Below are 118518 nucleotides of genomic sequence, written 5' to 3'. Positions count from 1 at the left end.
CCGAACTTCTCGGATCACGTCTAAACTGCTTAACTACGCGCTTGTGATCTTTTTCACTGACGGAGCATCCATTTTTGCCGTTCTTCACCTTCGGGTCGATGGTTAGGTTCTCGAAGTATCGTTTTAGTACTCTGCTGACCGTGGATTGGACGATTCCCAGCATCTTACCGATGTCCCGATGTGACAACTCCGGATTCTCGAAATGAGTGCGCAGGATTAATTCACGACGCTCTTTTTCGTTCGACGACATTTTTCCAAATTTACGAAAAATTGACAGTGAAGCATGGCCAACGTGATCTATACACTCTTATCTGATTATAAGCGAAAGCTGAAGATATAATTCCTAAAAATTAAATTTCTACAGCGTTTTTTCCGTGATGCAATTTGATGTGACACACCCTTTAGCTCGAACATTTCGTACTGGATAGGAGAGATGTTTGCATCACTTGATAGGGAATATTTCTACGCATCTATCGCAACTAACAAAATGTTGTTTTTCATTAGATAAACAATTGAATAACTGTAAAATATTAGGCGTTATCTAAACGCCCTAACTGCATCGTTTTGATTGGCCCGATTTACGGTTTCCCTAACACAGCCATCAAAACCAAGCAGCCTTGGGGAAATCGGCATTGCAAATACATGAAAGTAGGGGAATTTTGTTCTCATCGAAAAATGTTCCCTAACACAGACTTTAAAACCAAGCAGCGAAATCGGCATTGCAAACACACGAAAGAGCCTAGAGGCGAATGAACTGAAAAGTTTAAACCCTCTTAAAGCCAAAAAGAAGAAGAAGAACACAAGAAAGTAGGGAGAGCTTTTGTTCCCACCGAAATGTGTTCCCTAAAAGAGATTTCTAAACCAAGGCGCCTGGAGAAATCGGTATTTCAAATTCATGCAAGTCGGGGGTATTTTTGTTCGACTGGAATGTGTTTCCCCAACACAGACTTCAAATCCATGAAGCGTGGGGAAATCGGCATTGCGAATTCATACAAATCGGGGGTATTTTTGTTCCGATTGAAATGTGTTTCCCTAACACAGACTTCAAAACCGAGGTTTCTGGGGAAATCGGCTCTGCAAATAAATGCAAACTGCGAGTACTTTTGTCCTCGCTTGCCTTTGTGCAGAGTGGAATATGTCTGTCTTAACATGATCTTCTAAATTTAGGAACCTGGGAAAATCGTGCAGACACTAGAAGCGAATGAACTTCCCAGTTTCAAGCAAATTCGAGATTCGAGAAGTATGTACACTTTTGGGATGTAAACTTCAGAGGGAAATGTAAAATAAAATAATCGTTTGATAATTTTTTTTGTCTTTATTGGAAAGATTTTCAGCCTTAGGCTGGTTCATCAAACGTTTGATAATTCTTCCGTACATATATTTTGTTCTAGTCATCATACCAAACGTAAAAGTTCCGTCATTAAATTTACTTGTAACGAAGAACAATCAATCACAATAAAAGAATTGACTTTACACGGCATTTGTTCATTTTTTTCACTCACAGAGCAAATATATTGAACTCAATTGAATTTGGAAACTGTTTCATTCAATCAAGAATTTAATCAATACAAACGAATGATTGCTAAGCTAAGGTAGTTCCACGTCAACCTTGCGGTTATATCATAGATATAACCCACTCATTTTTTTAATGTTTTTCCATCACATTGTGCCGTCCCGCAATGATTTCTTGCGGACAGCCACTGCACCGAAAAACTATTCCAAATGATGTTCGCTGTCAGCAATCACCGCACGAATTCCTCTTTTATCGGAAACACAACTGATACCGCACACTTTGATGGTGCGCAAAACTACAAAGCTCACACTTTACACCGTGATGATGGATGTCACGTCAGTATCTGTGACTATCCATTAATGCGGGCCAGGAGCTCGAAGAACCAATGCAGATTGCAATGATTTTACGAAGTCTGCCGGACTCATACGGTGGTTTAGTTACGGCTTGAGAAAGCCGGCCAGAGGCAGATCTGACGATGTCGTTCGTCGAACAAAAGTTGTTGAACGAGTATCAACGGCGAGTTGAGCGGAATCCAGATTCGGGAGAAAAAGCCATGAAGCTGCAACAGAGTGGGCAAAAGAAACGATTGTGTTTTCACTGTCAGAAGCCCGACCACTTTCGGAAGGATTGTCGGCAGTGGTTGCAGCAGCAGCAACAAGAGAAAAGTGACGAGGAATCAGTGAGTGCGAAGGCAGGAAAACAAAATGCGAAGAAAAGTGATGAGAAAGCCAAACTAACGGCTGAAAAGGATGTTCCGATTTGCTTTACGATCGGGAGTGCTCGTCGAAAGGGATGTTGGTACATTGACAGTGGCTGCTTGAGTCATATGACCAAAGATCGCGCTTTCTTTACGAAATTGGACGAAAGCAAGCAAGTACAGGTAGTGCTTGCTGATGGTTCGGTGACAAAGTCGCACGGTATGAGAGAAGGCTTCGTTAAATGTTTGGACGAAGACGGCGACGTACGGAAAGTGCAATTGACGGAAGTGCTTTTCATACCAGCGCTAGACAGTGGATTAATTTCGGTGTATAAGCTGACGAAGGAAGGTTTCAAGTGAAATTCGTTGGGTCAGTATGTTCGGTAGTGAGCACCGACGGTAAAACTGTAACGTTAGGAGAACTGAACGGAAACTTGTTGTGTTGAAACAAATGGAATGTGCAAACATAAGCAAGGAGCTGCACCATCTGCCGAATTGCCAACACGTGTGGCATCGACGGTTCGGACACCGGGATCCGGCCGTGCTGGAGAAGCTGAAAGCAGGTAATCTCAGTTTCGGATTCAAGATGGAGGATTGCGGTTTGCGGCAGGTTTGCGAAGACTGCCTGAAAGGTAAGCTCTCAAATATTTCTTTTCCCATAACATCTGAGAGCAGAGCCACTAGAGTACTCGACTTGATTCATACGGATTCAACGTGACCCCAGGAGGATACAGGTACTTGATGACCCTCATTGACGATTTTAGTCGCTATACCGTTGTATGTTTGTTGCGACGGAAATCAGATGTAGCTGGTTGTATAAAACGTTACGTGGCTCACGTTAAGACGCGATTCGGGAGAGTACCATGTATAATTAAGTCTGACGGGGGCAGAGTATATGTCAACAACGAACTGAAGACGTTCTACGAGCAGGAAGGTTTTTCAAGCTCAGTACACTGCTGCCTACAGCCCGCAGCAGAACGGTGTAGCCGAGCGGAAAAACCGTACGTTGCAAGAGATGGCAACATGTATGTTGCTCGACGCAGGACTCGCAAAGCAGTACTGGGGTGAGGCGGTTATGACCGCTGCATACGTACAGAATCGGTTACCTTCGTGTGTGGTTGACAAGACGCCATACGAGAAATGGTTTGGAAAGGTTCCAAAGCTAGGTCATCTACGAGTGTTCGTGTGTTCGGCCATGTACATAGGACGTTAAAAGAAAATAAGAAAATAAATAAATTCGACTGCAAAGCGCAAAAATTTACTTTTGTCGGCTATTGTGAGAATCGCAAAGCATTCAGATTCCTTGACCCTGAGACGGACAGAATCACGATCAGTCGTGACGCGCGCTTTATAGAGCTGGAGGACAGCCCTCGCATGATAAAGTCAGAATTCCAAGCCCCGGGAGAAATTGAAGCTGATCTTAACTTTTGTTATTGTGACTTTTGTTATTGTGAAAAATGGAAAAAAAACGGATTTCGTATATTGATGACAAAATTTCATTCGCTTCGAATTGCTTCCGCATCCACCGTATTATCCAGATATGAAACTGAGGCATATTTTGAGGAAAAACCGAAAGAGTACTATAAAAATGGTATCGAAAAGTTGAAAAATCGCTATAATCGTTGTATCGTCCTCGAAGGCAATTATATTGAATAATAAAATTGAATTTTGCAAAAAAAAATAGTTTTACTGTGTTACCTTATAAACTTTTCAGCTGAACTGTTATTTGTCTAGTCCTCCAACAAATATAAGAAAAACAAATTTCTCACGTTTAGCTTCAGAGCCAATCGGTATGCAAACACATTCTTAATACTACTTAATACTACTGATTTAAAACTACAGAATGCTAGCTGGATTATTAATTAATTGAATTTGCAAGATGAACTAAACAAGTTACATAATCGAAATATTTATTCATTGATTGATTTCATCAAACCAAAGTAGACTACATATGTGATATATTACTGTGAGGCATAACAGGCGACATCGGCAAGGTTATTATTATAGCTTCTGATGCTACACATCTTCTCCCATCCCAAAAATATAGAAAAAGTGCAAAGTAAAACGTAAAATAACGAAATTATCATTTAGTTAAACTTTCATCGGTTTTCACATAGAATATTCTTCAAAAATTCTACTGCCATACTTTTCGTTTGGAAAAAGAATGTAGTCATCCTGATCCGCTATCGATAAGATTCCTCGTGAGCCGTTTTATCTTTAGTAAAAAAAACAAGCTGCCGCTAAAATCTTTCGCGAATGATTTAGCTTGCTATCAGTTTCAAAAAGAGCGACTGATCTGGAATCACTGTCAACGAGGTTCTGCGCAACCATCCCGATCCGTTATCGACAAAATCTCGCGCACTCATTCCGAGCCGCTATCGATTGAATCCTGTGCAGTCATTCCGAGTCGCTATCGACAGAATCCTACGTGATCATCCCGATCCACTATCAACAAAATCCTGCACGGTCGTCCCGAGGCGCTATCGACAAAATTTGACGCGGTCATTCCGAGCCGCTATCGACAAAATCTTTCGCGGTCATCTCGATTCGCTATCGACTAACCTATATTCGCTATCGGCTAACCTATATTTTTCAAACGACCAATCGAACAGTTTTCAGTTACACACCGTTTCAATAATCAGTCCTACAGATATGGCCCGAGTCACAACCAAAACCACAAAATGAAATGAACAAATTAAGCTATCACAGTTCCGTTTTTGTGGAAGAAGTGTTGCTATATTCACTCAGTCAACCGTCCATCAAGTCAACCACAATTTCTAAACTCATAAAATACCGTTCGCAGTCGCGCAGTACATTGCTTGTTGAGATTTTTTAAATAAACTTCAAACATTGAATATTCTATTAAACTTTGTGCAAAACCTAATCATGAATTTTAGTCTTCTCTGATATGAGTGTGAAGACATTTGAAAACATTCTTCTCGTATCATGCGAAAAATATTCTAAAAAATCACCTGGCATCCCTTCTTACGTCAGCGATGGCGATTTCATTGGAGTAAGAATCAGAACATAGCATACTTACATGCTCGAAACAAACATATTTTTTACATTTCATGCAGTTGTTGCGTATTTTCCGGGTCTTTTATCAAAGAGAAGAATGTATAACGACCTTCTAGATAATTACCAGATGATAAAGGTTCTGGAATATAAAGTTTGCATATTTCTAATATTCTTTGTTTCTGTATTATTGGTAAACTAGAAATTGATGCCTTTTTTTAGATGGGGCATAAAAAGACTATATAAAAGGATTTCTAGGAACTTCCTTTTCTTTTTCTTGTTTTCTTGTCGATATTGTTCACTATAAAAAATATCCCCAAAACTGTAACTGTTTAAAATTACCATAAGCCACCGATTAGTTTATAATTTACTGTTTACAATTATTCCACAAGTGAAATTCTTTCACAAGTATGTATATGTATGACCATTATATTTAGCGAATAACTATACGAAAGTCAAACATTTATATTTTGCTTTCGAACATATGAATCTATCGACGAATGTATTGACGAATAGTCAATATATAGATCCGTTCAATCCAGTTACAAAAGGGATTTAAATCAAATAAGAATAGTCCGGTAATAATCTTATGCATTATATGCAATAAATATTCCACGCCACTAACATTAATTCATACATTTCATTCAACAATATTCTAGAATATGGAAAAAGGCACTTGTCCAAAAAAGTTACTCCTATACTCGCGTCGGTGTGTCAGAACGAAAGTGTGTAAAAAGTGACACACGTCCCCTTTGTATCAACACATGCGATACGCTAAACGATGACGAACAACGAATAACGGAGCTAGAGAGAATCGCAAAGTCGTAGTGTTGATATTCTCTAACAAATGAACGAATTATTGATTTATCGGTCTGACAGACCAATGCGCGAGTATAGGAATGTTAAGAGGCCGACATATCCACAAAATTTCGCCTTCTATTAGAAAACTCACTTGCGGTGTGAAATGAAAACACAAACATTCTTTAAGGTGTAGCCTTCATTTTGACATGATTTACAGGTACCGATACAGCCTTTAATATAAAATATTACACATTTGCAAAAAAGTGACAGTCAAAACCAACGATAAAATGTTTACGTTAGCAAATTCTGTAGAAACCAAGCATCGTCAATTTTTCAGTTTTTGTATTTTTTTCAAACTATTTAGTTTGTTGTTTTCATGTTAAGTGCTAGAAATGGATGAAAAAAAATGATATTTTATGCAGAAATCTTAAAATAAGTTTTCGGAATATGAATCAAGCTTTTACGCATGATTAAAATTGAGAACACTTCTTTTCGAATATGAATTTACACCCAGGTTTTTTTAAGCGGTTTTTTCTTGCGCGGGTTTTTACGAGGTTTTTTTACGCGGATTTTCCAATCAACGCGGGTTTTCCAATTAACGGGGGTTTTTTACGCGGTACCCGGTAAAAAAAGACCAGTGCAATATCACATCTCCCCCTCAGTTCACATTTTTCTCTTATGTTCGCTCAGAGTATATTACGGTAATTAGTGCTTGTAACGGAGCTTAGCGCTTATGAAGGAAATTAGTGCCGCACCTTATCACGATTCTTACGTGGATTTTAGGTGTTAGGTAACGGGTAGCTCAGCGGGCTGTACAACGGGGCGGGGTTTTTACGGGCAGCGATTCGTGAAAGGATTTCCCTGTCTACTAAGCTGTGGACGGTCCAACAGTGGTAGTTAGTGCACGTGCATCGGCAGTAGAGTGTACAAATCACAAGGGAATCTTCTAGCAACAGCAGATGTCCTCATTCGTGAGGAAAACCGAACTATAGCTACCAGTAACCAACGAAATTGCAGGAAAAAACTACAGGTTTTCGGAAGCGAGTAACACTCAACTTTTCACTTCCGTTCTACGTAAGGATAGTACCTTTTGATATCTAGCATTAGGTGACATGGTTTTTTTTACGCGGATTTTCCTATTAACGCGGATTTTCGAATTAACGCGGTTTTTTTACGCGGTTTTCTTACGAGGTACGTATCCCCCGCGTGAAAAAACCTGGGTGTACTGAACTTTAATGTTACAAATAATTTAATATTCAAAACTCTGACATTCTTTGGGTTATATACTTCATTTTAACACCATTTACTGGTATCGATACCGATATAGCGCCCTTGGTCCCGAAACCATGTAAACTATAAGGAACAAATACAATCAATAATTACAATTTTTTGCGAGCATAAGTTTTTTTCCAAAAAAGACTAGCTAATTTACTTTAATTTGATATATCGATTATATGATTCGGTCCAGGAGTTTAAAAGTTATAATTTGAAAAAAAATCATTTTTGCTGTTCGGACAGTCAGTGTCAGTGACAAAAAATTGTGTTCGGAATTTGAAACAAAAGTAATTAAATATATTTTTAGTTTTTCACCACGAATATGTATTTGTAAATCTATTTTATTGTAGTCAAATGAATAACAAGGCTCTATTGTATCCAAAAATCAACTTAAGCTTTACGAATTTCACCTCTAAGAAATTGGGCAATTTAGATGAGTAGAAAGTTTCAGGAAGGTCGGGCCCTAAACACACCCACACAGTTGATGAAAGATTACGTTAGGCTATTCGTTGCAGATGTCAGAGTAGAGCCACTAATGAGCTTTATGGGATCATTCAAACATTCAAATATTACGTAACACACTCAAAAAGGAAGAGAGGAGCCTTGTAGAAACTAGTTCAACAATAAATCTAAATAAATCTAAACAGTTTTATGCAAATGATCATTTGTTACGTGTTTAGTAGAGAAGAGGGAGTAGAAAATAGCATAAATTTTGCATTATGTAATATTTAAACGACGTCTAATTTAAAAATTAACAAATTTTACTTGTCTTGTGTTTGTATTCACAAATTACGTACAACATACTGATGGACGAAATAACAATGTTTTATATTTTTTTATAATTTATTATCATTCATTCATACATAACACACTGACAAAACATGAAAACCTTCAGCAAGGTGTAAAAAATAGTTCTTCCTGCTGTTTCTACAAATCCCAGGGTTGAAAAACATGATGTTATTTGAAATGCTTGGAGTTCTATACGGAAAAAAGAATTTCGGTTAAGTTGACAAAAACTAAAAAAGTTTACTAAAAAGTTTGTTTCGATTTCACGAATGAAGAAGAGGTGCGGATTGCGTTAAGGCATTCCAATATTCTGGTAACGACTGTCAGAAGGTAGGTTAAAAGGTACTGTTTAATGAAAAATTAGATCTGCTCAATCCATCATTCCTAGCAAAAGTTATGGCTTCTGTTTCAAACTTACCCCGTGTTTCTACTTGCCCTGGTGTACCTAATATTGAATAAATTTCTAAATCCAGTATATTTAAAATCATTTGAAAGTGATGAACAAGTAAAGTCTCTGAATTACATCGAGCTGGAAGGAAAATATTTCACATAGGCTCCGACTCTAAGTCATGAATTATCTCATAATGATAAACCTGATCAAGAAACGCATGCCCTCCAATGTCTTCACAAGTCTGGTAATAACAGATCCATAGGACTTTCAAAGAAAAGCACACTATACTATTATCCGCTGCTAGAACAGGTAAATCATTGACCGGAGTAAGAAGATGTACAAGTTATCGACGATGAATTTCGAGAGATTTGAAAGATGCATTGGAAAGAACATACAGATTTTAATGATGGAGTCGAATTATTGGACGAAATTCTATCTCACAAGCGTATGGACGGTAGTTTTAGCTTTATCAGTCTTCTACTTCGCCCAGATATGGTTTACACTCTCCTCTTTCGAATTTATTTGAAGGATTGTTTGATGGGATAAACACTTGAATATAAACATAGGGTATACAGTATAATCATAAAATCAAACCATAAAAATATAATGTTTATACCATACTTTTTATTCATATATATTACGAACGGTTTCCACTACTGTTTCATACGAAAGTCATATTGTATACCTTCAAAATAAAAAAAAAGATTATGTCGCAAGTAACTCAGCAGGATCGTATTGGGCGATGAACGTGAGCAACGGTAACATAGTGTACAGTTAGTTATTAACACATTAACTAACTGTACACTATGTTACCGTTGCTCACGTTTCAGGTATTCAACTTTAATATTAATTCAGGGACTAATTAGCCAATAATTCTTATGTGAGTATACAATTTTTTGCGAAATTTCAATAAAAAAAATCATCTCCCAAATACTTGGAAAATTTGCCGACCTTTCGATCATTTCGAAGAAAACTATATGCGGAAGAACACCATGCCTAAAATTTCTTGGAATCTGTGTCAAATGTTCTTGCAATAACTTAAAAAGGGATAGTGTTGCAAACAAAAATGAGCCATCATAAAATTAAAAAGCATGCAAGCAAAATAGACCTCGACGTCTTTTCTGTAAGAATAAACGAACATAGAAAGCACAGTGATTAGTCAAATTCGTGCCATCATAAATCATGCCAGCAATAAAGTGCTACTTTCGCCAAGACCCACATTTAGCAAATCTGTTGTTAGACTGTTTTATTTTTTCAAATGCCGCACTCCCTTCTCGCCAATCTTTTGGGAGAACGCCAATGGAATCAACGGATAGGATGTAGTGATTATAATTTCATTATATTCCATGGTCATAGATGATGAATGCGAAAATGAACTAAACAACACTCATAAATGTTTTTTTAAGCAGATGTCCACTATAGCGGGGTATAAAACTTTATGCTATCATTCAAATATGACACATTTCGCACCTGTGTGGCTACTCGAGTGAACTAGACAAGGTGGGGTTTGCTTATTTCGATGAATGGATTGAAACGGGAACAAAATTGATATTGGACGAAAGCAAACGATCGAAACTGGAACATCTGAGATAATGAGCCCTGTGAGCGTTAGAAATATAAGATTTTTTGTCGTAGGACTACGTGTTTCAGGTGGGTTCCAGATCCGAAAACATGTCACGTTTTTATGAAATAAAGTTGCAATTAATAACTTTTTTCTCATCGAACGGATTTTGTTGATTTGAATAACAATCGAATCGGCTATACATGTTTGTTCCTCATTGCTGAATATTAGACCCGTATATTTTTTTGAGTTTTTCATTAAGGTGTCCATTTCCATATTTTAGGGTGGTCTGGAAAATAAATTTCCCCCCCCCCCTTTTTTCCAAAAATGACTTTATTACAAAAATTCATAACTTTTGAACTACTGGACCGATTCGGAAGATCAATATATCAAGTAAAAACTATTGAAATTAAGGTCTATGCTTTCAAACAAAAGATTGAAAAAATATTGGGACCTCTATCTCTAAACCATGTAAACAATAATAAACACATACAATCAATAATTACGAAAACGAAATCCTATTTTTGAAAATGTATTAAAGCCAATTTGCTTTCATTTGATATGTCGATTATCTGAATCGGTCTTGTACTTCAAAGGTTACGAATTTAATAAAAAGAAAGTCATTGTCGGAAAAAAGGATAGAAATTGATTATTCGGACCGTGGGGCCGTTCTGAAAAAAAAACGACCAAAAATCTTTTCTCGTCTTACTTTACATTTCAGAGGATGGGTGTCTTCAGAGAAGTTGTTCATACTGTTGATTCTGATAATTTTACGGTTTCATTTAAATTCTTACTAAGTTACAGTAAAAATTTAAAAAAAAACTAACTTTTTATACTTATGAGATAGTTGAGTTATGTTTTCAGCAACGTTGTAGAGCAATAAATTTCATGAAACTTTGCTGAAGATACATAATATCTATCAGTCCTTCAGAGATATAACTGTTTTTCTGGGGAGATTATCTCAAAACTAGTTTTTTTTTTACTTAAGTTATAGCTAGATTACATTATATCAACGAGTTTTAGATAACATGAAAATACATAAACTTACTTGTACATTAAATTATTCACATTATTTCTGTGCATCAATACTAAACATAATTTTGTTCGTCATGGTTTGGAGTATAAGGAAAACTACTTTTCAAACTCGAGAACCCTCGGAAACATCACTTTTTATACCAATTTTTTCTGATTCTATCTCACTATCAGAGCTCAAATTTAAGGCCCCACTGTGCATCGGTGACCTTTTGAAAATCGTAACATAAAAGCAATAAAAATCAAATCTCTGATATTTGGATATATTATGTAAAAAACCTCAGCATTCAGAACAAATATAAAAAGGAAAAACGCCCTTAGTCCCAAAACCATGTAAACTATAAAAAAAAACAAATGTAATCAATAATTACGAAAACAAAATCCGATTTTTTGCAAGTGTAATATTTTTTTAAAGTAGCTTATTGGCTTTAATTTGTCGATCATCTGAATCGGTCCAGTAGCTCAATAGTTATGATTTTTTAAAAAAGCAATTTAAAAAAGGGCAAAAACATGATTTTTCGCACCTTTGATAAAATTTGAAAAATAAATAAATCAAAACAAAAAAATACATAAAAACAAAAAAACGCCTCTCTTTCAATAATTTTCACAAAATTTGGAGAACCCCCAAATCGGTTTGGCATATAATGTCTTTATATTTTTATGTATTGGGTTGGAGAATAAGTTAATAGCGTTTTTATATTTCTTTTATTTTACAACGATTTGTTTGCTGTAGGGCGGAGGGTATTAAATCGATATAACTCTTTCTGCTCTACAAAACTATATAAATTATATTTTTGAGTTTTTTAATTTTTTAAGTTTAAGATTTAAGTTTAAGTTTATGTTTTTTGGCTTTTGAGGCTAAGAAATGGAATTCCCGGGAGGAAAAAATCAACATTTTGGACACCTGCTCTTCTTTGATTTTCATCGAGGTCAAAAAGTCAGAACCTCGTCTATCGGATTCTATAGCAAACTTAAATTGGAAAGTTTTTGCAATTGATTTATTAACTTAAGGGGGTATTCTAGTGTAGAGACACGAATTTCGAATGTTTTTTCGAGCTCCGTAAAAATAAAATAAAGAATATTTTTACTATCCATTAAATAATTATTCATCTATCTTTTAACAATAAAACAAAAATTGAACGGCGAAAAAATATTCATAACTAGAGTAGTTAAGAACTGATGAAGTGAGAGGGTTAAAAAAATGTTGTATCATGGCTTACACGATTCCAGCCGGTTATCTTGGTTATCTGAAACAAAAAAATCCAACAGATTATGAATCAGTAAAAATGCCGCTATCGCATGAACATCGGACAAGTCAAAAAGATGGCATTTGACAAAATGGCGGCCGTTTGAAAAACAAAATGCGGTTTAATCGTTTTTTTATCGCGTTCCCCGATTTTTTAAAAATAGTAAAAATAAAGAAACATCATTTTTCAAAGATTCATGCAATAGAGAGATTGTATCCATATAAATTCGACATGAATTGGTTCAGTAGAACTTGAGATATCATGTACGCCAGTTTGAGAAAACTAGTTTCGAGAAAAACGCGTTTGAAGTTTATTGTTATGGCCGTACCAGGTTAGATACCGCAGCACTAAAATGGATCTAACTCGACAAAATAATAGGATTTTCGATAAGTCCTCTCTAGGGTATATTCTTGAATGCCTAAGCTACACAAATATAAAGGAATTTTTTTTTTATTTTTTCAAATTTCTAGACTAGAATACTGCTTTAAGCAAAAGTTAATGAAGAGGAATCGATCAAATCACTTGCAACCCTTTCCTTCTGAGCCCCTCCATGCCAAACCGATATGGTGGTTCTCAGATTTTCGTGAAAAGTGGTAGTTTTGTTCTTTATCGCAAAACATTAAACCCGTATTTTTTATTTTTTTCAGCAGGGTGACCATTTCCATTTTAGAGTTGTCCGAAAAATCAACTTTTTCCTCTTTTTTCCAAAAATGATTTTTTTCAAAAATTCATAACCTTTGAACTATTTATTTATTTATTTATTTATTTGGTAAATCAACAGACACTTTCTGTCCTAATGATATTAATGAAAATTTATTATCATAACAATGAAATTTCGCCGAACCGCACTTCGTGAAATATGGTAGTCGAAACCCGAAGCTACTTTGTTGAACAGCCGCTGCAGGCCTTGAACGGCTGAGTTGCATCCATAGCTAGAACGACGGAAAGGTACTCGAAGGAAGACGTAGTTTCGTAGAGTTCGAGATTGAATGTTAAAATTGATGTTTTCGAGGATCACTGGGCATTCTGTCCTAGCCATCAAGACGTCATACATCAATAAGGCGCGGTTTAGATCTCTCCGTACATGTAGCGTTTCTAGACTTATTAGTTGGCATCGGCTCTCGTAACTTGGAAGCTGATGAGGGTTGTTCCACGGTAGATGCCGTAAAGCGAACCGAATAAACCGTTTCTGCACGGCTTCAATCCTGTTGACTCCATTCAGGATTCCAAATCGATGAGCAATATTCCAGAGCGAACTAAAGCACTGAATAGAGATTTCAAGCAATAGACATCGGTGATATCTCTCGCAATACGCATAATGAACCCAAGGCTGCGGGAGCATGTCAACTACGACGTAGTTGACATGTGCTTTGAAGTTGAGTTTGGTGTCCAAATAAACACCCAGATCCTTCACACATTCGACTTTGTCTAGTGGAACACCATCAAGATGATAGTCGAAATGAATTGGATCTTTTCTTCTTGAGAAAGTGATCGTTGAGCATTTATTCGGATTCAGTGTCATACGATTGTTCACACACCATATCTGGAAAATTTCCAATTGCCGTTGGAGAAATAATGCGTCAACCTCAGACTTCACGTGGCAAAACAGCTTCAAATCGTCTGCGAAGGAAAGCCGAGGGCCCTCCAATACTAGATTTACATCATTGAAGTAGATCAAAAAAAATCAAGGGATCGAGATGACTTCCCTGAGGTATTCCTGATGTAGCCGACATCAACAAAAATTGGCGATGGTCAACAGAGAGACCATCGCAAATTTTCACCGTGAGAGAGCGTCCGGTCAAATAGAATTTCAACCAATGCAGGAAATTTCCGCTGAAACCAAGCTTGTCTAACTTTTGCATTGCAATATCGTGGTTGATTTTGTCGAAGGCGGCTGACAGGTCGGTGTAGATAGTATCCTTTTGGCTCACACCATTGTACATTCCATCGAATATGTACGTTGTGAAAGAGAGAAGATTTGTTGTGGTAGAACGCTTCGGCATGAATCCATGTTGATCGATGGAAATGGAAAATATCGGTCCCATAACTACGAGTTCAAAAAGTTTAGAAACCGCGCTCAGAGCAGAGATTCCTCGATAGTTATCAACGTTCATTTTGTCCCCTTTTTGTGGATCGGAAAAATGTATGCTCTCTTCCAAAGCGACGGAAAGATACCCGTTGACAAGTAAAAGCTGAACAAAATCCGCATTGGAGACATCAATCCAACAACACATTTTTTTAAAATCAATGATGGGATTCCCTCCGGTCCAACAGATTTCGAGGATTTCAATTTGTTGAACGCTGATTGCAGCATTGAATCGTCGATGCGGAAAAAAGAGTTGTTCTGAAGTGGAACGCTTCTTGTGGCCATTGAGAGTTGCTCTTGAGAAAGGCTCTCACTTGAGAAAATGCTTGAAAACTTCGCTGAGAAAAGATAGCAAATCCCTTGAACATCAGACGCGCTTTGTCCGTTAAGGAACATAGATAATGGAAGTCCCGACTCTTTACGTTGCTCATCGACGTATTTCCAAAATGATTTTGGATCTCCTCTAAACTTTCTTTGAACCCCACGTAGATATATTGCATGGAATCGTTTGCACGTTCTTTGGTACTGATGGTTCAGTCGTAAATAGTGTTGCTTGAAGATTGGGAGACGGTTCTTTGAATATCTTATGAGTGCAGCCCTCTTGGCAGTTTTGAGTCGTCGAATTTCGATGGTTTGCCACGGTTGGTGAATAGATGAATGTCTATTTTTCTTAGGAACATGCCTGTCAATTAGGTAGCTCATGATGTTCGTGAAGGTTTGAACAGCACCGTCCACGTCGTCCTTGTCCAAAATTGCGTTCCAATCAATATTCAAGAGCACATTAATTATGCTACTGATGTCAGCATTTTTAAAATCGTAGTAAAGGGTGTGTCACATCAAATTGCATCACGGAAAAAACGCTGTAGAAATTCGCCCAGTAGACCGATCCTTTTGAAAATTTTAGACAGTAAAATAAAAACTATTAAACAACTTTTGGCATTTTCTTTTTATTCATACTTCGAGCCCAAGCCCGTATGCTCGCACCTTCCTCTTTACCCCGTCCATAAGGTTCTGTACAACGTCAGGTTGTAGTTTTTTTTTAACAGAAATCCATTTTCTCTTGAAGTCCGCCTCCGATTTGACAACTTTTGGGTTCTTCCGGAGGGCCTGCTTCATAATCGCCCAATATTTCTCTATTGGGCGAAGCTCCGGCGCGTTGGGCGGGTTCATTTCCTTTGGCACGAAGGTGACCCCGTTGGTTTCGTACCACTCCAACACGTCCTTTGAATAGTGGCACGAAGCGAGATCCGGCCAGAAGATGGTCGGGCCCTCGTGCTGCTTCAATAGTGGTAGTAAGCGCTTCTGTAGGCACTCCTTAAGGTAAACCTGCCCGTTTACCGTGCCGGTCTTCACGAAGGGGGCGCTCCGCTTTCCGCAAGAGCAGATCGCTTGCCACACCATGTACTTTTTGGCAAACTTGGATAGTTTCTGCTTGCGAATCTCCTCCGGAACGCTGAATTTGTCCTCTGCGGAGAAGAACAAAGTCCGCTTTGACGTAGGTTTCGTCGTCCATTACCAGGTAATGCGGCTTCGTCAGCATTTCGGTGTACAGCTTCCGGGTTCGCGTCTTCCCCACCATGTTTTGCCTTTCGTCGCGGTTAGGAGCCTTCTGAACCTTGTATGTACGCAGGCCCTCCCGCTGCTTGGTCCGCTGGACGAATGAACTTGACAAATTCAGCTTATTGGCGACATCCCGGACCGAACTTCTCGGATCACGTCTAAACTGCTTAACTACGCGCTTGTGATCTTTTTCACTGACGGAGCATCCGTTTTTGCCGTTCTTCACCTTCCGGTCGATAGTTAGGTTCTCTCAAAAAGATGGCATTTGACAAAATGGCGGCCGTTTGAAAAACAAAATGCGGTTTAATCGTTTTTTTATCGCGTTCCCCGATTTTTTAAAAATAGTAAAAATAAAGAAACATCATTTTTCAAAGATTCATGCAATAGAGAGATTGTATCCATATAAATTCGACATGAATTGGTTCAGTAGAACTTGAGATATCATGTACGCCAGTTTGAGAAAACTAGTTTCGAGAAAAACGCGTTTGAAGTTTATTGTTATGGCCGTACCAGGTTAGATACCGCAGCACTAAAATGGATCTAACTCGACAAAATAATAGGATTTTCGATAAGTCCTCTCTAGGGTATATTCTTGAATGCCTAAGCTACACAAATATAAAGGAATTTTTTTTTTTTTTTTTCAAATTTCTAGACTAGAATACTGCTTTAAGCAAAAGTTAATGAAGAGGAATCGATCAAATCACTTGCAACCCTTTCCTTCTGAGCCCCTCCATGCCAAACCGATATGGTGGTTCTCAGATTTTCGTGAAAAGTGGTAGTTTTGTTCTTTATCGCAAAACATTAAACCCGTATTTTTTATTTTTTTCAGCAGGGTGACCATTTCCATTTTAGAGTTGTCCGAAAAATCAACTTTTTCCTCTTTTTTCCAAAAATGATTTTTTTCAAAAATTCATAACCTTTGAACTATTTATTTATTTATTTATTTATTTGGTAAATCAACAGACACTTTCTGTCCTAATGATATTAATGAAAATTTATTATCATAACAATGAAATTTCGCCGAACCGCACTTCGTGAAATATGGTAGTCGAAACCCGAAGCTACTTTGTTGAACAGCCGCTGCAGGCCTTGAACGGCTGAGTTGCATCCATAGCTAGAACGACGGAAAGGTACTCGAAGGAAGACGTAGTTTCGTAGAGTTCGAGATTGAATGTTAAAATTGATGTTTTCGAGGATCACTGGGCATTCTGTCCTAGCCATCAAGACGTCATACATCAATAAGGCGCGGTTTAGATCTCTCCGTACATGTAGCGTTTCTAGACTTATTAGTTGGCATCGGCTCTCGTAACTTGGAAGCTGATGAGGGTTGTTCCACGGTAGATGCCGTAAAGCGAACCGAATAAACCGTTTCTGCACGGCTTCAATCCTGTTGACTCCATTCAGGATTCCAAATCGATGAGCAATATTCCAGAGCGAACTAAAGCACTGAATAGAGATTTCAAGCAATAGACATCGGTGATATCTCTCGCAATACGCATAATGAACCCAAGGCTGCGGGAGCATGTCAACTACGACGTAGTTGACATGTGCTTTGAAGTTGAGTTTGGTGTCCAAATAAACACCCAGATCCTTCACACATTCGACTTTGTCTAGTGGAACACCATCAAGATGATAGTCGAAATGAATTGGATCTTTTCTTCTTGAGAAAGTGATCGTTGAGCATTTATTCGGATTCAGTGTCATACGATTGTTCACACACCATATCTGGAAAATTTCCAATTGCCGTTGGAGAAATAATGCGTCAACCTCAGACTTCACGTGGCAAAACAGCTTCAAATCGTCTGCGAAGGAAAGCCGAGGGCCCTCCAATACTAGATTTACATCATTGAAGTAGATCAAAAAAATCAAGGGATCGAGATGACTTCCCTGAGGTATTCCTGATGTAGCCGACATCAACAAAAATTGGCGATGGTCAACAGAGAGACCATCGCAAATTTTCACCGTGAGAGAGCGTCCGGTCAAATAGAATTTCAACCAATGCAGGAAATTTCCGCTGAAACCAAGCTTGTCTAACTTTTGCATTGCAATATCGTGGTTGATTTTGTCGAAGGCGGCTGACAGGTCGGTGTAGATAGTATCCTTTTGGCTCACACCATTGTACATTCCATCGAATATGTACGTTGTGAAAGAGAGAAGATTTGTTGTGGTAGAACGCTTCGGCATGAATCCATGTTGATCGATGGAAATGGAAAATATCGGTCCCATAACTACGAGTTCAAAAAGTTTAGAAACCGCGCTCAGAGCAGAGATTCCTCGATAGTTATCAACGTTCATTTTGTCCCCTTTTTGTGGATCGGAAAAATGTATGCTCTCTTCCAAAGCGACGGAAAGATACCCGTTGACAAGTAAAAGCTGAACAAAATCCGCATTGGAGACATCAATCCAACAACACATTTTTTTAAAATCAATGATGGGATTCCCTCCGGTCCAACAGATTTCGAGGATTTCAATTTGTTGAACGCTGATTGCAGCATTGAATCGTCGATGCGGAAAAAAGAGTTGTTCTGAAGTGGAACGCTTCTTGTGGCCATTGAGAGTTGCTCTTGAGAAAGGCTCTCACTTGAGAAAATGCTTGAAAACTTCGCTGAGAAAAGATAGCAAATCCCTTGAACATCAGACGCGCTTTGTCCGTTAAGGAACATAGATAATGGAAGTCCCGACTCTTTACGTTGCTCATCGACGTATTTCCAAAATGATTTTGGATCTCCTCTAAACTTTCTTTGAACCCCACGTAGATATATTGCATGGAATCGTTTGCACGTTCTTTGGTACTGATGGTTCAGTCGTAAATAGTGTTGCTTGAAGATTGGGAGACGGTTCTTTGAATATCTTATGAGTGCAGCCCTCTTGGCAGTTTTGAGTCGTCGAATTTCGATGGTTTGCCACGGTTGGTGAATAGATGAATGTCTATTTTTCTTAGGAACATGCCTGTCAATTAGGTAGCTCATGATGTTCGTGAAGGTTTGAACAGCACCGTCCACGTCGTCCTTGTCCAAAATTGCGTTCCAATCAATATTCAAGAGCACATTAATTATGCTACTGATGTCAGCATTTTTAAAATCGTAGTAAAGGGTGTGTCACATCAAATTGCATCACGGAAAAAACGCTGTAGAAATTCGCCCAGTAGACCGATCCTTTTGAAAATTTTAGACAGTAAAATAAAAACTATTAAACAACTTTTGGCATTTTCTTTTTATTCATACTTCGAGCCCAAGCCCGTATGCTCGCACCTTCCTCTTTACCCCGTCCATAAGGTTCTGTACAACGTCAGGTTGTAGTTTTTTTTTAACAGAAATCCATTTTCTCTTGAAGTCCGCCTCCGATTTGACAACTTTTGGGTTCTTCCGGAGGGCCTGCTTCATAATCGCCCAATATTTCTCTATTGGGCGAAGCTCCGGCGCGTTGGGCGGGTTCATTTCCTTTGGCACGAAGGTGACCCCGTTGGTTTCGTACCACTCCAACACGTCCTTTGAATAGTGGCACGAAGCGAGATCCGGCCAGAAGATGGTCGGGCCCTCGTGCTGCTTCAATAGTGGTAGTAAGCGCTTCTGTAGGCACTCCTTAAGGTAAACCTGCCCGTTTACCGTGCCGGTCTTCACGAAGGGGGCGCTCCGCTTTCCGCAAGAGCAGATCGCTTGCCACACCATGTACTTTTTGGCAAACTTGGATAGTTTCTGCTTGCGAATCTCCTCCGGAACGCTGAATTTGTCCTCTGCGGAGAAGAACAAAGTCCGCTTTGACGTAGGTTTCGTCGTCCATTACCAGGTAATGCGGCTTCGTCAGCATTTCGGTGTACAGCTTCCGGGTTCGCGTCTTCCCCACCATGTTTTGCCTTTCGTCGCGGTTAGGAGCCTTCTGAACCTTGTATGTACGCAGGCCCTCCCGCTGCTTGGTCCGCTGGACGAATGAACTTGACAAATTCAGCTTATTGGCGACATCCCGGACCGAACTTCTCGGATCACGTCTAAACTGCTTAACTACGCGCTTGTGATCTTTTTCACTGACGGAGCATCCGTTTTTGCCGTTCTTCACCTTCCGGTCGATAGTTAGGTTCTCGAAGTATCGTTTTAGTACTCTGCTGACCGTGGATTGGACGATTCCCAGCATCTTACCGATGTCCCGATGTGACAACTCCGGATTCTCGAAATGAGTGCGCAGGATTAATTCACGACGCTCTTTTTCGTTCGACGACATGTTTCCAAATTTACGAAAAATTGACAGTGAAGCATGGCCAACGTGATCTATACACTCTTATCTGATTATAAGCGAAAGCTGAAGATATAATTCCTAAAAATTAAATTTCTACAGCGTTTTTTCCGTGATGCAATTTGATGTGACACACATTTGATGTGACGGCGATAGGAACGGCGCTGAAACTATTCGCAGAGACTTCCAGTGTTGAACATAGTGGAGGGCGATGAGGTACTAATTTCACAAGAGGCGCTGGTGCTACCGATAGTGTTGGAGCTTCGTCAGTTTTACTCGCAAAGCAAAGGTCGAGCATGCGGCCGTTCTCATTACTAACGGAATTGATTTGCTGAAGCAAGTTGGAGCTATAGCCTTCTTATAAAGCGTTCGTACCCGCATGAAATGTCGATTTGGCCAGATCAGCGAACAGAAATCTTCCAGACCCTATTCGCCACTTTAGATCTGGGATGTTAAAGTCACCAAAGATGATAATTTCATCTGCTGGAAGCGCACGAGCAGCTATTGTTGACAGCGATTGTACATGAACGTCGATCAATGCGGTATCTCGAATGCGATCGGGAGGAAAATACACAACGCAAATATACAGAACTCTCGCTGCTAGTTTTATCGAAACCCAAACTTGTTCGACACACGACCATGCGTTTTCAGCAATCAGCTGGGCTTTCAAACGTCGATGGACAGCTATCAGAACGCCACCTCCAGATGACTTAATACTGTTGAACTGATCTCGGTCCGTTCGGAAGACTTCGTAGTTTTGCCCACAAACTTGATTGGACAGAGTGCGGTCATCAAGCCAAGTTTCCGTCAAAGCGATGATGTTGTAGTAGCGAGCAAATAATCGTTGATGCAGGTGTTAATACCACCAACATTCTGGTAATAAACACACATTTTTCTACACCGACGTACGCTAGAAGGCGAGGATTCATCAGCAGGATCAAGATCGGTAACTTTTTGGTACTTGCCTTGAGCAGGTGGGTGGGAAACCCCTGGCCGCACATCGACAGCAGGACCGGAACGACTCCGACGACAGGATAGATAAAAAAGCACGACTGTGTCGAGTGGACTAGGGGTTCCCATGGAGCTTTCATCAGTCCGATCATCAGACCGATTCAGAAGATCGATATATAAAATTAAAGCCAATCAGCTGTTCTTCTTTGAAAAAATACTATACCTGCAGAAAATTCGAATTCTTTTCTCGTTATTATTGATTGTATTCGTTTTTTATTGTTTTCATAGTCTCGGACAAAGGGCGCTATATTTTTTTTTATTTTTTATGAAAAGCTTAGTATTTTTCACATAACCTATGTCGAAACCAGAGAGGCGTTTCTTCCGTTTTTGAGTTATGATTTTTCAAAGTTAACCGATGGTCCAATAATTCATTTTTCACTTTTTTTCCAAAAATGACTTTGTTCGAAAATTTACTACTCTTGAACTACTGGAACTTTGGTTCCTAGACTATGAAAACAATAAAAAACGAATAAAATCAATAATAACGAGAGCAGAATTTGGATTTTCTGTAGGTATAGTATTTTTTTTCAATGTTTTAATTTGATATGTCGATCATCTGAATCGAAAAAAGAGGAAAAAGTTGATTTTTTGGACAACCCTAAATTGGAAATGGTCACGTCAATGAAAAATTAAAAATACGGGTCAAATGTTTTGCGATAAATAACAAAACTACCAATTTTCACGGAAATCTGAGAATCACTATGTCGGTTTGGCATGGAATGGCTGATATACAAATTTTCTTAACGTTAAACGTTAGCGTTAAATCCTTAACCAGTCTTGCCAGAAAACGAAACATCTCTTTCTAGGCTCGATAGTGTGTCATGTTGTGAATGACATCGTCGTACGATTTGGTCCGCAACATCAAATACAAGGAGGAACTCGATGAAAAGATTTAACAACAATCGATCAATAAATCCAACATTTTCCTCCAATATGTTTCTATATTGGCCATGCTACAAAATTGTTACATATATTTGAATATCTACAGAAATTTATTTGCATTTTTTATCAAGAACGATTGGTCCTCCATCGATGAATGAAATAATATAAAATTTATGCCTCTGAATCGATCCGAAATCCGAATATTATCAACACTCTTGATATAAAGGATTAACATAGGATACCACCATTGAAACCCTCTATGTGAAGTGGACAATCCAAAAAACAATTATGATATGTCATCGCTATGTATTTCCATGAAATCATGTTACATCATTTTCAGAAGAACGTACTTTATTTATGATACAACAGTACTATTTATTATGTATATTCAAACTGGTTTACGAAAACGAATTAGAGCGGAGATTATCAATATAGGAGCTAGAGGATATTGTAATATTAGAACAGTACTGGGTATTTCCTGAATGGTTCCCATCAGAGGAGAGACACAGTTACAGCAAAAAAAAATAATTACCGTTTCTTTCGCGTTGGGTGATCGCATATGTTATCCGCGCGTTTTAGCATCATTAATTTCAATCCGCAAACGTTAGGAGCGCGCAAGAGCGGCGTAAGACAAAACCAGTTGCAATGCCAAACAAACCCAATATTTCGTCTTGTTTGTTTTGTACTTCGTGAAGAATATCGTTTCGCCTCTTTCGAAAGCTTCAGAAACTACCAAAGATTTTTTGTGCCCTTTCGATTACAGATCTTAATATTGGGCCGCCATCCGTTTCATCCCAATCAAAAATGAAAACCGTCTTTCTAGAATTGTGTGTGTGATAAAGGCGACACTAGAATTAATGAGATGCATTCATTCTTCCAATTCTATTCGATACTTATGTTATGTTTCGTTCCAAATTCCGTTATGATTCCTCTGCGATCGTTTCCCAGCGTCGCCAACATATTTATCGTTCAGCGTTCACGAGTTCTGGAGCAGGTGAAAGCTCGAGATAACAAAAAAATACAAAGATCAAGGGGTGCGGATACATTGCATTCTCCAAAATTGTTGACCAACCATTTGATTTTCTTTCACCTTCGCGGACGGACGCAATATAGAAAGTAGTGGAAAAACGATGCGTTCGACAGAATACTTTTCGGCCAACATGTGGTTATTGCAATTGCTAGGATGGATGGGGTGTTGCTTCCTGATGGTGCAGTGTCGAAGTGATAGGTTAGTTGATGCATCGCAAAATCGTGTGTAAACGGGATAAACTTGTAAATGATGCCGCAGTGTTTGTTTTTATTTTGTGAAGCAGTGAAACGGATTGTGCAGGATCAATGAAGCTTTCAGAAAAAAAATCATCATTTTTGTGATCACAGAGTGCATGAAAATATCTCAGAAGAAGAGATCGAATTGGTTTTTAAACTCAGCATAATGAAGGATAATCTTGTTTTTAAATAACCTTGATAAATCGGGTATGAACTCAGAAAGCATCAGACGTAAAAAAAACATGTTATAATTAGTACTTGCTGCAATTTCTGCAAAGTTACAGAAGATTATGTGTACAGATACTGAATTGAAGATAAGTAATATCTCTTAGATAAAGCTCCACTCAAAAGTTAAGAATTTCCAAGTCACTACTAAGGGAAGAGACGATTTACTTGAGAGATGTGCATAGTACTCTACGACCTCTCATAAATTTCGCTGGAGTTTAGGAAATGTGTCAGTAGGGGGAGTAAGCCACAGATAACACCCCGCCAGTATGACTAGTGCAAACGGTATCTACTGAGAAAATTGGGTAGTAAAATAATATGATACTAATTTGTAGAATGTTACAAATGTACTCTGGCCTTCCGATCATTGTGACATTAATAGCTGAAAAGGATTGGCTTGTTAAATTTTCATTTTTATTGGTAAAGGTCAAAACCCGCGTGAGTTTGAGGGCTTTTGAGGCCGCAGCATGGATACGAAAGTACTGATGTGAGTGAAACATCGAGTTGCTGTAGAATGTTTAACTGAACCGACCCTACGCTCTCCATAGTTCTCGGATCTTGTTACCTACGTGATTTGTTTATTTCCTCTGTTCAAAAGAGACCTCAAGAGAAATCTACTACACTACAGACGATCTGATCCACACTTGCCAAAGTCAGGATTCAAGAAAAGTCCAAAGAACTCATCAATGACTAAATCACAAAATTTGTATTAATATATCAATGTTTTCAAATTTAACCATTTGCTATCGAAATAACACAGTTTGTTTAACACTAGTTTGCTCAAGCAAGTCAATTGACTACTTCTCAATTTCAATTAGAAAAATAATGATGGCAACAATATTGGAAAAGAATAGCAAAGATGTTGCCCACAACTATGGAGAGAATTGAAAGACTGAATTCTCATTTAATAAATTTACACTGCATTTTTTATTCTATTTTTGACGAGTGAAATATTACCAATATTAGTACCTAAGTATACTCATAACATGGAACTCATACTGCTAGTTGTTCCAAAAGTCATATTACAACAACAATTTATTGAACAATTATATTCTTCCTACTTTCTCAGTGTAACACTCAGTCTGATCAATATTCGAAATAGAATTATGACGGCGCAAACAACTGATAGTGAAGCTCATTTTTATACAACAACAAAATCGCTGCCAACTATCATATCGAACGGGGATGTAACGACTTCGGTCTTAACTACAATAACGACAACGCAAACTACTGACAATTCGACGTTTACGACAACCGAAACCCTGCCAACAAAAACACCAGAAATTGATGTTGGGACTTCGGAAAATATACTGATCATAACAGAACAAACGGAAAACAATTCATCGATTACAACATCAGAGACTCCAATGACGACATCAGAAGTTAATGCTACGACGTCGGAGAATAATTCAATTACGACAACGCAGAGAACCAACATTTCCCCGATTATATCATCTGAGGCTCCAGTGACAACATTGGAAGTCGATGCTACTACATCTGAGAACATCCCAATGACGACAGCGCAGACAACCAACAATTCCCCGATCACAACATCTGAGGCTCCAATAACAACATTGGAAGTCGACGCTACAACGTCCAAGAATACTCCAATTACAACAGCGCAAACTGGAGCTCCAATAACGACATTGGAAGTCGATGCTACAACATCCGAATATACTCCAATTACGACAGCGCAGACGACTAACAATTATCCGATCACAGCATCTGAGGCTCCAATAACAACATTGGAAGTCGATGCTACAACATCTGAGAACAATCCAATGACGACAGCGCAGACAACCAACAATTCCCCGATCACATCATCTGAAGCCCCAATAACTACATTGGAAGTCGATGCTACAACATCTGATAACATTCCAATTACGACATCGCAGACAACTGACAAATCCTCGATTACATTGTCCGAGACTCTAGTGACAACATTGGAAGTCGATGGTACAATGTCCGAAAATACTCCAATTACGATAACGCAAACTGAAGCTCCAATAACGACATTGGAAGTCGATGCTACAACGTCCGAATATACGCCAATTACGACAGCGCAGACAACCGAAAATTCCCCGATCACAACGTCCGAGACTCTAGTGACAACATTGGAAGTCGATGCCACAACATCCGAGAATACTCCAATTACAACAGCGCAAACTGAAGCTCCACTAACGACATTAGAAGTCTTTGCTACAACATCTGAGAACATTCTAATTACCACAGCGCAGACAACCAACAATTCCTCGATCACATCATCTGAGGCTCTAGTGACTACAATGGAAGGCGATGCTGCTACATCTGAGAACATTCTCATAACGACAGCGCAGACAACCAACAATTTCCCGATCACATCATCTGAGGCTCCAGTGACAACATTGGAAGTCGATGCTACAACATCTGAGAACATTCCAATTACGACATCGCAGACAACTGACAATTCCCCGATTACAACGTCCGAGACTCCAATGACAACATTGGAAGTCGATGCTACAATGTCCGAAAATACTCCAATTATGATAGCGCAAACTGAAGCTCCAATAACGACATTGGAAGTCGATGCTACAACGTCCGAATATACTCCAATTACGACAGCGCAGACAACCAACAATTATCCGATCACAACATCTGAGGATCCAATGACAACATTGGAAGTCGATGCTACAACATCTGAGAACATTCCGATGACGACAGCGCAGACAACCAACAATTATCCAATCACTGCATCTGAGGCTCCAATGACAACATTAGAAGTCGATGCTACAATGTCGGAAAATACTTCAATTACGATAACGCAAACTGAAGCTCCAATAACGACATTGGAAGTCGATGATATAACGTCCGAATATACTCCAATTACGACAACGCAGACAACCGAAAATTCCCCGATCACAACATCTGAGGCTCCAATGACAATATTGGAAGTCGATGCTACAACATCTGAGGACATTCCAATTACGACATCGCAGACAACTGACAATTCCCCGATTACAACGTCCGAGACTCCAGTGACAACATTGGAAGTCGATGCAACAAAGTCCGAAAATACTCCAATTATGATAGCGCAAACTGAAGCTCCAATAACGACATTGGAAGTCGATGCTACAACGTCCGAATATACTCCAATAACGACAGCGCAGATAACCAACAATTATCCGATCACATCATCTGAGGCTCCAGTGACTACATTGGATGTCGATGCTACAACATCTGAGAACATTCCAATTACAACATCGCAGACAACTGACAAATTCCCGATTACAACGTCCGAGACTCCAGTGACAACATTGGAAGTCGATGCTACAATGTCCGAAAATACTCCAATTACGATAACGCAAACTGAAGCTCCAATAACGACATTGGAAGTCGATGATACAACGTCCGAATATACTCCAATTACGACAACGCAGACAACCGAAAATTCCCCGATCACAACATCTGAGGCTCCAATGACAATATTGGAAGTCGATGCTACAACATCTGGGAACATTCCAATTACGACATCGCAGACAACTGACAATTCCCTGATTACAACGTCCGAGACTCCAGTGACAACATTGGAAGTCGATGCTACAATGTCCGAAAATACTCCAATTACGATAGCGCACACTGAAGCTCCAATAACGACATTGGAAGTCGACGCTATAACATCCGAGAATACTCCAATTACAACAGCGCAAACTGAAGCTCCAATAACGACAATGGAAGTCGTTGCTACAACATCTGAGAACATTCCAATTACAACAGCGCAGACAACCAACAATTCCCCGAACACATCATCTGAGGCTCCAGTGACAACATTAGAAGTCGATGCTACTACATCTGAGAACATTCCAATGACGACAGCGCAGACAACCAACAATTCCTCGATCACATCATCTGAGGCTCCAATGATAACATTGGAAGTCGATGCTACAATGTCCGAAAATACTCCAATTACGATAGCGCACACTGGAGCTCCAATAACGACATTGGAAGTCGATGCTACAACGTCTGAGAATACTCTAATTACGACAGCGCAGACAACCAACAATTATTCGATCACAACATCTGAGGCTCCAATGACAACATTGGAAGATGATGCTACAACATCTGAGAACACTCCAATTACGACAACGCCGACAATCGACAATTCCCCGATCACAACGTCCGAGACTCCAATGACAACATTGGAAGTCGATGCTACAGCATCTGAGAACATTCCAATTACGACATCGCAGACAACTGACAATTCCCCGATTACAACGTCCGAGACTCCAGTGACAACATTGGAAGTCGATGCTACAATGTCCGAAAATACTCCAATTACGATAACGCAAACTGAAGCTCCAATAACGACATTGGAAGTCGATGCTACTACGTCCGAATATACTCCAATTACGACAGCGCAGACAACCGAAAAATCCCCGATCACAACGTCCGAGACTCTAGTGACAACATTGGAAGTCGATGCCACAACATCCGAGAATACTCCGATTACAACAGCGCAAACTGAAGCTCCAATAACGACATTGGAAGTCGTTGCTACAACATCTGAGAACATTCCAATTACAACATCGCAGACAACTGACAATTTCCCGATTACAACGTCCGAGACTCCAGTGACAACATTGGAAGTCGATGCTACAATGTCCGAAAATACTCCAATTATGATAGCGCAAACTGAAGCTCCAATAACGACATTGGAAGTCGATGCTACAACGTCCGAATATACTCCAATTACGACAGCGCAGACAACCAACAATTATCCAATCACAACATCTGAGGGTCCAATGACAACATTGAAAGTCGATGCTACAACATCTGAGAACATTCCAATGACGACAGCGCAGACAACCAACAATTCCCCGATCACATCACCTGAGGCTCCAGTGACAACATTAGAAGTCGACGCCACAACATCCGAGAATACACCAATTACAACAGCGCAGACAACCGGCAATTCCTCGATCGCAACATCTGAAGCTCCAATAACGACATTGGAAGTCGATGCTACAACGTCCGAATATACTCCAATAACGACAGCGCAGACAACCAACAATTATCCGATCACATCATCTGAGGATCCAGTGACTACATTGGAAGTCGATGCTACAACATCTGAGAACATTCCAATTACAACATCGCAGACAACTGACAAATTCCCGATTACAACGCCCGAGACTCCAGTGACAACATTGGAAGTCGATGCTACAATGTCCGAAAATACTCTAATTACGTTAACGCAAACTGAAGCTCCAATAACGACATTGGAAGTCGATGATACAACGTCCGAATATACTCCAATTACGACAACGCAGACAACCGAAAATTCCCCGATCACAACATCTGAGGCTCCAATGACAATATTGGAAGTCGATGCTACAACATCTGAGAACATTCCAATTACGACATCGCAGACAACTGACAATTCCCCGATTACAACGTCCGAGACTCCAGTGACAACATTGGAAGTCGATGCTACAATGTCCGAGAATACTCCGATTACAACAGCGCAAACTGAAGCTCCAATAACGACATTGGAAGTCGTTGCTACAACATCTGAGAACATTCCAATTACAACATCGCAGACAACTGACAATTTCCCGATTACAACGTCCGAGACTCCAGTGACAACATTGGAAGTCGATGCTACAATGTCCGAAAATACTCCAATTATGATAGCGCAAACTGAAGCTCCAATAACGACATTGGAAGTCGATGCTACAACGTCCGAATATACTCCAATAAGGACAGCGCAGATAACCAACAATTATCCGATCACATCATCTGAGGCTCCAGTGACTACATTGGATGTCGATGCTACAACATCTGAGAACATTCCAATTACAACATCGCAGACAACTGACAAATTCCCGATTACAACATCTAAGGCTCCAGTGACAACATTGGAAGTCGATGCTACAACGTCCGAGAATAATCCAATTACGACAGCGCAGACAACCGACAATTTTCCGATTACAACATCTGAGGCTCCAATAACAACATTGGAAGTCGACGCTACAACGTCCGAGAATACTCCAATTACAACAGCGCAGACAACCGAAAATTTCCCGATAACAACATCTGAGGCTCCAGTGACATTATTGGAAGTCGATGCTACAACGTCCGAGAATAATCCAATTACAACAGCGCAGACAACCGACAACTCTCCGATTACAACATCTGGAGCTCCAATAACAATATTGGAAGTCGACGCTACAACTTCCGAGAATAATCCAATTACGGCAGCGCAGACAACCGACAACTCTCCGATTACAACATCTGAGGCTCTAATAACAACATTGGATGTCGAAGCTACAACGTCCGAGAATACTCCAACAACGCAGATAACCGAAAATTCCCCGATCACAACATCTAAGGCTCCATTGACAACATTGGAAGTCGATGCTACAACGTCCGAGAATATTCCAATTACGGCAGCGCAGACAACCGACAACTCTCCGATTACAACATCTGAGGCTCTAATAACAACATTGGAAGTCGACGCCACAACTTCCGAGAATATTCCAATTACAACAGCGCAGACAACCGAAAATTTCCCGATCACAACATCTGAGACTCCAGTGACATTATTGGAAGTCGATGCTACAACGTCCGAGAATAATCCAATTACGACAGCGCACACAACCGACAACTCTCCGATTACAACATCTGAGGCTCCAATAACAATATTGGAAGTCGACGCTACAAATTCCGAGAATAATCCAATTACGGCAGCGCAGACAACCGACAATTCCCCGATCACAACGTCCGAGACTCCAGTGACAACATTAGAAGTCGACGCCACAACATCCGAGAATACATCAATTACAACAGCGCAGACAACCGAAAATTCCCAGATCACAATATCTGAGGCTCCAGTGACAACATTAGAAGTCGATGCTACCATTTCCGAAAATACTTCAATTACAACAGCGCAAATCACCGAAAATTCCCCGATCACAACATCTGAAGATCTGATGAAAGCCTCAGAGGTCGACGTTACAATGTCCGAGAGTACTCCAACAACGCAGATAACCGGAAATTCCCCGATCACAACATCTAAGGCTCCATTGACAACATTGGAAGTCGATGCTACAACGTCCGAGAATACTCCAATTACGGCAGCGCAGACAACCGACATCTCTCCGACTACAACATCTGAGGCTCTAATAACAGCATTGGAAGTCGACGCTACAACTTCCGAGAATAATCCAATTACGGCAGCGCAGACAACCGACAATTCCCCGATCACAACGTCCCAGACTCCAGTGACCACATTAGAAGTCGACGCCACGACTTCCGAGAATACTCCAATTACAACAGCGCAGACAACCGAAGAAACACCATTGGAAGTCGATGCTACAACGTCCGAATATACAACAATTACGGCAGCGCAGACAACCGACAACTCTCCGATTACAACATCTGAGGATCTAATAACAACATTGGAAGTCGAAGCTACAACGTCCGAGAATACTCCAACAACGCAGATAACCGAAAATTCCCCGATCACAACATCTAAGGCTCCATTGACAACATTGGAAGTCGATGCTACAACGTCCGAGAATATTCTAATTACGGCAGCGCAGACAACCGACAACTCTCCGATTACAACATCTGAGGCTCTAATAACAACATTGGAAGTCGACGCCACAACTTCCGAGAATACTCCAATTACAACAGCGCAGACAACCGAAAATTTCCCGATCACAACATCTGAGACTCCAGTGACATTATTGGAAGTCGATGCTACAACGTCCGAGAATAATCCAATTACGACAGCGCACACAACCGACAACTCTCCGATTACAACATCTGAGGCTCCAATAACAATATTGGAAGTCGACGCTATAACTTCCGAGAATAATCCAATTACGGCAGCGCAGACAACCGACAATTCCCCGATCACAACGTCCGAGACTCCAGTGACAACATTAGAAGTCGACGCCACAACATCCGAGAATACATCAATTACAACAGCGCAGACAACCGAAAATTCCCAGATCACAATATCTGAGGCTCCAGTGACAACATTAGAAGTCGAGGCTACCATTTCCGAAAATACTCCAATTACAACAGCGCAAATCACCGAAAATTCCCCGATCACAACATCTGAAGCTCTGATGACAGCATCAGAGGTCGACGTTACAATGTCCGAGAGTACTCCAACAACGCAGATAACCGGAAATTCCCCGATCACAACATCTAAGGCTCCATTGACAACATTGGAAGTCGATGCTACAACGTCCGAGAATACTCCAATTACGGCAGCGCAGACATCCGACATCTCTCCGATTACAACATCTGAGGCTCTAATAACAGCATTGGAAGTCGACGCTACAACGTCCGAGAATACTCCAATTACAACAGCGCAGACAACCGAAAATTTCCCGATCACAACATCTGAGACTCCAGTGACATTATTGGAAGTCGATGCTACAACGTCCGAGAATAATCCAATTACGACAGCGCACACAACCGACAACTCTCCGATTACAACATCTGAGGCTCCAATAACAATATTGGAAGTCGACGCTACAACTTCCGAGAATAATCCAATTACGGCAGTGCAGACAACCAACAATTTCCCGATCACAACGTCCCAGACTTCAGTGACCACATTAGAAGTCGACGCCACGACTTCCGAGAATACTCCAATTACAACAGCGCAGACAACCGAAGAAACACCATTGGAAGTCGATGCTACAACGTCCGAATATACAACAATTACGGCAGCGCAGACAACCGACAACTCTCCGATTACAACATCTGAGGCTCTAATAACAACATTGGAAGTCGAAGCTACAACGTCCGAGAATACTCCAACAACGCAGATAACCGAAAATTCCCCGATCACAACATCTAAGGCTCCATTGACAACATTGGAAGTCGATGCTACAACGTCCGAGAATATTCCAATTACGGCGGCGCAGACCGCCGACAACTCTCCGATTACAACATCTGAGGCTCTAATAACAACATTGGAAGTCGACGCCACAACTTCCGAGAATACTCCAATTACAACAGCGCAGACAACCGAAAATTTCCCGATCACAACATCTGAAACTCCAGTGACATTATTGGAAGACGATGCTACAACGTCCGAGAATAATCCAATTACGACAGCGCACACAACCGACAACTCTCCGATTACAACATCTGAGGCTCCAATAACAATATTGGAAGTCGACGCTACAACTTCCGAGAATAATCCAATTACGGCAGCGCAGACAACCGACAATTCCCCGATCACAACGTCCGAGACTCCAGTGACAACATTAGAAGTCGATGCCACAACATCCGAGAATACATCAACTACAACAGCGCAGACAACCGAAAATTCCCAGATCACAATATCTGAGGCTCCAGTGACAACATTAGAAGTCGATGCTACCATTTCCGAAAATACTCCAATTACAACAGCGCAAATCACCGAAAATTCCCCGATCACAACATCTGAAGCTCTGATGACAGCATCAGAGGTCGACGTTAGAATGTCCGAGAGTACTCCAACAACGCAGATAACCGGAAATTCCCCGATCACAACATCTAAGGCTCCATTGACAACATTGGAAGTCGATGCTACAACGTCCGAGAATAATCCAATTACGGCAGCGCAGACAACCGACATCTCTCCGATTACAACATCTGAGGCTCTAATAACAGCATTGGAAGTCGACGCTACAACGTCCGAGAATACTCCAATTACAACAGCGCAGACAACCGAAAATTTCCCGATCACAACATCTGAGACTCCAGTGACATTATTGGAAGTCGATGCTACAACGTCCGAGAATAATCCAATTACGACAGCACAGACAACCGACAACTCTCCGATTACAACATCTGAGGCTCCAGTAACAATATTGGAAGTCGACGCTACAACGTCCAAGAATACTCTAATTACAACAGCGCAAATCACAGACAATTCCCCGATCGCAACTTCTGAAGCGGCGATGACAACATCAAAGGTCGACGTTACAACGTCTGAAAATAATCCAATTACAACAGCGCAAATCACCGACAATTCCCCGATAACAACATCTGAAGTTCCGATGACAACATCAGAGGTCGACGTTACAACGTCCGAGAATAATCCAATTACATCAGCGCAGACAACCGACAACTCTCCGATTACAACATCTGAGGCTCCAATAACAACATTGGAAGTCGACGCTACAACGTCCGAGAATAATCCAATTATGGCAGCGCAGACAACCAACAATTCTCCGATCACAACGTCCGAGACTCCAGTGACAACATTAGAAGTTGACGCCACAACATCCGAGAATACTCCAATTACAACAGCGCAGACAACCAACAATTCCTCGATTACAACACCTAAGATTATTCAAATTACTTCGTCGAAATCTACAGACAATTCACCGATTACGACATCAGAGAATACTCCAATTACGCCAACGCATACTACTGACAATTTCCCGAATAAAATATCTGAATCTCCAATGACGACATCGAAATTCGATGTTACAACATCGGAGAAAACCCCAATTACGACATCGCAAACAGCCGCCAATTCAACGATTACAGCTTCTGAGGTTCAAATGACGACATTTAAAACCGATACCACAACAGCGGAAAATTATCCAATTACGAAATCGGAATCCACTGTTCATATTACGACATCCGGGGATACTTCAAGTATGACAACAATAACTACTTCGGAAAAAAATGAAATTGATGGGTTCAATGTTAACTTGTCTCCTAGTACGATATCTGGGGCGTCTTCAACGACGCCATCCGAGGTCATATCAACGAACTCCGAAACTACTTCAACTACAAAACCAGCATTCATCGGCATCGAAATTGAGGGGTTCAATGTCCATCTGTCTCCTGTTACGGAGGCGTCTTCTATAACAACAACTGTAATCATACCTACAAAACCATCCCACGTCGTATCATCGACCTCTGGAACTACTTCAACTACGACATCAGGGTCCACTGAAAATGGAATCGGAGGGTCCAATGTTCATCTGTCTACTATAACGGAGGTGTCTTCTATAACAACAACAACAACAACAACAGAAACCATACCTACAAAATCATCCCAGGTCGTTTCATCAACTTCCGGAATTACTTCAACTACGACATCAGATTCTACTGGAAATGGAATCGGAGGGTCCAATGTTAATCTGTTTCCTATAACAGAGGCGTCTTCTATAACAACTACTGAAACCATATCTACCAAACCATCCCAGGTCGTTTCATCGACTTCCGGAATTACTTCAACTACGACATCAGATTCTACTGGAAATGGAATCGGAGGGTCCAATGTTAATCTGTTTCCTATAACAGAGGCGTCTTCTATAACAACTACTGAAACCATATTTACCAAACCATCCCAGGTCGTTTCATCGACTTCCGCAATTTATTCAACTACGACATCAGAGTCCACTGGAAATGGAATCGGAGGATCCAATGTTAATATGTCTCTTATAACAGACGCGTCTACTATAATAACTACTGTAACCATACCTACCAAACCATCCCAGGTCGTTTCATCGACTTCCGGAATTACTTCAACTACGACATCAGATTCTACTGGAAATGGAAACGGAGGGTCCAATGTTAATCTGTCTCCTATAACAGAGGCGTCTTCTAAAACAACTACTGAAACCATATCTACCAAACCATCCCAGGTCGTTTCATCGACTTCCGGAATTACTTTAACTACGACATCAGAGTCTACTGGAAATGAAATCGGAGGGTTCAATGTTCATCTGTCTCCTCTAACGGAGACGCCTTCTATAACAACAACAATTGAAACCATACCTACAAAACCATCTCAGGTCGTTTCGTCGACCTCCGGAACTAGTTCAACTACGAAACCAGCATCCATTGGAATGGGAATTTGGGGATTCAATGTCAATATATCTCCTATTACGGGGGCGTCTTCTGTAACAACAACTGTAACCATTCCTACAAAACCATCCCAGGTCGTTTCAACGACCTCCGGAACTACTTCAACTACGACATCCACTGAAATTGGAATCGGAGGGTCTCATGTTCACCTATCTTCTATCATGATATCTGAGGCGTCTTCAACTACAACAACCGCAACTGAGACCATTACATCAACAGCATCGACAACAATCAGTAGCATCGATTACTGTGAAAGGTATCTGCCAATCGCATCATTATCTATTATTATTTAAATTGAATGCTATTAAAATTCTTGTGTTCTAGCCTTTCTGTAGTAGGACCAAAAGTTGTTCGGCGAAATACTCCCTTCACAGTTGTCGTATCCAACTCACGAACGCGCCGTGTTGAATTAGTTGTATCCCTCATTGGGACATACTCAAACACTGATGCTTATAATAAAACTGCAACGATAGTTGTACCCAATAATGCAGTCAAAACTGCTAGCTTCGAGGTTGGTCTCTCAGATGATCTGTATACGGTTTGGAAAATTGACCAATTGATGTCTCGTTACAGATTGCTAACATTCCTGAAGGCATGTACAGTCTGATGTTCACCAACGTGAATGAAGATTGCGTTTTTGACGAACGCGTAGATCTTGTGTACAACCCTAAAGCGTTGTCGATTTTCATCCAAACCGACAAACCGATGTATAATCCTGAGAACAAAGTACGATTTCGTATTATTGTTGTCGATATCGACACGAAGCCAATTTCCAACCGTTATACCGCCGAGGTACAGCTCTCGGATGCGAGAGGGAACTTCATCATGCAATGGTCGCACGTAACCATAGTTGATGGGATTTTTTCATCTGATTATCCCTTAGCTGCATCCCCAATTTTGGGCAATTGGAGCCTTACAGCGACGATAGATGGAATTGTAAGTGTTATAAATGTTTTTTTTTCTCGGCTTTTTGGTGGGAAGATAAGTTAATGTCTTAATAATGATAATCAAGATCTCTGCATGGTAGAAATTTTCCTTGAATTTACCTCTCAAATGTATGTTGAAAAATATTTCCTTTCAGGTAGCAAAGAAACAGTTCGAGGTGCGACAGTACGAATTGCCCAAGTTTTTTGTCAAGGCGTACCCTACAGAGGTTTCGCTAATAAAGAACAAAAGGGTTAAAGTCACGGTTGAGGCAGCTTACACATTTGGGCAACAAATTGAGGGCGCAGTCCGTATAGCGTTGTTTCTAAGTCAAAAGCGCACTTCAGCAGTAGCTACTGCGACTAAAAATATAATTGGCAAGACTAACGTCGAATTTCCGCTTAAAAAAGAGATAGTCATTGAAGAGAAATCGGCTGACTTCCAAGATGTTGTCATAAAAGTCAGTGTAGCAGAACGATACACAAGTATGTTTTCTTTTATGGAAATCTGATTATGAAAATCTTAAAAAATGCAGACTACATGAAAAATTCTTCCAGATCGTACGGTGAACATCACTCAAACTATACCGGTGTTCCTCTATCCATACAAAATTTCAGTAGTGAAACCATTACCAGCGTTGCATCCCGGAGTCCCATATGCAGTGCAGTTCTCGATAAAGGACCATTATGGAGATACTCCAGTGAACCCAAAAAGTTTAGAAATAACAGCTTATTATGGTGGGGAGGAGGCCAATGGTACAGACACATTTAAGCAATCTCTCACTAAGCAAGGCGCGACATCGCTTTACATGAATCCTCCACGGGATTGCACAGAGTTGACGCTTATGGTAAGTGATAATTTGGTTAAGTCAATCAAAACCTTCTTATGAAGCATTACTAACAATTCTTTGGAAACAATCGATTGTGTATAATTCTATTTTACAAAACTTTTGTCAGGCGAAATATGAATCAATCAACTATGGAATACTAGAAACTATAAAAGCAACTAAGTCTCAAAGTCTACACTATATACGAGTTTCCATCAACCCAAAATATAGGTAAGCTCACTTGCTTATTTTTTCACCTTACTAATCTTTTTTTTGACTCTGCAGAATTCGCGTCAACAAAGATGTTGTATTCAGTGTGAGCTGCACAAGACGTATGAAGTACTTCTCCTATATTATTACTTCACGTGGGCGCATCATCGCCAGCAGTACAAATTTGTCAGTCTCGAATAAGAAAAGAATAAACATCAAGATTAAACTCACCCCACGGATGGCTCCTGTGGCGCGGATTATAGTGTTCGATAATGACGACGAGTTCGTGCTGTTCGATCAGCTCGATCTGCATTTTGAATCATTCAATAACAACGTGAGTATTGATCTTTTTTTTTTCATTTTTTTCAATTTCAACCAATTCTGACCCAACTCTCTTGGATGGAAAAATTTCTACAAAATGTGTAGGGTAAATGATTTTGGTTTGTCCAATCTAGGGAGTTTTCACGCAACTAGTAAATGCAAATCGTTTTTTTTTCATGAAAATTTAGGTTTATTGAAAAGCCCCAGGTCTCTAGTTGCTAATAACACCATAAGGCGTTCAAATTATTCAAATTTCTATGTTTTTTAACGAACCTCTGATCACGGTTTTTCCAAAAAATGATCATGGTTTGTCCGGTTTTAGAAATCACCATTTTTGAATGAAAACATTCGAATTTTCAAATAGATGTTTCATTTCTCATGATTAGAACAAATACTTAGTTGAGATTGCTTAAGCCAAATAAACACGCCTTGAATGTATTCCGAGGGGTAAGCTCTAGAATACGCGTGACCACAGTGCAAGTCGAAGGAAATTTTTCTAACGAAAAATCCCCCGGCCGGAACGGGAATCGAACCCGAACACCCGGCATGATAATGTGAGACACTAGCCACTCGGTCACGGGTGCACTCTACCAAATAATCATCTGATGGTTGATTAAAAGATAATCCTTTGAAACATTGTAAATCCGTAAAATACCCTATAAAACTACTGTAAATCATGGAAAAGACAGTTTTATTTATATGTTTTGAAACATTTGAATACCCGATTTGACACAGGCGTGCTGAGCAAGAGCATTCAAAAAAGTGGATAAACCATGGTCATACAGGGTTTTCCATTTCGGGCTTCCGAAAGTATACAGCCCTGCGCTGACAACCGTTTGATATAGCTGTCAACCGAAGCGTCATATCGTTAGTTGAATGTCTGCCATTTTACAATATGGATCGTTTTAGCATCGCACAACGTGTTAATTTTGTTAAATTATACTATAAAAATGATGAAAAACCGGCAAATGTTTTTCGAGCATTACGGACGGATTTTGGTCGTCATGGACGGCCTACAGAGCACACAATTGCTAATGTAGTGCGTAAATTCGAATAAACTGGATCCGTAGCGGATATTTTGAACCCTGTGCATCATCGTAATGTGCGTTCGGCCGAAAATATTGCTGCTGTTGCTGCCAGTGTGGAGGATGACCCGAATGTTTCGATTCCACGGCGTGCTCAGCAATTGGGCTTGTCAAACACTTCATTGTGGCGAATTTTGCATTTGGACTTGCACCTACATCCATATAAAGTCCAACTGGTACATAAATTAGAGCGTGGTGACCATGGAATGCGTCGGGCATACGTCGATTGGGTGAACGAACAACAGCAGCAAAATGCTGAATTTTCGCATCCTTTCAAAAAAGAGTTTATGAAATACAGTTCAATGCATTCTAAAATATTATCCAAAATAATAATAAAACACAAATTGATTTTTTCATAATTTGTTTGCCAGGATATGATGAGTATGAGAATTTGGCAGTTGTGCTGAGCTTATTGATGGTTGGGGACTTACTCGATTATTCAATTTTCACCAATTCTTAAATTGCTTCCAGATTGAAAGTACAGTAATTTACATTTAGTTCGATAATTAGCTAATTGGACGGACCTGCAATGCGACATATTTAGTTGGACATTTTTGTAAACTCTATGGGGGTCCAAATTATGACCCAACATGTCCCAAGCTGGATGGGAAGAAATTTTCCAACTGTGAAAGCTGTGGCGAGTGGAAAACGCTCTCGCTAAACAGGAAGGTTTAGCCGAACAAGATGAGGATATCGAGTGATAACAAAACAATAAACTCTTTAGATTAAAGATGATTTTGTGGCCCTGAAAAGGACCCTTTTTAGCGTTTGCTTCCTTCTCCTTCTTCTTGTCGGTTTCCGAGATATTCTTCTGTGCCGTGCCGAACTTTTTGGCGGCTTTTTCACTATTCCACTAGTTTTCGGTGCCTTCGTGTTTGTTAGAAACACCTGCATGTGAATCCAACGAGCGAACAAATCGTAATGAATGTATTTTTTTGCCATCGCTGCCTTTTAACGCTCATTCGTTCGTCTCGTTGGACTCGCCCCTTTGGCTGAGTCTGCTGATTTGTCTCTATCCTGTGAGCGTGTACCGCTAAAGTACAAAACGCGCGGATCCGCTGAAAAATATACCATTCTCTTTCAAACCGTAAATCAGTGTGGTTGTATGGCATTGTTTCACATCGCATCGCATCACATCAACAAAACAACACAAGCAGCAACGTGGACGTGTGGACGTGACAAAGGACGACAAGTTAAGTGAAAGGCAAAGTCCCACTCGAACCGTGCAGTTTTGCAGTTCCCTGTTGGTCGCATTCACTGATTGCTCCGCAAGGGTAACTAGGCCGGAGCACCAGTATACCTAACAGCGGTTATAGAGTTTCGGCCGCCGGAGTGCTCGAGTTGGCTTGCAAAGCTGCTCACGACAATAAGAAAACCCACCTACAGAACATACCACATTCGGTTCGGTGACAACAACTAGTTTCAGCGAGTGGCAAACGCAATCGCGAAACGGCAGCAGGTAGAAGAAGGAAAAAGTTTGTTTATACAGACTGCTTTGGTGCCAAAATCAGCCACCGTAAAACACGGCGCTTTTTAGGGCCATTAAACCATTCAAAGAAGAATTATTCACAATACCAATGCATTCTAAAGTGACATAATATGACATATAATATGAACTGAATTATTCTGTTTATGCTTGTTTTTGAATTTAACTTTGGTGGTTGAGGTTTTTTAAATTGATCATTCAGTTTTCACAAACCCATACATGGTTTCCGAATTAAAAGTGGCTTCAAATTACAACACATTGTATGCAGGATGGCAATAACGAATTTTCTGGGTAGCAAGAACTGCTTTCTTTGGTTGATAACTGATGTTGAAAATAGACTGACGTTACATCTGCATTGTATAGAAAAATAACTAAGGAGCAACATGATGAGCTATGTATTTCCTGCTGCTCTGTTCTTATTTTAAAGGACTTTAATCCTGTGTTAATTTACTGTTGGTTTTTCAGAACGCTTATAGCTCGTTTATTTCTCGACAGATCGTAGAGTTCGTCTTCAAAACCTTCAAACCTAATAGCATAAACCAAACTTTAATTTGAAATAAAAGTTTCATCGAAATTCGAATTCTAAGTGTGTTTATTTCAATTTACTTTCGGAATTGAAAGTTGGAAAACCCTGTATTTTCGTCTGGACAAACCAACATCATTTACCTTACATTACGCACCCAAAAAAAATTGGCACATTTTTTGGCATCCTCATGCATTACATTAAATGAGCTTAAAACTATTATTATATTACATACTGGTACGGAATATATTCAAACAAGAGACGAGTTTGTGAATAATATAAAACGCATATTGATGGGGTGTACATCATTTTGCAGCTACAACTTTCAGGTATTTGAATATTTTACGTACATATTTTTATCTTGGTGTGTGTAGGTGTAGTAGGCAACAATATCGGGAAGAAATGAAAAATTGATTTTACTCTGTTTTCTCAAAAAATTTTTGGGCAAACACATTTTTTTGCAAACCAATTCAAAAGCAAATCCCAATAAAAGCAAAGCTTTTATTTGGTTTCAAGAACGTTCCTGTAGGACCTTCTCACACAGAGATATTTCAGTTTGAATGAAAAATTACCCATTACAACCCACTGCGATATTTGTAGAATTACAGTGGATTTTGTAAAGCACTATAAACATCCTGTTTTGGCAGTTTTTTGAAATCGACGCAAAAAATTTGAATTTTTGTTTTTGTCTAAGGAACAAGTTATTCATTGCAGACTTTATTGGATTTTTCAAAACTGCCTTTTGATTTGCGGTGCGATGGTTGTTTATTGAATTATTCATCATCAAAGACGAAGGGGTAATTTTTCATTCAAACTGAAATATCTCTGTTTAGAAAGGTCCTACAGGAACGCTCTTGGAACCAAATCAAAGCTGGTTGATAAGGTTAATTGGATTTGCTGTTGAGTTGGTTAACAAAAAAATTCGTTAGTCCAGAATATTCCAGAAAAATACAAAGAAAAATCGATTTTTCATTTCTTTCCGATATTGTTGCCCACTACACCTACACACACCAAGATAAAAATATGTATGTAAAATATCCTAATACCCACTACGAAAAATTAAGGATTTTGGAAAAAAGTAGGATTGGTCAATTATTTAACAAATAAAGAAAGCATTTTTTTCTACGCTGCGATTGGTCTCCATGGTAGAGATAGGCAAACCTGATGAAAGAACTAGTTCGTCGAATTGTTGAACGAACGGTCGTTAATTTTTGAAGAACGGTGGTTTACGAACTGATTCCGAACGAACTGATTGCGAGCGATCTGTTTGGGAACAAATGAAGTGCAACTGAACTGAACACGTGGAAGGTAGATTTCATTGGACGGAACGGATGAATATAACGAAAACGGTTGGAGAAAACAAAAAAAGAAAACAATATCGTCATTCACATTCAAAATGCATGTAACGCCAGACTTATTTTGTTAAAGTATACTTCATTTTACATTCAAAATCAGGATTGATTTCATCATTGCAAATAAATAAGAGTTTTTCAAAGCTGTAAATTTCCAGTTAAATGCATATTTTTTCAAATCATGTAAAATATTCATATGTGTACTTTCTGTTTATAGGAAAAAAATCAGGCAAAAATGGAGACAGTTCTTGGATTTGGTAAACAAATAATCGGGAATAGCGGGAAAGCAAATTGGAAAGTGTTTTTTCGCTGTTTTCAATTCATTATTTGGCCTATTGCGTGTATTTGTTATTGTGATAATCATTACCGGATTGTTTGTGAAGCAGTAATTTAAGAAAATCCACCCAAATTAGAAAATATCCTACCTAATCTAACAATATCAATGCCAAGACATGAATAGCTGTGAAGCTACCTGTGTTTGTTAGGTTCCAGCTAACATTCAATGTTGTTATTGACCGGTATTGATACCACTGAACGAACGAGCGAAAGGAAGTTTCAAAAGAACTTGTTCACTTAGGTAAACGGTTAGTGACTGAACCGCTTACAAAGTGAACTGCTTTGCCCATCTCTACTACATGGTGTGAATTCTTTATTCGTTCTTACATGCTTTTTTCCTGACGGACAAGGTGAGTCGATGCATGTTAAGAATTATTCTACATTTGTCGATGACAAGCACTTATCACAATCAAACAAGAGGAGATGAGTTGGAAGATAATGACATTCTTATACCCCTAAGTTTCTACGAGAGCCTGGTTCAAAGGGTTAAACGTTGATAGAGATTTTATTAGAAAGGTTGTTATCTAACCATATCGTGTTCAATATTGAGTATATCGAAAGTTTTGCAATGAAAGAACTAATGTGGCTGTCGATTGAGATGTTCGAAAGGGTATACTCACGCATATCAGTTTGCGATATCATATCAAGAAGTAGGGAGTAGAAAGTATGAAACAATTAATGGTTCCGGATTCCTTCTACTACTACAACTATTCAATTCAGTTCATATAACAAACTGTTTTTTCAGGATCAACATTTTGAGTATTGAATGAGTTATTTTTACGGATTTCTGAACAGTCATAGAAACATAATTCAAAAGCAATTGTCCTCCAAGTCCTACGTCAAGTATGCGACCGTGTCTCTAGGCCCAGACCTCCCTCTTTTCTAACATAACATAGGGTAAATGATCTTGGTTTGTCCGATTTGGGGTGTTTTTATGCAACTAGTAAATGCAACTCGATTTTTCTCCATGAAAATCCCATATAATCGATAAGAGCTTGGGTTTGTTGAAAAGCCCCAAGTCTCTAGTTGCTAATACTACCATGAGGCGTTGAAATTATTCAAATTTTTATGTTTTTAACGATTTTCCTCAGAGAGGAATTATAATCATGGTTTGGCCACCTCTGATCATGGCTTGTCCAAAAAATGATCATGGTTTGTCCGGTTATAGAAATCCCAATTTTTGAATGAAAACATTCGAATTCTCAAGTAGATGTTGCATTTATCATTGCTTGAGTTTACTGTTATCATATTGATCCATTCATAATTTATGCTTTCTTCAGAATATTGCATTTTCTTGGGCATTTTAAAAGTGTTCACCTTAACACACTCAACATAGAGAAGCTTTATTTCTGCTATTCGCGAAGGACACAATAAACAAACTGCAGCGCGCCAAGCGGTTGCCATAGGAATCATGTGGACAAAACAACATTATTCAATTGAACAACTCATGATCAGAATTGAGTTCATCAAAATGCGTTAATTTAATGGTTTAGCTATGTAAATCTGATACAAATGGTGTGCAGGAATAGGGATTGTTAACCGGTTTTACCATTACCGGTTTTATCGGTAATACCGGGTCATTTTCCATTACCGAATTACCGGTAATTTTACAATCAATAACCGGTTATTTCGGTAATTTTTTTACGTTATAAATAACAAATACCATAAATAAGACGCCAAACCATAAATGAGATCTATGACTTCCGACCTGCGACCTAAGAACTTCAGCTCAAACAATCGCCGCTCGATCTGAAAACGAAACACAAGATTAAGCCTCAGCGATGAAGAACTGACAGCGATAAGAAAATTGGATTGTGCCCTCGAACCAGTTCTGGTCGCTGTTGAACTGCTGTTGCGGAAAAAATGCACCCTTTATGAAGCTGACGTCAGATTGCAATTTATGCTAGAATAGCTATCGGAGCAACCATAGGAAATTTCGAAGCAACTGTTCGAAGCCCCGATTGGATAGATTGCAGGACGACGTTTCGTATATGCAGATTTGTTCCCGTATATCAGGGATGGCTAAAAGGTAGTCCTCGGTCTACCGTTCGCCCGCGTAGATAGGGGAAAAGGGGGGAATTTGGACCACCTAAGCAAATCGCATAATATTTCCAAACCAATACGGTCTAAATAAAAAATGTCACATTGTATACTGAGCTACACTTGTTTTCTCTCAATAAATAATGTATAATCATTATATGAAGCTTCAATCTACCAAATATTAGGCTGTCAAAAAAGTCTTGCGGTATTTTTTTTTTGAATTTTCATTTATTCATAAAATTAGTTACAATCATCTGTTTCAAGTCAAATATGCGCCGTTTTGTTCGATGACTTGTTCCCAACGAGATGCCAACTTCATAATACCCCTGTTATAGAAGCTCGCTTCCTTATTGGCAAAAAACTCGGATAGCCAATTTTCACAGGCCTCTTTTGTTGCCGACTTCTGACTACCTAGCTCGTTCGCCATGGACAAAAACAGGTGGTAGTCACTTGGTGCAAGGTCCGGACTATACGGCGGATGCAAAAGAACCTCCCATCCGAGCTCCCGGAGCTTCTGGCGCGTCACCAAAGAAGTGTGTGGCCTGGCGTTGTCCTGATGGAAGACAATGCGGCCTCTGTTTATCAAAGATGGCCTCTTCTTCACGAGTGCTACCTTCAAGCGGTCCAGTTGTTGGCAGTACAGGTCCGAATTGAGCGTTTGGCCATAGGGAAGCAGCTCATAATAGATTATTCCTTGACAATCCCACCAAACACACAGCAGAACCTTCCTGGCCGTTAATGAGGGCTTGGCCTTAAAACCACGATCGGAAAACTCACATTTTTTGACGATCAAAGTGCTTGCTGTGTTTATGCTACCGTTTCACTCTACTTGTGAAGTTTTACCAAAGTTTTTTTACTTTAGATACACACGATTCAACAATAGAAGGAAATGACATTATAAAAAATCCAAGTTGAGCCGTAATTTTTGAGATAAAGGGGTGGTCCAAATCACCCCATATAACCAAATCACCCCGTGTTACTCTACTCCTAGGCGCCCGCCACCTGGTCTAGGATGGTGACATTATTCAAACTCAATGGATTAAGATGTAAATCTGGATATTTCTTCTTAAAAGTTTTCGTTTAAATATGTTTTCTCAGATTGTTAGTTATTTAGGCATATTATTTGTTAAATGAACAAATGAAAATTCTGGAAACATCCGATATAAGGTTTCAAAAATCAATAGAAACTAAATTTTTGGAGAAAACTTCGATTTTGAAGACTGCGAATGCGAGTTTTAATGAAGTATTGTTATTTTGATTTTTGAACTATGTGAATGTGATTTAATTATGCAGATTTCTTTCATGAAATATATTCATGAATAGAACAACATTGATGAACGAGAAATTAGAAATATCTAAAATTAAATATTAAATTATGAATAATAGAATTATGCTCTTATTTTCAAAATATGCAATTGACCGTTCGATTTAATTTACATAATAGGGGTCAATATTTCTGATAGATAGTTCTTATACATCTCGGTAATTGAGAAATATAAGAATCACGTTGGAAAATAAATGTTTTGAATCTTCAGAGGGACAATTTTCTTAAAAAAATCAACGATATCAATTGATGAGATTTTACACAAAATAAAATATTGATTATCAATGATTTAGTAACCTATAATTATTTTTATTTTATAGAATAATTTATTATTGAGTTTTTATTAGTGTGATCTTTTTTTCCTTCAATTAACCATCTTGTAGTCGAGCATATGATCTTACAGGCCGGGAATCAATAATTATATACTGAAAAGGCTGAATTAAATGACTATTGAAACTGAATGAAGTTGAAGAAAAAATATTTTCTGGAGTTTGAAGATTTAATTATATATTTTTTTACTTTAATTAAATACTATCACGCCTAGAAAAACACAATAACAAAATTACAGTCTGTGAGACCGTGCGCGAATATACGAGTTATGATTTTGCGCGCGAGTACAGGAAAGTTAAAACGGTAGCTTTCCGGCCAATATTTGCTACCCGGCCGGGTATCGGATAGTGACAGGATATTACAAAAAAAATCTCATTAACTTAAGATAAATCATAAGACAATAAACAAAAAAAAATTTTCACATGTAAATAAGGTGTTACTGACATGTCAGAATTGTCATTATGTTATCAATGTGTTATAATTTTATAATATATTAAATATTAATTATTATCAACTCCTAACAGTATTAACTTTATAACAGTACTCAAAATTAACCAGTGGTAAATTATGTTGAATAATGATAATGATGAAGTAATGAATTTCCAGCAGGTCACCGAAGTGAAATCGGTGTTCTTTGGGTAGTCTTGTGTCTGTCTAGATACTTTTTTGATGCAACAACATGCAAAATTACCTCGAATATTTGAAAGCTATAATGAAAATATAAAAGCTATAATAAAATATATATAAAAGCGAACTACTTCTACCGTCGCCGGTCTTAATAATTTAGATTTGATTTGTAGTGAAGTAAGTGTATCCCCTCTCAGATTACCATCTCTGAAGACAACTGTAAGTACAACTTACAAAAATCTCAATATCTATATATATAAAAATGGAGTGATGTCTGTCTGTTTGTCTGATTCGTATAGACTCGGAAACTACTGAACCGATCGACATGAAAATTGGTATGTAGGGGTTTTTGGGGCCGGGGAAGGTTTTCGTGATATTTCGAGACCTCTCCCCCCTCTCTAAGGGGGGGCTGCCATACAAATGAAACACAAATTTCTGCATTACTCGGAAATTAACCAAGCAAACGAAACCAAAGTTGGCATGTGAAAGTTTTAGGGTGCAATAAATGTTTCTATGATGGTTAGACAGTCCTTCCCCCAATCAAAGGGGGGGCTGCCATACAAATGAAACACAAATTTCTGCATTAGTCGAGAATTAATCAAGCAAATGAAACCAAATTTGGCATGTGGAGGTTTTAGGATGCAATAAATGTTTCTATGGTGATAAAATACTCCTTCCCCCTCTCTTAGAGGGGACTGCCATACAAATGAAACACAATTTTTTGCATTACTCGGAAATTAATCAATCAAACGAAACCAAAGTTGGCATGTGAAAGTTTTAGGGTGCAATAAATGTTTCTATGATGGTTAGACAGTCCTTCCCCCAATCAAAGGGGGGGCTGCCATACAAATGAAACACAAATTTCTGCATTAGTCGAGAATTAATCAAGCAAATGAAACCAAATTTGGCATGTGGAGGTTTTAGGATGCAATAAATGTTTCTATGGTGTTAAGATACTCCTTCCCCCTCTCTTAGAGGGGGCTGCCGTACAAATGAAACACAAATTTTTGCATTACCCGAGAATTAATCAAGCAAATTAAACCAAATTAGGCATATGGAAACTTTAGGGTGCAATGAATGTTTCTATGGTGGTTAGATACCCCTCCCCCCTCTCTTAGGGGTGGCTGCCATACAAATAAAACACAAATTTCTGCATTACTCGAGAATTAATCAAGTAAATGGGCAGGACGAAGTTTGCCGGGTTAGCTAGTTATGATATAAAATCATTGTCAGGAAAAAAACTGTTCCAGATTCCGTGTAGAAAACTTGATACACTATTAAATATGATATTTATTCAAAACGAAAAATTCAAAATTCATTCATAATTATTATTTAAAAATGTGTTTATTTATTTCTAACATTTATCGCTTCATTTGCCTCATATTCGCCTGTCATTTCTCTTAGTCTTGTATAAACTTATAAAGGGCTGAGGCTCGAGGCTGGCCGGATATGTTATCCGGTATCCGACCAAACCACTATCCATTTCATCACTAGTTAAAACTTTGTTTTATCGTCTTGTACAACATTCAATTTCTAATGACTTTTTGATACAGTCAACGTTGGTAGACCGCAGCCTAACATTTGAACAATTAGTCATCCGTAATGCCTAAAAGTTAGACCACCCCCGTCGTATATGAATAACTATTCTGCTCGTGATCGTAACACAATTAATTATGACTTTGGCGTCTTCTATCAAACGTCACGGACTGCATTGTTCAACCAGGCATTTTAAATTGTTCCGGACTTGATCAAATTTGACGATGATGATATTGATTCAGTAGCTGAACAACAGGAGGAAAAAACCACTGGACGATGCGAAACCTGCAGTTGAGCATCAAGGAAAAACTTGAACGACGATTGCAACAATCAAAGGTATCAACGTCCAGCCCAAGCTCAATGTCTATAAACGGATTGATGAAAACCCTCGGACAAGAGTATTCGTACAGCGGACATCAAAGGCAAATACATGACAATGGTATTCGGTACTCTTCGTACTGTACGCCCAACATGATCATCCATGATCATCCAACATGAGATCCGATCTAGATTAGAAGACGACAGACTTAACATTCTCTGTGTCCTTAAGTATTACTTCAACCAACAAAAACTTGCAAAATGTTTTTTTTTGACGTAGAACTACGTCTTTCAGGAAGGGTGCCAAATCAGAAAACAGGTCACGTTTTTGTGAGATAAAGTGAACGTTAATAACTATTTTCACAGCGAACAAATTCTGATACTTTGCATACCAATGGAATCGAAAATTCTCTAAGATTTGTTTGATATACTATACAGTACAATCCACTAATGCCTAAACAGTTTAAATTAATGAAAACTGGAAGCATTCTCATTTTTCCATACATTTGTTCTGCCGATTTGTGTGCATTCCCGAACAGAGCTGTCAATAACGAGCAACTGATACATTCGTTTCTGCCCATTTTCAACATATTTGGTTTAAATTTTCAACATATTTGGTTTAAATAAGCCATCCGCGATTTGAAGCCACACCTTAGAGGCGAATGAACTGCAAAGTTTAAAGCCTCTTAAAAACAAAGAAGAAGAAGAAGCCACACCACTTCTCGTTTGGTGGTCATCGAAGCAACATGGTTGCCGCATAGCATCCAGCGGGAGAGGATTGTTTTCTTGTCGGGTGAAGGAGGAATATGAGATAGAGTTTCTTTCCACTAGGGCCCTTCTCAGGGCTAGAGACGGAAACCAAAAATAGAATAGAATGAAAACACAGATGCGAGTGAGTTAGCACAACACAACGAGCGGATATCATTCATGCCTAATGCTGATTTCACACACATAAACACACAGCTCGATACAAGGAGAGGAAGCCCTCTGTATCGAGGTGTGCTACGACCAGTCTTCCGAAAAACACTTACACGTGTCCACGCGATGTGAAAATTCCATGTACGAACTAAGAGGCTATAAGTTCATGCACCAAAATATATATTTTTATTAAGGCTCATATGGCGTCAGCCTAGCGGGGTCGGGAGTTCAATATTTTGACAATGTTTGCTTACAACTATGTTCGTAATATGTAACCGATTACTCGCGGTTGGCTCGAAGTTAGTAAAGGGTGTGTCACATCAAATTGCATCACGGAAAAAACGCTGTAGAAATTTAATTTTTAGGAATTATATCTTCAGCTTTCGCTTATAATCAGATAAGAGTGTATAGATCACGTTGGCCATGCTTCACTGTCAATTTTTCGTAAATTTGGAAAAATTTCGTCGAACGAAAAAGAGCGTCGTGAATTAATCCTGCGCACTCATTTCGAGAATCCGGAGTTGTCACATCGGACATCGGTAAGATGCTGGGAATCGTCCAATACACGGTCAGCAGAGTACTAAAACGATACTTCGAGAACCTAACCATCGACCGGAAGGTGAAGAACGGCAAAAATGGATGCTCCGTCAGTGAAAAAGATCACAAGCGCGTAGTTAAGCAGTTTAGACGTGATCCGAGAAGTTCGGTTCGGGATGTCGCCAATAAGCTGAATTTGTCAAGTTCATTCGTCCAGCGGAACAAGCAGCGGGAGGGCCTGCGTACATACAAGGTTCAGAAGGCTCCTAACCGCGACGAAAGGCAAAACATGGTGGGCAGGACGCGAGCCCGGAAGCTTTACACCGAAATGCTGACGAAGCCGCATTGCCTGGTAATGGACGACGAAACCTACGTCAAAGCGGACTTTCGTCAGCTGCCGGGCCTGTTGTTCTTCTCCGCAGAGGACAAATTCAGCGTTCCGGAGGAGATTCGCAAGCAGAAATTATCCGAGTTTGCCAAAAAGTACATGGTGTGGCAAGCGATCTGCTCTTGCGGAAAGCGGAGCGCCCCCTTCGTGATGACCGGCACGGTAAACGGGCAGGTTTATCTTAAGGAGTGCCTACAGAAGCGCTTACTACCACTATTGAAGCAGCACGAGGGCCCGACCATCTTCTGGCCGGATCTCGCTTCGTACCACTATTCAAAGGACGTGTTGGAGTGGTACGAAGCCAACGGGGTCACCTTCGTGCCAAAGGAAATGAACCCGCCCAACGCGCCGGAGCTGCGCCCAATAGAGAAATATTGGGCGATTATGAAGCAGGCCCTCCGGAAGAACCCAAAAGTTGTCAAATCGGAGGCGGACTTCAAGAGAAAATGGATTTCTGTTCAAAAAAAACTACAACCTGACGTTGTACAGAACCTTATGGACGGGGTAAAGAGGAAGGTGCGAGCATACGGGCTTGGGCTCGAAGTATGAATAAAAAGAAAATGCCAAAAGTTGTTTAATAGTTTTTATTTTACTGTCTAAAATTTTCAAAAGGATCGGTCTACTGGGCGAATTTCTACAGCGTTTTTTCCGTGATGCAATTTGATGTGACACACCCTTTATTACAAGTGTTCTCATAATTGGGATGTTGCAGTCTTCAGTGCTCTGTACGTGTGCCCGACATGGGACTCTTCCTATTGGGATGCAGCTGACCGTTAATCAGCAACGACCCCCTAGTCTGCACCTCATATCTAGCGTGGTGCGTCTTTTTCGACTCGAGGAATCCAGGATAGAATGATCACTAGCCGGCGCAATCATCAGCTCGTGTAGAGTTGTCATGAGCGGTACAACCTTTGGCTCTTGTATTGCCGCGACTAAGTAAAAGTTTATAGATCGTTCATGCACATTTTGCAAGTCTGATTAAATAATCCTTGGTTTCGTTCAAAGAAAACATTCTCTGAATAGAAAGAAGCTTTCTATTTTTTTTGCGTGCATGTTGACAATTAAAGTCTGGGGAGCCGACTGCATAGCGGGCGACGTCGTACAAATGCTGACCAAAAAATAAATACCCAAAAATTAGTTTTAGATGCAACCTTCAGCGGCACACAGCAGAACCAGCAGAGATATTTCAGCGGCTAAAACACACCATTAATTTCTCGATGTTATCACAAACTGAATGAAGGAAAAAACTAAAAGCTACACTTACACTGCACTACATATGCTATGTGTGCATGCGATTGCATCATCCTTTCTTCTCCTCTTCTCCGCTCGTTTTATAGCTCGGGTCGCGATCGTCGCGAACAAGCAGTATTGGCCATTTGTATTCAAAGATCCAGCCAAAATTGTTGCTCCCGTGGTCGAGTGGTTAGCGTCACGCCTAACATGTCACTGCTGAATAATTCAATTTTAGTACTTGTTCAAATAGCTAATAATAGCGAATGTTACATGAATTCAATATATAAATTGATGCGTGCACTAAATAATGATATCAAATGTGAAAAACTCTCATATCAATCGATGTTTATTTTGTTCAGAACAGAAAAAGAGGTTTATTTTATTTGCCCAATATTTTTGATGAAGCACCCATTGTCATGAAAGGAAAGCAATTTTTTCCATGTCAACATACCAACAAACCACGCGTTGAGTGGTGGTGGTGTTGTGTCCGATTCGCTTCTTCTACTCTACGCACTGCCGGTGCTTGGGGTGAAAATGCAAGAGAAACTGTACACCATGTTCGAACATCATGTGAGACATTGGGATTAAACATCGTATGTCCAAACATACCACGAATACAAACATGTCACATTTTCTAACATAGGTACGAAAAAATCATGTTTCTACTCAAACACAAAACTGTGAGCAGCAGCGTGGACATGATTATTCCGGACGCAGTGTTTTTTGTGAAACATGGAAGACTGGCTACGACAAAGAAGAGCAGCATACGAGAATTTTTTGTGCTAGTGCGGATATGGAAGAGTATCCAAACAAAGACAAAGTCTGATGCGAGTTGAACCAAAAAAACGAGAAGTGCTGATAGCTTTCGACTCTACTCGACTTTTTCGGGTCTACTGAAGTAATAAAAAATTAAATAGCTAGAAAGATATTACAAAAATATCGATGGATTCTAAAATAATATGCAAAGTGATAAACAAGTGGATTGAATAATATAATTCCGTAGTTCTACGTCGAAAGCTGCGGTCATGTCCTAGATACAACCTATTACAATTTTTTTTGTAAACTTCTTCTTCTTCTTCAATGGCACTAACGTTCCTAGAGGAACTTCGCCGTCTCAACGTAGTATTACTTGCGTCATTTTTATTAGTACTTAGTTGAGATTTCTATGCCAAATAACACGCCTTGAATGAATTCAGAGTGGCAAGCTCTAGAATACGCGTGATCACAGTGCAAGTCGGAGGAAATTTCTTTGACGAAAAATTCCCCCGACCAGAACGGGAATCGAACCCGAACATCCGGCATGTTAGTTATGACGCTAACCACTCGGCCAAAGGAGCACCAACTAATTTTGTAAACTAATCATCCTAAATAATAGCCGTTTCTTCAAGAAAATTGGGTATTTTAAAGTATGTTTTTACCGGTGATTTACCGGTTTTACCGGTAATGAAATTTTCTTTACCGAATAACCGGTTATTGAATTTTTGGTACGGTAATGCAATCCCTATGCAGGAATGACGTTTACAATATTTGTAAGTGTTATAATCCAGAAAAGGTCTGAATACGTGTGAAATAATCATCTGGTGATCGAATAAAAGTTAGCTTGAATGAGGGGCGCATTGACACCAACAGATGGTGTATTTTATAATGCTTTAAAACATGTGATTCCGTAAAAATATACTATAAAACTACTGTAAATCATTAAAACGACAATTTTATTTGTATGTTTTGAAACATTCGAATACCTGATTTGACAAAGGTGTGCTGAATTAGAGCATTCAAAAAAGTGGACAATCCATGATCATATTTTCGACTGGACAAACCAAAATCTTTTACCTTATTCCAAAATCAGAGAGGCGTTTTTTTTTCGTTTTTGAGTTATGATTTTTCAAAGTTAACCGATGGTTCGAACAATAACCAAAAATGATTTTTTTTTAAATTCATAACTTTTGAAGCACTGTACCGATTCAGATGATCGATTTTTGAAAATCAAACAAATAAGCTAGTCTTTTTTGAAAAAAAGATTACACTTGCGTAAAAATAGGATTCTGTATTCGTATTTATTGATGGTATTTGTTTTTTTATTGTTTACTCTGTTACAGATAGAGGGCACTATATTTTTCTATATTTTTTTTCTTGAAAGCTGAGGTTGGTGTGAAGGCGCTAGGGGTTAAGTGGTTAGCGTGGCCGACCTTGGTTCAATTACTGTTGGCTGGCATCGTTTAGGATTTATTTGGGTACAATTCCAAGCCGACATTCAGTCTGAGAGAAAGACAAATCTGATCTCACAACTCTTTGAATCTTCGATGTCTTTTGAAGCTTACGGGAGCTGAAGCTGCCATGATTTCTATATAAATTCCGTTTTTGGATAGATATCATGACAGTAAGTAAATAACACTATCGCATGCTATTAACAGGTGATGATGGCACTGGACAGCGAAGAATACCAACCAGGACAAGACATCTATGTCAACGTGGCGGCAGCCGAGGACTCATATTTCGGTACACAAGCAATCGATCAAAGTGTTCTTCTCCTGGGAAATAATGCAAATGCTTTTGACAAAAACGAAGTACTCAAGGATCTGGCTCTTTACGACTATACCGGAAACAATGACATAAATTCATTCGCAGTAAGCATTTAGCGAACGCATGAAAATTTATACTTATTAATGATTGCTAACCAACAGTCAACAGGTTTATTTTTATTATCGACCAGTCAGACGGATACACGTAAGTAAAATATGTATTTTAAATGATACAATTGCTGAATGTATGGAAATATATTATTTCTTCTCAGCAATGTTGCGTACAGGTCCAATGGGTCGTGCTAAATTCTTTTCCGAACCCTATCGACAACTTGAAAAGCCGGTTCTCATCAGAACCGAATTCCCCGATTCTTGGCTGTGGAAGAATTTTACTCTGAATGCCCGGAAAACGACCGTCAATGACACCGTCCCGGACACGATAACGTCCTGGCAAGTTTCAGGTTTTGCGCTCAGTCCATCGCTGGGTCTCGGATTTGTGGATAAACCCCAAAATTTAGTCGTAATACAACCATTTTACATTATTGTCCAACAGCCGTATTCAGTGAAACGCAATGAGATAACGCTCGTTCACGTAACGGTGTATAATCATCACGAGGAAACCATTTCAGCTAACGTAACATTATCTAGCAAAAGGGGTGAAATTGAATTCGTAGGGGTATTAGGCGGCAAAATAATTGGAAATCTGAAAAAAAGAATTACTGTACCGACAGACGTCGGGAGGTCCGTTACGTTCATGATCAAGGCTAAAAAATTGGGAGATATCGCGATCAAAGCCCAGGCTAAAAGTTTATTAGCATCGGATGCGGTGGAGCATATTTTGCGAGTGACTCCCGAGAACCATTTATACGAGAAAAACGAGGCAAGAGTTATCGAACTCAACATAGTCGGCACACAGAAGTTCACAATAGATCTCGATATCCCGAGAGGGATAGAAGAAGGTTCTCTATCCACGAAATTCACAGTCGATGGTGGGTTATTGCTATGCAATAGAGGGATTCACAAAATTAAAATTTTTCTGTTCTGTCGCAGGAAATTTTCTGGGTACGGCCGTAAACAATCTTGAATCACTCATTCGTTTACCGACAGGTAATGGTGAATCAAATATGGTGAGTTTCGTTACTAGCATTGTTGTATTGGACTACTTGTCCGAAACTGGCACGATTGCAAACGATGTGAAATCCAAAGCAATCAATAGTCTGCAAGTTGGTTATCAGAATCAGCTGAAATATAAACGTTCCGATGGTTCCTTCAGTTTATGGGGTCGCCGAAACTTACAAGGAAGTACATTTTTAACTGCCTTCGTCGCCAAATCGTTCAAACTGGCGTCAAAATATATCGTCATAGATGAATCGATTATTAGCGCCGCGTTTCACTGGTTGGCAGATGTTCAGAGCTCTGATGGACGATTCGAAGAGGTAGGACAGATGTCACATCCAGATATTCAGGGAGGATTGCGGAATAATAGCATTGCGCTCACATCTTATGTTCTAATCGCACTTCTGGAAGATGCAGAAATTGCAAGCATGCACAACTCAACCGTTCGGAGAGCCACGAGATTTTTGTCGCGCAAATTCCATCAAAAAGACGATGTGTATGATTTAGCTCTGATAACGTACGCCTTCTCCTTGGCGAAACATCCGAAGGCGAAGCGTTCATTAGATAAGCTCTTAGAAAACTCAGAATTTATGGAGGGCGTTGGTCGATATTGGGCTGGTCATCCATTTGCTGTTGAGGTAGCTGGATATGCGATTCTGTCCCTTCTTGAACAAGGAATAGTTAGTGGGACAACATCACTTGTACAATGGTTATGCCAGAATCGTTACAGTCGGGGAGGTTACTCGGGCACACAGAATACATTTATAGGACTGAAAGCTTTGGCGAAATTTGCTGCAACAACGACGTCACAGAAAAACAACTATCGAATAACTGTTTGGCATAAACCGGCAAAAAAATATACCTTCAACGTCAATAAGACGATTGCGCACGCCATTCAAGAAGTAGATTTACCTAGCAACATTCGGCAGGTCCGGGTGAAAGTGGAAGGAAAGGGATATGGTGTTTTCCAGGTTGCTTGCCGATATCACATGAACATTGAACGTGCCAAACCGAGCTTTAAATTGATCGTGAACGTGCTGAAGAATACCACATATCACGTACAATATCTACGCGTGTGCGCTAAATATATTCCACAAGAAGCTTATCAACGCTCAAACACGGCTATGGTTGAGGTGTCCTTCCCGAGCGGTCTCGTTGCCGATGAAGACAGCGTTCAAGATTTATCTCCCAATCGCCGAATACAGGTAAGAAAAAATTCAGCTACGCTCCTCAACAAACCAGTTACAATGTAATTTGTTTCAGAAAACTGAACTACGATATGGTGCCACATCGATTAATGTCTACTATGACAGCTTGGGTCCCGAAAATAGTTGTTTTCGAGTCACAGCCTACCGAAGACTCAAGGTTGCTAACAATCGTCCAGCCAATGTTGCTGTTTACGATTACCACAACCCAGGTATGCATCGATACAAAATCTATGAACTCACGACTGTCTACTATGCGTACATTGCAGATCGCTTCGCCGTGAAATCATACGAGGGATACGCAGCACAAGTGTGCGATATCTGCGAGGAGGAGTGTGCAAAACTGTCATGTATTTCAAAAACGAAACGAAAAAGAAACGGGTGATGTGAAGATGTTACAATGACAGCTATATGATTCAGCTTCATTTTTTCCGAAATCTGAGACAAAACAGTGTTTTAAGCAATATTTCAAAGAAGTCATGTTGTCCCAATCAGTCATCGTCATCGGTAACTTACAGCGCAGATGTCTATAATCTATTATCCGTACCTGGTAACGCTCAGACCACGAGACATACATTTTTTCTACTATAGAGTAGTGCTGTTGTCGTCCAATAATTTTTGACGTGGGACTACGTCTAACCGGAATATATGGGGGTAAAATGAAAACCTAAACACAGAACATGCAGGACACAGAACATGAAGGGTTTCAAACGCTTATAACTCGAACATTTCTTAACAGATCGGAAAGATCTTTGCAAATATACAGTCGGAGGTAGTTTTTTTTCCTACTGAAATGTGTTTCCCTAACATGGACTTCAAAATTAATGTGCCTGGGGGAATCCGCTTTGCAAATACATGCAAGTTGGAGGTAATTTTTGGTATTGAGTACTTTTGTATTCGCTTGTTGTTGTGCAGACCGGAATATGTTTCCCTAAAACGTACTTTTAAACTGAGAAGTCTGGGAAAATCGTCATTTCAGATACTGGAGGTGCATGAACTTTAGCGGTTCGAGAACTACGTAAACATGAGATGTTCAATAATTTCAGAGGGAAATGAAAAACACAATGATCGCTTGACAATTCCTCCGTTCAAATATTTTGGTAGTCCTAAGCATCATATCAAACGTAAAAGGACGTTCATCAAATTTATTTGTAGCGAAGAACATAATCTATTGGAAAAATTTCGATGCATTCTAAAATAATATTCGAAGTGGTAAACAAGTGGATTGCATAAAATAATTGTGTAGTTCTACGTCGAAAATGTGCGGTCGTGTCCTAAATACAACCCCTTAAATTTTTTTATCTGACGGCGGCATTGGGATTTCAGTGTCGAAATCTATTTCTCAGTGTATTCCGGGGATTTTTCGGCAGTTTATTCGGACTCGTTTCAATGTTTCGCAGATTTACAGATGAGAACGGTTAAACTTTTTTGCGGCATCCCGTTGGCTCAGTGAATCCTTATTGTTGAAGGCACGAGAAAGAGAACGAAGTCCTTTTGCGTCCATAATTTTGGTTGGTCTTCCACTACCTTGTTTGCGGGTAATTGTTGGAGATCTTAGAATATAGTAAGCAATCGAAGTCGCAACATTTTTTAATAAGCGAGGAAACATAAGAGGATAGTCGCGATTCTGAATAGCTGCGGAAACAACAGTTATAGTAAAAAGAATGAAATGAGGCGGCACCGTCTACGTAAGTAATCAAAATTTTATTTTATAGTACGATATGAATACGGGAGGAGTAAAGTTGGTGGAATGGTTAGTAGGTTCATTGCCTTCATTCCCGAGACTTTCAACCGTACGCTGGTTCGTAAGACTTCGATTGGGACAGTTCTTGTGTGATATACACGGAGCAGCATCATAAAATACATTTGTTATATAAAACCACATTGTTCAGTAAACGCATATTAAAAATTCACAAGAAATAAACAAATCTAATTTAGCTTTCATAATCTTACATGATACATGCAATGATAGATGCTATTTCAGGAAAAATTAATTTCGACCAGTACGACACCCATATAAAAATTTAATACGACCGCAACGGGTTAAAAATGTCCTGCCGTATATGTTAGCTCACAAAATGCTTCTTATTTCGACGTCTTTTTTTTAATTCATTTTTTTTTTGTATTCGCATAAGCATTGCGGAGCCGCTAAGAGAGAGAGAGAGAGAGAGAGAGAGAGAGAGAGAGAGAGAGAGAGATCTGTGGTATAACCGCAAGGTTGACGTGGGACTCTCGTTGATTTAGTGATCATTTGTTTGAAGTTGAATCAGAATCCATTCTGAATGAATGATAAATGAAGATTTGGGGGAATTCGAAAACGAGGGCGTAATGTTGGAGGCACAAGATTTGATGCATCCAATATTGGACACGAAAATATTCTACTGATGGGGAAGAATAATCTTCAGAAGCTTTCCTGTTAGTTGCACTTGATTGAAAAATCACAAAACGAAATGCATTCGATCGCGGTATTATATGAATAGAAATCATTAAGGTAAAGGTGGAAGGAAGCCACAAATGGCTGCCACAATGGCACTCATTTCTTTCATCTCTCTTCCTCACTCCTCGGCCGAAAATCACTAATTTTGCGGAACAGTGTGAAGAAAATGATCGTTTTCGTACACTTCCCACCAAGGGAAATCAACCAAACTCTAATCGATTACTATCAAGATATTGAACTTCATCTTCCATCGCACTTTATAGTGAATAACGTCGCTCTGGAAGTTAAATATTAATTTTTCAATTTTCCGCTACGTTTTTATTTGTATTGGCGAAAGCTTCGTATTTCGTCGACACTGATGCCGGACAACATCATTGAAAGAGCTATAAAAACCACTCAATAAAATTTTTATTCCTGATTCATGGCGTTTCATGTCATGAAAATCAATAACATAAAATTGTGTTGGTATCAATACAATTATTATTTTTACGTTCAATGCATCTATAATGTAAGTTTTAGCAACTTTAACATTGGTTAAGAAAATTGTATTGCAGATCTCAGAACACTGCCACGGCTGCCTATGCTTCCGAAAATAGTAAACGGAAAAGTATTACATTCAATCAAAATGCCTCGACCAACGAAGAGAAGGGTTAAGGCTCTCCAACGTGAATGTGTGAAACATATTACAGTGCGTGCATAATTACAGTGCGGAAGAACTTGTTAATACCAAAAGAGTCCCAATTCGCATGTATTATAAATTTGCTCATGTTACGCTGGCATATAATCAGAATTTTACTTCATATGCAAATACACATTCTATATATTTGCAATTGTTCATCGGAACACATCGTTCATACATTTTACTTTAGTATTGAATTGTTTTTTAACTGTATTCTAAGACTCGTGTCAGTGAAGCGCCACACAGTCTGATAAGTGAAATGATCTATTTACGTACAAGAATCAAAACAAACGAAACAAATTGCTCTTCTCTCACAGACACTATTATCCAATTTTTACACGTGGTTTTACCTATACTACTACAATGACTTCCTTCCACATTCTCCATAAAATAAACTCTTTCGCTTGAATCTAATTTTCAATCCCAAAGGGAACTGACAGATTATTTTTCAGCAACATAACATCTTGCCGGATTCTTCTCGATGCTCGATGCCAGCCAGTGGTTAACATTAACTCGATATCCACCAAACGAAAAGAGTTGCGCGCGTGTATGTGTGTGTTGGGTGGCTGCTCCGATGCATCAAACGGAACCAATTTTCGAGGCTGACACTCTCTGGATCGACTTCTCTTCTCCTCCCGACGGATTCCCTTTTGGTCTAAGGTGAAATTTAAAGGATCCTGACGCAAAAATCGGCCATTCTGCGCTCCCTCACAGTTCGAAACACACTGAATGCATTTCACCACCAGAATATCGCTTAAGTATGCTTTTTGTCCGTTAATGAATCAAGAAATTCAGCGACTGAGCAATAATCGATGGAAAATTATATGATTTTCGCGATGCGAAACATTTTCCGTTTTTAATTTTATGCATCCAATATTGGGTGATGGGGAAGAACATACTTCAGAAGCTTTCCTGTTAATTGCACTTGATTGAAAAATCACTAAACAAAATGTATCTGGTCGCATTAGTATATGAATAGAAAACATTAAAATAAACTCTCCCACTTGAATGTAATTTACAGTCCCAAGGAACAACTGGCAGATTATTTTTCAGCAACGATGACATCTTTCCGGATTCTTTTCGATGCTCGATGCCCGCCAATGGTTAATGCTAAATCGATACCCACCTGTTAATAGCACTTGATTGAAAAATCACAAAATAAAATGTATTTGGTCACAGTATTATATGAACAGAACACATCAAAATAAACCCTTTCATTTGAATGAAATTTTCAATTCCAAGGGGAAATGGCAGATTATTTTTCAGCAATGATGACAACTTTCCGGATTCTTCACGATGCTCAATGCCCGCCAGTGGTTTATGATAACTCGATATCCACCAAACGAAAAGAGTTGCGTATATGTGTGTGGCGGTTGCTCCGATGCCTCAATGCGGAACCAATTTTCGATGCTGTCACTTTCTTCGTCGCCTTTTCAGTGGCATCACTCTTCTCCCGATGGATTCCCTTCTGACCTAAGATGCACGAACAAGCTCTTGGTGACACCGTTCATCGACAGCATACTCCAATCGCTGCTCAATTATAACTGAGTGCATTTCCGAGCGGCGCTCGCTTATATACCGATAGGTGAGGCCTATTTTTGGAAGCAATTTTAAGGCTATTGAAACAAGTTTTTGGATCAAAAAGTAACAAGTATATAACGCGTAGACTTTTGACGTAGAACTACGTCTTTCATTAAGGGTGTCAAATCAGAAAACAGGTCACGTTTTTATAAAATAAACTTAACGTTAATAACTATTTTTGCCGCGAACGGATTTTGGAGATTTACATACTAAACGAATCGGAAATTCCGTAAGATTTGTTTAATATGCCATGCATTAGAATCCCCTTGCTAGTAAATGGTTAAAATTCATGAAAACTTTAAGTGTTTCTATTTTCCCATACATTTGTTCTGTCCATTTGAGTGCTCTCCCGAACAGAGCTATCAATAACGAGCAACTTATCGACGACCAACGGAGGGGAAATCGTAGGATTTGAAGTCTCCGTGAACAAAGGAAAAGAAGAAGAATGAAGGGGAATACTTGCCTAGAGTATAAACAGTGGATCTCGCTGAGGCAAACATTCATTCGGCATCGGACTGTTGAGTAATCCAGTTCACTTTGCTTTCGCTGCGCTTCGATCTAAGATTGGACCCCACCAGTGGTAATCCAACTTGGAAATCGTCGTTTGATTTTTCTGTTCGTTTTTCGCGTTATTCGTATCGTGTGTTCTTCACGATACGAATAACGTCATAAATTGGACGCTTCGCGTAGTGTGCGATGAGCAAGAAGAAGAGGAAGGCAGGCTCGAGCCCTGCAAAAAACGAACGCATTGCCAGGGGCAATAAAATTTCGAAGTAAGCGTAATCTAATGATGCACGCGGTGTTGGTGCAGTGAAAAGCGCTCGCACTGAACCGAGCCTTCGCGAATGTGACACCGCACCGAACAACAGCGAAGTAGGCGATTTCGGCGCGTCGGTCGAAAATGTAAACGCCCAGGCAGCAACCAAAATCAAGCTCCCCTCGCTGGTGGTGAAGGCGGTCGCTCTTGACAAACTCATCAGCGAATTCGCATCGATGGGTGTTACAGCAGAGTACAAGTTGTGTGGCATAATTCAGTCTTTTTCCAAGCAGTTAACATTGTTTATTTTCCGTCTTCATAAGGGCTTCGTTTGTGCCTTTGAGAATGCATCAATGCATTAAACTGACGTTATGGCGAAGCAGACGTTAAGGTTGTGCACCAAAAAATTATTTGGGAATACTAAGCATCTTGAATATCTTACTGGAATGTTACAAGTTATTTGGGTTCGCGTGCCAGTCGCAAAACTGCCTTCAACTAGAATTGCATTTGCGCTAATATTGATCATAATGAAGCATTGCTACTGTTTTCGAGGTTGTTATTAACAAAAAGAGTTTATTTCTCTTGTTTAGTCATCAAGAAAGTAAATGTTCTGGAATTTTGTATGTGATTAGGTTTTGCTTGCCAGTAGCAAAACTTCCTCCACTAAGGGAGACAGCTGCGCTTATTTCGAGCATGAGAAAGTAATGCAACTCTTTTCGAGGCCAGTAATATTAACAGAAGCGTTTCTTTTGAGAATAGCGCAAAATGATGAGAAATGTTTATATTGCTAGTAGTTTCAAGCCACCAATGTATGGCTCTGTATGCATGCTATGGTGAACGCTTGTTTGGCGCTTGGTTTAAGCTTAGTTTGTACGAACGATATCTAGAGGTGCGATTCCTTTGAGGCAATACTAAATAACATGTAGCATGATATTTGATACTTGCAAGTGTTGTCATTGTTGTTGTTTACATGCGGTGCCAAAGATATATTGATGTAGTTATGAGATATGGAATAATGGTGCTGGTGCAACATGTATATAATCGACTGTAGTCGAGTCTATGTCAATTTCGAAAAAGGCCACCGGAATAGCCTTCGAGGTAAATTTTCAATGCATTGACATGAAATAAATTGCGACATACGATTATTTTGCGAGGGCAAGAATGAATCATCATGCAATTATCGTCAACTGATTCTACAATGAAAAAAAAACATTTCAGAGATTATTCTACTAAGCAGTTGTTTCTAAAATTTCACAGCATTATAGAATAATATCCGAAGGTATAAACAAGCGACTTATATAAAATAACAGCGTAGTTCTACGTCAACAATGCGGTCGTATCTTGGACACAACCTCCTATAATTTTTTAACTTTCGAATGAAGTGTTTATCATACCATTTCGTTCTGTTGTTTAAGAGTTTTTAACGCTCAAAATCTCATTCTCCGATGTAACGCTTTCATTTTCGAAACTTTGAATTTAGACCCCAGTATACAAATTAAAGTCGTAGTGATACGTCAAAATTTGAACGGTTTCATTGTAGAGGAACATACTAATGACACAAATAATAAACTAAAAATTAGAAATTGAAATAAGTAAACAAATCTTTTTTAAGTTAAACGGTTTCTTATATAACAATAATACAGATAATGTACAAAATAATTTTAAAAAAGACGGGTGGGTAATGTCGGGGACATAACCGGAGAGACGTAGGACTACACCAAGGAGTGTCCATTATTCGAATATCATGGATCACAGATCCCAGAATAATCAACCTTTCATGTACAAAATTACAGAAAAAAAATCAAAGGATAAAATAAAACCTCAGCACTCAGCAAACACTCAAACGTTTAGATTCAAATACGAAAAAATCAAAATTTGTCGTGCAAATGTCGGGCGTTGCAAATGTTGCAGGGGTTATTGTTCAGCCGGCAACGAACACATACTTGATGGCAAGCATATCGTAATAGGAATTTACCGTCTGGTATCGTGATATAATTGGGCTTTGCACTCCTCATGAATGACTGCGTTCTACTAGTCAAGTCCTCCATTTGATACCCATATTGATGGGGTTTAGAGAAAATATGTAATCCGCCATTTTGTGGTGGCGGCCATTTTGGATTTGCATTTTTCATAAATAACTGTGTTCTACTAGTCAATCCCTTTCATTTGATACCCATATTGGTGGGGCTTTGAGCCATCTTGGATTTTCAATATCATGAAATATGCAGTTTTATAATGACTGCAGAGATAAAGGTGTGTTCCAAATTTCAGATCAACCGGTCAACAGGAAAGGGGTCGAATTTCAAATCATGTGGTACAGCGCCATAGACAAACATGTTACATGTCCTGTCTCTCACTCTTGCGGTATCGCACCGCATACATCCCCGACAAATGAAGCAATCTCTTATGCTGAAAATCAATTTCAAGATCGCGTCTTTCCTGCTTAGCGTCCGATGATAGAATTTGGCCAAGCCCCACCATCGCTTACTTTATATAGCCATATAGTTAACGTTGTAGCGACCGCCTATATTTATTTCTAATCTCTGTTTTGTCTCCCTCCTTCACCTTGTCCATACGTTTCGCCCGTACTCGTGATTGATTGTAATGAATAGCTGTTTGCTGCGGGAGCGCAGACAAAATGTATGGGAAAGTAGGGAATTCTTTCTTCCAATTTTTCATCAATTTGGACATTATATGAGCTGAAAACCCATAATGTGTAGCATATAAAAAATTGCTGAGGATATTTCCTAGCAATGTGTGTATTTGGAACCAAAATCCATTCATTAATTTAGGAGGTATTAGCGTTCAAAAACTGAACACTTTTCACACCGACATATTGAAAGGGTAGACGTAGTCCTACGTCAAAATAATTATGTAGCGAGGTTGATTCAGAGAGGCGTTCGGAATCCTACACCTAGAAATAACAATCAAAACAGCGAGATAATTTACCGTTGGTCATCGAATAATCAGGAATTCGAGCGATGTTAAATACATATACGTGTCAGATCGGATGGTATCAGAGTCATATCTGTCTACAATACTATCGACTACTGTCTCCAAAAGCAGGGTGCTGTGAACTGGTATTTTGAGATCCGACAGCGGTAGATCTGAATGGATACTGTTGGAGAGTGGACTGACTTGGCGCGCCCGCTTTATTTGGTGATAATCGATCATGTGTGAATTCATGGAGTAAAGAGTGATAGACTTTTAATAGAAATGATGTACCGGAGCTGCCGCCATAGAATTCTGCGTTTTCTTTGTTTCATCACATCTCCGTGCTGCTAGTGGCCAATAAATGTACTCCTACTCGATTTTCTTTGAATTGAAAAACGAAAATCGATCGCATTGTGAAAAATGTCCATTTCAGTTTCAAATCATTATCTAATCAGAAATCTCTCGTTTTGATTGGTCAATTTGTAAAATCAATCTTTTTTCTCACAACCAGTTCATCTGCACTCTACTCTACTGTGTAATAATGTTTGTTTTACTATTATTTGCGTCGCCTATGCTATATGCTTCGGAAAACCGAGAATTCAGTTTCAGTTGTTGTCTTTGTTTTTTTTGTGTTTAATTATAGGTTCTAAAATGTGCTCTTAGTGCACTTGTTCGACATGTCTAATTTTTCTCTAACTGTTCGTCTCGCCTTATTCAATCAAATTTGTCTAACCGATCTCAAGTTGTTTCAGTAGACGGAACCAATTCTCAACCTTTCAACATAGTATCAGGGGTTCCACAGGGTTCCATCCTGGGTCCGTTACTGTATTTACCTTCAATACTAAAATTCTGCAAAATGCACATGTTCGCTGATGATGAACAAATATATATAGCTTCTATCAATATTCCTGTTGAAGAGATGGCAAACCTTTTGAATAATGACTTGAAGAGAGTTTATAGTTGGTCTCTCAAAACATGTTGTCTATAAACGTAGATAAAACTAAGGTGATGTTTATTTAAAGGACTAGAAATCGTACCTTGTCACCCGATGTTATCCTTGGTCAAAACATTGTTGAATATGTTGATAAGTATACCAACCTTGGTTTCATTTAAACTTCTACCTTTGATTGGGACTGTCCCCTATTCACTATGTGTTCCAAGGTATACAACGTTCTTCGACATCAACAACTAACGTCCAGTATGGCTAAAGCCGGAGTAAAATTAAAATTATTCAAATCTTTATTTCTACCTCATTTCCTGTATGGCGCAGAGTTCCTCCTGAATGCTTCAACTAGAGCCTTGAATAAACTACGTATTGCTTTAAACAGCTGCGTTCGTTTTGTATTCAATCTGAATAGATATTCTCATGTTAGTCATTTACAAAAGCAATTACTCGGGTGTTTTTCATTTAATGAATTTATTAAGCTACCTGTGAGTTTGACTATGGGCCCTATTATAGAAATCGAATCGAGGATTCGATACAATCACTATCACTATCACATCGAGTAAAATCTGGAATTATAGAAATCGAGGAAAACTACTCGATTCGTTAGCAAGCTCGAATGTCAGCGGTTGTGATGAAATATTTTGAAACAAGTTTGAAATGTTTCATGAAGCACTATAAAAAGGATGCCAAATCTTTTTGTGAGGCATCTGCTATGAAAATGTATTTCCAAACGTGTTAATATGGTTATGTTTTGGAGTAAATTGATATTCCCTCAAAGAATAAAGCTTAATAGGCGTAAGGCACGCATGCATGTGTAATAAAAACGACAGCGTAGAACAATTTGCTGTACAAAAAATATAATTATTAGAAACTCTATGGAATTCCGTGAAGAGTCATGCATGAATTTCACTTTTCTTTTAGCAAAACAATTTTTGTTATTCATGTAATGCAACATGTAATTCTTTTTTAGCGTCGATTTCTTGTTGTAGCGGCGTCGATAGCTTCATTGTATTGGGGCCACCACCTGTTGCTCTAACTTCTCGCTTGTTGTGTGCTAGTGTTTTCTCTACCTTTCCCCTCATGTCAATCAAAGTCTGTAATTTGAATAAAATCATTATTGTTTTGCAGGATAGCTTTAGCATATGGTATAGAGCATTATACCACTCCGACCATTAGTTTGATCTATTGTAGTGAAAATGGTATAGTTTGGCATAGTATAGCAATAAAAAAGAAAATTACTGCCAAAAATAACGTACTAATGTATGCTAGTAGAAGTAAGCAATTTTATGTAGGAAATTCGGTTAAAAGAAATTCAAAGAGTATGATAAAATTTACTTATGAAAGTTATGTGCATCGTAAAAGAAATACTTACTTTCTGCCATTCTTAACCTAGATGCATTGGTGGTCTCAGTGCATTAAGTCTGGATTCCTCCAACTTTTCCTACACCGGGATTATATTAGAACTACCTCCACAAAGATCTCGAGCAATGTCTACGTTCGCTTCCATTGTTTCAAGGAGCCGTTCAAACTGGTGGTGATTTGGTTTTTTTTCTTCCACCACTCATTTTCATACTATTCTGGCAGCATATTTTTATTCATATTTTAATAGACTATTCTGGCAGCACCGTAAAACAAATGCTGATCAAAACAAACGAACATGTGTTGCAAATTGCATATATTGAAGTGTTTCTGAAATGTTTCCCAAAGGGATGCAAGCCAAAACAAAATAATTCTCTGAAGATATGCAACGAGTTAACCAAACAACTCGAAAAGTTCTGACACATGCATCGATAGTTATCACTCGCTCGGTGCTATCGAATTGCTCGATTTCTATAATAGTAAAATAGAGCTAACGAGCAAAATTCTTATCGCCTCGATTTCTATAATGGGGCCCTATATTTAAAGTAATCAATTTTCCATCTCCTAAATATTTGAAAGATAATCTACATCCGTTTAGAAGTTCTCGGATGAGAAAATTCGTAATTCCTCAGTACAGTACATCACATAACGGCAATACTTTATTTGTGCGGGGCATTGCTCTTTGGAATCTACTTCCAAATGACATTGAAAATAAAAATATATTCAGTATATTTCGGCGTGATTGTGTGGCTTGGTTCAGCAGGGGAAAACAGCAAAATTTTTGATTTTTTTAGTTGTGTAAGTTAGGATTAGTTGATGGAGAATGTAGCTCTTTCAATATGAATTTCAATGGAAATGAAAAAGGACCTGGTTGTGGTAAATTAAAAGGTTTCATCTTACTCTACAACAATTATGATAAATAAATGAATAAATAAATGAACAAATAAATAAATAAATACATAATATGTGCATCGCTAGCGAGCGGGTGACACTTACATCGAACGTTTAGTTGATATAAAAGAAGAGAGCATTCGTGAATTTCATAGAGACGAATGAACTCTCAGAGTTTTACCTTTAATGTCTCTATAATTCAACAGCGCCGTCGTCGGATTTCATCATTGCGCTCTGGTAGTCCGACTGAGAAGGTGATGCCTTCGCCCTCCTAAAGAGTTTACAAATGGAGTTTTCAATAAAAGGGTTTACAAATTGGTTATCTGCTTTTTCCGGCGTCGTTAATAATCTCATCGCCCTTTGGCGTTGCACTGCGGTATTTTTCCCCCGTCGCTTTTGGCGTCACTTGCGGAACTTTTCACGTAGGGACTAGTGAGCGTAGTGAGAATCTTTTTATAGACAATTTCTAGATATTTTCCAAATATGTATATCAGTGGCTTATTTACTAAGTCTGGTGTACTTTGTGATTTTCCTCAAGTGATTGTGACTTTCATTCCAGGTGTTTGTGATATCGGAGACCCTCAACCGAACATTTCTTAATGGACTCTTAGTGGTTTCTTTTCTAAGTGGATTGACAACCTAGGTGCTTTGTCGTTTGTCCTCCGCGGTTTTTTATCCCCTGGCGTTTTACCTCTGGTGCTCATGATATAGGAGACTCTTATCCGAACATTTCTTCAGGGTCTCTTGTTGTTTTTTTTGTGGATTGATAACCTAAGTGCTGTGTTGTTTCTCCCCTGTCGTATACCACCTTAGATTAGATACTGTCTCTGACCCAACCAACTCTCACAAACGCAGCTCGCATCAGAAGTCAAACTGCTAACCAGGAGGGTCGTGCATTCGTGCTCCGGGCGCAATGAGTGATTTCCAGAAGCAACAAGCCAGAGACAGTTGAAGGTTGCACAATAAGTGTGTACTTAATCGATTGGATTTAGGGGGGTCTCCGTAGCCACATTGGTTGCGCGTTCGCTTAGTAAGCGATCGATCGTGAGTTCAAAACTCAGGGTCCTCATTGACCATCTTTGTGTTGTTACAGAATAACAACGTCCACGCAACAATCATCAGCGATGGAGATCGATCCACGGTCGAAATAAGATCGATTCATCCATACAACTGCTCTGCTCTGCAAGACACATCGGGCTGCTGTTCTATAAATAACTCAACAATGATCAATCAACTGTCTCCGCTGTCCGTTCTAACTGGATAATGGAAGAAAAGAACGAAAACTCTTACGCCTATATGGCAACTGTGTAAATGTGTACCATATGCAATGGTATAGAAGGGAATACTCTAACGCCGAAAACATGGCAACTGTGTAATGTGCTAATTATAGATATGATAAACATGTGACATGTACACGATTGAAATTCGGCTCTGTTACAGCTAAAATGCTAATGAGCCTAAAATAAACAAAATAAAAAATCGATTGGATTTATACTTCATACTTTATACTTCTTAAGAAAAAAAAACAACATTAATCACGTATATTTATTTGAGTATTTGAAGGGTCATGGTGGCTTTCAATGTAGATACTGATATCTTAGGCTCAACAAAAGATGCATCAAGTTCCGAGATTCTTGTGCGACATCGGTCCACCTTTACCAATACGGAGAGTGCTTTGGAAACACTTGACGAAGTTAACACTCATAGAACACGTACTTGTTGGCAGATAGTGTTCTATTAACACGATAATGTTTCACAGTCTTCCTTGTCGCATATATCACATAACTGCATCACTTTACCCTCATAAGTCTTAATAGCGAAACGTTCTGCAATTTTTGAAAAAAAAACGCGTTAACTTACTCCCTTCGTATATAAAATTCGTCATTACCTGGATGATAATAATCATACACGAAAACATACGCAGGTAGATGCAATGCAACTTTGTAGCGACGAGTGGCTGTTACTTGAAAACAATTTTCAGTTGTACCTAAGTTATCGTAGTACACAACAACGGATGTGGAAGCGAAACGAAGTTCAGTTCTCTACAAAAAAGAGATAATGTGAATGCTCAGCTGAAAAATGTTACATTTTAAAATACCTACCTGAATTCGATTTCCGATATCTCGGACAGCTTTTTCATCCGCTATTAGACCACTTGGGAAGAACACTTCAACTAGTGCCATGTTCGATACTTGGTAGGCTTCCAAGGGACGATATTTGACGCAAACCTGTAAATGCTGCACATACGCTGTTGTGGTGTTCAACACTTGCACGCTCAAATCGAACTGTGGGTAAGCCTGCTGTACATTCAAGTAATATTGGTAAGCCACCTGAAAGACGCCGTGACCGATTCCAGAAATCTCAACTCGAACTTTACGTACGTTCTTAGGAATTTCGCGTTCTTGAATTGCAAAGGAATTTTGCTTATCAACATCAATCGTATGAATTCTGTTTGGATCATGCCTAATAGTTACTCGATAGTTATTTCTATGAGAAGTTGTTCTGGCTGCAAATTTGGCCAATGCTTTCAAACCCACAAATGTGTCTTGGGTACCTGGGAATCCTCCTAGCCCATATCGTTGCTGGTTCAACCATCGCATAATAGGTGTTGCATCCACGAACATACCCTGGGAAATGTGGGACAGCAAAGCATATCCCGCGATTTCAACTCCGACCGGAGCTCTGTTCCAATACCGAACAACATCAGTTTTATTGCTTTTCTCCAACAACTTTGTTAGGAAATCGATCCGCTTCGAATGCTTGGCCAAAGATAGTGCATATGTTGCTAATGACAAATCGTATGCATCGTCCATATTGTCGTAATTAGAAACCAAATAATTAGTCGTTTTTTGAACGATAGATCTATGCTCTGTTGCAATATCTTCATTCTCCAGAAACGCAATCAATACGTAAGCTGTAAGTGCGAAGCTCGTAGTTCGTAGACCTCCTTGCATATCCGAATGAATGATGCGTCCTACTTCAACAAAACGACCGTCGGGGCTCTGATTACTTGCTAACCAGCGGAAGGCATTTATAACTATCGATTTATCGATAGAAATGTACTTGTCAGCTATTTTGAATGACTTTGCTACGAACGCTGTCAAGAATGTACTTCCTTTTGTGTCAGATCCACCCCAAACGCTGAACGATCCATCTGGACGTCTATACTTCAGCTGGTTCTGATAGCCGCTTTGCAAATAGTTGATCGCCTTCGTCTTCACATCTTCAGCAATGGTGCCGGTTTCAGAAAGATAGTCTAAGACGACAATATTGGGCACGAAGTTCAACATATTTTGTTCGCCGCATCCTGTCGGTAAACGAATAAGTCCGTCTAAGTTTTTGATCGCAGTTCCCAAAATATCCGCTGCAAAGAAAATATGATTTATTTTGAACCATTGATGTAAACACAAATAAATTACATACCATCCAACGAAAATACGATTTTAGCCGATCCTTCATCAATGGTGCTAGGAATGCTCACAGGTAAATCGAAATTCTGTCTTCCGTGTTCGTTGAGCTCAATAAATCTAGCTTCATTTTTCTCGTACCTATTGCTTTCAGGAGTGACCCGCAACATGTGTTCTATAGCGTCGGTTGATATTAAAGTTGTAGCTACTATCTTAATCGCAATTTCTCCCAACTTCTTTGCCTTAATCAGAAATGAGACCGGTTTTCCGTTGTTGGTTGGTACGATAGCGACCTTCGTACGACGCGTGTCTACAAAAGAGATTATGAAAAACTGGTGCATAATTGCGTTATAAGTCATAATAAAACTTACTGTCATTGGAAGACTTGTCTACGAATTCTATCTCTTCATTTTTATTGTGAAGAGTCACATCTGTAGTTACTCTATTCCCAAGAAAATTGAAAACTGTAACTTGTATCAAAGCTACCTCGCCGCGCTTGATAGAGTAGGGCAGATTAGCAATTAAGAAGAAAGGTTGTTTGACTGTGAACTTAATTGGTTCGTGCATAATTCCCAGTCCCTTGGTTGGGCTAAGCGCGAATCCACTCACAAACCATGTCGTGATAGTATCCGGCACGGTATCCGTATAGGTTTTATGAGATTTTCTTCCATTCATTGTGAAGTTATACCAGAGCCATGAATCAGGGAAATTAGTTCTGATGTGAGTTGCTTTTATAATTGTTTTCTGCCAATCCAGAGCGTTTCCACCAAAACGGTTCAGATGGTTTCGTGGATAAGCTGATGATAAAAATACAGACTAGTAAAATAATTATCAAATGTACACAATGTCATTTTACTTACGAATGTCTATACTGGCTGTCGTTTTCATGAACATTCCCATCGTCTATCAAACAAAGAAACCAACCCAATATCTAATCAATGTTGAAAAAATTCCAAACACCACTTACATGAAAAGGGTCAAACTCGTTAGATTTGGTAGCTCCATAGAGTGCCAGATCGGTAAGAATGTCATTTCTGGTAAAATCATGTCCATCACGACCCAAGAGAAGAACTGACTGATCAATTGCCTGCATCGCATAATATGAATCGCTTTCAGCATCTACGGTCACCACAATATCTTCACCTGGTTGATACTCATCCCGGTCCAACTCCATCTTGAACTAGAGAAAATTCGTTATGTCAATAAGAATTGGTCAGATTGAATCAACTTATCGATGCTCACTTTATTATTCAGCGTTTCGAACTCAAATTCAAATTGGTCGAAGATGAGATACTGTTGGTTAGCATAATATACTATTAGTCTCGATTTGGGAGACATCTGTGGGGTGAGTTTTAGTCTGAAAGTGTATTTTTTCTTATTGACCATCACGGTGTTGGCAGTAACGATACTTCCTCTCGAAACGACCAAGTATGAGAAGTGACTCATTGTTTCTGTGCAGCTTACATCGAATGTAACTACTTTATCAACAACAGCTCTAGAAAAATTGAAAGATATCTTCAAATGTTTCCAAATAAATTTGGTATTGGACCTACCTGAAATTCGAACTCGGCGTGATTCGAATATATTGCTTGCTTTTCGAAAGGGCACCATCAATTGTCTCGATTATTTCATAGTCCACTGACTGATATTTTGCCTGTTTAAGAAACATAAATTAGTTTCGCAGCTTTTTTGAGTTTTTAGTAGCTATAGTACCGATTTTGACGTAGGACTACGTCTTTCATTTCTATACCGGGGTGTAAAATCAAAGTTTCGAAAACGAAAGCGTTACGCCGGAGACCGAGATTTTGAGCGTTAATAGCTCCTAAACAACTGAACGAAATGGTATGATAAACACTTCATTCGAAAGATAAAATGTCTACGCGTTATATACTTGTTACTTTTTGATCCAAAAACTTGTTTCAATAGTCTTAAAATTGCTTTCAAAACAGGCTATTGAAATCACCAATCGGTATATAAGCGAGCGGCGTTCGGAAATCCACTCAGTTCTAATTGAACAGCGATTGGAGCATGTTGTCGCTGTTACGGTGAAGCTCTTTATTTATCATGAAAGCGCGGATGAACGGTGTCACCAAGAGCCTGTTTATGCACCCTAGGCCAGAAGGGAATCTATCAGGAGGAGAGTGATGCCACAAACGGTTCCCTGGGAAGACATCGCTACACACACATACACGCGCGGCTATTAACAGGTGGTTATCGAGTTGGCATTAACCACTGGTGGGCTTCCAGTATCGAGGAAAATGTGGAAATATCTAATCGTTACTGAAAATAATCTGCCAGTTCCTTTGGGAATTTCCAAAATATATTCATGTGAAAGAGTTTAATTGAATGTTTTCTATCCATGTAACACTGTGACCAAATACATTTGGTTTTGTGGTTTTCAATCAATCGCAATTAACAGGATAGCTTCAGAAGATTATTCTTCCCCATCAGTAGGATATTTCCGTATCCAATATTGTATGCGCCCGCAATCGATTATTGCTCATTCGCCGAAAGTTCCGAGCTCAGAGATTTCATTCCCCTCTAGTTTGCCTTCCAAATTGCCATCGTAAACCACAGCTTCTCTCGATTCAATCACACACAAAAAGCATACTTAAGCGATATTATGGTGGTGAGACACATTCATTTTTCGTGAGGACATCGACAAGACAACATCGTTGCTGAGGATGCTGGACGGCGAAGGGTCGAGATCTGCCCTGAAACGCAAGCAGTTTGTTTGAAACTGTGAGGGAGCACAGAGAAGCCGATCCTTCAGGAGAAGAGAAGGTGACCATCGAAGCAGCCGCTACACACACATACACGCACGGAATTCTTTCCGTTTAGATGCCATTCAGCATCGAGAATGATCCGGAAAATAATCGGCCAGTTCCTCTGGGAATTTAAAAATACATTCATGTGAAAGAGTTTATTTGAATGTTTTCTATCCATAAAATATCCATATAATACATTTGGGTTTGTGATTTGTCAATCAAGTACAGTTAGTAGGAAAGCTTCTGAAGATTATTCTTCAGAACAAGGTTTTTCGTACCCTATATTGGATGCATAAAACCTTGTGCATCCAACGAAACGCTCTCGTTTTCGAAGTCCCCCAAATATTCATTTATTCATTCATTCAGAATGGATTTAGATTCAACTTCAAACAAATGATCTCTAAATCAACGATAGTCCTACGTCACCCTTGCGGTTATACCATAGATATAACCCACTTCCTGTTTTTTTAACGTAAGGTCGTATCTACCCAAAATAACAATTTTCATTATCAGATGACCAATTTTGATTGTGGCATATTTTTCATAAGGACGTATCCAGAACTAATAACCTTTTGGCGTAGGATTACGTATTTCGGGAACATATTGGGGTTACAAATTGAAAAACGAAAATCGATCGCACCGTGAAAGATGTCCAATTCAAACGCTTATTGCTCCGTAACTTCATAATGAGATTTTTACGTCAATCGAATTCGGTACTCCATAATAACTTTTTACGTTGAATAAATAATACATGTCTTGGAACTAATTATCGAGCAATTAAAAAGCCTCAAATCTCTATCCAAATGGAAATAAAGGCTGATTTAGACGATGCCAGTCAGCTCTCTAGTTGAAGTATCCAGTGAATAGAGAACAGACACTCTGTTCAAGTTAGAGGCCAATTACTTGTTCGATACTGGTACAAGTAACTTGAACAGAGTGTCTGTTCTCTGTTCACTGGATACTTCAACTAGAGCGCTGACTGGCATCGTTTAAATCAGCCTTAACTCGTTCATGCAAGATGGAGGATCTTTTGTTGCCACCGAATTGTGTTCCCTAACATAGACTTCAAAACCAAGGAGCCTGGGAAAATCAGCATTGCAAATATATGCAAGTCGGGGCATTTTTGTATTTCAAGTAAGGTAAGTGATACGATTAGCTCTAACAAACAAAATTTAAATTTTAGCATTAATGTTGGTTGCTTCGTGAAATTTCATATCAATGACTGATCATGCATCGTAAAACGTTTAGCACAAGTGTAAGTGTAAATTTGTATATGGTAGCGGTTATGTTGAAGCTGACTTGAGATATAAAACGATTCTTTTCAATTTTCATAAAAAAAACCAATGTGTGTTCCCGCTCGAGAACGGATTGCCCGATTTAAGCTGTCTGTTTTGTTGTGTTCAAAATTAGAAAAGTGAAGAAATATTCGAAAAAGTGATTTCCCATATACTCTACATATCGCATTGGGTCCAAGTCCAATTGAAATTTGCATTGAGGCATATAGAAACGTGTTCCGTTGGATTTGAAGTGAAAATGGAAATGGGTTGAATAAACACGTTCAGAAAGTAAAAATCATAAAAGAAAATTACTTTTTCCATTTCAAATATTTTTTCTCAATAATAAAGTTTTTTTGTGGTGAGAAAAATTGATAACTGTTTCCATAATTGTGAAAATTTTGTAATCAGCATGCAACAGACAGTCTAACGAAATCCTACGCCAACTATGCGATCGTGTCTCGAACACAAACCTCCTGTGACATTCTAGAAATTTGTTTTCCATTTCTGAAAACATTTGCCCGTAACGATTCGCAACTGGTAAGGATTATTTGTTCCACTTTTTTGAAATGTCATTAATTATAATTCCTGTAATTTATATTAACATGAAGTTTTTTTTAGTAATGCCACTTTGAATCGCTGGCCATTCAGGAATGGAATTTTACCTCTTAACCTACAACAATGGAACATATTCGTGGTGATTAGACTGTGCCAAAGTGTGGACACGTGGCCAAGTGGCTAGTATCTCACATTATCATGCCGGGTGTTCGGGTTCGATTCCCGTTCTGGCCGGGGGATTTTTCGTCAAAGAAATTTCCTTCGGCTTGCACTGTGGTCACGCGTATTCAAGAGCTCGCCCCTCGGAATACATTCAAGGCGTGTTATTTGGCTTAAGAAATCTCAACTAAGTATTAATAAATGAAAAAATGCATACGTTGCATACGTTGAGACGACAAAAGTTCCACAGGGAACGTTAACGCCATTCAAGAAGAAGAAGACTGTGCCAAAACCTACAACATCGAACCTGACGCTCGCTCATTATAGTGAAAGGACTCGATGTGCTCGTGTTTGGTTTGTGAGCGGTTGGTGTGTTGAAGTGTCTGGGCCCGCAGCTGGATTCTCGTGCTGTCGTAATACGGTTCCGGTCCACTGCTCCACCGTAGTAATGTTTGCATTAAAAAAATAGACATAAATTGCCGATTTTTCATGGGTTTACCTTCACACGCACTGACGAAACTACCCATGCAGCATCAATCATAGTAACCCACGAGTCAGCAGAAAAATTGGACAGCTCTATCAGCCGAACTCTAAAGCCATCTATACACTAGGCAACCTAAGTTGGAAAGCAACTTAACGAATCTGTCAAAAAAGTTGAGAACATGTGTAATCAAATGGGAGCATACACATTAGGCAACTGGCAACTTTGGTCGGACCAACTTTTTCGATTCAACTCAGCATGTCGAGTCGCGCGCGATTTGTGTCGGCGACCTTTTCGTTCAATTGATGTTGACATTTCGATTTCTGCGTTCGTTGAGTTTCGGTATTTGTCAGTTGCAATACCAAACATTGTTTCCAAAATTGAATTAGTTTACAAAAACACGAATGAAATGTAAGGATTTTACTCATTTGATATACAATTTCATATATTGTTTTATTGTTTTCAGGTGAAAATATTACGGAGCAAGACGCAGTTATTGTGGCGGTCGCTCTTCATACATTCGTGTGTATGTATGGATTCGGGGTAGTCGGTCACTTTAAAAACAATGAATCAGATCGTGAATTACGAGAGAGCACTCCGGTAAAAACATTGTTTCATTAAATAACTCGCAACTTTCCTGCCTTCTAGACCCGCATGACATGATTCACTAGAATGATGCATCTTCAATTAACACCGGATCTACGAATGAAATAGAGGGAGAGAGAACAGAACCATAGCTGAGCGCAGTCCCGGTGATGCTTCAATGGATGCTGATTTAACCACTACCGAGATCATGTCGGAGGTGATACATGAGAACATTACGGCACTACTGCGAGAATTTAACAAACATTCGAATTCGCTAGCGATAAAATGTTCAACATGAATGTTTCAATTTCATCATTTGTTTTTGTTTTATGTGAAATATTATTAAAGTCGCCTGCCCAAGAGCAACACGTTATATTTTCTTGTCTTTTTCATGCTATCACTAAATTTGTAGTGATGATGATTATCTGTTTCATGCAGTTGATTTGAATATTGGACTGAATTGGAAGCATTTTCTACACAAATGTTGTACTATAAAGCTGCTCGTTTTTATATCAATGAGAGTGTTGAAAAGTTACGTATATATTGATGCTTTTGATTTTATTTCTTTTCGTTCGAATTAAGGAAAAATCTAAGCAAAACAGATTTTCTGAAAACAAACTGTTTTATTAATAATTCGCTTTCCATATGATTTCCTGGGGTAATTGAAGAAAAGACATCTCAGCTAGCGTAATGACGTGTGATGCATGATGACGGATGAAAATGATTTTATCACGTTTGAGTTGCCTCAATGTGCAGAGCTGAGTTGGAGATCCGATTGACATCGCCAACATAGATCGGGTTGCGGTTGCGTAATGTGTAGATGGCCTAACCGTGATGGCGAAAACAGTGAAGCTACTCCGTTCAGAAAGTGCGCCGTCAAAGAGCGGTATAGAGGGCAACGAGCGAGCAGATGAACTTGCCAGGAACGGCTCAAACTCACCATTCACTGGTCCAGAACTATTGTGTGGACTCTCCGACTGTGTGTTGAAAAGCGAGTTGAGAAAAATGGAAAGACGGGGAAGTGACAGCCAATTGGATGGCTGTAAAACTTAAACAGGCGAAAAAATTTATTACGCCGAGTATTAAAATTACTCAACAGCTGCTAAGCCTTAATAAGAAAGACTTAAGCACATTCACTGGTCTTGTAACAGGGTTTTCCGGCGAATCGCGACGTGGCGGTGGTGCTTCGATGTGAGGTTTATTTCACACCCCAAGTTCCACGAGAAGGTGCTGAATTTTTTTATTTTATATATATTTTAATATTTTGCATAGGGTATATTATCGTGCAAATCAACATTTCGCAGCAAGTTCCGAATGAAAAATCGAGGTAACTATTTTTATTGACACTCAAAATCATACGTTTCGCCTCGTCTCGTATTCAAAAAAAAACTAATTCAGAGTGTCGATTTTTGACAAATTTTTTTTCTTCGAGATGACACTAGATCTCGACGTTTCATGCAATTTCAAGACATTTGAAATCAAAAAAAATCTTTTCGAAACCCCCGATTTCCAAGGGTAATATTTCGATTTTCAAAAAACTCAATCTTCGACTGCTTTGCACCACTCTCCCTTAAGTCGGATTGAGCTGATATAGGGTGTTCTTTCGAGGCGGTGAACATTTTTATGTGGTAACTTTTTGAAATTCGAGATGATCATTTTCATTGGCACCCTACGAGTCACTCTACGAAAAATGTAACGAAAAATTAAGAGATTTCAAATCCATATTACACAAAATCGTTATTACCATATATGTTACACTATATGTCATTTGATAGCAAATTTATAAGGCAATTTTTTTTATTATGACAAAAACAGTGAAGATAGCAAAATAAGTGAACAATATAGCAAATGAAGTAGGTATGTTTTCAAGATTTTACTCGTTGCTTGTGCTGTGGAAGAAGAGCAACAAACAACATGTTTGCAAACAATTAGAGCAATTTATGAATGGGATAAACAAATAATTTTCTAGTAGGAAAGCAAATTGAAACAAATGTTTTGTCGTTGCTTTCAATCCATTGTTTGGCCTATTGCGTATACGTGTTATCGTGATAACCATTACAAGAAATTTCAAAAAAAAATTTGAAAAAAATATGCCGCCCTCTAGTTCAAAGCCATGAAAATAATAAAAACGAATACAATCATTAATTACAAAAATAAAATTAATTCCATTTGCAACTTCAATATTTTTCAATGAAAGGCTAGCTCATTGGCTTTAATTTGATATATCGATAATCTAAATCGGTTCAGTGGTTCAAAACTTATGAATTTTTGAAAAATACATTTTTGCGAAAAAGGGGAAAAAATTGATTAAAAAATACGGTTCCAATGTTTTGCGATAAAGAACAAAATTACCACATTTGACGAAAATCTAAGAACCACTATATCGGTTTGGCATGGAATGGCTGTATATTCCATCTTCATGCGTTGATTTCTCGCGAAGTTACAGCATTTTATATATCACTCAAATATTTCGACTTAGCACTCTGTTTTTCCATGCTTTGTTTTGACGAGTATAAGAGACCTGTCGGAAAATTGGTATTTATTAATTACTGACCTTTATAACTAAGTGTTCTGCATTCGCTGGTGGTTCCAGCTTCAAATTCGTCATACCACGTTGATCGAGCGCTCTAATTTCGACTTCATCCTCCAAGTCTGTTCCTTCATAACGGATCGTGACTTCGACTTCCGATCCTTCAACCGCAGGTTCACCATAATGGTCATTTACCGATAAATCTATTGGGAACGGTAAACCCGGTCGGAACAATGGCGTAGATTTTTTTAATGTAATTTTGTAGGGCCGCAGAAACACAGGAACGAGTTCGGTAATGTTTATCGAACGATCTATGAATCAAATCAACAATAAACAGTCACGTTAATATATTTCCTCTCGTTCGTTTCAAATTACTTACTCGAGAATGCTTCCATCACATCTACCTTCAAAATGACATCCTTGTACCCTAGGGCATCGTCATCGATTGTTACTGGTCTTTTAAGCTTAAACTCAACATCCGTGCTGCCTGTGATGTTTACGGTTGTCGTGAAGTCCGGCCTTCTATTATCTGGGTCAAGATAAATGTCCACCTTGGCGGTACCGTCGACTGGCTCGCCAAATGTGTAGCCCGCATCAACCCTTATTGAAATAGTTTTCTCCTCAGCCAGCGGAACCTTCGAAGGATAAGCCTTAACAAAAAATTTCGACAGTACGTGTTTTCGCAGTTCGATTTTTTTCGCCACCGTCTGAAAGCGTAAATATAAATATCTTACTGGTCTCTAATCCTCATCCTAAATGCTTTTTTCTATCACACAAACATAGCTCAAGGTAATTTTTAGCTAGCTATTTTGCACGGATTTTTCTCATACTTACATTTGGACCAGCAGTTACATTCAAAGTCCAGTCCCCCAGAGGAGGTGACGACGCCAACTGGAAAGCTGATTCGAATACTCCTTTGTACAACGCTGCAAAGGGCCATTGCCTAATAGATATACCATCTGGATCCGTGAGACTAACTTGAACAGTTTTAATATTCTTTACTGGTCTGGTGTCAATATCGATCACCACGACACGGAATCGCATCATGTCACCGGGATTGTAAACCGGTTTGTCGGTTTGAAGCAATATGGACGTGGTCTTGTTCTCATATAAAAGATCAACTTCTTCACTGAAGCCTAAAGCTTGATCTACGCTCTTGATCGATAAACTGTATTCGCCATCCGGAATATCACCTACCTGTTGAAAAAAGGTCCGGTATTCAATCTCTGTTAATATTTTTATAGAAAATTCCAACCTCGAAGGCTGTGGCTCGTCCTGTCTTTCTGGGTACAGCAACATTGACTCTCCTAGTGTATGCATTGTTCCCATTACTAATTCCCTGTAGTATTACCTCTAAACGGACGTTGTTTGGCAAAGAGTTACTAAATGCAACAGTGTACGTATTATTTGGACGTATTGTTTTCGGTCCTATAACTGCAAACCTGAAATCATCAACAAAGAAGCAGTTGAGGATTGGATGAATGACGATTGGGAAATTTTGGGGCTTATGACCCATATTTATGTTAACTAATCCTAGTTTATTCTATCGACGTTCTACCAGTCTCCAGGAAAATCCACAAAGCCCCGAAAGTTCCTCTAAGCGAGTTGACACCTTTATAAATGTTTCGCTGCGATATAGTAGGGTTGGCCGTAAGCTTCACAAGCCGCATTATAAAAAAAGAAACAACGAATGTGTTAAGGAATCAGATTAATATTGTACCTCATTGTGAACATATAACAAGAGTAGAATATCTCAGTTCATTTAAAGCAACCTATGAACCACTGAAAATAGCATAATCACAGCAAACGCTGATTGAAAATTGTAACGAGAAAAAATTGTTAAACTATACCCCAGTCGTTAATATAGAGTTGATGAAGACGGTCAAATAAATGTTCAGTAGCCGTTCAAACCCCTGTTTCACCGCGTAGTGATAGTCGCAAATTCGAACATAAAATTTGGTCCTTCGAACCGGATCACTTACGCGCGTGAATATTTCGTGAACGGTTTAAAAGAACAGTTAAATCGTGATCGTGAAAGCGTGAAAAAAAAATCACTCGAATCAATCGTAAAATTGATCCGAAATATAAACTCGAACTGTTTTTGAGTGGAAAACTCACAGTGCTACGAGTGAAAGTTCTCGAAAGACGTGAAAATTTAAAAGTGATTCCGCATAGTTCGGAAAAAATGTAAATTTTTACGAGATAGAATTGGCAGTTTTCTACGTGAAAATTAGATTCGTACGAGCCCTTCGCACACCGTCTATTTCGTTGGCTTGGAAACGCTATTGTTGACTTGAGTTGGCTTGGAAACACTATTGTTGACTTGAGTTAGCTTGGAAACGCTATTGATGACTTGAGTTGGGTCATCGTTCTTCTGGCTGGCTTAGGTTGCTTTTGACGGGCTGGACAAAGGAGGTAGGAACAACTAAATCGAGACTCTAGACGCACTGTAAGTACGCATGCATGATAGCAGCATGGATGCTGTGGATTTTTACTGATCAAATAAAATTGAAATATCGAGTGACGACTTCCATACTGTAAATTGAGCAGTGAGTTTATAACACCGGTTTGGGCTCAGTCTCGGCGTATTGGAATAAATTTGTTCATCGTAGGCGAAGTGGTGGTGGTGCAACATTTTGACGAGAATTTCGTTTGCGAGTTAGTTTCGTCGGTCGATTCTGAGGATTTTCGTAATATTTCATATCCATCAAGATGGCACCAAATTTGCGTAGTCTGTCTTTGTCAAGAACGTTTTTGCTTTGATACGATGAACAACCTTCTAACCATGATTACTAACTACGATGAACGAAGAGATAAATTATTTCTTGATGGATGGATGCAGCGTTTGGAGAGAAACTTTGCTGATTTCCAGTCGAATCGATTGCAGATGGAGTTGCTCGAGTACCAGGAGGAAGATGCTGCCGCAGCTGTATGTGATGAGAAGGGTATAGAAGAATCCGAAGTGAATTCGAGAGAAATTACATGACGGTGTATGGGTTTATCGCATCTAAACTTAAACCAGAAACTACTGCATCTTCTTCAGGTCAAATCTGCGTGGAACCCAAAGTTACAGTAACTGATTCATCATTCGCTCGAATAAGGTTACCAGAAGTGAAGCTTCCCACATTCGATGGTACTCTAGCAAATTGGCTTACCTTTCGTGATTCATTTGTGAGCCTGATCGATTCCAACCCTCAACTGAAACCGATTGATAAATTTTCTTACCTGGTCTCCTCTCTCTCTAAGGAAGCAAAACGGTGATTGAATCCATTGAAATCACCGCAGTGAATTACTCAGTAGCTTGGGGGCTACTTGAGAAGAGGTTTGACAACAAAAAACTTATTGTGCGGACATACATTGAGTCTTTGCTTTCGATCGAACAAATGCGTAAGGAAAGTTATGAATCATTAGCGCATATCATCGATGAATTTGAAAGAAATTTGAACATGATTCAGAAGATGGATGTGAAAACCGAAGGGTGGAGTGTTTTACTCGGCATATGCTCTGCGCGCGCTTGGATAGCGCAACGCTGAAACAGTGGGAACAATATCACAACTCTACCGAAGTACCAAAATACGAGATTGTTATCGAGTTTTTACGCGGACACTGTTCTATTCTGCAGTCTTTGTCGTCGTCGAAGCCCCGTACCGTAGACCAACCCAAATCAGAACCAGTTCGGTCTCCGAAGCCGAAGTTTATCCATGCTGTCATCACTAATTCCTCATCGAAAAGTTGTCCGTTCTGCTCACAGTCGCCGCATTCGCCTTTCCACTGCGAGACTTTCCGAAAACTTCCCGTTTCCCAACGATTCGAAATTGTGAAGAAAAATTTGTTTGCATAAATTGCTTCTCGTCCTCTCACCTCGTTAGACAATGCCAGTCCAGTTGCTGTAGAGTGTGTGGACAAAAACATCATACTATGTTGCACCAAAATGCCACACTTCGTTCGTCGGATGCCACTCCGAATCTGAAATCACCAACAACACCCAACCAATCTCAGTCCACTCGCAATAGTACAAGTGCACCGCTCCAGTCCGCCCCGCCCCAATCTTTGCAACCACCAAACGTTGTGATTTCGCCAAATTGTAACCCATCAACCAGCCATGTGTCGACTACTCTCCTCGGTAGCGTTCGTACTGTTCCGCTGACTGTTCTACTGCAAACCGCAATGGTGGAGATCGCTGATAGCAACGGCTATGCTGTGTGGGCTCGTGCTTTATTAGATCCTGCGTCGCAGCTGAACTTAATGACAGAGCAGCTGTCGCAGAAACTGAAACTACGACGTATCAAAACACATCAAGAAATCGGAGGTGTGGAAAATGCCATTGTCGTTTCTTCGTACGCTGTTGACGCTCGCATAAAATCACATTGTTCTAATTTCCTCACGGATATCTCATTCCACGTACTACCGGGCATAACTCGCGAACTTCCTGCGAAGGCATTGTGTACCCAAGCGTGGAATATACCAGTCAACGTCGTTCTCGCAGATCCTACCTTCCATCAACCTGGACCTATCGATATGATTCTAGGGATGGAAGTCTACTACGAACTCGTCGAAGAAGGTTAGATTCGTCTTGGTCCGGATCTACCGGTGCTGCAAAAAACCGTACTCGGATGGGTTGTTTCCGGCAAGGTTGGCGCATCATCTTCACCCACAATTAGTTTCGTCCACGTCTGCAGTATCAATTCACTTGAAGAGCAGTTGTTACGCTTTTGGGAACTAGAGTCGTGTCAATCTCATAGCACTTTATCGGTAGAAGAAACGCTTTGCGAAGCACATTTTGCTGCGACAACTACTCGGAATGATTCGGGACGATTTATAACCCAGCTTCCAAAAAGGTCGACCGTCCTCTCGAAACTCGGAAATTCTAAGAAAATCGCCAAACGACGTTTCCTCGCTTTAGAGCGACGTCTTAACGCTAATCCACAATTGAAGAAAGCCTATTCAGACTTCATCGAGGAGTATTATCTGCAAGGTCATATGGAGGAGATAGCCGAATCGGAAGACCTGGACCCCGAAGTTCCATCGTATTATATGCCGCATCACTGTGTCGTCAGACCTGACAGCTTGACTACCAAACTACGGGTAGTATTCGATGCTTCATGTGCTACAGACAGCGGAGTATCCCTCAACGACGGATTGATGATTGGTCCCGTCATCAAAGACGATCTGGTATCCCTTACTCTACGTTTTAGGATCCCCAGATACGCGATTGTGTCGGACATTGAGAAGATGTACCGGCAAATCCTACTTGCTTCGCGCGACCATCGGCTTCTCAAGATCTTCTGGCGAGGTTCTCCGTCAGAACCTCTGCGAACCTTCCAACTGACGACCGTTACATACGGTACTTCTTGCGCTCCGTATCAGGCAACCAGGTGCTTACATGAAATCGCTAAAATCGGAGAAGCCACATACCCAGAAGCATCCAAAGTCATATCCAGAGATTTTTATATGGACGACCTACTAACCGGCATTGATGACATCCAGGAAGACCAGCAGCTGTGTTCCCAGTTGTTGTATTTGCTTCAGTCTGCGGGATTCTGTCTCCGAAAATGGTCTTCGAACTGTCCACAAGTTCTCGAACACTTCCCAGCAGATTTACGTGACGAACGAACAGTTTTCGACTTGGATTCCTCCTCCGCTCCGATAAAAACGCTAGGATTGAAATGGCAGACTACCACTGATGAATTCCTCTTCGACGTACCCAAATGGAACGATACAGCTTTAATCACAAAACGGATCGCGCTGTCGGATGCTGCCAAATTATTCGATCCGCTTGGGCTTGTCGGTCCGGTAATCGTACAGGCAAAAATCTACCTCCAGGACTTGTGGCGAAGTCAGAAGCAATGGGACGAACCTCTTGACAACGAACTACAACAGCGATGGCTCGAATTCCGGAAAAATCTCGACGCTCTCCGAAACCTTTTTGTTCCTCGATGGGTTGTACCAGTCGCCAAACCGGTGTCGATCGAAATGCATGGATTCTGCGATGCATCGAAAAAGGCATATGGTGCGTGCATCTACCTCCGTGTCCTAGCTGAAGATGGATCAGTCTACGTAAACCTTCTCACTGCAAAATCTAAAATAGCTCCTCTGGGAGACTCTCGGAAGCAGAAACGAGTCTGCTTACCTCGGTTGGAGCTTTCGGCAGCACTGCTCCTCGCACACTTGTATCAAAAAGTGCAGAATGCAATCACAATCGTGACGAAGGCATTCTTCTGGTCGGACTCAACAATTGTCCTTCATTGGTTGTCAGGTACTCCGTCTCGCTGGAAAACCTTCATCGCAAACCGGGTCTCGGAGATACAGCACGCAACGGCAGGTGGCTTATGGGCTCATGTTTCAGGCTCTGAGAATCCTGCAGATATTATTTCTCGGGGAATGGATCCCGAACAACTCATATCAACACAGAATTGGTGGCACGGACCCGACTGGCTAATTAATCCTTCTCGCTTTTGGCCTGCTTTCATACGTACATCGGACGCAGACTTCGTTTCAGAAGACCTCGAAGAAAGATCTGTTGCTCTAGCCGTCCAAACAATTCCACCAAATCCCATATTCGCTCTACGTTCATCGTACACAGCCCTCCACCGTTTAGTTGCGTGGGTTCGAAGATTTACATTCAATGCGAAGCCTGCTAACCGTACACATCGTCGATTAGGTCTTCTCAACGCAGCAGAACTCGAAGAAGCGTGCAAGTGTCTAGTTCGAATTGCACAACAAGAAGACTTTCGAGAAGAATTCACTTCGTTGGAAAACACGGGCGAGGTGAAACCAACGTCCAAACTGAATGCGCTTACACCGTTTATCGAAGAAGGCATCCTGCGAGTTGGTGGCCGGCTGCGGCACGCAAGAGTTTCTCCAGCCCGCAAACATCCTATGATTCTGCCATCAAAACACCCGTTTTCAGAACTAGTTGCTCGATACTACCACCAGAAAATGCTGCATGCAGGACCGCAATAACTAATCGCATATCTCAGGGAGAAATTCTGGCCTTTGCGTGCTCGGAATCTCGCGCGCAGGATTGTACATTCCTGTATCAACTGCTTTCGCTGTCGTCCAAAGCTCCAACAACAAATCATGGGCGATCTTCCGACTGAACGTGTTTCTCCCACGTTGCCATTCCTGCGCACAGGTGTCGATTTGTGTGGGCCTATATATTTCCGCTATCCTCAACGGAATTCGCGTCCCATCAAAGGTTATGTGGCAGTATTCGTCTGCCTTTCTATCAAGGCAGTTCATATCGAACTCGTTGGAGACCTTTCAACGGCATCGTTCCTTGCTGCTCTCAGACGATTTATCGCACGTCGAGGAAAACCAAGGCTTATCGAGTGCGACAATGCACGAAATTTCCGAGGTGCTTCTCGGGAAGTGGCAGAATTGGTCAAGAAGCTCAGTGACCAGCAGTTGCAGAATGACGTCATCCGTTCGTGTGCCGACGACGGCATCGATTTTAAGTTTATTCCTCCTCGTTCCCCGAACTTTGGTGGACTGTGGGAAGCAGCCATCAAGTCATTCAAAACCCACCTTAAATCCACCCTCGGAAACACTATCCTGACGGCCGAACAGCTAACGACGCTACTAGCTCAAATCGAGAGCTGCATGAACTCTCGACCCCTCACCCAGTTATCGGCTGACCCTGATGACCTCGAAGTCCTGACCCCAGGACACTTCCTAATCCATCGTCCACTCGCAGCGCTTGCTGAACCGTCATATGAAGAGCTACCTTTCGAAAGATTGGACCGCTGGCAGCAAGTTCAAGAGTTCCTTCGTCGACTTTGGAAGCGCTGGGCGACGGAATATCTTTCCGGACTCCAGCCAAAAACGAAATGGACCCGCAAGAAGGACAACATCAGCATCGGAACCTTAGTTCTGGTGAAGGACGACGGATTACCACCGCTCAAATGGCGTTATGGCAGAGTAACCCACATATTCCTGGGTGACGACGGCAACATCCGTGTCGTCGTAGTGAAGACCAAAGACGGAGAGTATAGGCGCGCAATCTCCAAAATTTGTGTGCTGCCCATCGACCAGTCAACACCACCTGCCGCGAACGAAGCTGCGGGTGACCTCTGAAGCTCATCGTATTTTGCATCGCAGTGTTTCCACTGCGCACCGACCGGAGGCCCACGGGCCTCCGGATGTTGTAAGTAAGTTTGTTAATGAATTTTCAAAAAACTCAAGAATTTTTTTTTCTCCCACCATGACTGACTGACGGATCCGTGCTCAAACGCGGGAGCACAAGCGCTACGACCCACAACCACTGCGCAGGCGATTCGATCGACAGATGACGTAACAGGCAGGATGATCAAATGAAGCAGATGAGCGACAAAACAACAACGACGAGAAGAAAATCTATGGAAGAGCAGACAAACGTTAATTCGACGCTAACAGCTGATCGATCGGGATCGTCAACTACCACAGCCCAGATGAACCACCTCGGGCGTAAACAAGAAAGCGAAGAGTCACGTGGTTGGAGACAAAGTAGTCTGAAAGAATTTAACTATCGTTAGTAATGAAATAGAGTAGATAGGTTAAAAACGAAGTTTTTAACGGCGGGCGGCATATGTTAAGGAATCAGATTAATATTGTACCTCATTGTGAACATATAACAAGAGTAGAATATCTCAGTTCATTTAAAGCAACCTATGAACCACTGAAAATAGCATAATCACAGCAAACGCTGATTGAAAATTGTAACGAGAAAAAATTGTTAAACTATACCCCAGTCGTTAATATAGAGTTGATGAAGACGGTCAAATAAATGTTCAGTAGCCGTTCAAACCCCTGTTTCACCGCGTAGTGATAGTCGCAAATTCGAACAGAATGATACACGAAATTTTGAAGATCGGTTTTTTTTTGTGAAATCATAAAGCCGATATAAATAAAAAATTAATTATTTAATAAATAAAACTAAAAATAGTATGTGCAGAGGAACGATAAATGTCAATTATAATTTGCACTAAAATTTGAGAACTACTTGTAAAGATCTTCTCTCTCGGCACTCAGAAGAGCTCCTTATAGGGAGAGACACTGTAAATCAATATACAGTACAATAAAACAGGGGAGAACTTGTCCAAAAAGAGCTTTTGTGGATAGTTTTTCTACCAACACGAATGAACAGACAGGACAGGAGTTCAAGGAAGTACTACTGAATCATTCACTTGTGTTTCTGCACCGAACCACCGTGATGGTTGGGTATTCCAACAGGTCAATGCTTCATAAAAGTCGGAAGACCTTCACAGGAGAGTTCATATTGCCAGTCATTTAAACAAACTATATGCATAATTTCTAACGAGCTCTTACACATCTCTAGAACCTGAAAAAATATCGAGTGGTTCTAACGTTCTGCCACTATGTGTATATATGTAGGGTGCCAATGAATGTATTGGAATAATCGACCCCTACATTTCAAAAAGTTACCCCATACAAAATATTCACCACCTCGAAAAAACACCCTAGCCAAATATCAGCTCAATCGGAAGTGTCGCAAAGCGGTCAAAGTTTGAGTTTTTTGAAAATCAAATAATCAAAGGAAATCGGAGTTTTCGAAAAAAAAAGTTGATGCTAAATGTTTTCAAATTGCTTGAAACGTCGATAATTACTGTCATACGATTTTTTTGTCATCTAAATCCCGAAATTCAATTTTTGATAATCTTTCGGGTGATTCTAGGGTTTTCAAAAAATCGAAACTTTGACGGCTGTGCGACACTAGTAAATAAAGTTCGAATGAGCTGAAATTTTGAATATGGTATTTTTTTGTCGGAATCAACATTTTACAGGAGGTCCCATTCGAAAATTCGAAGGTCACTTTTTTCTCATGTATTCATTGGCACTCTAATGTGCATAATATGCACAATGCAAAAATTAAAAATTAATATTTTTCTCTAGAATATTTTTACGCAATTCTCGCAGCAGGAATTGTCTTTCCATTGACAATCCTTCTTCCTCAGCCCAAGTAATAACTCGTTTCGATTGCATATAAGACTGTTCCATTTGAATCCCAATTTTCGAACTCTTCATCCTTCAACCTGATGTAGTCTCAAAACTGCTGAAGCATTCGCATCCTCGGCAGTCGAAAATGTTGACTGTGCTATCGACGATCAGGGCCTCAAACTCCACATCCTCGTCGTGTATGGTATTGTCCTGGTCAATCAATTTCTTCAGAAATGAAAGTATGCATTCTTTTATAACCGACAACGGGCTATGAGCATTTTCCATGACATGACAATGGAATCAGCCGGTACCTTGTTTCAAGCTACCTCGGCTACCCAAAAAATAGCATCCCTAATGTTGATTCGCTTAACAATGTCATCGAACACTCCTTGGCATCCAATAAGCTCGCGCATAAGCTTTTGCCTGTAGATGGACTTGACCATTTGAATAATACCGTTTTGTCTCATACTCCTAACAGTCTCAAATTCCGAACACTTCATTTTTAAATGTAAATTTACTAAACTTTTATGTTATAAATAATTGAATATGGAAAACACAGAGATTCTTTGAAGTATAAGCTTCATTTTGACATCATTTACAGGTGTCGATACAGCCTATAATTTATAATATTAGGCTGTCAAAAAAGTCCTGTGGTATTTTTTTTGAATTTTCATTTGTTCATTAAATTAGTTACAATCATCTGTTTTAAGTCAAATATGCGCCGTTTTGTTCGATGACTTTTTCCCAACGAGATGCCAACTTCATAATACCCCTGTTATAGAAGCTCGCTTCCTTATTGGCAAAAAAACTCGGATAGCCAATTTTCACAGGCCTCTTTTGTGGCTAACTTCTGACTACCTAGCTCGTTCGCCATGGACAAAAACAGGTGGTAGTCACTTGGTGCAAGGTCCGAACTATACGGCGGATGCAAAAGAACCTCCCATCCGAGCTCCCGGAGCTTCTGGCGCGTCACCAAAGAAGTGTGTGGCCTGGCGTTGTCCTGATGGAAGACAATGCGGCCTCTGTTTAGCAAAGATGGCCTCTTCTTCATGAATGCTACCTTCTACCCACTTTTCATCGCCAGTCACCATCCGCTTCAGAAACGGGTCGATTTTGTTGCTATTCAGAAGCGATTCACATGCGTCGATACGGTCAAAGATGTTTTTTTGAGTCAACGTGTGTGGCACCCATACATCGAGCTTCTTTGTGAATCCAAGCTTTTTCAAATGGTTAATAACGGTTTGATGACTTATCCCCAGCCCTTGGCCGATGCTACGGCTGCTACTATGCCGGTCTTTCTCGGCTAATTCAGCGATTTTGTCGCAATTTTCGACGACAGGCCTTCCGGAGCGTGGCGCATCTTCGACGACCTCTACTCCAGAACGAAAACGTTGAAACCATCGTTGTGCGGTGGAAATGGAAACTGTATCGGTTCCATAAACTGCACAAATTTGATTGGCAACTTGAGATGCATTTTTGCCTTTGTCATAGTAGTACTGTAAAATATGTCGGATTTTCTCTTTATTTTGCTCCATATTTGCGACACTATAACTCACGAACGACTTAACCAAACAAAACACTGTCAAGGACTATATTATAGCGCGCAAAAATACCTTTCCAACAAGCTATAGTATGACTCGATACAATGACTACAACTAGAACTACGCGCTTACAACGACACCTCGCGGAAATACCGTAGGACTTTTTTGACAACCTAATATAAAACATTTGCAAAAAAGTGACAGCCAAAACAAATGATAAAATGTTTGCGTTGGCCAATTCTGTAAAAACAAGCATTGTTAATTTTCAGTTTTTTATAATTTTTTCAACTATTTTGTTAGTTGTTTTCATGTTAAGTGCTAGAAATGGTAAGAATCTACAATAGATGGATGAAATAAAATGATATTATGATATAATTCAATAAAAAAACAAACATCGTTCATTTTCATGTTTTTGTAGTTGTTTCTACTATTTTGTTTGTTGTTTTCATATTAAGTGGATGTATGAACCTACAATAAATGGGTGAAAAAAAATGATGATTTATGCAGAAATCTTCATAAAAATTAATATTGAAGTAGTGTTCGCAATATGAATCTAGTTTCTACGAATGGTTCAAATTCCGAACACTTCATTTTCAAATGTAAATTTACTGAACTTTAATAATATAAATAATGAATAATCAAAACCCTGAAATTCTTTGCGTAATAGCCTCCACTTTAACATAATTTACAGGTACCGATACAGCCTATAATTTACAATATTAGGCATTTGCAGAAAAGTGGCAGTCAAAACCAATGATAAAATGATTGCGTTGGCAAATTCTGTAAAAACAAGTATTGTTAATTTTCATTTTTTTGTACTTTTTTCAACTACTTTGTTTGTTATTTGCATGTTAAGTGCTAGAAATGGATGAAATAAAAACAAGCAGAAATCTTAATTAAAATTAGTGTTCGGAATATGAATCAAGTTTCTACACATGACTCAAATTACGAACACTTCGTTTTTAAATGTGAGTTTACTGAACTTTAATGTTATAAGTAATTTAATATTCAAAACCATGACATTCTTTGGGTTATAGACTTCATTTTAACATAATTAACAGGTATCGATACCGATATAGCGCCCTTGGTCCCGAAACCATGTAAACTATAAAAAATAACTACAATCAATAATTACAAAGGCAAAATTCAATTTTTTGTGGGTATAACATTTTTCCAAAAAAGACTAGCTAATTGACTTTAATTTGATATGTTGATCATATTAATCGGTCCAGTAGCTTTTTTATCCCTTTTGTTTATTTTAGGCTCATTAGCATTTTAGCTGTAACAGAGCCGAATTTAAATCGTGTACATGTTTATCATATCTATAATTAGCACATTACACAGTTGCCATTTTTTCGGCGTTAGACTATTCCCTACTATACCATTGCATATGGTACACATTTACACAGTAGCCATTTAGGCGTAAGAGTTTTCTATCTATTCTTCCATTATCCAGTTGAACCGGACAGCGGAGACAATTGTTGATCATTGTTGAGTTATTTATAAAACAGCAGCCCGATGTTTCTTGCAGAGCAGAGCAGTTGTATGGACGAATCGATCTTTATTCGACCGTGGATCGATCTCCATCGCTGATGATTGTTGCGTGGACGTAGCTATTCTGTAACAACACAAAGATGGTCAATGAGGGCCCTGAGTTTTGAACTCACGATCGATCGCTTACTAAGCGAACGCGCAACCAATGTGGCTACGGAGACCCCCTATAGTCCAGTGGCTTAAAAGTTATGATTTTCTTTTTAAATTGCATTGTTGCTGTTCGGAATTTGAGACATAAGTGATTAAACATATTTTTAGTTTTTCACCATAAATATGTATTTGTAAATCCATTTTATTGTAGTCAAATGAAAAAAGGCTCTATTGTACCTAAAAATAAAATTAATTTCGCGAAATAGTACCATTTTGAGTAATAAAACACTGTATAATGGCCATGAAAGCTTAAGTGTTCGGAATATGAAACAAAACGGTATTTTGGTCCATGAGCCGTAAGAAGGCGATGAATATTTTTTTTCGATTTTCAAAACATTACCCCTCCTCCCAGGGAGCGCTGATCGATTTCTGGCTACGACACTGCAATATACAAATAAATCAGTGCAAATCATGATTATTTAAGTTTATCGAGAGATTTTCTTTTACATTTCGACATAGGACTATGTCTTTCATTTCTATATAGGGAGGTCACTCTACGAAAAATGTAACGATTCGTTAAGAGTTTACAAACGCATATCACTCGAAATCGTTATTGCAATATATGGTGTGTTATATACCATTAGACAGGAAATTTATCCAGCTATTTTTTGCTTGAAACACGAACAGAAAATATAGCAAAAAAGATAAACAATTTGACGTTTAAAATATGGTATGTTTTGTCGATTGTACTAACCACTCGCTTTCCTCCCCGACGCAAAGAGCAATATTTTTGCCTACAATTTGGCATTAGCTCACAATGTGAGTGATGCGATGTGTGTATTATGTTCCCCATATATGTCTTCTTTAGAAGCCTGCTTCATTTCCTCGAATGCATTTGCCCGTTCTCCTTAATATTTCCTATACATAAGCAGAACTTAGTACCCAATGAGATCTGTTCACTACAGCAGCTATACGAACTTCCCAAGAGAACACTACAACACTCATAGCAATAGGATACTCGAACCTAGGTCAAGTGTTCCGGACAACGTAGCAACGAAGGAAAAAGTGCTATTTTTATCCATTGTACATTTCTGTAATTAATTTGACTTAGGTTTATATTTATGTAGATCTTTATGTAGAACTATGGTTCTCGGAATAAATCCCTGCAGAAAACGACTGCCATAGAAACAACCACTTAGAAAAAGAGTAGCAGGCTAGAAACTTTGTGGCGCTGTATCGAATTTCAAAACAAAAATTAACACGTTGAGTGCCACGGTTTATAGTGATTCTATGGAAATTTTTAAACGTATTAGAATCATCGTTTCTTATCGTAGTGAAAGGTATTTTTGTTCGAAAGGGAATACTTATATAATTATATTAGTTACCTTTATTATCATATGTTATACTATCAGTCACCGGTGACTGACGTGGCAGTCAGCGTGTTAAAAGGGCAAACGTAACGCTCCGGGCGAACGCATGCCGTCCGTCGCCCGCTAACGCTCGGTCGGACATTGTTATTGGCTCATATCCTATGTTTCAAACAATCCGGGCAATCAGTGGAACACAGGTTTGCGTGCGCGACACCGCCGCTTCCAACGGCGGAACGGTGATGGACTCGGATCGCGTCAGTTTGGTGGCTTGAACCGCCTCGATTCCTTATTCTCGTTGAATGGGGACTTCGTCGAAGGGTAGTAATGGCTTTAATGGTATTTTTGTGTATGCAGAAGTTCATACAGGAAACGGTTTTTTTTCAGGACTTCCATTTGATGTATCAAAAGAGAAAAAATTACAAATTTTGAACAATGAAAAAAATCAATTCAAAAGCAATTACTACACACAATGACAGTCCTATGTCAAGATCTCGTCCATGCCCCTAGGCCCAGACCCATAAACTTATTGATTCGATTATCCGGATCATCATTATGATTCGATTATCCGGAAAATTCGATTATCCGGAGTAAAAAAAAATCAACATTCTAGGTAATCGAGTCCGATCTGTATTATGTTAAAAATCCTCAGCTGTTCAGAAAAAATATAAAAAAATATAGTGCCCTCTATCTTCAACCAAGAAAACTATGAAAAACTCAAACTAACTCAATCAATAATTACACAAACGAAAATCAAAATTTATATTAACGTTTTTATTATATTTTTAATTATATTTATAATATGTAATATTTTTTAAATATATTATTTATAATATTTTTTCAAAGAAAAGAAATCAAAGAAAACATCAATTTGATATATCAATCATCTAAATCGGTTCAGTGGTTCAAAAGTTGACTTCATAACTTCTTAATCGGTCCAAAACATCAGAATAGTACGGTGATGAAACAGCCGTTCGGTGGTCAATGATTCGATAACACTGAAGAAATTCGTGACGCAGTTACATCGAACTTCAAAAAGTTGGACGCTATGCACTTCGCACTCGGAATGGAAAAACTCGTGCCGAGCTATGAAAAATGCCTCGAACGTTACGACAATTATGTAGAAAAATAGAAAAAAAACGTAGATTACGAAAATCATTGTCCTACCTTTATCCTACCCTCATTTTTCCGCAATTTCTGAGGCACTGAAACTTATTTTTTGAACGACCCTCGTATAAATGCCTGTTCATTCGAAAAATGAGAAATAACTCGTGATACCCACTCACAATGTGAGTTAACGTCCGTATGTAGCAAAAAATGCTGGATAAATTTCCTGTCTAATGGTATACAAAATAACATATATCACAATAACGATTTTGCGTAATATGCGTTTGAAAACTCTTAATGAATCGTTACATTTTTCGTAGAGTGACCCCCCTATATAGAAATCAAAGACATAGTCCTATGTCAAAACACAGGAAAATTATCCAAAATATTAATTTTATTATTGGGGGATAAAAATCAGTCCTTGCCAGGATTATATCATATAAATGTTGGCCACGACCACGTGATCTTACTTTTCAGAGCTGCTATCCTCACCGAAAACACGTGTAATGTTGTCTTCTGGTGCTTGAAACAATAATTAAGAGAAAAAGAGATATGAGATAAATCGCACGATAAATCGCAATTCACTGACCCAAAACGAGAGAATAATTGCTCAATTAAAAATGTACCTTATTTGCTAAACACAATTTTTCGATAGAACAGAAAAAATAGATTTTCAACAGTGCATTGATTTTGATAATAAAATTAAATGATTTGTAAGCGTTGTTCGTTTGTAAGTCTTTCCATAATGAAATGGCGTAAATCAAATATGATCTGTCTTGTATTACAACAGATTGTAAGAGTGCATCCAAACCGATTGTTACGAAAAAACATCTCGTAAATCCATGATGAAATGACTGAGAAATAAGCGTTCAAATTGGTCGTTTTTCGTGACGCGATCGATATTCATTTTTTTAATTTGTACCCCTCAGATGTTCCCGAGAGACGAAATCCTACTTCGAAACAAACAAAGCCCGAGAAGCCGGCCGGAGACGAATGACTACAACTTACTGCAATCTGATAACATCAACATAGCAAAAACCACCAATCACGTTTTCCCGCACTTGGTCTAGATATTCTTGCTTACAAAATGTTCACCAATGAGAAACGAAGAACACCATCATTAAGCTCTGGATTCAAACTGTACCGATTGCAATGAATCCCTGAACGTTTACTTTCTATAAATCGCACTCCAGAACGATCGTAGCTGCTGAAACGATACTTCCTATCCACATACTTTTCCAGTTCCTTGGGTAATTCCCAATAACATGTCGAAAAGCTTACTACACATGATGCGAAGATGGTAACGTATATTCCTCTTGTAAATCCGACTTTACAAGAATTTGTTGAACTGATTTTCAGATAACTTGTATTGTAATAAACTGGTGTTCAGTAGTTTCCTCGACAGCAAGTGTATCCGAACATGTATTATGTAGTACTGAATTTCACTGGTTATTATCACACGGTATTCCAACCACATGTTACACTTGCTTGTAACATAAATAACATAATATGCAAACAAAAGTACTGAATTCTTTTTCGAATAAATTTAAAAACCATTCCGAATACATTTGGCTTATGATCAACTCAACAGTTACATCTTAACAGAAGTCATCCATATAATCCCGATAAATACTAATAAAAGATTATCACAATTTTTTATCGCTCTAACAATTAACACTGAATGATTATAAGTTTATTCCATTACATACGGTATACACGTTTATCAATTGAGAAACAAAAAAAAAGTTTATCAGCTGGGGGATTTTTATGCTATGAAATTCCATCAACATAGAAGTCCCCGTTGAACTCCACATTGAAACAAATACAAATACGATCATCGTTAGCCACAATCAACAGTTGTGTCTCCACGCGGGGAATTCTCGCTTCACGGGAATTCCCCCGGCGAGATTTCTTCGTGCATCAATATTAAACCACAGTGACTGACCCTTGACTCTGGCAGATCTGCACCAATAAGCCGCAGCCGAGCAGAAGCTGGAGGAACACCACTTTTCGCGATAGAAACCCTGCCGCGCGCGCCATTTCTTCTTCCGAGCTACCCGTTGTCGCTGTTGTCGTACCCGGTTTTTTTCTTTTGCTAATTTCCGTCCGCCACTTTTATAATTTGCGTCCGATCCTCGCGGTGATCGTCACTAGACTGATCGGTTCGACAGTACGGAAAGCATTTTAACGATGCATCCTTATCAAGTACGATTTTTTTTGTTACATTAATCTTATTATTATCATTTAGGGGTTTTTCGCTCATTTGATGTGTATGAATAGAACTCCTAGAATGAACTCGTTGATTAAAGCTTCAAGGTATTTATAACAGTTAATCAAAACATCACGCGGTGTCCGATGAAGATATTTGGAGTTATCAGACCAAATACAGAAGCCTTACTTGAACCACTGCGTGAGTTGAAATATCATGAAATTCCGATACGAGTCGTTTGAGGGTAAATTCTTCCCGGAGTTCAGATGGATTATCCGATTGTGACGCCATCCGTCTGTAATTCTAAACAAAAATATTAAATGAAGGTTAATTGATAAAATAAACAATCACTACGGTCATCAGACTGCATGATACTGATTCTGAGTAATCGCATATCCTCAGTACAAACAAAACTAAATTACCCACTGAACACAGGGTGCCATAAAGTTCGAAGACTGCCGAAGACAACCTGTGCCACCGAATGGAGTATGTCAACTAACCAACCACACATGTGCAAGTTATCTAACAGATACAGTAATAGTAGCCAAAAAGTCGAAAATGTTATTCAAAATGCTTATGCGCACAATTGAACAAAATCGCCATGGAGACATTTTTATGATTCTAGAGACCTGTAAATCATTTCATCATTTGCCTGTAAATCGGTTCATCATTTATAACAGTTCCACTGAAAGGTTTATAAGGTAACACAGTAAAATTATTTTTTTTTTTGCAAAATTCAATTTTATTATTCAACATAATTGCCTTCGAGGACGATACAGCGATTTAGCGATTTGCCACTTTTCGATTTTTATAGAACTCTCTCGGTTTTTCCAAAAAAGGCCTCAGTTTCGGTAATCACTTCATCATCGGTTTAAAATTTCGAGCATTCTCTTCAGGTCTGCGAACAGCAACTAGTCGCTGGGGGCCAGATCTGGAGAACACGGTAGATGCGGAAGCAATTCGAAGCCCAATTCATGCAATTTTTCCATCATTTTCATTGATTTGTGATTTATCCATTTTTTTCACAATAACAAAAGTTGTTTCACACTCAATGCTATAACTCACAAATTTTGACACGTATCCATTGAAAGATGGTGCTTTGTGATAGTCAAGTAGATTTTTGCAAGAGGCGCCATATAGACGTCGCCGAACTGTTACAGCGAATATATTGAACCAATTAAAGGATGTTGCGATCAAAATTTTGTCAATCAAGAATGAATACAAATTGATTACAGTGCTTTACAGTGCTTTCCATGAAAAGGCCTTTCTCAAGGCTGAAGTTTTGTAACATATACCCATTTCTGAAGAAGCTACTGTTCAATAGCTTTTCTCAAGACATGCACTTAATGTTAGGCTCCTAAAAATTAATCAGACAATTTGATATCAAGTTACGAAAAAATATAGTGAGTAAAAAAACTTTTGACGTGGGACTACGTCTAACCGGAGTATATGAGGGGTAAAATGAAAACCTTAACACAGAACATGCAGGAAAAAATGAAAAATTCCGAATACTTATAACTCGAACATTTCTTACTGGATCGGAAAGATGTTTGCATCAATTGACAGGGAATATTTCTACGCATCTATCGCAGTTAATAAAATGTTATTTTTCATTAGTTAACAAATGAATAACTGTAAAATTGTAAGCGATATCTAAACGCCCTAATTGCCTCGTTTTGATTGGTCCGATTTACGGTTTCCCCAACACAGCCATCATAACCAAGCAGCCTGCAAATGCAAATACATGAAAGTCGGGGGTATTTTTGTTCCGACTGAAATGTGTTTCCCCAACACAGACTTCTAAACCAAGGTGTTTGAGGAAATTGGCATTGCATTTTCATGCAAGTCTGGGGTATTTTTGTTCCGACTGAAATGTGTTTACCTGATACAGACTTCTAAGCCAAGGTGTCTGGGAAAATCGGCATTGCAAATAAATTTAAACTGCGAGAACTTTCGAACTCGCTTGCCTTTGTGCAGACTAGAATATGTTTCCTAAATGGTCTTCTAAACATAGGAACCTGGGAAAATCTTGCAGACATTAGAGGCGAATGAACTTTCATGTTTAAAGGCTCTATAACATAAAAAGTATAAGTTGAAGTTGCTTCATGCAAGCCGGAGGTACCTTTGCACACGCATGTTTTTTGCACTACGAAAAGTGTTTTCCTAACACGGATTTCAAAAACGGGTACGAACACAACGCTTTGGTACGGTTATTCAAAATTGCATTGAAGGATATGCCTTCATATCTTCTGCTCACTGAATTCGCGGTTCGAGAAGTACGTACACTTGAGAGATGCAAACTTCAGATGGAAATGTAAAATAAAATAATCGTTTGATAATTCTTCCGTTCACATATTTTGTCCTAGGCTTAACAAACGTAAAAGGACTGTCATTAAATTTATTTGTAACGAAGAACATAATATATAACAATGCATGAATTGACCTTACATGGCATTTATTCAATCTCTTTACTCACAAAGCCAATATATTGAATTCGATGGAATCCGGAAAGTGTTTCATTCAATCAAAATTTAATCAATACAAACAATTCATTCGTTCGCTCACTTGCAAGCTTATCGGACGCATTCTTCAGTCGATCCGAAAGAGGTGTTTTTTCACATCGATTCTATTGAGTTTTTTTCATCCGGCGAGCTTGCGCTTGGTGAATCTCAACCAAATAAGTGGTGTACGATCGAGACACTGAGGATCCATTCAACAGATCACATACGTCACACCGCAGCGGCAAGTAGAAGTTTATTTCTTTTTTTTTCTCCTTTCTATCATTTCTTCCACTTTCTGTGCATAACAAATACCATTGTTTCGCTTGGTGTTTACGTAATCATCAAGCGTTGGCATTAGGGTGACCATCTTCATATATATTGCACTTGAACATTTGTTGGAACTTTTCTCATTTTTTAATTTAATTTAACAAAAATTAGTTTGTATAACTATAATTGTCTACTGTAACTAAAATAGAAGTTTATCTTATTATATTTATTTTTCAATTTTTTTTATTACCAATAAATTCTGTTCATATCGAACAGTTGACGAAATTTATTACTATGGCTGAAGGCGGGGAGGATCCCGCAACGATGCCAACGTATATCTCTGATACGGATCCACGGTTCTTCTACTAACCAGGGGTCCTCAGCACGTTCCGGAACAACACCCAATACGTCTGTTCCTTTTTCGCGGTCAAAGCAACAGTCACAACCTGGCTTGTTTGCGCTTTCTGACCTGGTGGACAACATTTTGATTGCTTTGAATATTAATGACTCTCTTAAAAGCATAGTATTATGTTTGCTTCCGGTAGTGAGAACATTCTTGAAAGAAAAATGTGCCTTTTTAGCAGCGTTCATTTCCCTCGATGCCTGATTCAGTGCAAGAGGTCAAGGAATTGACCACTGTAATACAGTGGAATTGCAGAAGCATCATCCCTAAACTAGATCAATTTAAATTTTTAGTTCATAGCTCTAACTGTGATGTATTTTCCCTCTGTGAAACATGGCTTTCTTCAGCCGACGAGCTGAATTTCCACGATTTCAACATTATTCGCCTCGATCGAAATGACTCGTTTGGTGGCGTACTATTGGGGATCAAAAAATGTCACTCCTTCTATAGAGTCACTCTCCCATCGATGACAGGCATTGAAGTTGTTGCTTGCCAGACACAAATCAATGGCAAAGACCTCTGCATTGCTTCGATATATATCCCTCCCAGAACTACGGTAGGCCGCCATCAGTTCTTTGATACTATCGAGGCAATGCCGGAGCCGCGGTTAATCTTAGGTGATTTCAACTCCCATGGAACAGCATGGGGATCACTCTACGATGACAACCGTGCCACTTTGATTTATGATCTGTGCGACAACTTCAAATAGACAGTATTGAATACTGGGGAAGCAACCAGAATAGCCAATCCTCCTGCACGGGCAAGCATGCTAGACATATCTCTATGCTCTTATTCGTTATCCCTGGATTGCATGTGGAAGGTAATCCAAGATCCCCACGGTAGTGATCACCTATCAATAATTTTATCGATCGCTAATGAATCAAGCTCTCGTGAGTCAGTCAATATTTCGTATGACCTCACGAAGAATATTGACTGGAGAACATTTGCGGAAATAATATCTGAAGCAATTGTTTCAATGCATGAACTTCCTCCACTCGAAGAGTATAACTTTATATCGAGTTTGATTTACGAAAGCGCACTTCAAGCTCAAAAGAAACGTGTACCGGCTATCACTTTCCGACGTCGTCCTCCATCACTTTGGTGGGACAAGGAGTGCTCAAAGGTCTACCTTGAAAAATCATCCGCTTTCAAAAAATTCAGTAATTCAGTTAGTGGAATGGTTTCTAAAGTACCAAGCTCTAGAAGCCAAACTAAAAGGTTTGATTAAAGCAAAAAAGCGTGGATATTGGCGGAAGTTCGTCAATGGTTTGTCAAGGGAGACCGCTATGAGCACTCTTTGGAATACGGCTAGGAAAATGCGTGGCTGGAACCATACAAACGAAAGTGAGGAATACTCTGACCGTTGGATTTTTAACTTTGCAAGGAAGGTTTGCCCCGACACCGTTCCTGCACAAAACGTCGTACGCGACATTCCACTTCAAAGCGATTATGAGAATTTTTCGATGGTGGAATTCTCAATTGCCCTTCTCTCATGTAACAATTCAGCTCCGGGGTCGGACAAGATTAAATTCAACTTGTTGAAGAATCTTCCCGACTTGGCAAAACAGCGTTTGCTGAACTTGTTCAACAAGTTTCTGGAGCTGAATATTGTCCTGCATGACTGGAGACAAGTTAGAGTGAAAGCCATACGGAAACCCAACAAGCCGGCTAGCGATCACAACTCGTATAGGCCGATTGCAATGTTATCCTGTATTCGTAAATTGTTAGAGAAAATGATTCTACTTCGTTTGGACAAGTGGGTCGAAACGAACAATTTGCTGTCAAATACGCAGTTTGGCTTCCGCCGAGGTAAAGGGACAAATGATTGTCTCGCGGTGCTATCTTCTGAAATCCAAATCGCATTTGCTCGCAAAGAACAAATGGCTTCCGTTTTTCTCGATATCAAAGGGGCATTTGATTCAGTTTCCATGGAAATTCTCTCAGAGAAGCTTCATAATCGTGGACTTTCACCAATTCTCAACAATTTCCTGTACAATTTACTGTCAGAAAAGCACATGATTTTCTCTCATGGCAGCTCGAAATCTTCTCGTTACAGTTTTATGGGCCTACCACAAGGCTCCTGCCTAAGCCCCCTCTTGTACAGTTTTTACGTCAATGATATGGATGATTGTCTAACTAGAGACTGCACGCTGAGACAATTTGCAGACGATGGAGTTATTTCCATCACGGGTACTAATCCCGTCGTTCTACAAAAGTCGTTGCAAGATACCCTGAACAATCTGTTCACGTGGGCCCTCAAGCTGGGTATCGAATTCTCTACGGAGAAAACTGAAATGGTCGTTTTCCAGCTTCACCTATCCGGCAAAACGATCCAACACTCTATGTTTTTCAAATACCTGGGTGTATATTTTGATTCTAAGTGTACCTGGGGGAGACACATTGCGTATTTGAAACAGAAATGCCAGCAAAGAATCAATTTTCTCCAAACAATTACCGGAACATGGTGGGGTGCCCATCCAGGAGACCTCATTCAGTTGTACAAAACAACGATATTATCAGTATTAGAATATGGCAGTTTTTGCTTCCGATCAGCTGCCAGGATTCATATTCTCAAGCTGGAGAGAATACAATATCGTTGCTTGCGTATAGCCATGGGGTGTTTGCATTCGACACATACGATGAGTCTCGAAGTTTTGGCAGGAGTACCCCCGCTTACTCTTCGGTTCACAGAATTATCCTACAGATTTCTCATCCGTTGCAAGATCATGAATCCATTGGTGATTGATAACTTCGAAAATCTACTCCAACTGATTCCTCAGTCAAGTTTTATGTCTTTATACCATGAGTACCTTATCCACGACGTGCACCCTTCACCAGGCATCTCCAACCAAGTTTGCTTCCCTTACTTCTGCAATTCCTCTGTCATTTTTGATCTGTCCATGCGACAAAAAATCCATGGAATCCCAGATCACTTACGCTCCGATTCTATTCCACCGATATTTTCGGCAGAATATGGGAAAGTTGGATCTGATAAAATGTTCTTTACTGACGGTTCATTCATAAACGGGTCCACTGGCTTCGGCATCTTCAATGAAAATTCCAGTGCCTCTTTCAAACTCAAAGATCCTTGTTCCGTGTATGTCGCTGAACTGGGTGCGATATATTACGCATTAGGGATCATTGAAACATTGCCCATCGACCAATATTTTATTTTTTCAGACAGTCTCAGCTCAATTGAGGCAATCCGCTCAATGAAAGTTGATAAAAGCTCATCTTATTTCCTAACAAGAATAAGACAACTATTGAGTGTTTTGGTAGAAAAATTATTCAAGATTACCTTAGCATGGGTTCCCTCTCATTGCTCGATTCCGGGGAATGAGAAAGCGGACTCGCTAGCTAAGGTGGGCGCTTTAGAAGGCACACTTTTTGAAAGGCAAATTGCTTATAATGAATTTTTCCACATTCCTCGTCAGTATACGCTCGTAAGTTGGCAGCGCATGTGGAGTGGTGATGAGTTCGGTCGTTGGTTACACACGATTATCCCTAAGGTCTCGACGAGTGCATGGTTCAAGGGATTGAATGTAGGTCGTGATTTCATTCGCGTGATATCTCGCCTTATGTCCAATCACTACAACCTAAACGCGCATCTCTATCGCATTGGGCTCGCAGCAAACAATCTTTGTGATTGTGGCGATGGCTACCACGACATCGAGCATGTTGTCTGGTCGTGTATCTGGTTCCATGCTGCTCGCTCTCAGCTCTCTAGAGCACTGAGAGCACAAGGCAGACAATCGGATATCCCCGTCCGGGATATCTTAGGTAGCCGGGATCCTGATCTTCTGCTTCATCTATACCTGTTCCTCAGAAACGCCGATGTCAACGTTTAATGATGTTTCCTTCGTTGTGTCCCCGTTTCATATCCCTCCTATCCGATCGATAAACTTTTACTTAGTCGCGGCAATACATACACACACTCTTTACAGATGCACGGGCCGAAGGTTGTGCAGTCCACTGAACATTCAACAAGAGCCAAAGGTTGTACCGCTCATGACAACTCTACACGAGCTGATGATTGCGCCGGCTAGTGATCATTCTATCCTGGATTCCTCGAGTCGAGAAAGACGCACCACGCTAGATATGGGGTACAGACTAGGGGGGCGTTGCTGATTAATGGTCAGCTGCATCCCAATAGGAAGTATCCCGTGTCGGGCACACGGAAGCATCGAAGACTGCAACATACCAATTATGAGAACACTTGTAATACTAACCTCGAGCCAACCGCGAGTAATCGGTTACATATTACTAAAATAGTTGTAAGACAAAAATTGTCAAAATATTGGACTCCCGGCCCCTTCAGGCTAACGCCACATGTGCCTTAATAAAATATATATTTTGGGAAAAAAAATACAAACAAATGATTGCTAAGCTAAGCTAGTCCCACATCAACTTTGTGGTTATATCATAGATATAACCCACCCATTTTTTAATTTAAACGGTTTCATCAATCATCAATGCCTTAGATTAATGAAGGAAGGTGTGTGATAACTACTTACTGTTACTTGCCTAATTGTTTTCAAATTTTTAGCACATTGTCTGCATTATTATTATGTTTAATCAGAATGAAACCGTTTAACTTTAAAAGGTTTTTAACTCATTTTAATTTCTAGTTTTTAGTACATTATCTTTATAATTAGTATACACCCAGTTTTTTTACGCGGTTTTTTACGAGGTTTTTTTTCGCGGATTTTCCAATTAACGCGTTTTTTAACGCGGATTTTCCAATTAACGCGGTTTTTTACGCGGATATTCCAATTAGCGCGGTACCCGCGTAAAAAATATCAGAGCAATATCGCATCATCTCTCTCAGCTCTCATTTCTTCTTCATGCTCCCTCAGAGCATATGACGGTAATCAGTGCAGGCTTACGTAGATTTTATATGATCCTTTTTTACGCGGATTTTCCAATTAACACGAATTTTTTACGAGATACGTATCCCCCGCGTAAGATAAAACCTGGGTGTATTTCTCTTCAATAAAACCATTCTACATATTTTTCAAAATTTTTATTTCTTACCTATTTTTTTCGGAATATTTTCATGATGTACTGTATTTTATTAGTCAAATCATTTCATTAATACCGATATTAACACTAGGTTTACGGGACGCGTCATTTTCATGCATTTCGAATCTTCTAAGGAAAATTACAAAAATTGTCTGCATTTTCATTACCACTCTTGTAGTGACTTTTATGCATTGATCGAGGTAAATAGATATTGATGTCTGTGATCATGCGTATTCTAGAGCTTGCCACTCAGAATGCATTCAAGGCGTGTTATTTGGCATAGAAATCTCAACTAAGTACTAATAAAAATGACGCAAGTAATACTACGTTGAGACGGCGAAGTTCCTCTAGGAACGTTAGTGCCATTGAAGAAGAAGAAGAAGATATTGATGTCTATTTTCTTTAAAAGCGTCGGAAATATTGAAATTATCTATGTGTGCGATCGTGAGGCCTCGTGCACAAAATACGTAACGCTAAAAAACGGATTTTGGACCACCAATCTCTAATACACAGTAAGTAACGCAACCTCGGCACACCTCCCCCCTCCCCCTTCTAGCGTTATGCAATTTGTGCACGACGCCTAATGCAGACAACATTTTGCGAAAATATACAAACATCATACAAACATCAATAATAAATAGAAATGCACCGACTGTACTTCGATCCGTTATCTTCGTTATCCGATATCGTTATCTCAAATTAAACAAATCTTGCGGAGAAGCAACAATAGAAAGAACGAAATACAAAATATCAATTGATTCTAGAATGCGAGAAGATTTCAAAAAATTCCAGTTGTTTAGTTCGAGTATTGAAAAATTAAATACCGTCGATGGGGATGAGATTGGGTCAAACCCAAAGAAAGTTACTATTAGTAATATCTTGGAAAATATTGCGAATTTTCATGAAAGCTGTGCACTGTTCAATAGGAGACATATTTACAGTACATCCAATGCATAATACGTAACTGTAGTGCAACTAGTTATTGTTTAATAATTCAACAAAGTTTTATATGTAAATATCCATCAAATAACTCCCTAGAAAAATCGCATGCTTTGCATTATAAAGAAGTACTACAAGGTTAAATATATGATAGAATGATTCTTTTATGTCTTTTTCATGGGGTAACTTTTTGAAATTCTAGATGAGCATTGCCAATGAACCCTAATGAACCGGGGTATATTTGCAGACCCCGAGGTACTCGAATGACATAGCATGAGTGATCGATTTACCCAAAAGTTAAAGCTATGGTTTTGTTGGTTTATGCTTCCTAGAAAAGACGACCATCTCTGTTATCTCCTTGGAGGGCTTAATCTCTGAACCAATGGCCCAGGTTAAAATTTGTTCATAGTATCTTGTAAGGGTCCTCTCAGGTCGGATTCGTTTGATCCTACGACAGACACCACTCCATCATCTGCAAGTTGACTTAGGCTGCAATTTTGTGCAAGGCAATTGTCGATTACGCTTACATACAAGATGTACAAAAGGGCCTAAACATGAGCTCTGGGTGGAATCAATTTTGGTTTTGGGAAGGAAAGTAACGATGGTTTCCTAGTACACCCGTTTCAAATATTCTACGCTATGGGAGGGAATGAAAACTCGATATTCGAGGTTGAAATGCTTATCAGCAACAATCTCGTTCGCGACCTTTCGGTTAAACACGACGAATCACAGTTTGTTCGGTCTATCCTTGCAAATTTTCATTACGTAGATGTATTTTATCAGTCCCGTCATGATCTGAATGACTCTCAGAGCTTCACCATTCGGTTTGGGCAGGATGAAGACAATCCACGGACCAGTTCCAGTTGGTTAGACCCTGACATGAGGAGCGGTAACAACAGAGGGGGAAGATGAGGATGAGAAAAAAAGAAAAAAAAAGGAAAGAAAAAAAAACGCTAATCATGCACATTTATTAGAGTATTTGAATGGTTATGGTAGCTTTCAATGTTGATACTGATATCTTGGGCTCAACAAAAGATGCATCAAGTTTCGAGATTCTTGCGCGATATCGGTCCACCTTTACCAATACGGAGAGTGCTTAGGAAACACTTCACGAAGTTAACATTTTTTTTTTTTTTTTTTTTTTGATGTTTCAATGTCAAGTTTATTTGTTCGAAAATATTTACATATTTAGTTCACTTCTAAATAAAATTCTAAACTAGCAATGTCCATGGTTCCGCTATCCTCATCAATGAAATTAGCATATTGAACGAAGTTTCTCAATAATTCATTTCTTTTTGTATGATTGATATGTTGCAATGATGGTCTCAATAGGTCCTCACAAGATAGTTGTTGCCATCCCCCTAATGTTTCTGTCATTTTGCGCTGCATTCTTGCCCAAACTGCTGCAACTCGAGGGCACTCGCTCAATTTGTGCACTAACGTCTCCTCAACTGCCTGACAATGTACACAGCTGGCTCCATCTGCCCGCTGCATAGTGTGCATCAGTTTCCTGTGCTGTGTCTTCTCGTTCACTAGTAGGTATAATCCACTGCGATGTCTCGACGAGATTTTCCTGGATGCTATGTTGCGCCATATACGACGCCAATGGTGATTCGGATGTTTTCGTTCTATTCTCGGCTGTTCGGTCTGCTCGATAAAGAATCTATGGATGAGTTCATTAGAGATGTTTTGTTGGATCTGAGGTGGGAGAAGTGTGACATGTTGACGGATTTGTCTTAAACAGGGCAAATCTGCTGGGATACGAATTGTATTAGTGAGAAATGAGTTATAGAACGGCATGACATCCATCTCTCGCAGATGTCGGTTAATTAGCAGCGCTTTGCATTTGAGCGCTGGCAATTGTAATTTCAGTCCACCTTCTTCGATACTTCGCGCAAGCTGTTGCATCGGTACTCGTGCTGGAAATCCTCTCCATACGAACGATCCCATTGTTGCGGTAATTTTACCGATGTGTACAGTATACGGTGGGATTATCGATGCCACATACCACATCTTGGAAAGGATAAAATTATTCAAAAGCGTTATCTTCTGACATAGATTGAGGTTCCGTAGCGAATGAAGCCAAATTATTTGGGCTGTTTTGGAAACTAGCGCATCCCAGTTCAGTTTCACCATTTCTCTTATTGAGTTCGCAAAGACGATGCCGAGTATTTTAACCGTCTCACGTGTCTGAAGCCATGGTACTATACAACGATTCTCATCATATGCTCCAACATTAATTGAAATCGTCTTATGGCGATTCAGTTTCGCACCAGCAACTCTTTCAAATTGATCGAACAGTTCATTGATATTTTGGATTTTTTGTGTGGACGTTGTCACCACACTGATATCATCTGCGTATGCTACACAGAGGTCACTACCACAGACCCGCTCTATTCGCGTAAGAAGTGGATGTAGATATAGAGCGAAGAGCATCATCGACAGTGGATCGCCCTGTCGCACCGATCTTTCGATGGGAAAGCTGTGTGATAAAAGCCCGTTTATCATTATCCGAGACGTAGATCGTTCGGTAATGCGCTTCAGAAGTCCGATGAAGTTTTGGTGTATGCCGAGCGATCGCATGGTACGATGGAGGAATCTATGTGAGACCCGATCGAATGCGTGGTCGAGGTCGAATGAGATCAGTTTTCCTGCTCTCTTTTCGGCGATTAGCGCTGAGATCTTATCTTTTAGTGCGAGCGTAGCTTGAAATATATTACGGCCGGGGTTGCAGCATTTTTGTGCTTCGCTCGGCAACCCATAGCTTCTAAGCACGTATTCTAATCGGACCTTCAGTATCTTGCTAAAGATTCTGAAATCCACATTCAGAAGAGTGATCGGTCGATATGCTCGCACGGTGTCGTCATTTCTTCGCTTTTTAACTAGCACGATGGTGCCGCTCGTGAACTCGGAGGGGAATTGTGTTGTTATTGCTTCATTCATCACCATATTTAGTTCTTTATGGATTACGTCAAAGGCTCTCTTGTAAAATTCAGCCGGTAGACCATCCTCTCCTGGGGATTTCCTATCCGCTGATGCTTTTACCGCTTTATATATATCCGTCGTTTCTATTTCTGCTATTAAAGCGGAGTTTAGTTCGTCATCTATGGGTACGACTCTGTCGCACTCAAACATTTCTGCTGCTTCATCACTTTCCTCCGTCGCTAAGTAAAGTTCTCTAAAATATTCAAACACGTGGTGTTGTATCGCATCGTAATCTCTCAGTAATTCTCCTCTCTCATTCCGCATGCTCGTGATGACTGTTTTTTTTCTCTGTCTTTCTCCCAACTGGAATGTGGAGATACTTTCTCCGTCTATTAATGTATCGTTTTTTTTTTTTTTATAAATTCGTTTATTTTTACAGGCTCAGTTACATAAGTTTAAAGGAGCCGAAATCTTAAATATATTTTTAAAACTATATATATGAACAATTTTCTTAAATCTATGGTTAGTAATGTGGGAAACCGATTACTCGTGGTGGACTCGAGATTAAAAGGGTGACATTTTCTCAGGAAAAGGATGGGGTATAAGGAAATTATTACAATGTTGATAATCACACACACTCAATTCTTAAATCTATTCGTACATCAGTTGTGAATTTACATTTCATTCTTCTGTTTATAGCAAGCGGACCAATTACTCACAAAGGAAGAAATGGAGGGTATAAGGATATAAGGATAATCACACACGAACATCGATAGATTTAAGGAAAACATATATTTGGGACATGTAATCAAGGTCTAACCGAGCCAACACATCTCTCACCGGCACATTGGGCTGCCTTCCTCTAGCCCGAAGGGAGTTCTCTAAATTCAATCTGGCAACAAGATACACCTCACACGACCAAACAACGTGTTCGATGTCGTGGTAACCTCGGCCACAAACGCAGATATTGCTGCCGGCCAGATTGAAACGAAAGAGTAGCGCGTCTAACGAACAGTGATTGGACATGAGTCGGGAGAAGGTGCGAATAAAGTCCCGACTCAAGTCCAGACTTTTGAACCATGGTTTGAGGCTAACCTTAGGGATAATCGAGTGAAGCCACCGGCCCAATTCATCTTCGTTCCATTTGCGTTGCCAGTTAGCGATGGTATTTTTACGGACTAAAGGGTAAAATTCATTGAAGGCGATTTGACGCTGATAAATATCGCCTTCAATCGCACCTACCTTTGCTAATGAGTCAGCCCTCTCATTACCCGGAATTGAGCAATGAGAAGGGACCCACACAAAGGTAATGACATAACAGCGTCTGGATAAAGCACTCAAAATTTTTCGTATTCTCTCAAGGAAGTACGGCGAGTGCTTTTCCGGCCTCACTGAACGGATAGCTTCGACAGAGCTAAGACTATCCGTTACAATGTAATAGTGTTCAACAGGTCGTGAGGCGACGCTGTCCAGCGCCCAATGAATTGCTGCCAATTCAGCAATATACACTGAGCAAGGATTCTGAAGACTGTGTGAGGTGCTAAAAAATTCGTTGAACACTCCAAATCCTGTGGACTCATTTATAGTGGACCCATCAGTAAAGTACATATTATCACAATTGATACCCCTATATTTTTCATCGAAGATCGTTGGAGCGATCCTCGATCGTTGGTAATCTGAATATCCATGGATATCTTGCTTCATGGACAGATCAAAATGCACAGAGGAATTGATGTAGTCAGGGAAACAAACACGGTTGGGAATATACGAAGAAGAATCAACCTGCATGGAGATGAATTCATGATATGAACTCATGAATCCGGAGTGAAAATTTAGCTCGATCAGCCGCTCAAAATTTCCGATCACCAATAGGTTCATGACCTTACACCGGATGAAGAACCGAAGAGATAATAAATTGAAGCGATCTTTTAGTGGGAGTAGGCCTGCCAAAACCTCGAGACTCATGGTATGCGTTGAGGGCATACATCCCAACGCAATACGGAGACAAAGATACTGAATTCGCTCGAGTTTAATTAAGTGTGTTTTGGCAGCTGATTGAAAACAGAAACTGCCATACTCCATCACTGAGAGAATAGTTGTTCTATACAACATTATAAGATCTTCGGGATGGGCTCCCCACCAGGTGCCGGTAATTGTACGGAGAAAATTTATTCTTTGTTGGCATTTTTTACTCAGATACCTAATATGGGCCCCCCAAGTACATTTGGAGTCGAACCAGACCCCAAGATACTTGAATGACATAGCATGAGTGATCGGTTTACCCAAAAGTTGAAGCTTTGGTTTTGCTGGTCTATGCTTCCTAGAAAAAACCACCATCTCTGTTTTCTCCGTGGAGAATTCGATCCCTAGCCCAATGGCCCAGGTTGAAAAATTGTTCAAGGTATCTTGTAAGGGTTCTTGCAGGTCGGATTCGTTTGATCCTACGACAGACACCACTCCATCATCTGCAAGTTGTCTTAGGCTGCAATTTTGTGTAAGGCAATTGTCGATGTCGCTTACATAGAAGTTGTACAAAAGGGGGCTTAAACATGAGCCCTGGGGGAGGCCCATGTAAGAGACCCGACTTACTGCCGAATCTCCGTGAGAAAAGTTCAAATGCTTCTCACAAAGCAAGTTATATAACATATTATTCAATAGAGGCGGCAGACCCCGAGAGTGTAATTTGTCTGTCAAAACCTCTATTGAAACAGAATCAAAGGCCCCCTTTATGTCCAAGAACACTGAAGCCATTTGTTTTTTTCCGGCGTAAGCCATTTGAATTTCTGAAGAAAGCAACGCAAGACAATCATTCGTCCCCTTGCCCCTGCGGAACCCATATTGTGTATCTGAGAGTAGGCCATTCGTTTCAACCCATCGATCAAGGCGAAACAAGATCATTTTCTCCAACAATTTCCGTATACAAGACAGCATTGCTATTGGGCGGTACGAATTGAAGTCGGACGCGGGTTTTCCGGGTTTTTGAATAGCTATAACTCGTACTTGTCTCCAATCATCTGGAACAATATTATGCTCCAGAAACCGATTGAATAAGTTCAACAAGCGATGTTTCGTCACATCAGGGAGATTTTTCAGCAAGTTGAACTTAATTCTATCCGATCCCGGAGCAGAATTGTTACATGAAAGGAGAGCAAGAGAGAATTCTACCATCGAAAACTCGGAATCAAGATCGCACCTATCTTGTGGTATATCTCGAACAATTTTTTGCACAGGAGCGGAATCAGGACAAACCTTCCGTGCAAAATTAAAAATCCATCGATGTGAATATTCCTCGCTTTCATTGGATGAAGAGCGATTTCTCATGTTTCGAGCCACTTTCCATAATTTTTTCATTGACGTTTCTCGTGACAAACCTCCCACGAAATTTCGCCAATAAGCACGTTTTTTCCCTTTGATCAAGTTTTTAAATTGATTTTCAAGGTCCAAATATGATTGAAAATTTTCAATGGTTCCACGTTTCCGAAAAGCTTTGAATGCGTTCGATTTATCCTGATAAAGCTTGGAACATTGGCTATCCCACCATGGATTGGGAGGATTTCGACGAATAGTGGAGCCTGGGATGGGTTTCGTTTGAGCGCGAACCGCGCTGTCATAGATCAAACGAGAAAGGAAGTTATACTCCTCCAATGGAGGTAAACCATCTCTGGAATTGATGGCTAGAGCAATCGCGTCCGCATATTTTTTCCAGTCAATGTGTCTTGTGAGGTCATATGCCATGTTTATAGATTCAGAAAAATTCGACCCAATGGTGATGGAAATTTTGATTGGCAAGTGATCACTACCGTTGGGGTCCTGGATTACATTCCACTTGCAATCTAATGATAGTGAATTCGAGCAAAGCGAGAGGTCAAGAGCACTTGGGTTAGCAGGAGGTTTAGGTACACGTGTTGTTTCCCCAGTGTTCAAAAGTGTCATATTGAAGCTGTTACAAAGATCATATATCAACAGTGAACGATTGTCGTCGTACTGTTCCCCCCAGGCAGTTCCGTGAGAATTGAAGTCTCCCAAGATCAATCGTGGCTCAGGAAGGAGTGAGCACATGTCAACAAGTTGCTTGCGGCTAACCGCAGCTCTCGGAGGCCAATACAAGCTGACAATACAGAGGTCTTTTCCTCTGATGTTTGCATGACAAGCAACAGCTTCAATCCCTCCAATAGGTGGAAGGTCAATTCGAAAAAATGAGTGGCACTTATTGATCCCCAATAGCACCCCTCCGTATCTGTCATCACGGTCCAAGCGTATAATATTAAAATCGTGGAAAGAGAGATCATCTCGCGAAGAAAAAATAGTTTCGGACAGAGCAAAAACATCACAATTGAAGTTATGAATTAAAAATTTGAATGTATCCAATTTAGGGATAAGACTACGACAATTCCACTGTAAAACAGTGATATCTCCGACCTCTCTATTTGAATTAGACATCAAGAGAGATAATCATTGCAAGGAGGGGCCATGTTTGCATCAATTGTTGCAAAATTGTCTTTAATACTGGAAGCATTGATATGACAATGGTTCTGATGGAGTCGGAAACATTAAAGCATGTGAAGATTTGAGCCACAAGGTCAGTCAACTTTATAAATCCCGATTGGGAAGTTGAACTGGACGGTAAAATAGGGACAGTTGGGGTTTTTGATGTCCCTTCGAGTGCTGGGTCGTTCGAAGGTGAATTATTCCCACGGAAGCCAGGAGGAACCTGATTTTGCTTGTCCGCTGCACTCGATTTTTTAGGCATGCTAACAGAGGGTATAACCGGAGGGGCTTGTCCTTGAACTTTGGGAGTGGTCACATTTTTGCGCCGGGGATTCCCTTGGAAGATGTACGGTGTGCCCTCGTTAGCTGTATCCGCTTCCATTTCGTCAACTGGCAGCGAAGCGAAGACATTGTTTGCGGTTAAAGGTTGTTGCTGTTGGGCCAATGGAGAAGCGCCCTTCAAAATTTCCGCAAAAGTGCGCTTCGAGCGTTCCTTTAAAGAGCGCTTCTGCTTCTCCCAGCGACTCTTGTAAGTTTCACAAGCCGAGAGCACGTGCGGATTTCCTCCGCAATATGGACACTTTTGCTCAATCGCACTGCAGGATTTGTCCACATGTTGCTCTCCGCAAGTGGCACAGCGCTCCTTGTTGGCGCAGTAAGCTGCTGTGTGACCAACTGACTTGCATTTCAGGCAAGTCATGGGCTTTGGCACGAAGAGTCGCAGCGGTAGCCTCAATTTGTCCACCATAACGTAGTCAGGGAGGGCGGAGCCAGCAAAAGTGACTCTAAACGAGTCGGACGGCGTAAATTTCGATTCTTTCCCTTCCTGGGAGACTTTGCCGAGTTGTCGGCATTCTAAGATTTTAACCTTAATCAAAGGCAGCTTTTTAAATCTGCCATCTCCTTCCATAATTGATTTGCACGTCAGACCCGTTTCGGTTATCACCCCCGAGATTTCTACGTCATGGGAAGGCACGTAGACACGATATTCCAGGGTAAACCTCTGGTCGACGACAATACCGTTTGCGTCTTTCCGATCAGCCACGACAACACGCAGTTTGGTCGGTCTAACCTTCGTAATTTCTGTCACGGAGGAGTATCTTGCCAGATCTTTCATGATCTGAATAACATTAAGTGCTTTTCCGTTTGGCTTAGGCCTGAAGAAAACAACCCACGGACCAGTTCCAGGTGCATCTTCAGGATAGACCTTGACACGTGGAGAGAAGATAACAGGAGGAGAAGGAGATGACGAGGATTGAAGGGGATCGGGGACAACAGGATTGGGAGGCGAAATCTGAGCTGGGGTAGGAGCGAGGGGGGTTGGAGAGGAGATATTTGCAGGTTTTTTAGAGGGGGGCTTGCTAGAGTTAGCAGACTCGTCCCCGGACGAAACATCCTCTGATGTAGGAACGCGTTTAAGTGTCTTCGCTGTTCCTTTATTTGTTTTTTCAACCAGAGGGGAGTCATCATCAGAGATCTCCATATCTGGAGATCCTCCCCCTCCTTCTGCTATTCTGTAATTGGTACTTATAATCTAATATTTTGTTTTAATAATAATAATAATTAAAAAAAAAATAATAATAAAAAAAAAGACGGGTGGGTAATGTCGGGGACATAACCGGAGTGACGTAGGACTATACAAAGGGGACAGCTTTTGTTAAATATATATTTTAAATATATTGTTTTATTTTCTTCTCCTACGTGAATACCTACCTATCTACCTGAAAAATGGATTAGTTTACTGTTTACTCTTTATGAATATGTTGATGGTTCTGAAAAGAACCTTTGGTGTTGTGTTTTTGTTATCACTCGATATTCCCATCTTGTTCGGTTAAACCTTCCTGTTTAGCTATTGCGTTTGCCACTCGCCACAGCTTTCACAGATGGAAAATTTCTTCCTATCCAGCTTGTGACATGTTGTTCAGTAAATTACATTTAATGCGACGTGCCGGAGAAACACTTTGCCACTCACTGAAACTAATTGTTGCCTTGATGTGCGCCGAACCGAAGCTGCTCTGTTCTTGATGCGGGTTTTCTGATTGTCGTGAGCAGCTTTGCAAGCCAACTCTAGCACTCCGACGGCCGAAACTCTATAATCGCTGTTAGGTATACTGGTGCTCCGGCACCAATCCGTTCGGCCTAGTTACCCTTGCGGAGCAATCAGTGAATGCGACCAACAGGGAACTGGAGACCTGCACGGTTCGAGTGAGACTTTGCCTTTCCCTTAACTTGTCCTCCTTTGTTACGTCCACGATGCCGATGCCGTACAACCACACGGGTTTACGGTTTGAAAGAAAATAAGATATTTTTTTGGGGTCCGCGTGTTTTATACTCTAGCGGTACACACTCACAGGATAGAGACAAATCGGCAGACTCAGCCAGAGGGGCGAGTCCAACGAGACGAACGAATGAAAAAAAAATACATTCATTACGATTTGTTCGCTCGTTGGATTCACATGCAGGCTAAAAAGGGTCTTTTTCAGGATCACAAAATTATCTTCAATCTAAAGAGTTTATTGTTTTGTTATCACTCGATATCCCCATCTAGTTCGGCTAAACCTTTCTGTTTAGCGATTGCATTTGTCACTCGCCACAGCTTTCACAGTTGGAAAATTTCTTCCCATCCAGCTTGTGACATATTTTACAGTAAATTACATTCAATGGCACGTCGCATTACCACCACTCAGTATCGGATTGGAGGTAATTTTAACCTGTAATTGAACATTTGCGATGACAGTGGTACAGTGTCGACTTTCAATGTGGGGTCATAATTTGGATCTCTATGTTTACAAAAATGTTCAACTTAATAAGTCGCATTGCAGGTCCGTCCAATTAGCTAAATGTCGAACTAATTGTAAATTACTGTACGTTCAATCTGGAAACAATTTAAGAATTGGTGAAAATTGAATAATCAGGAAAGTCCCCAACTATCAATAAGCTCAGAACAACTGCCAAATTCACATACTCATCAGATCCTGGCAAACAAATGATGAAAAAAATCAATTTGTGTTTTATTATTATTTTGGATAATGTTTTAGAAAGCATTGAACTGTATTTCGTAAACTCTTTTTTGGAAGGTTTAATGGCCCTGAAAAGCGCCTTGTTTTATGGAAAGGTTCCAATTTAGAAAACTTAGTACTCGTGGTTTTGAAAAAAACCATTTCGAACGCCCTCGATGCCGCCTTGTTCTGGATTTGCCACCAAAGCAGTTTGTATAAAGAACAAACTTTTTTCTTCTGCTACCTGATGCCGTTTTGCGATTGCGTTTGCCACTCGCCACTCGCTGCAACTGCCTGTTGTCTTGATGTGTTCTGTTCTGAATGCGGGTTTTCTTATCGTCGCGAGCAGCTTTACCAGCCAACTCGATCACTTCGGCGGCCGAAACTATATAACGCCGGCTAGGTGGACTGGTGCACTGGTACTAACGCGCTCGGCCTAGCTACCCTTGCGAGGAACCCCAGATCAACACGGTTCGAGCGGGATTTTGCCTTTCCCTTCACTTTTCCTCCTTTACCATGTCCAGACATGGCTGCTTGGGTTGGTTTGTTGATGTGTTGTGATGCGAACCGATGTGGTGTACGGTTTGAATGAGAATAATCGTTACGGAAGGAAGGTCTTGTATTCTAGAGACTTTAAACTTTTGCAGTTCATTCGTCTCTAGCCTTGAGAAAGGCCATTTGAAAACTCTACTCTACTCTATTACTCTACTCCAGCGCTACCACCTCCGCCCTCTTGCCTTGAGAAAGGCACTCGATCCCTCGCCGTCCAGCTCGTCCAGCAACGATGTTGTCCAGACGGTGTCCACACAAAGAATGATCGTTACGGCAGCGGAGCGGGGATTTTTAAGCTGACTGGCTGGCTCGAGAATTACGCATGTGTGAGACTGCGACCAATGTTTCGTTCATTTTTTTCTTCTTCCTTTCCAATCGTGCTTCATTCTATTTCGCTGCTGCTCTGGTTGCCCGTTTTGGTCGGTACGATTTGAGGAGCACAAAATGGACCAATCAAAAATGGGCACATAGGGCATTTTAACAATGCTTGATATTTCACGATTATTCAATTATTTATCTCATGAAAAATGAAATGTTATTCGTTATGATAGATGCGTAGATATATTTCCTATCAATTGATGCAAAAACCTTTGCGATCTATTGAGAAATGCTCGAGTTATAAGCGTTCCAAATCTTGCATTTTTTCCTACTTGTTCAGTGCCTAGA

The 118518-nt window shown here is 39.7% G+C and overlaps 3 protein-coding genes across 3 annotated transcripts; 2 read left to right on the top strand and 1 right to left on the bottom strand.

The window, feature by feature from the left end:
* Positions 1-23179: 23179 nt before the first annotated feature.
* LOC129773143 (uncharacterized) lies at positions 23180-33515 on the top strand. Its single transcript, XM_055776717.1, has 3 exons — positions 23180-23312; positions 24645-33452; positions 33491-33515. Exons 1-3 carry the CDS (start codon positions 23215-23217, stop codon positions 33513-33515), a joined length of 8931 nt encoding a protein of 2976 aa, XP_055632692.1. The 5' UTR covers positions 23180-23214.
* LOC129777119 (thioester-containing protein 1 allele R1-like) lies at positions 33387-57012 on the top strand. The gene is made up of 13 exons (XM_055783192.1): positions 33387-35705; positions 35774-35960; positions 36023-36385; positions 36531-36858; positions 36931-37220; positions 37330-37430; positions 37485-37743; positions 54178-54390; positions 54448-54490; positions 54558-55274; positions 55336-56606; positions 56665-56818; positions 56876-57012. Exons 1-13 carry the CDS (start codon positions 33523-33525, stop codon positions 56989-56991), a joined length of 6225 nt encoding a protein of 2074 aa, XP_055639167.1. The 5' UTR covers positions 33387-33522; the 3' UTR covers positions 56992-57012.
* Positions 57013-69673: 12661 nt separating this feature from the next.
* Positions 69674-97719, bottom strand: LOC129775194 (thioester-containing protein 1 allele R1-like). Its single transcript, XM_055779579.1, has 14 exons — positions 97493-97719; positions 81208-81394; positions 80787-81149; positions 80332-80659; positions 79977-80263; positions 73151-73251; positions 72840-73092; positions 72565-72777; positions 72458-72500; positions 71969-72394; positions 71614-71907; positions 70293-71554; positions 70079-70232; positions 69674-70016 (listed from the first exon to the last, which is right to left on the bottom strand). Exons 1-14 carry the CDS (start codon positions 97585-97587, stop codon positions 69928-69930), a joined length of 4095 nt encoding a protein of 1364 aa, XP_055635554.1. The 5' UTR covers positions 97588-97719; the 3' UTR covers positions 69674-69927.
* Positions 97720-118518: the final 20799 nt, after the last annotated feature.

This window comes from Toxorhynchites rutilus, chromosome 3 (assembly GCF_029784135.1).
Source record: "Toxorhynchites rutilus septentrionalis strain SRP chromosome 3, ASM2978413v1, whole genome shotgun sequence".
Classification (NCBI taxonomy): Eukaryota; Metazoa; Arthropoda; class Insecta; order Diptera; family Culicidae; genus Toxorhynchites; species Toxorhynchites rutilus.
This window is presented reverse-complemented; position numbering and strand designations above follow the sequence as displayed.

Excerpts from the sequence above, each read along its gene's own strand:
- LOC129777119 (XM_055783192.1), top strand. The coding sequence starts at position 33,523 with ATGACAACATCAAAGGTCGACGTTACAACGTCTGAAAATAATCCAATT. Across the intron at positions 54,491-54,557 it reads GACCAGTCAGACGGATACAC|CAATGTTGCGTACAGGTCCA; the intron begins GTAAGTAAAATA and ends ATTTCTTCTCAG. Across the intron at positions 55,275-55,335 it reads CACGAAATTCACAGTCGATG|GAAATTTTCTGGGTACGGCC; the intron begins GTGGGTTATTGC and ends GTTCTGTCGCAG.
- LOC129775194 (XM_055779579.1), bottom strand. The coding sequence starts at position 97,587 with ATGGCGCGCGCGGCAGGGTTTCTATCGCGAAAAGTGGTGTTCCTCCAG. Across the intron at positions 81,150-81,207 it reads GACGAGCCACAGCCTTCGAG|GTAGGTGATATTCCGGATGG; the intron begins GTTGGAATTTTC and ends TTTTTTCAACAG. Across the intron at positions 72,501-72,564 it reads ACGAGTTTGACCCTTTTCAT|ACGATGGGAATGTTCATGAA; the intron begins GTAAGTGGTGTT and ends TTTGTTTGATAG.
- LOC129773143 (XM_055776717.1), top strand. The coding sequence starts at position 23,215 with ATGCGTTCGACAGAATACTTTTCGGCCAACATGTGGTTATTGCAATTG. Across the intron at positions 23,313-24,644 it reads GTGCAGTGTCGAAGTGATAG|TGTAACACTCAGTCTGATCA; the intron begins GTTAGTTGATGC and ends CTACTTTCTCAG. Across the intron at positions 33,453-33,490 it reads TTGGAAGTCGACGCTACAAC|ACAATTCCCCGATCGCAACT; the intron begins GTCCAAGAATAC and ends CGCAAATCACAG.